General features: G+C 29.7%; 1 protein-coding gene and 1 pseudogene across 1 annotated transcript; one reads left to right on the top strand and one right to left on the bottom strand.

The window, feature by feature from the left end:
- Positions 1-49,347: 49,347 nt before the first annotated feature.
- LOC116773668 (uncharacterized) lies at positions 49,348-108,013 on the top strand. The gene is made up of 6 exons (XM_061521383.1): positions 49,348-49,530; positions 89,686-89,855; positions 101,735-101,912; positions 102,257-102,396; positions 105,730-105,961; positions 106,733-108,013. Exons 1-6 carry the CDS (start codon positions 49,497-49,499, stop codon positions 106,831-106,833), a joined length of 855 nt encoding a protein of 284 aa, XP_061377367.1. The 5' UTR covers positions 49,348-49,496; the 3' UTR covers positions 106,834-108,013.
- An 8,671-nt stretch (positions 108,014-116,684) lies between these two features.
- On the bottom strand, positions 116,685-121,075 carry LOC133318865 (uncharacterized; annotated as a pseudogene).
- Between the last annotated feature and the right edge of the window lie 23,104 nt (positions 121,076-144,179).

Here is a 144,179-nt window from a genome sequence, read left to right as displayed (position 1 = left end):
TTTTCGGGTGTACACATTTATATATTGCTTGCTATATTATTGACACTGAATGAATCAATCCTCATACCACTTATTGAAATGGCAATCTTTATAGTCCTATATATAATAAATTAACAAAACAATACTTTTTATTTCTTACAATAGTAATAAGATTACTAATAACAATATTGTATTAATTATATATTTAATTAAAAATAATAAAAATAAATTTGTTTAATTTCAGGCTTCGAGTTCGGGCACGATAGTTTAATTTTTAAACCGATTGGTAGGCGATGTTCTAAAAGTTTTCGTTTAGTATATCACTCGTACCAATGGATTGTTCATAGTATATTTTTTATATTTTTTATTTTCCTAGTGAAAATTGTTTCATATAAACAAAAAATCATTCACATCTTGTTTTTGCTCTCAACAACAAAACGCATTGTAAAAATAATTTCAAAATAATTTCATAATCCTTCGTGTTCTGGTTCGGAGAGGGTTTCATTAATACTGCGCGAGTATTTTGGTCTTAAATCTTCATTTTCTGCACCAATAGGTTTATTAGCTCAAATAATTTGGAGTTTCTATACAAGTCGAAGATATTTTATTCAATTTGTAATTTCTCTTTCAATATAACTAAAATCCTTTAGAATGGATTGTAATAATAATATTATGATGAAGGTAAGTATATATTTTCAACAGAATATAAATATCCTATAAGAGGAAATTTAAATTTACTTATACATTTTTTACATCTTATTTAACGTTTGTAAAGTCACTGAGCATATACGGGGCATAAAATATATATCTTTTTTTTACCAGTTTTGATATTCGTATATCGTTTTTTTAACATTAAGGAAATGTTCCGTTAATTCTTAAGTAAAAATTTTAATTAAAAAATATAGCATGAAAAATTTATTGACACGAGCAGGATTTGAACCAGCAACCTCTGGAATATATTATTCCAATTGCCCTAATTAGAGTCGATAACTTAAACATTCTATATATTGAAAATGCCGTAGATTGGGATATTAGGTTCCATCTATAAGGTTTTCCTACCCAACGTTTTGTAACTTGCAGTATTGAATAAATACTATGGAGATGCTACCACCGATATTAAATTAGCTATTTCGGGCTACTACTTAATTCTTTATATATTTTGTGTATTTAAATATAAACCAGATTATAATGTTATTTTCACTTCGTAGACTCTTCTTTCTATTTTATCAGTTTATTTGTTTGTAGTTATTTCTTTATAATATTTTCGTTGGTCCATATGAGAATACACATAATATGTTACAGAGATCAAATCTCTTGTGCAACATTTTATTGCATTCATTATTTATTGTTCTTTCCGGTATGTAATTAAGAATACTCTATATAAATTATAAAGTACTGTAATGGACACTATAAACAAATTCAATAACGCCATCATAAGAAGCTGTCTATCGTATAGTTTTTTTACCATTAAAATATTAAGTACGTCTTAGGTAATAAAATAAACGATAAGTAATTGATTTTATTTATTTAGATGAAATTATAGTTCTAAAAACTTTTATGGTTTTAAAAATCTACTCAAAGTCCTGTCAAATTTCGAAAATATTTGTATCCTCCATTACGTTCTATCCTACCCATTTTTTACCAAATTGTATTACTTTTACCTTTATAACGAAAAATACTTTGAAACATATACCTATATTAAATAAATTTCACACGTAACAACGTTATTATTAAGTTACTACAAGTAATGCTCAAACAAAACACGATCAGAATACTCAAAATAAGAGACTGAGTAAACTGTAATTTGGTTAAGGTACCACTTACCGACTGGTAGAGTCATTTTATTTTCAAAATTATACTCATAGAAGTTTCTTCTAGAAAAGACATCATATTATTTAATTAATAGAAGAAAACACTTAAATTTTGCAGTTTTATATACTCAATAAATGCCTTTTGTTGAAATCATAATTAAAACATACGGGGATAAAATCATGGTATAATAGTATTTGTAAGAGAAGGCACTAGGACTACAAAATCAAACGTCAAGCCTTACTATTTCATTACAGCGGCTTCGGATTGGACTATAACGATGGATACGTATGAGAAGCAATATAAAATCCCAGAGGATATTTGTGCAACGGCGTCCAGAGCGAACATATTTTTATATTCGCGAATTTTAAAGCACGTTGTGATAATAGAGCTCTCGGTTTCTTGGGAAACAAACATAAACGTCAACAAGTATTACGAGCTCACTAGTGAAGTCACTAAGAACAGGTTCATTGTAAATCTGTACGCGGTAGAAGTAGGAGCGAGAAATATAACAGCCAAATCTCTCTATAACCGGTAAAAGACATGGGCCTGTCAAGAACTAACATCAGTTCAGTCATTGGAACTTGCGTCGAAGGGAGCCCTAGTAGCTTGGACAGTGGAGGTGAGCGTTTAACGCGCGTTAGATAGGGGCCCCTTAAACCTACTCCTGGGTCGCAAGTCCCAGGCACTGAAGCTCCTCTTCCTACAAAGCGATGGACCCGGCACCCGCACGGTGAATCCATGGAATGTTGAGAGGTTTCGTCTCTCTTTGATTACAAATCGTAAAAGTTGCGAGAATAATGTGAGTACTCGTAATACATAAAATTTTACACGTCTCGCACATCCGTCCATTCGTCTATAAATACATGGCAAGTCAAAGCTCTAAAAATTAATTTTGCATCAATATTGCTAGGGACTACTTTCTATTCCTACGGTTGCTAGCAATTCTGTTTAATATTATAATAAGATGTAACCTTAGTAAATCGTTTTGAAAAACTAAATAACAAATTTATGATATTTTTGTGTAATAAGAACGTTTTGATTATATTATATACAAAATACTTTTAATTCTAATCCTTTTTTATAATATTAGCCAAATTTAATTCGCATTACTTTGGGAAGATGTAACGCAAAATAAACACGTGATTATAAATTTACAAATAAATTTAATTAATGGAACTCTAGCAGACCTTAGTCTTATTAATATTTCTAAGCGTATAAGCCTTTTAAATCTTCGTTTCTGTAGAAACAGCAAATTGATTGAAATAATTCGGGTAATTGGTTCGCTCCATTAATAACGACTGTTTCTTTAGGGATCGACACACTCAGCGATACTTTAAAAGGTTGTTAAAATTAATAAGTTCAATAGCAAAATGGAATTTAAAACTGGAAATATTTCTCCAAATTGACCTAAAATATATACGGTACATAGCACTTAAACAAGACTATTTGTGCTGAAAGCAACATGGGTTTTTATCTGTCTATCTATCCAACTGTTTAGACATCTCAAATACTCAAATAATTGAGATTTTATAGTTATAACCTTCTTTGGTCAAAGTAAAAAGAAATATCTACTTTTATAGGACTTGGTACTGGGCTGAGAAACGATAATTAATAAATAAGTTACACCGAAAATAACAATAAAAGACCGTAAAATTATGTTTAAGCTAATTCTAACAAAATTTATTTTAACTATTGTACTAAGAAGGTTTGTTTTGTTATTGTTTTTAGATGGTAGAGCCTAACTGTGGTCAACTTACTATACATCGAACATGGACTCAACCGGTGAAGTTCCATCATCTCACAGAAAATCGGCTTGAAGCAGCCTTAAATGGCTGCGTTTCGTCTTATTAGTAAGGTAACCGGTTGCCCTTTCCCGGTTCCCACCCATTCCTGCTATCTTCTTATTTCTACCTCGCCCTTTCCTCAACAACCAAGGTTGGCAACGCATGCGCAACATCTACGTTGCGGATGTCTATGGGCGACGGGCTACTGCCCATTAAGTAGGCCGTCTGCTCGTTTGTCACCTTTCACATAAAAAAATTAAGAAGATTATGGACAATAGTGAAAGTACTGTAATAATATATATTGAATATTATAAACTTGAAGCGTTTGTTTGGTTTTTTGAGCGCACTGTTCAAGGAATTGCAGGTCGGTTCTGAAAAATTCTTTCAGTATTAGATACTACTTTTATTGGAAAATGTTATAGGCTGTATTATTTTTTCAATGAATTGGATTCAAAAGAATGACTTCCTGCCTGCCGAATGCATTGTAAATGCAAGTCTCAAAATAAGTGTTTTATTTTATCTTTTTTAATTTTTAAAATGCCGCCGAGTCAAAAACTCTTTATTTTGTACCTTGGTGTTAATCTATATCAAACATCTTAATCAAGACGAATTTAATCTAATTAGATGTGGTAATATTTAGTTATTTAATAATTCATGAACCTTTGAAATACGATTCACAGGGTTTTCAGCGCCTCCAAAATTTTAAAATATACACGTGTTACCACTATATTATTTGTCTATTTATTATTATGTATATGCTTATATATATGTATAATTCTACTGCACGTATTATGTATGTCACTGAACTCCTTAACGTCCGACCGATTGGAATAAATTTTTTGTACGCATTTAGATGCCGTCGTACATGGCTTAGATTCACAAAACAGCCTTACAGATGGCGCTACAGTCGGTGTTTAGGCTATTTAAAATAAAGAGGCTGCAACGTGGGTTACTTTATTTATTGTTTTAATATAGGTTTTTACTATTTTATGAATAAAGTAGTAAAAACTACTTACGTTATAATATTCTCATATTCTAAATAAGTTTTAAGACAACCATAATTTACTCCTGCAGTTCTTAAACGATAAGTTATTGTTACAATTATGTTTCCCTCAGAAAATAAAATGTAACACTACACTACACCATTAGTAACTTATATTTATCTAGTGTTATAATTTAATAACGTGTATTATGGGAACAATAAATCTTGAGCACAGAGATACATTTACTTTTACTTATTATTTTAACTGGTCAAATAAAATAATAATAAAAAATATATCAGTTATACTCAGAATTTTCTAAATTAAAATATGAAGTGAGTATGTCTTGTTATGAATTATTTCTCACTGCCTAGGTTAGCATCAATCAAAATAAACTTTGAAGTAAAAGAGCGGAGCGAGGCAGTGCAAACTACACAGGACTGACGGAAATGCATCAATTATTCTCTTCATGCATATCAAAGTGAGGTTAACTTATTTCTGGAAGTGACTCAGAACTTTATTGAATAAACTTAACTTTAAATTCTTATTTTTTTAGATTGCTGCTTGTTTATTTTCTTTAGCGAGGTCTTATATAGTCAGTAGAAATTACAAGTTACTTTTATTATTACAAAAGCTTAACAAAAACAATTCCTAGTATATATTTATTTTATGGACTCTGACTGTCGCTCGTTGGTCTTGGTACAACAGCTAGTTTAATAAAAGAAAGTAAATTTGGTGTGATTCATGTATTAAATACAAATTAACAGAGACAAAATAATTGATGATGTAATTTCATGATAAATACAAATAGTTACTAACAAGCAGCTGCTCTAAAAGAAAATCTTAGATAGTTATAAAACAATAGAATAATGAGAATAAAATTGTATTAAATTATTTGGAATAAGTAAATACAAAACTAAAGTATTATTCGAGATATAGCAAATGATCCAGAAATTCAATTTGGTTTTTCGCGGATAAACTTCTTCAACTTAGATGACAAACGGTTTTCTAACGAGGTTTATATTATTCCCTTATTTAAAACACAGTTCCTCACGGAACAACAAAATACCTCTTGGTGAAGTATTTGTATACAAGGTTCTTTAATAAAAAATACTCCTATGCTTTCCAATTTCACAATGATTTGACCACAGGAGCTTTTCAGGGAAACAATGCAATACACCCTTTTAAATGTTAAACAGGAAAGTAAGGTGAAATTAGCTTTGAATTTCGTTTTAACTTACACGTGGTAGTTTAAACATTATATTTATGCTTATGTATATCGTGGCTTATTGTGCTTCTGAAAATAGTAGTTAAAAAAGGTAACCACCACTTTATAATCATTGAATGAAATAAATATTATTCATTGTATCCGTTGGGATATTTGTGAATCCATTAACAAAATTCAACTTTTACAAATGACAGTAACATGTATTTAATGTAAACTAAAATATTTCTTTTTTATTATATCACCTTTTATCAAAATAGGTGAAATATATTATTTTTGTCTTTAAACCTTATACTATTCATATATAACCTTTACACATATTTAGTGTTCGACCTTAATTTAACCAACTTAAAGGTTTTGTTGAAAAAAATATCACCTATAGTAGTAAAGTCGAAGTGATATGTAAGGCAACAATGTTTATTTCATTTGGCGACATCGAATTTTTTCGTAGCACAAACGTCGAACACATTGGATAATCACCTTTCTATCGTTTTTTCGACCACCGGATAAAAAAGTGTAAGAGTCTTATGGTTTTAACTGTTAGAAAAAAGTTCTTTATTTTTTTTTCACCATTTATTTTGTTTTATTTGAATATATTTAAAAAATTGCCGATTTAAAACAGACATCAGTCACTTCGTTTCATTTATTTTCAAAATGTTCTTAATGGAAGATTCTTAATATAATTTAATAATAACTCTCTCGGTAGATGATATATTATGATAACATGATTTGTGATGTGAAAATTGGTGTAAACATGATATTTATTTTCAAGAACGAATTAGTTCTCAGGAGAATCATGCACGAGTGAAGTGCTCATTTTTGCTATATGATATGGTTACTTTACCTGTTTTAACTCCTTGGTTTAAAGAACTGTATTGATAAATTAAGAGCGCAAATACTTATAAAAAAAAGATTCTAAACGATAAGAACTATATGAATCATCTGAAAAAATACATCGGTTGACGGTTGAGTAGAACAAGTAACAAATATACATCAAGCGCGTGACATAAAGAAACAAAAACCGTTATTGTATACTGCAGGCTTAGATTTTGTATTGTTTCTCATACGTATCCATCATTACAGTCGAAACCGAAGCTGTTTTAAGCATAGAGTAAGGCTTCGCGTTTTATAGCCTTAGTGCCTTTTCTCACAAAACCTATTGATTGCTCTTTTGTGGTTATTTGACTTTGTGCTCTAGTTCCCAAAAGACTAACCGCTTCACGTATGATTTGCAGAACCTTATCGTGACGACGCGAGTATTGACCGCTATTTAGGAGCACCCTAGATCGCACCAGAATATGGTTAGCAGTTTCAACTGCCTTCCCGCAGACGTAGAGGTTCTTTCGGTACTTTTACTCCATCTTACTAAATCACTCTGATCTGGGAGAGTCTCTGATCTGAGAGAGTAGGATCTTTTTTAACCAGTTTTAAGGTTCATCGACATGTTGTGTCATATATTTGAGTTAAAGAAAAAAAAATGCTACCTCTTGAATAAATATGTAATAATTATTGAGAGCCTTAGGAAACTCAGTAGAGGTCAAAAATTTACAACTTTTGACTTGCCTTTATTGAGGTAAGATTCACACGCGATCAGTGGCCAGAGATGCCTATTTTATCTCGTATTAAAAACGTATATTGAATGTACTACCTTTCAAATGTTTTAGAAAAATCCACATAGATGAAATACTCAGTGTAACTAAAGGGTTTTCCAATAGGGACGCTTGAACTTTGACAGCTGATTGCGGCCATGTTGTTTGAGTGACAGCTGTCAAATGCAGTGTGTTATATTCATTCCGTCCTCCCAAACCACCATGGCAGGTTACAGTGTCGAGCAGCACGTGCAAATCATAAAATTGTTTTATGAAAATGGGTCTTCAGTTCGAGCAACGTTCCGCGCACTTCGCCCGTTTTACGGTCGCGATGATCGTCCTGCCGAGTCGACTATCCGTCGATTGGTGGACAAATTCGAGTCAACCGGGTCAGTTAACAATCAGCCGGTTCCCGTGCGTCAACGTAACGCGAGATCTGCCGAGAATATCGCCGCTGTGTGCGACAGTGTCCTCGAAAACCCGCGGCAGTCAATTCCGCGTCGCGCACAGGAACTCGGCCTTTCGCAGACGACAACTTGGCGAATTTTGCGTTGTGACTTGAGCCTGCACCCGTACAAGATCCAGCTGACCCAAGAGCTCAAGGTTAATGACCATAGACAGCGCCGTGTGTTCGCTGACTGGGCATTAGAGCAGTTGGAAGTTGACGCCGATTTTGGCAAAAAAATCATCTTCAGCGACGAGGAGCATTTTTGGATGAATGGCTATGTCAACAAGCAAAATTGCCGTATTTGGGACGAGACCAATCCACACGAGGTTCACCAAGTGGCAATGCACCCGCAGAAAGTGACTGTTTGGTGCGGATTTTGGGCCGGAGGCGTGATTGGTCCGTATTTTTTCGAAAACGATAATGGTGTGGCCGTCACCGTCAATGGTGAGCGATACCGGTCGATGATAACCAACTTCTTTTGGCCTGAAATCGAGAATATGGATCTGGACAACATGTGGTTTCAACAGGACGGCGCTACGTGCCACACAGCACACGCTACGATGGAAGTTCTGCACGAGCAATTTCTGGACATGGTCATCTCGCGCGGAGGCGACGTGAACTGGCCACCGAGATCGTGCGATTTGACCCCGCTGGACTTTTTCTTGTGGGGTTTTCTTAAGTCGCAGGTCTATGCCAACAAGCCGCAAACCACCGATGCCCTCAAAGTCAACATACGCCACGCCATCGATCAAATACAGCCCGATTTGTACGCCAGAGTCATCGAAAATTGGACCTTTCGTGTGCGCGCCACCAACCGAAGCCGTGGCGGTCATTTGAATGATGTCATATTCCATACATAATGGGGTCGATAGACCTTCCAAATAAAAAAAAAATTTCGCAAATATCTTTCCTACATGTATTTTTTTTTGCATTTCAAAGATCAAGCGCCCTTAATGGAAAACCCTATATAATCTACAGAACCAGTAGCTTCTGATATAAAACAAACAATATTAGTTCTACCTCAATGTCTTTCTCTAAAGTCATCTTTTTTATGCACTGATGTTTGATTTAAAAGTCATTAAAATAAGAACTGACAAGATAGATCTAGGACAATAATATGATAGCCACACAATAATATATCTCAGAATAGTTCAAATTTTTTCGTTCACAAACCTCTTTAATTTAGATAATATCATTAAATTGTGAGGTGAAGGTAAAGGAAAAATAATATTAATGCATGTAAAAACTGAAATTTAAAAAATATTATGGAAGGCTTCAAACAAATAACCAATGTAGTAGGTCAAACTTAAAAATAATCTTTTAAGCAATACAACTACCGTCTTTTTATTACTGTGTTTTTTCTTAATATTTAATTGATAGCTAAAATTCCCTTAAAGTTGATGGCATACATTGTTGTGACTTTTTGTCTTTTGAAATTGTACTTCAAGTAATTGAGATATGAAGGTGCAAAAAAATTATAAATCTTTTGGGACTTTATTCTGAATAAGGATCATGCAATGATATTTTAGCTGGAAAATATATCAATTAAAATATGACTTTATCTTGTATTTCCTAATTTATTTAATAATAGAAGATAAAAAAAGTAGTTAAAAACAACTTAAATGAATTTTTCAACTCAGTTATATTAGAATTTCATTTATCAACATTTTAACATATAGAATAAAAAAAGGTAGTATAATCATTAGGGATACCAATTTAATAATTTTAAAAAATAGTAAAAGCCAAAGTTTATTTTAACCAAAATTAAGCTAAATTTAGAAATAAACTTATATGTCTACACATTAAAAATAATTTAATTCCTAATTATAACCGTTTTAAAGCACACCCATTCGTAAGATTTACAATTAAGGTGATAGGCAAAAAGTCTGTTGTAAATTTGTTTACAGGTCAAGGTCAGTCTTAAAAAAAGTTGAAAAGTAATTCAATCCAACTTCTAAACAACAAAGCGAAGTGGTGACTAAAGGTTTATTTTTTCTCAATTATTTTTTCGTATATATGGCTATTAGATTATGCAATTCACTATTAGGCCTTTTAATTGGACTGAAAGACGACTACCACAGAGAGCATAACCAAATAGACCTTTCAACATGCTCGGCATTCTTGTTCTTTTTGTCCCTTGTCATTCGTCACATCCAAGCTATGAGCAAAAATTTCTCAGTATAATGGACATGTTTCCGAAACACTAGCTAAAAATCATTCAAATTTAGCTTTTATGAAAGTCGTAAATATTCAGTACATGAGGATGATATTTAAAGAATTTCAAGCTCTTTTCACTTATTTTAACATATAAAAGTTACCTAATACTTTCTATAAAATATTCTGCTGACATGTAATATTGAGCCCGACAAGTCACATCTGCGCTATCTTATGTTTCATATTTCATTTGAAATCGAATCCAAGTGATACAGCACTATATTACAGAGAGTGCTATATCGATACAACTAAATATAATGTGAAGGCTATCAACAATATTTCGGAATGAATTAATTTGGACACGATAGAAGTGAACCAACGAATATCTACATATTCATTTCTCCTTTTCATTATTTGCTCCTTCGTTTTTTAAAGGAAAATTTCCAAAAAAGTTATCTGCATAATTTTTATAATTAGCTTGCAATATCATATTATACTAATTTGGGTATACTTTTTAATGAGATATAAATAAGATTATATATTCTAGGTCAGATTTTAAAAAGGGCTTGTAGAAGTTTCAGTTATATTGGGACATCCATATGTATAAATCCATAAATGCATATGTTGAATGTCACTGTAAAATAAAAGGGCGTATAATCAATTATACAAATAAGTCGCTCCAATGTGAAGTAGTGAGTATACCTACTCAATAAACCAAATTTCTTTAAGACTATGGCTGAATTCTTTAAAAGGCAATAGAGTTAAAGGTCGTTTGCTTGACCAATCAGAGGAGGATTCCCTGGCTATTTTACCTTTTTAACCCTATGAAGGATATCTTCATACATGTAATGGAGATTTTACTGCCAAAAGCACAAAGTAATACTATTGAGAGATTGAATTAAAAAATATTGCGTCAATCCTCTTCAGAAACCCGTCCAAATGAGGTACGTAAGTGACATGTTTATAATAAGTACATATACGAGTATATATATTTCAGTATGTAAGTATAGGGTAGTTCGCAGCACAATATATTTCAGAATGTAAGTATTGGGTAGTTTGCAGCACAATATATTTCAGAATGTAAGTATTGGGTAGTTTGCAGCACAATATATTTTAGAATGTAAGTATTGGGTAATTTGCAGCACAATATATTTTTGTATTTATCATTGTTGGAAAAGTAGTAAACCAAGGAAATTTTTGTTATCCCCTAAAAGTGAAATTATGAACCAACTACATAATGAATTGGCCACTCCTTAGAGTGGTGGTATCAATAGAATCTCATGTCAAAACTCATCCTAGAAGGTTATAGATATAACCGTAAAAGTTAACACTAAGATACGCTCCATCTGTAAAAATGTTTAAGTAAGCGCAATATGTCTATATTTTGCTGGATTTTTGGGATTTTTAACTTAATACAGTATAGAAAGTAAGCATACCTATTGCTTTAATTTTTTATACGGGACAATGAAACGGTAGGGTAAAAGATAATCGACCTACTTTTATCTCATAAATCGAAGGACCGTTAAAACAGATAATCACTTCCCCTCATCTTCTGTAAGAAAGTATTACTTCTCCGTTCATTCTAATTTATATATAAGCTAAAGTCAAACCTTTACATCACAACCTCATGTATCTATATAATCATCATCTTAGATAACTTTGAAGAAAATCTTTGTGTTATACATATTGTTTTTATTAATTAGAAAACCTTAAATATTTCAAACAGCAACAAAGATTTAAATTTTATTCAAATATTTATCTATTTGACTAGATTTAACGAACAATAGTTTCAATGGCACTACGGGCATTTCTAAGACCTAGATAGGATAGTCTTAGTTCTCTCGTCGTTATAGCAAATATTGCACCCTCGTCGGGGCAAAAACAATTCTAGATTCTGTTTTCTTATTAAGTAAGTTGCACAGTGTCTTGAAATGCACTTTATATAACGCTTTGTTACCATATTCATTGTAATTGCGAGATAAAATATATTAAACAACTTTTATGCACAATTAGATGCTTTTATGATCAAACAAAAATATATGACAGTAAAAGTAATGAAGAATTTTATTTCAACTTTATTGATACGGCATATTTCTGTTATAATCTAATTTCTCATAAAAAACTACATCTCTTAGGGTACCAAAAGGTCTGGATAATAAGATAAGAAACTACAAAAATGTGGTTAAACTCATATATCGTTTATAAATATTGAAAAAAAAAACTAATATAAAAACAAAATTTATTATTGCTAATAATATTCTGTACTAAGAGATAAACAGGCAAAGGGTATTAAACAAAGTCGAAAATAGTAAGATGTCACATTTGAGAGTGTGAAAACGTTAAAAAGTAAAGTAATGTTTAATACTTCAGTGCTTAGGAATAGTATGTAACAATTAAAAAAATCCTTTGCGTTCTGTTTGTCAATATTACTAAAAGAAAGATTAGAAATGAAGATCTTCATAGTATTATTGCTTTCTATTAAAACCTTTTTAATACATGGAAGAATAAAGGTGATATATTCTTTCAGTCAATTTAAGAGCTAGAGCTAGCTGACAGTTTTGTTGAAAAAATAAATAGCTGTAGGTAAAAATAAATAACTATCTATGAGTTAAGAAGAAGTCGTCTTTTTAATTAATTTTTGATTATAAATAAAGTTTCAAGGATACCTTAAACATCGTTTAAGACTGAGAAAGAGGCAAAGCACTCAAGAGTAAAACGGCTTGGACTGTAAAAGACTGTTTATAAAACTTTGTTATGTGACAGGGAATACATAAAGTAAAAATTATTGTATCTCCAGAGTATTATGGTATACATGAATTTGATTTTGTTAACATCAAAGGGTAATTTGGGATCAAATAACACGCAGAACAAAAGAGAAAAATCATTGATAGATTACAATAAACAATCATTATCAATGTGAAATTTGTATAAATATGATTTCTGAAAGAGAAATAACCATAAAAATTAGAAATTTTCATATTCCTAAGTCCTAACTTTAAGGAACAAGGTATTTAAGGTGGAAGTAATATTTCTGAGTAATCACTTCACGTGACCATTAATTAAAATATATAATATTCAAAATTTTATTGTTTATAATATTATAGTTTATTTACCGTTCTTTATTTAAATATACACAAACGAAGAAGAAACTTGCGATGAAGAACAACAAGGTTCAATAACTAACTAAAGAAATTCAATATTATTTTAACAAATAATTCAATTAATGATATCAGTTCGTTTCAGGAAGATTTCTGTATGGAGAAGAAGCCGTCCGAGTGCTACTCGTATATCATGGTCTCTATTAAATTGATTCTGTAATACCTCTTCATACTGTCCTTTGGGATGTATTTTATGAATTTAATTATAAATTGAATCCAGGCCAGCTTTTGTAAATACGGGTGAGTACTTGAGTACTTTATAACAATAATGTCGAATAAAACTTTTGTGCTTGATCATTAAGGGTTATTTTTACCTTTTTTCAAAACAATAGAACGTTTTTTCAATTCCACTTTATTATATTTGTAGGGGTATTCTCAAATAACTTCGTCTTTCATTAAACGATTTTTATGTTTCGTTTTTTGTCGAAAAATGAACACTTCCAGAGTATTCCACGGTAGGGAAACCAAGATCTGTCTTTCTAGAGAAAAGGAGGGTAACCATTGGAAAACATAGCACATTGGGCAATCTCTTTGGGTCTCTGCACGCGTAGTTCCCGTTCCATTGAGATTTTTAAAGTTGAAAAAAAGAACATGTTTTTCGATTTATTGCACACATTTTTTTAATGTACATTGTACCTAACTTATCCACTACTTTCAAAGTACTCTTGTTCACGTGCATATGAGATGAAGATGTCTGTCAATCAGTCGGTGTATTAAAGGCAAACATAATTGATTTCGACCGATCGAAACGATCGCCGTCTTTCAGCCCATGTGACTACAATAGTAGTACTCGTTGTTTTTGCTCCATATAATTACTTCACGTCAAACCCCGTTTTGTGTGCAGAAAATAGTTGTACGTGTAAATGTAAAAACCTATGCACTTGTCATAATTTGATAATCGCTGCATCTTATAACCTGATTCGTTTAAAAAGTCCTTAAAGTTAGGTGATCGCAAAATGACTAGTTAATTTTGCTTTTTTTTTTTTAAAAGTACGACAGCCAATGTGTATTATACTTTGATAGACTTTCTTCCTCGCAACCCGATTTGTTTAAGAAGTTTTATAAGTTCGTTTATTGTAAAGTGACTATTTATTTTCGTTGATTTATTTTGATTAGTTTTATGAAATAATTGAAATTATCTTATTGGCGAGTTTTCCAGCGAATTATGGTAAATTATATCGACATGTAGTGAGCTTTGTGGTGGTGATGTGTGTTTAAGTAAATTAAATACATTAATTAATCAAACATTCAGCCTTCCTAACCTCAAATCTCCACACAAGCTCCTTTTGTCAATTAGTATGGTATTTAATCATTTAATTTTGATGATCGCGTACTGCTCTGTTTGCATGCAGAATTTATCAACTGTGGCTGAATCTTGCTGTGTGGCACAGACATTGAATTTTATATTTTTTTAGAATATTAGATAACTGCCAGCTATCATACCTATGGAAGTAAGGACGTAATTTTTTTTTATATTAGTAGAATTGTGCTTTCATCTTGTTATGTACATTCACGAGCGAGGTTCTGTAGTTTGTCTAAACGACTGACTAATGAATTGAATGTTCGCAAACTGCCAACTTCAAGGGCGTCTACTTCTTATTTGTGGTTTCCGTAATATAAAATTTTTTAGGTATCTTTATGAAATACTGACTTTTCTTTTCCTTAAATATTAAATAAAAATATTAATATATTTTATAACATTTGTTGCTTAGAAAGTGTTTTGTTTCCTTTCTGTCTATATCATGAGATAATTTACTTATAAGCGAAAAGTAAAGTTAGTAAATAGTATAACATCTGCTTTAGTTACTTTAACAAATCTAAACTATTAAAACAGCTCTCATCGGCACAATTAAAATAACATATTTCATTGATTTTAAAAAAAGAAAACTTTTTTTAAGCACAGGGAGACTAAATTTTTCACCTTTTATCTTTTTTATCAGTTTTTTAAAATTATAGTTAATATAATTTATATAATAAAGTTAATATAATTTATATCATACATAATATTAAAGATATTATAGTAAGTTGACTTTGCGTAAAAAACACAAAAACAATTAAAAACTTTAAGGAGTTTACATACTACGTAAACTCAAAGGAATAAAACAAAAAGTAAGAAATATCCCTAAATGCTAAACTTATAATAATAAACTGACCTGCTTATGTAACTCAACTAAATAAAACTGACAAAAATGACCTATTACTAAGTGTTTTATGATGAATAAATACTACTACTAAAACAAAGTACCCAATCTAAAATGAAGCAAATCTATGGGTAAACCTTTTTATATATTGACAATTAAAACTGACTAAAAATGGTTACAATAAAGTAATCAAAATATTCATAAATCAATGCTAAACTAAAACAATACGAAAGAAAAAAACAATATTTTAAAACATTAACAAAGTAGATTTGTTTTAGTGAAAAATTTTAAAGAATGTCAATGGTGGGTGAATTAATTCATCTTATGCGTTCACTGCCAGGTGTTTTGTCAGTTGAATGACAATATTTTGTATGTCAGATGGCATCCCATGGAAAACTATTTTGAAATTCTTTACTAAATTATTGTTCTGATGAAAAAACATTTGTAATTCTTGAACAATGGTTCTCTTTACTGTAGGATTGTGAACACAACACGTATCAACTACCATATTTGAATTGCCCATAAAATAAATCTGTAAAAATGTATGATCTCCAACTGGAAGGGGTGACACGAACCACAGTTAGTGATAAATTTGTCCCTGTATCTGTAATTTTTAAACATTTGTCCAACAATAGTTTCCGATATATATATTAATACAAATTGAATATTATAAAAAATATTAGGATAAAACATGTTTAAAATGGGAATGAAATTGTCCCGTATAATATGTGCAACGCCCAACGATGTCATCTGGAAATATCTGTTATATTTCTGAATGTTGGCCAAGAAATGCTTTGAATCTTTACCAATCCCAGATTAAAGAGTGTAAAGGATCTGGTAATGGGATATCAGCACAAAATAATACAGTAAATTCATCACTGTATTTTAACGCCTTACAATATTTGCAAATTATTATCTTTTCTCCAATTGTTATCGATTTGTTAACACAATAATCGTTGCCGGATAATAGTGTTATGAATCTAGTTCCAGAATCATAGGAACATTGCATTTTTGGAATCGCTCAATTTCATTATGTCGTGCTTGCTGTTGTTATGTTTGATGTTCACGAACTTGTTGCATCCTAGCCTATCAACTTCATTGTCACTCAATAAGAACGCAGTTCAGACATAGAAATACAACTATTTGCTTATCCCTCCGGGCTTACAGGCCCCAATTTGACGGGTAGGTCCCGTCGGGCCACCCATCTTTCCCGGTGACGCTGTCAAAGCCATTAGGGCTAACAGCTACAGTCAAGTAGAAAATTAAAAAAAACGACTATTTTCTTGATCTGTCTCTTTCCGGTCATGAGTGCGATTAGCACGTAAGGTATCTCTTCGCATATTTAATTAACTACGACGACCTAAGTCAGGTCGTCTTCTCCTAGGCTTCATAAATTATAGTTAATCAATGAGTGAAAAATTCCAGCGCACTTAGCAATGAAGTATCTTTATCACAAAGGATCGCCAAAGTCCAAAAGTTCTCCCGCACGTATCGGTAATTAATCTAAAATATATTAAATGCACTATTTGTCTCAGGTATCGATCGACAATCGACTTCGAGGATGGATCGACAAATAAGATTCAAATGCCAAATATTATGGTTGCGGCCAGAAAATTAAAATTGATCAATCAATATAAACTTTATGTAATGCATAGTTAATAACTATATAGTTATTCTAACAACTGTAGCTAGCGAAAATTAACTTTATTTTTTTATAATGAGAATACATTTTTAGTTTAAAAGTTATAAAAATTCTAATTGGTTATTCATTTTAAAATATTCTTTCAACTTGATTTCTTGACGACATGCCGGAAGACTCATCCAAAGATTTTTTTTTAAATTTACGTAATTCCGTGCATTTTCATGTTTGTTTAGCTTTTAAACCTTCCCTAAACTACCACGAATACTTCAAGACCACAATTAGCCAAATCGGTCCAGCCGTTGTCGAGTTTTAGTGAGATTAACAAACAGCAATAAATTTTTATTTATTTAGATTTTCCGGCCGACTTTAGTAGGTTGGGAATAAATATATCAAGTTAATTAATTATTTGTTGAGATTCCAAAAATGTTGATGATTAATAAATATTTTCTTTAAATTTTGAATTAAGAAATTCTTTCCAGCGATTTAATTTCGATCTTATTAACGCTTTTAGAAATTTCTTGTTAAACAAAATTACTCCGTAATTATATTCGTTCTCTTGAATTATCCTTAACATACAAGGAGCCCGTTATAATGATAAACATGTATAAAATAATTTAACTTTACAAATATACAAACAATACAAACGAGTTCGTCAGTAAATATTTGACATTAAGTTTACTCTTTGTTAAAATTTAATTCAAAAACTTTTTAAATTGACTCAGAACTCCCAGGGCTCTATAAAGTTTAATTACAAAAAAAATATGTTTCGTTCGTTACTCTTAATGTTTGTTGCAAACACACAATTTTATTGTTTGATACATGATGTAATTAAATTTAATGTTCAATTATGTTTATATTATTTAAAAAATCATATTGTCCTATCCATATATTAATGTACTTCGTTTAAAATAATAAAACATAAAAAATTAACAATATCAAAGGAGACACTAATATTTTAGTAATCGCTAAGTTGGTGCATCCGGATACCGACTCAAATTTTTAAACTCCATTCAAAAACGAGCTGTGGGAATAGCCGAAGTCTTGTCTTTCTCCGTGTATTTTAAGTGTATCAGAGGATCCATTATTAAGAACTATTTATATAATACCAACGACTAATATCTTTAATTAAATCACCACTAGTCACAGACAGGAAGTCCAACCTCATTACTTGGCTTCCCAATAATCATGCATTGCATTTTTAGAGGGTTTCCAACAGGTGACCTTTTTGCTTAAAGTTCCAGGTAAAAAAATTCCCAAAGAACTACCTGGAGTATGGAAGAGAGTGAAAGGGTGTTTGAAAGTTGGGAACGCGATATTGGTACTCCTGTTAACGCCAGTAGCATGTTCCACAGGGTAACTTCGGGCATTGAATTCTTACAACTTGAAAAAACACTATCTGTTCCCTTATTTCAGGGATCAGTAAAGACAAAATACAGAATTTGTTATACGAAGTATTAAAAATTGTTTATAAAATAACTTGTACAGCTGGAAACCAGTCAATAACAACTGAAAATTATTTAAAATCCAATTTCAATTTTATTGCTTTTGTCAGTTTTAAATAGCAGTCTTTATATTTTTTATAAACATTTATAAAAAACAACTTTGGATAAAGGTTTACTTACTCAAGGTTATTAAAGAAATTAAGACTGTAAGGACTAACATTTTTTTGAGAAAGTCTGTTCTTCTGCATACAGATCGATCAGAGATGTTATGTTTAGGCTGCAGTCAAATATTTTTGGGGGGTTTGCCGCAATCCTTCCTTTTGTTTGCATAATAAAAGTAATTTTGTCAACACGATTTATCCTTAATTAACACACTTTACTTTACACGAATAATTGAAAAAAAAGAAATGTGAGAAAATAAAGAGAGACATAAATCACTTTCGGAGCACTGGTCCAAGATTGATCGCCTTATTTATTGAGTCTCTTGTATAACATTCCCAGAATTAATTATAGACCTTGCTCAAGAACCACGATTGCAACAAAAAGAAAAGGATATAACTGTTTTACTTTTTGTGTAAGTGGCGTTATATATTGATAGTAGAAATCATAATTAAGAAACTAAAGGAAAATTTGAACTGTTTAAATTGGTAAAAATATATTTAAATTAAAAATAAGACATACACAAACAGAAATAAATAAACATCTATTATTCCATGTTCTAACGACTTTAATAGATGATATCTAAACGCACTCATTTGCACGAGCAGGATTAGGATCTAGATAGGCGAGACTGTCTGCTAGATGTAAGTTATAGTAATTCTAGTTTGGATGAAAACAGCTCTAAGGAAGCTTAGAAATGAAACTACAAATTTAGCTTATGGTACTTAAGATAAGGTTTCAAATAACAAAATATATTATTAAAACATGGGGTTTAACGCGATCATATAGTATTTACCTCGCTTAACGTTTCGGCCAGTGCAACCTGGCTAGTTTTAATTTAAATTAATTGTAAACATGCAACGGGAGAGTCTGAAAATCTTAGCAGTCTTTAATATTTTCAACGACATTAACATTAGCAAAATGTACCATATGTAACTGAAATTTTAAATAGAATATATTTTATCTGGTTAAGTATTGAAGTTCTTGAAAAGATAAGATTATGACTTGTCTTAAAATTGATGAAAAGAATATGTTAAAGAAATTTCAGATTCACACAAAATACATGAGTATAAAAATAAAAAGAGATTTTAAAACTACACCTATAAATAAGAAACTTGCACTTTTATTGATCTTTAAGAGTTTATCTTTTAAAATAAAATCTTTTAAAGATAATCAATAAAATTATTATAATCTGGTTTTATTAAAAAATATATTTTGTTGTAGGTTAAAAATCTCTTAAGGACATGAACACATTTTCATAAAAGTAATTAACAAGTGAAACAATTTAGAGAAAGTTCAAGAAGGACTGTTTCAGATTTATAATATCCAAATACAAAGGAAAGATTCTACTATACATTTTTTTAATTTGGAAGCGTAATGGCGTATTAAACATACAAAAAGAAACAAGACTATTGGATTAAATACCTTTTCACTTTTTGAAGTCTGTTAAAATGGAGAGCGAAAATATTTAGGTGGAAACAGAAATTCGTAACTATGAAACAAAACAGATAGAATTATTTTCTTTGTTATAAGTTGTATTAAAAATATACATTTGTTTGATCTCTGATCGGAATTGTTTTTATTTACATTATATGTGTAGGACGATGTACCGAGAGAATTCAATTTAGTGGTAAGGGAACTGTTCATTTAGTATATATAATATGAATGTAATAAATGTATTGATATGAAAATTTTATTTGCCTTGCAATATGCAATACTTATGAGCGATAAAAGCAGAAAGAAAATATTAAAAATCTCTGCCTTAACCGCTTTACGTGATTAAATTAAACAAGATCCACTCCCAACAAATTAAATGTATAATTAAAGTAAATGGTATAAAAAGTTTAATTAAGTTTCCCTATTTAATAAACACATTGTAATTTTGATTATGCAAAAAAAAAGGTTTTGTTTGTTATAGCACCTCCTTTCACTTTTAATATGGATTTATGTAACATAATGTTATTAGGTTACTGTATTAATATAAATGCCATCACCACCATCTTGAGATGGCAAAACGGCACCTTGCTTTTTCTTCCCTTTTGACCCCTCATGCCTATTATGAGTGAAGTTAACTTTAACTTCTTAGTTTTTGAAGGCTAAAAAAACTCATCAGTAATATAATGATTTATTCCTTATTATCCAGGTCAGAATGTTTTAATACTCTTGAGAAATTAATTGGTGAAAGACAAACTGACAGCAGATATTCTTGCGAAATAACCACCAAATAATGGCTCGCTGTAACAACTTATACTCGAGAAAGTATCTTGGGTATGTAAGGCATATCTCGTTTATGAGACAGAATCTGCGTCAGCAAAAGCAAATTCGTCTTTCTAGTTTCTCGGTTTGGTTTTAATGTTATGAGGTTATACTGCAGATTCCTGATGTTAATGACGTGCAATTTAAAGAGACACTGTGCTGCCTTTGTCAAAACTTATATTTATACTTGGATCTTTTCAATTTGATAATATGAATAGTAAATATGGAGGATGGAAATTAAACGAACCATTGTAAGTTTGACCCAACAATACAGTCAGACTCGCTGTTTCAGTGGGGTTTCATTAGAAGACTGCGAAGGCGCCTGAACTCCCCCCAGAGATAGTCAACCGTGGCGATGGAGACATTCTGAGTTTATAAATAGTTCGCTGGGCAGCCTTTCAAGGGTGGCTAAGACACCATTTGGGTCTGACGTAACGAAGATCACGCTGTTTCGTACACAGCTCAAATCACAAGGAAACTTTTTAGATCCATCCTCCACGCGGTTTCAGTAGATAACATAGTCCAATCCGACAAATCAGTTGGCGGCATGACTCTGTTTGATGAGTGATAATTATGCTGGCAGTCGATGTTATGGGCTTCCATCCAGAAACATATACATTAGAAAAGTTTATGATGTGGTTGAATATTTTTCTTCCGCAAATTGTTTTAGTTAATTGTAAATAGTTCAGAAATTCACGATACGAGACAAATATAGTGTCTATTTTACTATTTTGACTTTTAAAATAGCATTTTACATCGATCTTTAAAATTTTTATTAACTAATAATCATAACTTATTATTGATCAATAATTGATTAAACAATTATGTTTAGAAACTAAAACTAAGTACCAATAACTAAAGTTGTGTTTGTGTAAAAAACGTAAGTATTGGAAAAAAATAGTTTTTCTTCTCTCATCAAAAGGATGGTTCAAATCAAGTCGTGCTTATCTATATCACTTCAAGTTATTGGATAAGACATAGACTTTACTTTGCTTTGAAATTAAGTCCTTCAAACTAGTGAGAGATAATCTTGTTCTTTCAAATGCAATCTAGAAACTTTTAACAGGACTTAGAAAGTTATACAACTATGCTATATAACGACGGTTAAGAAAGCCTATTGATAGTCCAATATTTTTCGAATGATATTATCGCTGAAGTCAAATATTTTCAATAGTTATATAAATGACGAATAAACTAATATGTGCAACATAGCTGTGCCATTTAACCAGGTATTATATAATAAAATCAATCCTGAGGCACAAAAGGTGCGAGCGTTTACTTACAAATATTACGATTTATATTTCCCACATATTGGCCTTTTTAATAAACTAGGCTTCTTACTTTTCTCTATATAGTTTAATATTTCTAGCACGACATCAATGAAAATAAAGTGAATCGATAACATATTTTCAGCAAAATTAATTATCGTCAATCTTTTTACTTGAATACATTGTCAGCTAAACTATATGCAATTTTTCATAACTTCTACAGTACATATTGAATTTAAAACTTAATCCTTGTTACGTTATGATATCCTGCTCCTCGGAACAATATTGTTCAAAGTTTGTTGTATTATTTTTTAACATGCAAAATAATATTCTTGATAAAATGATTTCACGTTTTTTGCTGTTTATGTAATAGAATATCAACAACATTTTTCCTCACTGGTTGAGTCACAACAGACACATTTAAGTATTATTAATTTCGTATGTTATATGTTACATGTAACGAAAGTTATCAATGGTACAATAAACATATTTTTATTCCATTCTTTTATAGATATAAATAAAAAATATTTTTTTTCTATGAAATTCTCTTAATAACGATTTTATTTATACCTATAAGGTTTTATAAAGTAGCCTGTATATTTCTATATGGTTTTATGTCAAGCAAAGTATATTAAATATTCTAACATTGAAAAGTATGTGATTGAATAGGTCTTTGAATAAAATGTTTTCAATGTAAATTGTAATCGTGAACAACAAGTACCACTTTCGTTATTGGGTCGTTACGGTATAAAAATGTAACCGGAGTTGTTGCTATGTGTATATATTCTTAAAGAACTATATTATATGAATTATATTTTTAACTATAAAACTTAAACTTAATTATAGAATTAACGAACTTAATTATTATAGAATTTATGAAGAGAAAGAAATATAAATAAAATTATATATTAGAATTTTTAAGTTACTTCTGAAATAGCAAAGAGCGATTATGTAATACTCTAAACATGAAACCTACGCAAAATGAATAAATTTTTATAATTTTAAAGAAAAGCATTTGAGAAGCAACAGAAAATAACATTATATATTCTTACAAAGATTAAAAATTATGACGTGAGTAGATAAAAACATCTTTAAATGTTTTCGAAAGGCTATTGTCCAAAGTCTTAACTACTTAGGAACCAGTACAAAGTTGACCCAGAAAAGTATAAAGTTTCAACATATCACTCAAGCTCAGCTTAGTTTCGAAGATGCTATTAACCGAATATTACGATTCAAGTAGATAATTACATTTAATCTCCGTTTCAAGACAATACGCTACTTACATCTGCATACAGATGGCATGCAGGCTCGTTTCATCTCCTTGGGAAATGCGGTAACTGCTGCCATTGGAGATCAAAGCCTAGTCTACTTAATTCTTAATAACACATTTAATAAATATGTGAACAAATTGCTAGCAATAATTTAAGCTAATCATATTAATGACATTTTTATTTATTTTATTCTATTAGGGTGTTATATAATTAAAACAAAGCAAATAATTTATATATATATATATATAGTAGCAGCCTATTCATATATAGAAATATTCAAATTCACATATTTAAACGACAGCGAACGAAAAAAATCAAGCCAGTTGACTAACCTGAATAAAGCTTTACTCATTGAAGTCAAGAGTATTTACTAACAAAATCATAAAAACGATGACAAAATTCGACCTTAATTCGTTTAAACAGTACTTGTTGAACAAGCAGTAGTATTTTATTTCCAAAGATGCGTTCTTCTTCTAACAGTTTATGTAACCGTCCTTAAAGTTGTGAACAACAAACCGCTCATATAACCATAAAGTTTAACAATGGTAGTTACGGGTATGTCTATCGAACTCTCAAACCTTTAGACAACACTGAACATGTGGTGTTTTATCTCATCGCGCCGATCACTTTTATAAACTAGTTATCAACTTAGAAACTTTAATTTAGTTTGTCAGCTAACAGGATACAAAGTTTCAGAACACTTTACAATTAGTTGCACCGAGAAATTTTAAATGTCATTTTTTCTTATACAACATTTATAAAAAATGTCACGCATACGTATAATGTAGAGTAATAGTGAGTATGATTTTGATAATATATTGAGTGAGAATTAGTGACGGTAATGACAGAACAGTAATTCTTCGAAAGTTGCTAAAAACTATTCCTTCAAATGACCGACCTCTTAATAGTATTTGAATAATTTCTTCTTCATCAAGAGGGCGAAGTTGAAACTTCGGAATTTATTGTGGTGTCGCCATCGCGACCGCTATAACTTTAAGCAGCTTTCATTTTGATTTTTGTTTTCGGAATTCCTTTGAAGCGCTTTAAATAAGTATCATCAAAACATTACAGGTAGGAAAATATTATTATTATTCATAAAATGGTATTATGATTGTTTATATATTTTTATGCTTAACTTGTTTAGTTGTCGTTTTGAACTTCAGAGAGACCAATGTATGTTACTTGAATTTGAGACGCCTAGATGCGACTCTCGATCACATTTTGCGATTCTCATTGTTCAGATTGTTGTTTCTTGGCCACTGGGGAATAATTTTATAAATATTTTTGCAATTTGTTTTGTTTTAAAATTTAAGAATTTTTGAAGGATGGCGAAAGAAGGTTCATATTTTTTTATAAAGTAATGTGATATTTTTTTATTCTTGTAGTTACATGTTATTGCCATCATCCGAATTTTAGCTTTATAAAAATTTATAAAAATGTATGAAAAAACGATGACATAGAGTGAATTTTCACGAAATACTACCTAAGAGTGATTGATTACCTGCGGGATTGATTGAACCTCTGAAAGGCGAGCGGGCGACCAGACATCGTAGGTATCAAATAAAACTGTAATTTACGAAAACCTCTGAGGATACAAAAATCTTGTATTTTCGTTAGAAAAAATCTATTTTAAAATAGAACTGTCAAGTGGCCAATTTGCCAATTTTAATGTTCTTTTTTATATGTAGAATTTCTATTTCTATGTTTTGCGGCATTCTATTAGTTTAATATATTGCACCTACGAGTATAAAAAAGACAGAAGCATCGGTTTATCTAAGTCAGTACAGTTTATTTGGAATAAAATTAAGTTCCTAAATGTTTTTTCCCAATAATTGTCATTTTGATCAATCAATTATGAAAATATATCAATATCAAAAAGTAAGGATGTTATCTGTTAAACTTTTCCCGAGCTTACTCTAACTAGAACGACTAATGCTATAAAATCCAACGATTTCATCTGTAATGTCTGTGTTTTGAATGATTAGATCCAAATAAAGAAGTTAAGGATTTTATGTTGCTACAACTTTTCAAAAATTTTAACACACAAGTAACTTCTCCTTGTGCTAATTTCTTATTAAACAACTTCTCCGACTTCACTTAATCTCTTAGCAATAACAAGAATTTGAATTCCAAATGGTTTCAAATAACTAAAACTGCATTTTGAATATTACTTATTAAAATAATGATTAAAAATTAAAAACAGATCTTTTATTTTCTTTCTTTTAAAGTTTCAAATGTGTTTGTTAACTCCAAACCACACCTCTTGGACTTACATGATTAGGATTGAATTCGTCTTCTCACTTTAGGTTAACCGCAGTGAAGTTTGAAACCTCTGCGTTACTTGATTGTTTTGTATTATATTATTATTTTCGCTCTTATGTTATGTAGCTTATATGTTAAAATATATTCTCTCGGATGGACAAAATATAAGCTACGATCATTTTAGTTTCTGAGAGAAACTAAGTATACACATGTATTGGAGTATATGTGATATTTATTTTTTATAAGAACTCGGTCGGTAATTTGTATATCACCAGTAATAACTAAAGCTACTTAGTTATGTTATGTAGACAAGGTGTTTAAATCTTTTTTAAATTTTGAGTGTAAATTCTTTTTCAATTAAAATAAAACAGAAAAGTATTGACCTAAACTATTTTCTTTGTATCAAGCCTGTTAAGAAACATACTCTTGAATTAAACTTGTAATGTAAAGATTAAGTTAATGTGGTTTGTCAGAGGAGAAAGTTTAAATAGCGTTTTAAAGTGTAGTTTTAAACAAAATTATAATTATGCATATTGTCTCATGACTAAGTTGACTTCTTATCTTTGTTCTCATACACAATACTTTCTCAAGGAAATTCATGTTAAATAAAATCATAAAATTTTTATTGTAATTATGAAGAAGATTTAATCTGTTATGTCTGTTAAAATATATTGTTATGGATTGAATGAAGTAACAATTTTATAAAAAATACTTTTGTTAAAATTAAATAATAAAACATGTTTAAGTTAAAAAAAAAAAAACAAACTAAAAATTTATAAACATACGTGTGTGAATAAACGTTGTACATATGGATTTTTTTAAGACTGAGGTAAAAGATAAATATTGAAAATAACTTCTCAGTAAGAAATAGCAAAATGCCTACATCATATAAAAACATATATGAATATATTGTAAACAGGGAGAGGCTTCTTTAATATTATGTCCTTGTACCTTCACATGTCATATTTCCTGAACTGTCAGTTTAACTCCTCAATTTGTATGCCGTCAGAGTTAACGTTTATATTTATTCCTTGTAAAAATATTGAGAATCTGATTTAACTGAGTTTATTAATATTAACACAAAAAATCTGATGCGCTAATGACTCACAATTCACAAGTTCAAAATTTTTGTCTCTTTTGTATAATATAATATATTACTGATAAATAAATTAAAAATTATCGATTTCTACTTGTAGGTGTAAGCTTTAGGTATTTTAGTAACCAGAAACACCCTAAGGGTTTTCAAACATATTTTATCTTCTGCCCACTTTGAGAATAAATTATTTTCTACGCACCCATTTTTTCACCTACTGAAAGTTCGTAACCTAGCTAAATGAAATTAGAGATCACTCCCCGGGCCTCTACACAACGCTCCCATTTTTTTCTATGTCTCTTACCGTCCCCTTTTGGCACGCAGTACCCAAGGGGGGCCGTTGTCACCCACTTTATGAAAGTCTGCTACGGTATCCTTGGCTATGCAACTGTCCCATTACGTACTTGACAAGTACCAAAATAAAAGGAGTGTGAAGGAGGTGACGAAGGAAGGGTAGAGGCGGTCCTGATATCTTGAAACAGCGATGCTTGCACATATTTAAAACGAATTAAGTTAAAATATCCACATTTCCACCTATGTCTAATCTTATACTATCACTAAATTTATCTTGGCTTGAAGGTGTGCGCATGAGCTTACAATAGCATCTTATCCTGAAGATACCAAATCAAATCAACAGATGTTAGACGACATGGTCTGGATCACATTTATAAATAATAAAGTAGACGAACACTTAAAAAACTGATTCAACTGCAACATTTTTTTTATCCGTCTTAGCTTGTTTGTATATAGATTCGAACACATATATGGTTTTTGATGTCAGCCTAAAGTGCTACTATCATCAAAGGAACGAGCACGAATTGAACAAGGTTTTTAAAATCTTGTCTACATTTATAGCCCGCTTTCTATGTCATCGTTTCAAGGAAAAATTCATATCAACTATATGTAACAATTCTACGCTCATCAAAAATTTAGTTTTCGGTTTTATGTAATGTTAAATGAAATAAAAAAATGTCTACTTCACAAAAAAATATGCCTTTTTGACATTTGCTACGGATATAAGTTAAACAAAATTAATTGCTTTATTAATAATATGAAATCCACTTAAATGAGAAATTAGGAACGCAAATGTTAATAGTTTCTATTCGGATATTGCCAACAATTCACTTTCTAACATCCGACCTCTAGTGGTTTTTGAATAATTCCCTCTACACAAGACGACTGAACTTTGAACTTCTAATTTATGAAGCATCTTCACCAGTTCACTGAAATTAACTTTGAATTAAATAGACAGTACACCTTCATGATTTATTTATTCGAATTTCTTTAATGTAATTGAAGTTTCAAGGAAAACCAACTTGGACAACAACAAGACAATTAGTATAGACTTCTTTCGCATTTTCTTAGGTATTAAGAACTTATGTCATCATTAATTTATATCAAAAACAATAATAAATAACAAAAACACAAATATCTATTAAAACTAGTCATTTAAATTATAAGTTTAAAATGTAATTGAATATGTATTAAATGTTTCGTCAAAAAATAAAACCATATACATATATAAAGTAACAAATCTGAAATATAAAAGTAACAAAAAAATAAAAGAAAAGTTTCCACTAAAATAAGCTGAAACCATCTTGGTTGTATAATATTCTTATGCATTAGAATAAATGGCAAGAGGAACGTTTTTATCTCAGAAAAATTACGGTGACTGTTATTGTGGGATAAAAGCTTTAACTCGATCTTCACACCTGCAGTCTCATGCATGCGAATATTAGTAGAATATAGTAAGATAAAGTAATGTCACAGTAATACTATATATACCATGTTACAAAAACAACTTTAAAGAAGTTCACTAGGAACAAGAAAAGTAACATTTTATAATGTATTTGTCTTTATCTACGAAAATGTACATATGTATGTGTCTTGATCTATCACAGTTGACCTTGAAAACTGAAGAACACTGCTACCTTATAAGACAAGAGATTTGAAGTTTAACTTTATTTTATACCATAAATGAGTTATTTTCGGCAACAGCTACTTTTACAGAAGGTAATAAAAATAATTTGAATAAACTGTAAGGTTTGAGTGTTATTCTTATACAGTTTTATGTTCAAATATATCAACAATCAGATTCCTATAATTCTTACCTTTTGATATTACGTTCCTTTTCTGTATGGTGTTTGTATGATTTTATTATTTCGGCACAGTATATTTCCTTTTTTACGCCATCTTATTATTTTTTAAATCAACCGGAGATAATTTTAGCCGCAACAAAAAGCTTTGTTTATTTTAGCATGACTCTCAGAATTAAAACTAATATATTCAAAATAAGATTTTTACATCACTATAACAGATCGATTACTTTAACAGAATGTTAAGCAATATATATAATTTTCTGAATTGATATCTAATTAATATAAATAAAACAAGTTCCTTTTGTACATATCTTTAACTGTACATAACAGTTTTATATATCGCCGTTAACTTATTTTTAAAGCCTCCAGTCAAACCTTGCACGATGTATTGTAAAGCCTTATACCTTCTCAGCCTTCGTCGTCCACTGTGTATACGAAAAGCTTCTTGAAATTCGTTTCTCTTTGACTTGCCTCAAATAGCATTAACGTTTGTATTTCACTGAATGTCTCCAAAGTAAAGTTGCTCTATTGAATTCTTGCTGGAAACGTCAAACACAAATACACCTTTTGCATTCGAGTCAATATGGCGGTAGCTTTATATTATATATTTATAACTTCTGACGGCGTGACGTGAAAAAATATTAGGGTACAGCGATGTGTTTTCTACATATGTTTTTTTACAATGTGTTAAAAAGCAATAAACTGCTAATTAGACACACAAATAATATTAATTATAAGGTTATCTGAATGTTGTTAATACATGGTCCATGATGAGATCTAAGACTTTCGCGAGTTTTATTCATTTTAATGAAACTAATATTTTTCAGATATACTACGCGTGATTAATTTTTTGTTAAAATTATGTACTTCCGACGTTTCGGTTACTTTACATCAACGAGATGTCATCTCGTCTGCCCGTGATCACGGTTGTAGTTTTAATAAAAAATAAATCACTCGTAGTATATCCGACAAATATTAGTTTCATTTAAACATTTAAAGAAAGTTCTTTGACAAGTTTTTCATCCAAGACCTCCAGAATATCGAGCCGCTTTCCTAACTCAATCTAAAAGCCTAAAGGAACATAACTTTTACTACTGAATTTATAGTTCTCATATTGCTTATTATGTTGATAAATATTTATTTTATAGACTTAGTTTTCAGTAAATACCAAACAAATAGGATCTTGTTGATACCTTTTTTTAATTTAAAAAGTCTTTTGAAAATGTTTCATGACATCTTATTTAATAAATGTCTAAATCTTACCTAAGCCTAAGGTTTATTTTGGCAAAATGATGAATATTTCATATCAATGTTTACTACTTCTTAGATGTCGAATTTTTTTTAATAAAGTTTAGCCCTTATATTTGAAATCGACCACAAAAGAGAACCGTTTCTCCAATCATTTACAGTATTGTAAATAATAAATCTAATTTTAAACTACTAAAACTGTTCCTGTTTGAGTAATTAATAAGCTTCATATTTGTTACGGTTTGATTGTGGCTTCTTTAAATATAAGGCTCATTAAGTAGACATTGTACTGGAGTACATCAGTCGCCCACAGACGGGAATCAATTTGATAATATGATCTTACGTGATTGCGGAGCTCCCCAAGAATGGACGGTAGTGGACCAATCATGTCAGCTTGCTCGGAGATCTTTTCAGTCAATATTTATGAAATTAGATAGATGCAGTTACGACTGTAAAAAAGTCGTACATGAAAAAGCGCCTCCTCCCAAAGAATAACAAAAAAATGTAAATTAGATATAAACAGTAATATTGTACAACACGTATAAAATCCGCATATAGAAACCTTTCTTTATACTTCGAAATAATACATTACTGCGTTCATTAAAAAATGCATTGCAAACGGGCCGGGCGCTATAGACAGGGTTGGTTATGTGAGACCTCCAGCAAGATCTTTCCGCATGCCAAGTAGCCGGCAGTATCCATAGTGTGCCTGGTATGACAACCTCCTGGTACCCATAAGGCTTAAGCGACCTGTCCTCAAAAAGCTCTGCCTCAATCGAGCTTCAATAGAATATAGAAACCTAGTAACTGGATAAACATTGCATCTCCCGTTGTCAGAAACAAATGAAGACGTTTTTTAATTAATTCTAGTAGCCCCATCCAAACTTCTTTTCATCTTATATTGGATAAAAAATTTACATATAACAATGGTATCTATCAATTTTCTTTAAGGAATGAACAAACTTATATGACATTTTTGACATCTACAATGATTTGAAATATAATTTAGGCCTTTCTCATAAGGATAAATCAGCAGCTACTGAAATTTAAGCATATAAAGCTGACTTTCAAATATTACATTACCAATCATTTAAAAACACTGATTTTTGCATAATATGCAGGTATGGAGGCATATGTAACCGTACTCTTGCGCCTCCACTTCTATGTATGTATGATTATTATATTGAAATGCGTTGAGTTTAACATTTATGATCGAAGTAAAGATGGGATACCTCTGTATTTAAAACTAGAGAAGATTTGAGATAGATATTGATTGGTTCACTATAGAAATATTACATAATATGATTGATTTATAAGTGTGTTTCTAAATTGTTTGCCTGGTAATATGTAACATAAAAACTGGGGATTCATATAACACATGTCCAGCGTGATTGATTGAGTGCGACATCTATTCAAACTCTGAAATCGAACAGCTGTCCAGGTGTCCAAAGTGATGCTACAAATGCAATTTACGCAAATCCGATATTTTATCCAATTTACAAACAGTACAATATGTATAAACTCAAATTTATTGTGTTGATATAATTTTTGTAATAAATGATTTAAACTTTAACACATCCTGCAACGCATTTAAAACAGCATTTATTTTCAGAGATCAATCTGAAGTCAAATAATCATGTTCTTCGTCCTTTTGTTATTAGACAACATTTTTATTACATTCTTTACGCCATGGTTCTACGCGCAAATATAAATAGGTTCACTGAATATTAAATGTTTAGTACCGTCAAATGCAGAGCGATTATTTGTGTTGATGTTACAGTCAGTGAAATGTCTATTACTAGGACCAGAGAAAGACTTTCGCAATAATTTAATATTATATATACGTCTATATGAAAAGTTACCGATATAGGAAGCGCTAAGCATTGTACGTCGCAACATATAGTGAATATGAAATAAGCTAGCTATTTGGCATATAAAGGTTGCAATTAGGACTTTAAATATGTCTTTATTTCCAGGGGAAGTCTAGATGAATTACTACAATTTCATGTAAGAGTTTTGTCATGGCTCTTTGTCTTCGATGGATTAAGTGGACAAGTAGAGATTATTGATTAAGGCTGGATGATCTATTTGATATCGTTTCCTCGTATACATACCCCACTAGACAGGTCACTTCTCGGTAACAGCATTTTTGTTTCATTTCATCAAGACAGTAATGTAACTGTAAGTTATATCATTTACGAGTTTTCAAAGCGAAAAAGTTTAAAGCTTAATTTAATTTATTAATATTCTGATCTCAGTACAACAATAAAATAATGTTAAAGATTCTTCAATGCTCTGGAATTAAATGGCCATAAAATTGTGTGTACCGTATTTCGTTACAATAGATATAAAATTTCCTATATAGATTTTCAGTTTCAATACCTATATTTGTTGTTTAAACTTTAGCTACAGGTTATTTTATTCCAGAATTTGATAACGTGAACATATTATAAATATTTTAATTTTACTTTTTCTACTTTTATTTTATGAACTCTATGTTACATTAAGAATATTTTATATAAGCTTTATCTCATACTATTTTAAACCAATACTCAATTTTCAAATATTATTATATAAGAGAAATCTTCAGAGAGAAACCTTTTTGGGGATTTAAATTAAAATTCTGAAGATTACTAATCAGATCTACTCTTAGGAATTTCCAGGCGTAATTTTATTCAAAGGTAATCGAAGTTTAAATTACATTTTAAAAGGCAATAACTCTTCGTTTGTTGCGTCTTTCTTATTAAGAAGTGTCTGAACAATTTATCTTATATATTATTTAATTTTTCATATAATAGTGAAAGTTGTTACTCAAAATGAAGATGTTTCAATCATAGTAGTTTAATTATATGTTATCACCATTTCTGAAATGAAATATTAAGGATTTGAATTGATAATTATATCCCTTTGAGACACGTGTTATCATCATTATGAGGTTTCACTTCATATGTCGGAGACCCGATGTTGAGACCCTGACTTAGTGACCATGAATTACGTCGGGACACCATTCTTTAAATTAAAAAAATAATTTTGAACACCGACCTTTAGTTGCAGGAAATATTACTCCTAAATGTTTGTTGCACTAAAGCTAAAGCCTTATCAAACATTTTGCCGAATACAAAACCTCCTTACCTATATATAGTAAAAAAAATTAGCCTTTCTCCTTTAGACTTTACTTATCTGCGTGTAATATTGCTGTCAAAAGCGGTCCAATCTTTTTTTAATCAGATAAGAGAAAAAGACAGAGAAAGAAACAACATTGCAGTTGTGATATATTATAGAAATATATTTTCATATGCGTTTACTTACATTAATAAAAGAAAACAACACAAAAACAGTGTAAGTGAACAAATATTAACTCTTAATAACTATTAATATCAAGCTATAACTGGAACGATTCTTGCTATATTCATACTCATAAATATATCAGATGGAAACATTTTTATTAACTTATAATAAAACAAAATGAATGTGAAACATATATTATAATCTCTATCCAAAATAAACATTAAAACTAATGTCACCTAACAGGAAAGAATAGCGTAAACCGGGTTTACGGTATTGGAGCTTTTTCGAAGCCGGCTTATTCGGGTGGCTGGAAGTCATCAAAACTACGTGTCAGAAGGTTAGTGATAAAAGTCGAGAAAACCTTATAAATGTGCCTCAGAAACGTGATAGGTCTGTTAGTGCTTCAATGAAGTACAATTTAGTATATTGTGTTCAGCTATGGTAATAGAAATCAGAAGTAAAATATATCTTTATGTACTTTATTAAATTCTATATTTTACGTTATAGCAAATATATGCATTCATGTGCGGAAAGCGGATTCTATGTCATGTCATGGGGCACAAACAATACATGGTAGGCTCTGCCATATTCCAGTAAGTGCCATGGCACCTTTAATTTTTAAATACACATTCATTTTAATTAATTTCCCTCTAAACCGGTTTCCGACGTTCACACGAATGAAGTCGCGAATATGAAGTTACTACTAAAATTAACTAATCCATGTGACTTTCAATATTAGGTACCCATAGTTACAATACCTAAAGATTTGTCATTAACAATAAATTATTTCTAATTCAATTTAATAAGAAGTATCCTGCGTGATAAGTATTTCTTAACCGCATACAATCCTGGCATACAAACAATGTACGGAATTGTGTAAGATTTGAATGAGCTCATTTCGATAGTGATGATATATTTATACGTTAATCTCTATTATAATAAGCCTAACAATATTGTTACGATACAGAACTAATCATATATTCATGCAACGGTATACAATTAGAAATTATAATGAAGGTGTCGCTAACGTAACATATTTTTATGTGCATTTAAAAATGCTATGACAGTTTTTGTCCCTGAAGTTATGACTTATAAAATATATAAATTATGAATTTTCGTAACTTAGAACCGTATTTCTCCATCAAAGTAATGTAATAAAACAAAACCGTTGACAGCACAGTCATCTCAGACACTTGTATTCACATTTATTTTCTTTAGAGAACTTTTTTTTTTAATTTAAGTTATACTTAAAACTCGTATGTATGAAATAAATTAATTACTTCAATACGTTAAAAGGATGTTGTGGAAATTATTTGATTTTTTATGTAAATATGTATACTTCTAAATAGGTCACCACAGAGATATCAGTTTGTAAAAACTTCCTGTCGCAAGAATATTTCTTTTCACTAATACTGTTGATACTGTGAAACGCCGTTTGAACGACTTAATTTACACAAGTGGATATTTTAAAATTTGTTCTAAATTAATTAAACTTACTATTAACATTTTCAAATAATATTAACTTCGAAGGACTGATCTTTCAAAATATTTATGAAAAAATTGTAAAATAATTTAATAAGTATAATATCTTTGTCAAATATATAATCAGTCAAGTAAGTTTTGTTCCAAGCATCTTAATAATGTCCGTTCCGAGGTAAATCTTTGTATTGAAAATGAGTCAATAATGAGTGCTACTTGTCAGAATTGAGTCATTTTGAATACATTTTGTAATAAGCCTCTTGACATCGAAACGCCATTGTTGTTGAAATGTATTTTAATTTTTTAATTACAAAGCAGATTCAAGGCACTCTTTGAGTGTGTAACGATAACTGGAAAGCCTTTTGAAGATGATCTTTCATGTATTTGTATTTGTATTTTTTAATAAATTTGTAAGGCTTTTTCAATATATATTTAAATGAGGGAAATTCAAAATAACATTTTTAATTTCAGTTTTATATATTTCATTTAATTGATGTAGGATATCTTATGCACATGTTTTGCCTTCAATTAATTAAACAGAGGATTTGCTTATGTTTATTCACAGTACGTCGTTTGATACAAGCTCGTGATTGGAAATAATAACTTTAAGTTTTTATTATAATTGATAACAATACGTCCAGCCATTCAACGAGAGTAGTATGTTTTTTAAATTACAATTGAAATATAAACAATGACATATTGAGCAACATGAGTAGGATTAGAGCGTGGAACCTTTGGTTTATCACCATAAAGCAATTGCTTTACCTGTTAAGCCATTATGTCGTGATTCGAGGCGGTGAGATGAGCATTTTATATATTTACCTGTCATATCTGGACGACGCTGCCATCTATTATGTTATCTTACAAAAATCCTAATCAATGTTTTCTAACATTACAGTATAGGAGGCACATTGTAAAGACACAACCACCGATATTAAATTCGTTCAATTATCTTTTTTCAACATTAAAGCAAAGTTAAGCTAATATTTAAATCAAACTTTAAGTATCTACACCTAAAAAAGTATTTTCTTAGATTTTCCATGTACCCAATGACAAACAAATTTGTTATAAATTTTGGACAGTCTTCTTGGCTATAAACTACGTCTGAAACTTATATTTATCTAAAATTCATACAGAATCAACTCGTTGTTTTAACAGAAAGTTCACTGAGCGTATTTGATCTAATTACGCCGTTACACTGAATTCAAACATGCGACTCATTCTTTAAAAGAACGTTTTCTTTTTATTCACTTCATACCAGTGCTAACAACATTATTTCGTTTTTACAAGAATACCATATTTTATATTAAAATGTATTGTACTTTGAAAGTTATCTCACCAAAAGAAGAAATTTATAATCCAACCAAAATATTTATACACTTATAAATAAAATTACACCGCAATGATAAAATATTTGCATTCAGGTTAACGACGTAATTTTCACAACTATAGCATTTTTTTTTATTTCTTTTAAGGATAAAATGATATTGATATACAAGCTTATGAGTTGCAGTAGTACGAGTGGAGGTGTAAAATATTACGCTTTAAATCAATATGGATGAAGAATACAGTTTCCAATTTCAATTTTATATAATGCAAAATAATCCATATCAAATTCTGTTTTAAACGTTCCTTTTCATTCTTTATTCTTTATTTTACAAGTTTATAATCATTATAATAAATTGGAAAAGGTGTTATATAGTCCTGAATGGGCTTTTTATTGATTAATTTCTTTCAACTCCGTAAAGTATATCAGTACCGTGTTTTATTCCAAATTTTAATAAATATATAAAAGTCCCCTAGACATTAATTTGTCTAGTAGGAATCGGCTCATGAGTACCGAAAAGTGTTCCAACTTATGCACTCCTCTTCAAATTATTCTACTGACGAAGTAAATTCATGTTGCCAACGAGCAACCGCATGCCAACTTGTTTAAACCGAAATTATTTAAACAATTGCAAAAGATTGTTATCACCCAGATTGAAGTTAATTTTTTTTTAATTTTGAAAGTTCAAACATAAATATATGATACTTTTAACCCATGAAAAAAGTACCTTATATAATAGATATTAATATTCTTACATAGGTACTCATTAAAAATCTTCAAATTTTTTAAGAAAAATAATACAAAACATATTTAAACAGTTAAATTTTACGAAGTACAGGTATTTAATGCTTTCTGTAAAGATATCACCGTCTCTACCTTCTTTCAAATATTTAGAATCAATTTAATATTATAGAAACTAAATTTTATTAACTTTAGTACAAACTTTTATTTCGGTCAATACTGGATGTGATTTTATTAATTTTCAGCGTGTTTTCTTTCCTATAATACCATCTTAGGAGAGACGATATGATCTTTAAGGAACATAGAAATGGTAAGCAACTAACAGCATCTTCTGTAGTCCGTGTCACTATATTCCATACAACATACACATTTTATGTAATGTTCTCAAGAGACTCGCCACTATAGTGAGGAATATTTCGATAAAATACCACTGTCACAATTTTATCGTTGCAATATTCAAACAGAAAAGTAAGAACACTTATTTTGCAATGTCCCTCTTTTTGTAAACGTCCATGGAATAGGCAGAATCCATACCATGAGCTTGGTCATCTGCTCTATAGGTTCTAAAATTTACTCTGCTAGCTGTAGAAAACGCCTTTCAAGTCATCAGACTAGTGGAGTTACCAGATTAGTTCACGTACCTACTTTGTCTACTATTTGTCATCTAAAAAAAAACAAGAAATATGATTCCAGTTAATTTTATAGAAATCAATAATAATATAATTATATTGAGAGTAATAGACATAAAAATTATAATATTATTAATATAACATTTTCTTATTAAAATAGTTTATTGTAAAAAAATAAAACCAGGCATGTTGAAACTTATATATAACTGTATTTTAGTAGATTTTCAGTCGGTATTAATACATGTTTAGGCTAGATCTCTAAGAGATTTACGATGGTAATCAACTCAGGAAGTTAATATTTTAGTTAGCACCAAAGTTTAAATAATTCCAATGACAAGAATTATATACAAATTTTATTGAACTTACATATACCGACTGTATAATTTTCGAGAGTCAAGTTCTAAGTTGAATATCTTGGTTTTAACAATAGAACATGTTTGTAATAATAAGTCTTATATTGAGCAAATTGAATTTTATTTATAGAGATGAGACAATTTAAAAGGATAAAATCATCAAAATAGACCAGGAAAAGAGTCTACATGATTGAAATATCTGCACTAACTTAAAAAGTAAATGTGTCGAAATTGCTTAAACAGATTTTAAGATCGATTTGAAATCTCATGTATAAACATAAAAAAACATATATTTCCTTAAAGGAGATTATATATATTTTTGAAAACTTCGTCTATAGTCAAACTGATTTTTAAGTTATAAGAGGTTAAAATATTTCAAAATATAAAATTACAATATCTTTCTTACTTGATATAACCACTTTGCCGGGAATACGACTTCGGTATATTTAATCTCAAAGTATTTGTAAAACGATTCCTTCACAACAAATAACTTGAGATGATTCTTGTCATCAAGGCACGTTTTGTTTCCCTTCCTCGAATTACGAGAAATTTCTTATATACCATGAATGGTTATTTAAGTTAAGTTATTTGAAATTATTGGGTCTGCCAAGAACTAATATCAGATCATTCTTTGACAGTGGAGATGAACGTTTAAAGCGCGTTAGATAGGGGCCCCTTAAATCTACACCTGGGTCGCAAGTCCCAGGCACTGTTGAAGCTCCGCTCCCTACAACACGACCCGGCAACCGCACAGTGAATCCGTGAAATGCTGAGAGGTTTCGTCTCTAAGTTCAGTACGATAATTTAGCGGTCCTGGTAGAGCATCAGAATATTCACCTCAAAATCGTTACGCTCTCAAAAACAAAAACAATTCTTTCAATATAAATATGGGGAGAAAAAAACAGGAATTAATAAAAAATCTACGTATAGCCAAAGCCCCAGGAGACAATCACCTAGCTAGGGCGTTAAGGTCAATTCTAAAACTAATTCAACTAATATAGCGATTACTTTGACCGGGCAAAACAGGAAGTAGATTTTGATAAAAACCCTTTTGAGTATTCGAAAACCATTTTTAAGAAAGAACGCGGACAGCTTCTCTTGACCAATGAACAAATTTACTAAAAGTGGGAGACCATATAGGGATCCCAACCAACAAAAACCTGGAATTCCTCGTATCGATATCCACCGCATTCCTCCAAAGCTAGAGGAAATAAATAGTCAGATAAAGAGAAAATCGTCTAAATATGCACCGGGACCCGATGGTATCCCATATATTGTCTTTAAAAAATGTTCATCGGTTCGTAAACATCTCATAAATATATACAGTAAAATCTGGTCAAGGAAGAAAATCCCGACGTGTTTCGGGAAAGCAACTTTTGTGCTCATTCCCAAAAAATATCGAGTCACAGATCCGAAAGATACTAGACCGATAGCCTTACCAAATACTATACCTCAATTTTTTTTTCAGTTGACGCTGTTGACTACACACCAGAGTGACGCGATTCATGATCTGCAACAAGTATTTTTAGCCAAATCACCAGAAAGGGTTTTCAAGTGCCAGGCACTGTTTAAGCTCCTCTCTCTGCAACGCGATGGACCCGGCAACCGGACGGTAAAACCATTGAATGCTAAGAGGTTTCGTCTCATTTTTTTTTATCATTCATTTTTTAAATTTTACAGTTGTAATCAGTATATTAAATTTCGGACTATAAATACCTACAACTATTTGGTCATACATAAGAAAAATTGCTTTTGATATTAGCTTAAAAACGTTAATGCGTAATTGAGTTTAATAATCTCCGGAGACGTGTCGAAATTATAGTTTGATTTTTTCAGTATGAAAGAGGAAATTTGGTTTTTGGTGAATTGGAATGTTGGAGTCCATTTCAAAAGAAGCTTGACTAGTTTTAAACATTTAAAATTGAAAACCTGATGTCGTGTCATAGTCTAAATATAGTTTCGTAAAAATATATATATCTTTCAGGTTCTTGACGAAAATTACCTCCATAAAAACATAATATCAGAGGAAGCTTAATAGATAGCTTTGCATTTTCAAAAAGAAAAGTTAAGAAATTGTATAAGTTAATAAACTGTTCCTATTTTGTAAAAATTAATAATAACAAGACTAGTATAGAAATTACTACAAGTCGCCAAACGACATAAATGTGCACATTGCAATATTGTCAAAATACAAGAATACACTCTTTGTGCTGATCTATATTACAATTGTATGAAATTACATGTAATTTTGACCTTAATCTAGCCTTTGCTTGAAATTTATTAATTTTCTGCAGATATCTTTTCTAGTAGTCAAAAGCCTCAATTTTATCCGCTCATATTTTACTTGAACCACTCTTTTCATCTCATCTTTTGATGGTTAAAAATTATTCAGGGAGTGCTAGTTAATTTTATTTTTTTCAAAATTATAATGTTATGGATTCAAAATCGTTGCAATTTTAGACAACTCTTTATATTTAATAATATTTTATAAAAACAAGATGAAAATACTTCAACGCGGAATAAATTAGTTACGATAAAACCAGTATCAAATTGGACTTGTGCCAAGTGTCAACAGGAATATTAAACTTTTTTGTTTCATTTGATAGTAAAACTGAATCAAACCCAGTGTATTTTTTTAAAGTGGCAAAATTTACAAAGAGGGCAATATTTGGTTCTATGTTATAGGGTATGGTTTAATTTCTACGATAATTAGCTAATTCATAAGTTGCCTGTACCAAACATATAGGGCCAATAGACATTTATAAACCTAAGGATATGACTTCTTACTGTCGCTATTACTCTTCTAGAATAACTGCTAAGAAATATCTCTTCTTCTACAAGTATATCACTAACAGACTCTTGACATTGATAATAGCCTTCCTACATGATGAGATTTAGCGCTCACTATGTTTGGTTTATTTATTTTTGAGCGCTGTCATATTCGAATAATATTTAGAATAAAGGATTTCAATTCAATCAACTCACGCTTCGATCAAATTGAGCTATATGTATGGAGTTCAAACAAATCTCAGTCTAGTGGCTTTATTTTACAATTAATGGTATACCGATTACATCTGAACTTATATTTTCAATAAAATTTCATATAGATCCTACACTTGATCCTTTTTTGAAAGTATATATGAACCATCTAAGTAAAAAATGTTTCATTGTTTAAATTTTTCGCATTGATTTAAACATTGAAATAGAAATAATAGTGTAGATATTTAAAGCTAACAACTCCAATTTACCAAAACTTATCAACGATTAAAGAACATGACATAGAACAAAATAAAAACAATTCGTCCAATAAAGAGAGATAAACATATTGAATAATTTTTAAATAGTTTTATTCAAGGCAAGTTTGAAATATTTTTACATATTATTGATTTCTAAGAATTTTATAGTTAATTTCCAATTTTAAAGTTTGTTAAATTATAGGTACTATATCTTGGTTTTTCAATCAATTTATGTCACAGAAATTTGTGGATTTCACTTAAATCGTATAATTCTCAAACTTTATAAATATAAACAAGAACAAACATGATGGTCGGACCATTGTCAATTTATAGTAAGTTAATTTTAATTCTCTACGTGTTTAAAATAACTTTACTTATTTATTATATATTTCATTTCACAAACAATTTTATTTTTCCATCGTGTATCTCGGAACTTATGAAATATTTTGTTAAATTGTGTTACTATTTTGTGTAATGTTTTTTGGTCTGCTCACTTAACCGCAGCGACACCGTAACTGACACTTGGATAAGTTAAAAATGTTCAAATGATTATTTCAAAGTACTGTTTTCCTCTTCTATGTCTGTATAATTATTTATATGTATTATTTAGAAGTGAAAAATTTTATTATTAAATTACGATTGGTCTGTTGATAATTATATTTATAATACAACAGAAATCATTGTTATTTTTCATCACCGTGAAGGGCTTCAAATGTACGGAACTTAGTTTATTTTCTTTATACGAACAAGGATTCGTTTTCGTTTGTTTGCTATCTCTTTTCTTTCAAAGTTCAAATTGCGTGACCTCTACCAGTGTTTCGGTGAACACCTAACATATGTCAAAACTTCCCTGCGAAATAATCCTCGTGAATTATTCGCTGAGCATTTTCAGTTCTTTTGTATATTCTCCGACGATTTTGTATAACGTTTTAATAGTTTTAAAAAAAATTGGTTTTTAACAAAGGCACAAAAGTGATACGATATTTAAATTAATTCTGACAGCAGACCATCGATATTGTAAACATAAGAAGCTTTTGTATTTGTTGAATGTAAGTTGCCAAAAGAAAACTAGATAACAACAATCGACTTGTCAGATTTGAAAATATTTTAAGTGAGAGTATTTATTTGGATTGTCTTGTGTGCTTCTTTTTTCAATATAATATATTTTATAGGTTTTTGTAATTTTGACAGGCTTTTTAATGTTTTGACTTGGATATATTTCATAAAAAAAGTTATATATGTATTATAATACGCATAACGAATGCACCTCTCGCTATGTCTTATCCGCAGGCATTACATTCCAAGGCCTACTCCCAAAAGTTTTGGCGCTATGCTTTTTGTCTTTGCGGCTGTTATTTGTTGAGGTGCTTTTTTAAATAGGAATGACATATTTAATATTCCTTTCAACTATCAATATACATTATTTTTTGAAAGTTATTTGTTGTAAATAATGTTATATTTATATATTATACTTTTTACAATTTATGGAAATAATAAAAAATAATTGTATTTGCTACAGCACATCAACTGCTATATTTTACGGATATTTTTGAGGGCTGTAAGTTGGGCTCTCAGTAAAGCCGACCCAAAATAAATATGAGTTTTAAGCTGACGACATATACAAAGGACGTAATCTGACAGCACATAAACGAAATAGCACCAGGAAATATGACGTGATAAATTAATATAAATATAATCAGTTTTTCCATACAACATATCCAATTTTTCTAATTTTTAGCTTCTCGTACCTCAGTTGTGCAGAAAAAAATCATTTAAGAATATAATTTTTCTTTTATATTTCTAGATCAATACTAGATACTAGATCAGCATAGGTATCTTGCTAAAATTAGTAATGAATACTCTTGTCTGAAGTGGGCTGTCTAGATCCAGGACGGTTGCATTTTGGGGGAAAAATATTTAAACCATCTGAAGATAAAACTAGTTTTATCAAACTCAATAGAATGACCAAGATGTGTCCTTGAATCACATCATAATACTTAGAATTCAATAAAAACTATATTCTACAAGAGACTTGAACTCAGAACAGAATGAACCGTTAAGATATCAATAAGATTCTTTGTTTCCAATAGTGAGTTTTGAATTAAAAAAAAATATATATTTTTTTAAATTTATAAAACCAATGTGATTGTATAATGGTAAAAAAACTTAGACATAACTTTAAAGTCAATTGAATACCTGTTATATAACTACTGAACAGATCAAAAAAACAACAAAAAAGTTGTCGATACAAATATAAAATTTAATCTTTTTTGCAGGCGCTGCAAATTGTCACCTCACGGCTTTGTGCTTCATCAAGTGACTTTGAAAAGGGCTTATTATTGACCACAACAATTAAGTACCATCCCATCGAAATTACAAAGAAATACTTTTTATAATAATCACGTAATAAAATGTAGTTACAAATTGATTTTGGTTAAAAATTACCCCTAGTGTTGCGTTGTGAAGTAGGTATTGTATCTGCGTGTGGTGAGTGAAAACAATATCAAGAGTAATACAAAATATTGTTAATATATATAAGTGAGGTAACCAAATTTAATAAATTTAAATTATTTTCAAACAATTGTTTAAGTTTGTATTACAACTGAGGTCATAACAAGGATGCAAAACTTCTTCCGACCTGTTAAAGTTTTTTTTATAAAGCTGCAGGAATAATCTCTCGAAAAGAACGAAACTTCGTACTTTATAGTTTTAAAGTTCGTAATGTTACAAAGTTTCTTTGTTATAATATCGACCTAAAGAGATGTTATATGTGATAAGCGCTGTTATGTATTTTATATAATTTGTATATTTTACAATATCAATATTTTTTTGAGACTTAACGACATATGTATATTAATTTACAAACTAAAGTTTCTGGAATTCTACATTTCTATATCGTATGCTTTAGACATTCTATATAAGAGATATTTCTAAATTCACTTTGGTAATTTTATTGTCCAGAAAAGTGTTTCAGTGTTTAATTTTTTTTTATATATTTGTACTAACGTCTAGACGAAGAAGCGACGAAATATCCAAAGATTGAAAGAACTCGTAAAACATTCCAGTGCGTAAGAAGCAAAAGAACCCGTGATACGGTTTGGACCATTAAAACACTTTTTGCGTTTCATTCTTCAATCACTGGAAATGCCATTTCAAGAAATGTAAGGAATCGCAGAAATCTCAAACCGAGTTCTTTTACGAGGGCATAAAAAGGAATGGCTAAGTTATTTTAAAGAAAATTGTTCTTACACATAACGTCGTCTGATCTATTTAATGTTTAAAATGACATGTATATGTTTAAAAAGACAAATTTCAGCTGTTATAAAATCTTATTACAGCAGGTTTGATACTATATGTATATATAAGGTTTGTACTTTATATTATGACATTTATACCTACAACAAATGTTTTTGTTTTCATTTAATTATTATTAGTCAAAATTCATCTCACAAAACTTTATGTTATCCTTCACTTAATAGAACTGTTAATAACAGGTAAGTTAATAATTTATAAAATGAAAAATACAGTAAAATTAGTTTTTCTTAAGTTGTTTAAAAAAAATTACTTATTATTTCATATACATATATGTATATATTTACACATTATAATACGTATTACCTATGTAATTTATTATATATCTGTATATACATATAATAACTGACAAAATTCAATTTCGCAAAAGCATTATAAAGATTGATGTCGATACACTCTCTTTGTATGCTATTTTAAAGGATTCATTCAAATGGTGCTATGACAGAATCGGTTTAGTTGGTTCACGTTAACTAAAATAAACTTTATACATGTTATAATACTATTATGAAATAACTGAACAATAATAACAATTACATATTATAAATAAACACTACGGTCTCATTTCATTTAACAACCCTTCTCATAATATCTGCTTGTACAGCTCACGACGGATACAATTGAGTCAATTGTCAACTATTTTCGTTAATTATACAGTATAACTATTCGAATATAATAATACAAAGTATTGTTTTGGAGATAGTATAACTACTGTAGTTGTTATATTCTCATTAACAGTCTCAAAGATAGGGTAGATATGGGTTAGATATGGGTTTATTAGATATGGGTAGATATGGGTTTTAGTTTAGGAAATACTGGTAGAGGTGTTAGAGCCTCGAAGTACCACCCTCTCACAGAAGATCGTGAAGTAGTCTGTAACAGCTGCGTTTCGTCCGAAGAGTGACAGGGCCGGTGGCACTTTCTTTTTTTCTACCCTTTCCTATTCCGGGATATTGAGGTGTGCTATTGACCTTCTGTCCTGCATCACCCTACGTCTGTTTTCAGGTGTTGAAGTTTTTCATTGGCATTGGACCCAGGTTACCCTGCAACTGAGGATCGGAGGGTCCCAGCCTTTTTGTACCCCGTGCCAGTGACACACAAAACTCGGCTCTCAGCTAAGACCACGGGCTAGGATCTTTGATTTGATAGTTATTGGACTATAAGCATCCGTTATTCCTTCCACCTCAAAGATGGCAACATATCCACTATACTAAGTTGCAGATGTCCATGAGGAACGGTAACTTCTTCCCATCATATAAGCCGTCTGCTGTTTTGCCCCCTTTTCCATAAAATAAAAACGTATGTAAACTGACGAGTGGTGATTAAGAGACTTGTAATGATTTTGTTATGCGGGAATAAAAAAAGGTGTAAAATATGCGATTAGAATCATACGAAAGTAAAATTATTAAGAAACTTTCTGAAAGGGACTTTCATTTCAGTTATATGTTTGATTCTGTGCGTCATAAATTACCCAAGAAGGAAAGAGTGATTAATATGAAATGGTTCTAAAATTACCTTTAAAGGCTTTGGTATGAAATAAACAGAAAAATATTAACGTTTTTATAGCCTTTGCTTCATTTGCAAGGCTAATAGTATGGCGGCAGCATATAATAATCTTAGGAAAATAACAAAGAATCATAAAATAAAATTTAAGGTGTACTTAACAGAAAAGACGGAAAGAGTTTTTGGTTTTGTTATATAAGACATGTTGCAAACTCCGTTGACGACTCACATTGTAACGCACTCGTAAATTCATCGGACTAATGAAATATTAGAATTTTATGAATTTGGTACTTTGGAACTTGTCTTTATGCTATATATTCTGCATTACTCATTTAATTACAATATTGAAAAAACGTGATTTTGTGATTGTTGATATATGGGATTGATATCAAATAAGACAATGCAACGGCTGACTAAATAACGTTATTTAAAAGGAAAATGAACATAAAATATTTATATTTTTATTTTTCTCAGTATGTTATATAAATCTTACTATTTAATATGATATATATGACGTTTAACTGAATTCTCTCCTTCTCTCTGTTATACGCACACACACATCGACTTCAAAAATTTTCTCAACATCGACAACATTTCTCTTTTTGCATCAGGGGTTAAAAAAAGTAAACTAAACTAGATCCGGTTATTTCAATAATAAATAATATTAACTTCAATACAATACATGTATATATAACTTAAAAATTGTAAACAAAAAAAAACTTTTATTATACGACTTTAAAATTGGAGATCTCAAAGTCAAAGTAGGTAATTTAGAAATGTGGTCATTTAATGACAAACTGTGTCTATGAATGCAATAGTGTACAAATTGCTACAGACTATTGTTGAAAATAAAGTCACAGACAAAATAAATATATTTAATATAAATTAAATGCACTTGTCCTTACCATTTTAAATAGAACATTCAGTCTTGAGTATTAAATAAGAGAGAGAACATGAAGATAAGAGCATTTTGAAATATCTATACACCTGGAATTAAAACAACCTAATAAATGTTCTTTTGAATACTTAGTGTGCAGGAGTAGAGAGAGTTCGGGCAATGAATCATTACGGGTTTTGCAATAAAACTATCACTGGAATGGCCAAGGAATTAATTAAGAATCTTCGATTAATCGGATCAATGATTTAGCCTTTCAATATTAAGGCTACTATTAAAACACTTTAAACCGGTGTAAATTTATTCCAACGGACCAACTGGGTCTTTCTATCTTCGATCCCCTTGCAAATAATGAAATTTACTCCGACCTTGAACAAAATGATATTGAACTTCAAAATTAATATTATAGTTAAAATCAATAGCTTAAGGCAGACTTAAATAATTGCATTAACATTGATTTGAACATACGGAAGTCAATATTACTGGAATGAAGATAAAAATAATGGTGCATTAAGACTTCTAGTAATAAAATATTTGATCTCAAATTTTTCGAGAGTTGCTAAAGATACAAGATTTTGACGTACTTGCATTCGCTTAGACAAACCACTTTATAAGCGATTGCAGCTCTCCAAATATAAATTGTTTTTACTAATATCCAATTAATCCAATAAAATCCAGCTGGTGATAATAGAGTTCAAAATTAAAATTTATTAGTCATGACTATCTGTTATAAATAATAAAAACACATATTTCATTTCTAATGCTCTCAATACTTAGATAAAATTGTGCTTATAAATAAAGCATGGCGGTTGCGTAAAAGGCATTTATGGAAAACCAAAAGAGAGTTGCATCTTGTTGCAGCCGAAGTAATTCCTGTGCTCTGCGAGGTTTTGTTAAACTTTGTCATTGTAACATAAGAAAAGTATATGTTCGTCAAAAAACTTCAGTTTTACTAATTACATTTAATGTCATGATGTTTTGAGAAATATTACATAATTTAATGGAGATAATGTGTTTTTGCGGCAAACGGCACTTAAATGTTGAAGTTGGAGGGTCGAATTTACAACGAGATATTTTATATATTAGCACAGGTTCAAAATTATACTGTTCATCCACGCTCGAGTTTTACTAACATTAGGTTGTTAAATAGATATGGTCAATTTAGAATATTCAGGAAGAGACATTTTATTTTTATCAATGTTTGCAAAACAAACTCTGAAACGATAGTTGAAAAAAGGAACATAAACAAAATCTTACAGCGGTAGATATTTCAACGCTCGATACCATATTTTTCAAATACGCACCTTTACTCGATTAAGTAATGCCTTTGTCCTGCTTACCTAGTAATATTTATTTTGCGCAAGAACCTTAAGTAAAAAGCGCGTTGAGCGTTTAACGCGCGTTAGATAGGAGCTCCTTAAACCTACACCTGGGTCGCAAGTCCCAGGCACTGTTAAAGCCCCTCTCCCTGCAACCCGATGGACCCGGCACCCCCACTGTGAATCTATGGAATGCTGAGAAGTTTCGTCTAAAAGATAGGGAAAAATTTAAAAAACAATGAAGATAGATTTATAAAAAGATGCTGTAGGTAAAGTAATAAAAGAAATTTTTGTGCCAAACATAAACTTGTATAGGATACTTCGCTGTGATCACTGATATATAATAATTTATGTAAAGCATTTTTAATCCACAGATTGGATAGTTTTAGCTACGAAATATATAGAATAAATCAATATACTTTTGTGCTATAACAAAAATAATGGCCTTATTTTCATCGTAGGAAAACATTATGTTTTATTATTTTAAAAATAAATTGTTTAATATAAATAAATTTTCAAACCTATAAATGTATAATGAAATGGACAGCTGTATGGATAATGTGATGCAATAGATGAATTGTTATTGAGTTTTGAAAATAAAAGTAGGTATGTTTGATAGAACATGTAATAAATCTTAGGAGATTTATTTAAGCATTTGATCGCATAATAAAATCTACTTCAAACGTTTTGTTTGATGAGCATAATGTTTATTCATAATTTTTGATATAATGATTATTCATAATTTTTCTAAGACAAAGGTTCTGGGAGTTCTTTCTCTTTTCAGATGCCAGTGTCTTAAGGAAAGCGGTGGTTTGTCTATTAAATGTTCCTCGATATGACACAGTTGGAATTTAATCGAACTATACGAGTGTTCCTTAACTAAGTATAATCTGAGATATGTAACTATTTAAAAATAATAAATTTAAGTATTTGTATGTGTTGCATTCTTAAATACTAATACTAAAATATAATAATTTCATTAAAACTAGCTAGCTACATATATTAAAAATAAATCATTGTAATGTTTCTAATGTCAAGATGTATAAAATTTTAAAAATTCTATCTTTACTACAACAGATTCCACTACAGTACATAGAGGCTGCCCCAAAACATAAATAACCGAATGTACTCGAAGAAAGATAGACTTAATTAACTTCTTTATTCGGGCCAAGACTATTACAATTTTCATAATTCAAATATATTTGCGCAACTACCAAAAGTTGTTATCATTCAACCCCAGTATACTATAAGCTTTCGACGGGAGAGCACGCTCGTCTCTACTCCACTTACCCCTCGATTTCGCTTAAAGAAAAGTTCAAAAGTCATTTGTATTTGAGTGTTTCGGTGTATTAAAACTGTGTCTTAAATTATGTGAATTAATGATGGTTTAACAGTGAAGTTATAAACATGGTTGTTTTACTATTTTTTGTCGCGTTTATAAGTGAGTACAACCACAGCTTTAATATTACTTAATAGAACATAAATATTTGACGGTTTGTAGACGGTAAAGTAATTTTATCTTTCTTTTGTTGAAAGTCATTAACAAATATGAAAGGTTATGAGGTTCGTATGTGTTAGTGGGATCCATTTCAACTTAATTAAAACTCTTATGAAGCTATTTTCCGCACGTCATTTTGGCCTTTATAAAAAATTAAACTAGGACAATAACTTGATTACTTTATCGCTATTTGAATACCATTAGACCTGATAAGGTAAAAAATTATTTCACTTATTATTATTGAAGGAATTATGAAAAGTGGATCGCATATTTCAACTCTTTCTTTATATTAATTTATAATGAAACAGTTGTTTTTAATATTTAATCGCTGTTTTTAAATATAATATTAAATTTATTAATAAAGCTGCATTGTACTGGTGTTAATAATTCATTTATGCTTTTTGGTGGAATTTGGTGGAATATGTTGCGTGATTAAAAATATTATACCTTTTTTATTTTTTTGAGAAATATACTAACATCAAGATAATTATTGATTTGAGTATCCTACGAAAATAACTGTGAAAAATATTTTTCACTGCCCCATTGTAATACCTAGCGATAGATAGATAGAGATCTTTGAAATAAAATTGTATTATGTAAATGAATCATGACACGATGTCCGTTCACATTAAGTATCGTAATACATTTCGTTTCAAATCCTGATTTGCGGATCTTTATGTACTCTATTTGCACATACACATGTAAATCATGCGTCGTTTGCTGCACTTGGTTTAACATGTTTACAACATATACATACTAATTAATTTTGTTATTGATTTTGCTATTTTGGTTACTCTAAGATGGGCATTTTGATAGAAGAAAAATATATTTGAATTCGAGAAAAAATAAATATATCTAATTCAATGATAGTTTAAAAGTTGAAAAAGATATTTTCTCTATAAACTTTTAATGTTTATGTAGTAGAATATTTATTCATACCTAGTAGCAAGTCAGTTTTTTTCTCTTTCTAATATTGAAGATATTGCAGATAGAGATATCTATATAGATTAAATTATAGATACTATATTATACTAAATGCCATATTGAACGTATATCTGCAACATTAGGGTTAGTAGCTTCTTAGCTCTCCAAGGCTTAGCCAGCGTTGCGGTCGAGAGCCAGCTCATTACTGAAGCAGGCCTTGCGGTGTTCAGCCAAACAAATTGCTTCGAGGAAAATACGTCTTGATGCAACACTTAATATTTTAAGCATTTTAAAACATACTGATCCCCTGATATTATCGTCAGCACTTATTTCAACTTCATCTAATACTATTTTAAATTTTTAGAAACATTTTTTAGGAATAAGTAGATGTGTACATATAAGCCTTAATTAAATTAAATTCTAACGAGCTATATGGAAATAAGGTATTGACGTCGCGGCGTTACTTATATTTACTCTTTTATGGGCAATTTAGAGAGGAAAATGTGTTTTTATTACGGGTCTCGACATTTTAGTTACCTTTGCCTGATACATTACCCTTACTACTTTCCTTTTTTCTAAAACTAAAATAATGATCGTACTACGATGATAGGAGAAAAAAACAATATTTTCGGGTTAGTATAGAACACCATTTTTTTTTTAATTTAGTATTTCGATTTTTTTTAATTTCTTTGTGTTTCTCTAAATAGGTTTTACCCAAAACGGTTTTTAGTTGTCTTTTTACTATTCAATGAGTTTCTTTATACATGATGTGTTTAAGTAGCAATATGAATATTTATATAAATCATATTATAAGTGTGCTGAGGTTGTCAGGATTTTTTATGAGTCATCACATATGTAATTTAACTCAAAAGAAAACTTTAATATAGTAAGGTTGGAACGAACACGGAACATAAAGATAATGAAATATTGGTTATATTTTGTTTCGAAATACAGACTCACTATTTACTTGAAAGTTTGCAGAGGTATCAAGCAAATCTGTCTCTAAAGTTCATGAGTATCAACACAGTTTTTAGAAACGCCTCCGTTTTTAATTTATTCTAGTTCCCATGTTTACTCGCTCCAAATTTGCAGAGCGAGTAATTTTAGGTCTGTTTGTTATAACACATTTCAAAGAAAATCTGTCTGTCTATATAAATTTTTAGATAGATCATATCAAAACATTCAACAAAATCAACTATTTTTTGAATAAATTTACTTATATTCCACTGGAGTAAACAAATTCTTTATGGCTTTAAACGGTTAATTTACGACCAAAAAGGTTTATAAAAATATTAAAAGATATTCGCTTCATAAAAAATGCCAGCAGATGAGGTCTTCCTTAAACACTAGTACGATTTTTTAAAAATATAAATGAGTTCCTGAATCCAAATTAATATCAGAGAGTGTTTATGAAAATTTTTACACAAAAATTTTAAGAAAATATTAAATTTGAGGCGTAAATTAAACAAGAGGGCTGTAAATTGAGCTGTCTTATTCTATTTTGTTAGGAAAAATGGTAAAAGCCAAACTTGTTTTTCTTCATAATTAAATATCTGCCTACCAGTATCAAGAAAAGAAAAATTGCGTCAACGATAAAATAGTTAAATATAAAAAGCCAAAAGGTTGAGATAAATTAAAAAGTAAAAAATATTTTTTTTTTTTTTGAGATAGCACTGAACAGAAAGATCGATAGTATAATAAAAAAATGGAATCAGATTAAGAGTCCACAAATATGTTTTCTCGGTAATGTAAATGTCTCTCTTAGGTACTAAAAAACTTTAAATAAATTATCATGTCCAAGGAACCGTGACAAACTAGCAATTTAAACTTTTTGGCTCACCATGTAACTCGCTTTAAACATAAGACCTCCAAAGTGACCGCTTCCTCGCCTCGGGATGAGACTTTTATGAGGGAACTTTAAAATACTTCTATGGAGGCAGGCTCCTGAAATATTAAGGGCCCAAAAATTTGGATGATAAGGGAAAGACACCTAATGCCGAAAGGTTAAACTGGACACTATATCGAACCCAAAACTGGTAAATTTTGGGAAATATTCTGTAGAGTTTGTCCGAAACTGTGCCATTTCTCATTCACTGAATACGTTTGCCTTTTATCAGCAATATGATTTAAAATCTATGAATTTTAAAACACACTCTGGTTTCACTTGAAAGCTGATTTATAAGTTTTTTTTTTATAATACTTTAGTAGTTTTGCAAAGTAACGATACTAAGCACTCTTTTAATAATATTTTTTTAACTTATTTGAGTGTATGTCGATAAATGTAAAGAAAAAAAAAGGCAAAATTTTGATTTAGGTTATTCTCAGCTAAAATATCAAGTTAACTGAATAGTACTTACAAATATCTTAGTCGAAAAATTTAGGATTAATGAATTTCTCAGGGTGATTTTCTGGTTAAATCATTGTATGGGCAATTAATACTTAAATTATTTTTTTCTAGGTATACTTTGAAGATTTTGAAATGTATCTTTGAGATGATTAGGGATATAAAACAATTTTAACACTATGCAAAGAACTTTATTGTGAGTTAAATTAAAACTTGTGCTTGACGACAGCTAGTCAACGTTCGTTTAATAGTAATACTATTAGGAAAATATCTAAAATAAAATACTATAATAATTTCTTTATTTCGAAAACACGGGAGCAATACTTTATCATTGTAAATATAAAATATATTATTTCTAAATTGGTAATAACCGCTTTTCATCTTTATATAAATACGTACAATATGTTTTACCACTTTGCAATCGAAATTAAAGTGCTCTATAATTATGGAGCATTATTAATGTAGGTTACTTAATAAGCCGAAATGTGGTTTCATGGAAATTAAATTTTTATAAAACGAATAAAATGAAAATTATTATTATTTTAATCGAATTGAAATTGATGATTTTTAATAAAATATACCTTATTTAATTGCTTAATGCAAGTGCAATAGCAATGCAAGTGTATTGCATTGCTGTAACAGGAGATTTTGAAAAAGTTTGGTAAGTAAAAAAATATATAAAAAAAAAAACAAGATTAAAATAGATGAGCAAAGTTAACTGCTCACCTCTATTAAACCAAACTTGACTTTTACGTTCACTCAAATTTAAGTCAAATTAAAAAAAGTCTGTTATTGATATCAAGTTTACTTTAAGTTTTATTGATATTAAGTTTAGTTTTATATTGATATACAATCTCAGTCTTTGATCCATACAATAAACTAACATAATGAAAACAACCAAAACTACAGAAAGGCGGTGTGAATGCTAAAATTTTAAGAATAAAATTCTACACAATTACAATGCTTTATATTTGTTACAACGTGCTAATATATTTAATATACGTTTCCTAGAATATTCCTCATCATCAAAGGTATTATAAAAAATGTACTCTATTTCTTTTCCCCGGTATTACTTTAATATGCTAAGCTAACTCTGTGGTTATTGTACTCAAGTAAACGGACGTCACAAAAGGCAGTAGCGCTTTTGCTCACAAGATATTGGCTTCAAGAAATGCGACGTAAGGTAGAAATTCTTAAAAGATTCGCTCCTAGAAGGATGTTGCGACAAAGCATTGGTTATAAATATTGTATTCTGTTATAAGTTAAAGTAGATGTGCTCATTTTAAGGCGCGATATATCTATTACAGCTAAACAATTTTTCATCTGCAACAGTTTATACCATCAACACGTTTTAGTATGATGTTAAAATGTCAGTTTCTTTACAAAGTCATTATTCCACGTCTTTTTCTGAAGATGTATTTTAATATTACAGACAGACAAACCTGTTACAACCTAATAATATGATATTACAACATTAGACCAGAACACAAATGAATCAATGGGCCGCTAATATTTGTTATTTGGTTAGTAAACTTTCAGAAACTAATAAAGGAACTGAATATTCTACTAAAGAACAAACAGATAGCAATGATAAATAAATAACATTAAGCCCTTGAAACGTATGATTACCATACATAGGCATCAGTTTGGATATAAACAACAAATAATTCAGTTATTTCTTGATGTTTTGATATTTTAATGTGATTAAAGTATGAGAAATCAATGAAACTGTAGGTTCAACCTCGTTACATCGATGACTTGGTTTTTTAGTTAGTTTGTCTTTGTCGTTTTAGCTATTACTACTTTCGGGCTTTGCAGACTTTGTATATTAATGTTAGTTTGCAATCAAGTCGTATTTATGAGAAAAATAAAAATTGGTAGAATGAAAACCAGTTAAAAAGGTATTCTTATAAGAGTTCCGTTTAGCCATTAAACGTTTATTAAGCATTTGGTAATTTAAAATGGGATTGCAAGAAACGCTGTGTTACAATAAGGTTAAACGGATTACGTGATAAATAATCAGGTCATTTCACCTGACTAAAAAGAACGCGATATGCAAATAGTGAGAAGGACGAAATATAAAGACATACAAACCGAGTTTGGCTTAAGGTTGGGGTCGAATTAAAATTAATATGAATTTTGATGAGTTCCAGAAGCCCTCATTACGGGTCTTTGTGTAAACAGGAAAATTGCGAATAAATTATCATATTTTATTAGAGAAAAAGATTTGTAATGATATACTTGACCCAGGTTTTGGTATAATAAAATTGCAAATGAACTTTAAGCTCTAGCCGTCCTCAGAAATAATTAGATTTATTAAAGTTTATGAATACAGATCTTGTCACTTTCACCACCTTATGATTTGGATTTCACTGGATTATTTTTATTGTTTTAGATCAATTCCAGTATTCTTTAAGGAGTTTCATTTGTATTCCAAATTTATCATTTGAATAAACTCTTCTTTCAGTTTTCACTTAATAAGGTTACAAAAATCAAGTTACTTATAGTAATGATTGATAACGTTTACCTTAAGGTTAATATAAAAGTCACAAACACAAGTAACCTCTGCTATAAATTCCAAGTGAACCTGAAAGCAACATGGCTGCCGCTTTTTATTTTGTTTTTATTACATCACAAAGTGTTAGACACGCCATTAGGCATGTAGGTCTGAGTTGTTCAAGGCAATCAACATATTTCTATTTTTTTTTTTATTGAAAAGACTTGGAATTCACTCGCCAGTAACAGCTTGCTTTTACTGAACTACCAAAATACTTGAACGCAATTAATTCTTTGTGTTGAAATTATTTTTTATATTTGTTATTTATTATAGATAGAAATTTAAGTAGAAGGTACTTTGGATGGAAGTTTTGAAACTGAAATCATTTATTAATATTAACCGCATTAAATTTTTTCTTATCAGAATTGCAACAATTTTATTATTTAAATAGTAAAATAAAATCAAAACCATTTATCACGCTAAATGAACATTTTAGTTGCCAGGTGCTCGAAGTGGCTGCTTCTATTTTTATTTTGCTTCCAATTCAGGTCAATTAGAGGTAGATATATTAAGATATTTTAACAAAATAAGAGATTTAATGAAAGTTATTCTCTAATCGTATAATTTAAAGGTTCTTTAATAGTTTTAGATGGCCTTGTGACAACCCTAACCTTTTGTTCCCGGATCTCGTTAACTTAAGCTTTATTGGAATAGCACTTAGACTCGCCTTTATGTACAGAGTTGACGGCACCTGCCTTTATCCTTCAGTCAATTTTGTACACAAATTAACGTTTCATAGGCTATTTTCTTTTTATTAAGATATAATTCAGATGAGATGGACATTACACTAACCTTTTTAGAAACCAAAACTATATAGTAAGAAACTATCATCAAATTTGAATTGCAAATTCACTTGTTTTTTTATAATTATATGCGTTATTTCATAGAATGAAAGTTTGGGAAATTAAAGAAAATAATTATAAAACGCAAAAACAAGTTGTTTTAATGCTATAACTAGAACGAGAACAATTTTTGTAAAAGCATTGATGTATGGCTTCAATTCGGCTTGTAGTTGGGAAGTTGGAAAACGCATTGAAAAGATTTCTGTAGTCACGAAGTTTCAGAATTTCGTTGCCAGCCAATTCCTAACATTCCATATACGGATTTCAATAGAAACTTCCTGTTGGTTGATAGTTGTCCTGGAATGTCCTGAGTAAAAAAATCTTAAACTCAATATAATATTAAATGTATCTAAGGGAAACGGAATACCAACATTTATCACAGATTTTTTTTCCTAAACTATAATTCATCTGATAATAAACAAAAGATTTATTGGTAACAATTCCGTAACTATACAATTATTACTCAAAGGTCGTATTTTTAAGTTTATAAGAGTCTATCTTATATTCGAAATTATTTATCTAATGCCAAACATCATATCACTTACATTCAGGATGTGATTACGAAAAATATATGTGCTTGTGACCATTACTCAATCGTATCCTCTTAATGAATAACCATTATAAACGAAAGAAATAACATTCAAAGTAAGATGATGCTCAGCCACTGGGGGTTCCATTTGTTAACGTTGTTAATGTATGTACATTATATTAGCTTTTTATCATGTTATTAAAAACATCCTACAAGTCAGTAAAGATTGAGATGCTCATGACTTTAAGCTATAAATTTACGTTAGCCTTCATATGATTGAGAACCATAATTTAGACTGATTTATATATCTCACAATCGTTACTGATTAAAAAACGGGTTGGTCAGAACAGTTGCGAAACAAACAAAACATGGTAACAATACTTTTGAGACTCTCTAACTCCGAACAACACAATGGACTGATGTCAATAGATTTTTTATCTTGAATGTAGGAATCAGAAATGACTATTCCTTTTCCCCTAATTTAAAATATTTAAAAGCTCTAAAACAATTCTATTTACTGTTAGTTAATCGCAACTTTTAGATGTCAAAGAAAAAATATAATGATCGTTAGCTTGGAGATAAACAATGGTCCTATTGTGATTAATTCCTAACAATAACTCTTATAGAGGTAAGAACTGGAATAGAAATAAGTATTGTACAGGAAAAGTGAAAAACGCATTTTGGTGCCATACTTAGGACAAAATAGCTATACTTTTTCTTTTTAGTTAATTTTTATGACAAAATTTGAAATTTGTGCATTATAATGGTTATTTTTATCCTAGAAAGAGTGACAAAAAATATGTGAAAAGAAAAATAACCCATATAGGAGACAATTAATCCCTGCATGCTGTTATTGGAGAGTAATCGAAAGTTCAGGTTAAAAATTAAACCGTAAATCAAATACGCGCGAATCAAATCTGAAAATATTATTTTATTTACGCTTGTTACTCTCGAATTCCTTAAAAATTATTCAATTTACAATTTTACTGCTCCCATTTAAATTAAATTAAATTTTAACTGTAAATTTTGTTTAATCAAAAGAGAAACTTTGTGCCACAATTTAATCGCTCGATCAGTGAAATATTATTTAAAAAAACTTAGATTTTTTTTGAATATCGAGTGTTGAGATGATATTAATTGTTCTGTTACCTTTAAATATGGAATGTAATTATTTTTCTCGGAAGACTGGAAAGTATATATTATACAGGTCAATTACTAGTTAAGCGCGGCCTCAATTTGCTTTAGCATAAAAAAAACTTAAGTGAAAAAAAATTGCTCTAACATTGCAATAGTATAATGTAAAGCATAATTAAGGGATAATAGTGTAATGAAACTTATTTAAATAATTAATTGACGGCGGACTGGCGCCGCTTTTACATATATACTAGCAACTGAACGACGCTTGCCCGACTCCATCTCGCTCTAAGAACTTGTATATGCGTATAATGAATGCTTATACATGTGAGCAAATTTTGAGATAAATAATAAAATAAGGAGTTCATCCGCCTGCTTGAAAAGAAATTTTACAGAAATTGCTGGCACAGCATTAGAGTGCTAGCTAAATATTTAAAGGTCTGATTTTCGAAATTAGGTCGTTTGTTACTTTTATACTGCTTTATAATAGAAACATATAAAAAAATAATAACGTGTAAATTATATTCATACTAATAATCTAGCTTTTAAACATTCTCGTGTAGGTAAAGTTTTATGCCGTCGGAACGAGAACACGCAACCGGCGCTGTTGTTTGAAGGTTTTGACCTTGATATTACTGAAATTATGGGCTCGCCATAACCTCCGGGACACTGAATCCGACGTCGTTGTTAGCAAATTAAACAATATTACTAGTGTAGAATATTAGTTTTGTATAAATATATACTAATGAAAAGTGCTAGAAATATGAGCTGGCTAATGAATTAATGTTTTTATTCATTGTGGAATAATTATTATTGTATGATAAGATACGATCGAGTGTTGATTATAAAACTTTACTGAAAATTTCTATTGAAACATATTTTTAATATTAAAATATTTCATAAAGAAACAATACTCCTACAGACACTACAAAAAAATATATAACCTCAGAATAACATCCTCTATTCTCATTTATATTACAATAAGATACAATGAAAAGTAGACAATATAAAATAAGATAATTCTGCACAGTAATTTTACGAATACGTTTAGGGACGGAAAGTTTTAACTAAAAAGGCCCGTGGGCGAGGTAACCTTGTTTGGAATAAGAAAATATTACTACGAAATAAATAAAGTGACATTGTAGGCCCACGAGTGTACCTACAGCTACTGAGCTTACGTAAAGTGCACTCTTTTCAACATAAATGAAAGTTATACCATTTGAATGAACACAAAATATATTTAGATCAGCGGTTTTATAAATAAGTATGTCAATGGCTCATTTCAGAGCATTTCAGAGCACGAATAAATTCATGGACCCGAAACTTAACTTGTGTTAAAATTGATCAATCTTTAGTTTCGTTAATAATATTCCGGTACAGAAAACAGCAGTTGAAGTGGATTTGAAAAGCAGAACGAAACGTTGGACTGTGAAAATGGTTTCAGGGTTATTTTTCCACACTCATATCAATTGCTGATATTAAAATGTTCGAATTTATATTTTATATAAAACTTTATTCAAATATGTCTTTATGGTATGTTTCAGTTGATATTACAAGTGACGTAATAAATTATTATGAATGAAAAAAAATTCGTTATTTAATATCTTGTAATTCTTTTTCGCTTTAAGTATGTTTAATGATTTCATACACTTATAAATAATTTTTTTGCAAACAGTTTTATGCAAATTGTGAAAAAATGCTTTTGTTCTAGACACAGACAAGTAAAAAAATAAAACTGGTTTTGGTATTGTTAAAAATTGCAGACATAGAGTGGAAAAATCGTACTCTTTATCAATAATCTTTTCACATAATTTATTTTTTTTACGAATATTTCCACTGAGATGGTTACATTAACTTTTCCAAAGAGAAGTCAAGTTACTGCGAATATCATAAAGAATAGATTGCCATTATTCTCATTTACACTGCATCTTGTCGCTTCAATAAATTGCACTTTGCACTATCAAAGTGAGATTTTAGAAAAAATATGATACCATTTTCTTGAAAAATAATAATATAGAGTAGACATTTTTAAAGATTTAATATAGCTATTAATCAGGGAGTAAAATTTCCTTTTCATATTTAATATCAAAGCATGTAACGTAAGAATAACAACAATAAATAATTTTCCTCCAATGACGACAAATTATTGATATAGATTTTTAATTGAAACTATATTTTTAATAAAAATGTCAGAAAAGTCGTTATTAATAAAATCTTTAAAAAATACCAAAATAACGTTAAAATTTATTATCCCTATGATAATAATGACTCATTGTAATTATTATATTTTTTAATCTTAATGCATTATTATACGCACTCGTGTATTTACAGATAATACAGCGATAGAAAATGATAATTAAATTATAAAGTTTGATAAAATTTTTGCAGAACGTATCTACACAGCTCAAAATCCGTTTTCAATACTACTCCATCGTTGTGGGCCTCTCGTATTGATTATACCATTCCTAGGCTCATCATAATACGGCTCCTGTCAATCAGATCCAATTGGTTTTCTATCTGCGTCATCTGTTAGTAATTAGTTAAAAGCCCGTTAAATAAATTTTGGATAACTTTGTTTCGGAAAAGTGTTTCTTGTAAGATAATTTTAAATTTCGCTACGGAGAAATAATCAAGTTATCAGGAGCTTTAGCTTAATTACTTAATAAACGGACAGACGAGTAGACGGTGAGAAATATAGATACAGAGAATTGTGACCATTTGAGTCTGATATATCGAACGGATACTGCAGGATGGAATGTTTTAGTTTTTAAACCGCCGACTCAAAAAACATGTAATAAGTTTGATATCGATGTGTGTGTGCCTGTGTATGCGTTTATATGAATGCGAATGTTGGTATATATATATGTGTGTGTGTGTGTATTTATCTGTGCCATTACAGTTCTCAAACAGAACAACCAATTCTGATACGTTTTTTTCTATTTGGAAGCCATTTTCCTTATGGTGGTTCTTACCTATGTTTCATTAATGTCAATACAGAAGTATTAGAGTAACAGCTCCTTTCTAAAAGATGTAAGTTTTTTTGGCCAATAGTTACTTGATTAAGTACCTACCTCTGGACTGTCAATATAATCGTTAGTTTTTAAAATGTTTAACTTTACCCAATTAATAACAGAAACGGAACTTAATTCTCTAACGTTCAGCATTATGTATGTCGGGGTAGGAAGCACTTTGTCGTTTTTGAAAAGAGTGACGTCACCATAACTGATGACACCAATGACTTTGTTCTTGAATGTCGTCAGGATCTCAGGCTCATGAAGATAACCTCGTAGTCGGTTTGACGAATCCCTTACTTCGAAGAAGTCCATACCTTGCAACGACTTGAGCGAGACTATCTGTTATCTGTACTGTCGCTTCTATTTTTACCAACATTGTTGTGACTACACTTGCACAGGTGACTACGCAGGTGGTTATGCGGCTGACACCTGATAATTTCAACTACCCTCAATTATGAGTCATTCAAATAATAACAATTGCGCCGATATGTACTTTTAAAATTATTAATTTTATATTGAAAATTTATTTTCATAAAATTTGAAGGAACTTAGAAATTGTCTTTATAAACATAATTACAAACTATCCTTCGGATGATATATTGCAAAACGGATTTTGGTTACGAATAATTCAACCTCGGCTTAGAAATATGTTCATAAAAAATTAAGTATACAGAAAATAAAACAATAGTTTATTTAAAATGGTTTAGTCGCAATATTTTACTATAATATTGACTACAGTTTGCTCTTACTGCTATTACTAAAGAAGTTGAGTATATAAAAAATTATAACAATAATTTGAAATAAATGATGCTTGAAGGAAGTTTAAAAATGGTCGGTATAGTTTAGTTAACGACGAAAACTGGTACTGATTCTAAGAACAATGTACATCCAAAATACTTATATCTTGATATAATCTACATTCATTTTATTTTATCTACGAAGAAATATATTTGAAAATATTCAAAGCAATTTCATTACTATTTTAAATAAATATAAATTTAGCTGTACAGTTCAATAAATTATTTAATCCGTAGTACGAAAATAGTTCAACAAAGGGTAGTAAGGTCATAGGGCAAACAAATAAAACTTGGGAGATGTTAAATTTTGAGTGAAATGTTACCGTTGATCCCCCGAGAGTAAGTAGAGCTTAATAAGGGTAGGCATACTTGTTATAATAACTTGAAGGGTTGTTGGTTAATAGTTTTACTAGTGGGTCTTAAACATTGTAATGTGCTACAGTTGCTAAGGTCTTTCACACATTGTTAAGACCATCTACGAGAGGATTAACACCAATTTAGGAATCTAACAAGCAAGCTTTTCTATTACTATTAATATATAACATCATATTTCTACTTTCCCAAACAAAATTTTATGCTTGGAATTAAAATTTAAGGAAGAGTTTATAAGTTCAATTATAAATTTAGGGTATTCTTGTTATACTGTCTCAGAAGGCAGTATATTATTGGTTAATGACAATAACATTAGCTAAGTTTTCAATTCCGTTTATTTGGTACGGTCATTAAGACATGAATTACATTCGTTGTTAGTAGTTTTTACAAATATATCACGATGTTCTCATAAAGTATAAAGTATATTTTTAATGTTAAACAATTTAATAGTTCTAAGAGAAAAAGAAATTGGGAAGCCACCACCAAAAGCAAAAATAAGATATTACTCTGTATTTTCATCTACAATCGATAAAAAAACCATTGTCGTAAATTTTATATATAATACATAGAAATACATTAAAATATCATATATTAAATTATTAATAACATATATTAAAATATCAAAACTCAAATTGTAAATTTACATTACCAAATAAAAAGTTTTAAAAACGTTTAAGGAGCCTAAATCTTAATCAATAGCTTTAATGCATTATGAAATGTATTAAACAGAGTTAGAATTGAGATTCTCGCTAACTTTTTTGAATAAGTTTCATTTCGAGCCAATAGCAAAATGACTTTTAAGATAAAACTGAACTATATTAAATAAATTTAAACGACTAATAATGAACATTTAGTTTATTAAATTTCACTTTTGGCACCGCCACATATAGCATCGGTTTCCATCCTTATTCTATATGAAGTAAAGGCACTATTCTTTTTCATAAAACTTCCTGCTACGGAAGATTATGCGTACATTAACTAAATATTTTTTGGACATGTAAAATATATTACCATCAAAAACGACATCCCGATATAGTCATATCTAGTACGTAGCTGCTTTAACTTGTGTGTGCCTCTGCGTTTTTAAAAAAAAATAGCTGTGGCCACGTCTTGTATCGCGTACCCCTGACATATGATCTTTCTGGACAAAATGTTTACTGCAATTCTTTATTTTATTACTAATCCGGTGCAACTTTCTCTATATCTTTAGTCCAACCAGCTCGATTCTAGCTGAAGATTACTCGCATTGTGTCGTTATCTATACAGGCCTTGTGAGTGGGATGAGAGGGACTGCTGAAATCAGACAGCATTAATTGCAAAGCTGGGCACGCGGGTGTGCGATTGTAACTGAAGATAATCATTCTCAAAAGATATTTTTTCCCATCTTCTGATAATTATTACGCTTAATCGCTCAGAAAAATTAATAAAAAACAAGACAGTGCATAAATAACTGTTCCATATAGTTTACAGTGACACGTTGTAAGTGCTTTTAGCTCATTTATTTATTAGAGTGAAATAAGTGTGTTTAGTAAAACCTTTATTAAAAAGTACAAATATATGTGTAAATCGATATTTATATACAGAAAAATTTTAAAACTAAATATTAAAATTTCTATCGTATTGCAAAGTTATTTTTTCATCCATCTATCGCATATCGCATTACATCCGGCGCCGGGGTGGGGGCAAACCGACCTCTGCTTCGGTCGTATCAGTTGACCGTGAAGGATTTATATTTTTTTGTTCACTCATGTAAATACTCTGGGGTATTTCTGTTTTGATGAAGTGTTTTAAATTTTTATATATTGCATAGTTTTTAAAACGCCTTCGTCATTCTAATGTTTTTATTATATTTTATGTATATTGTTGCATGATACTCGACTAAAATCACCGAATCACCGAAATGGAATATATCTCAACAATTTTTACTTATATCCACTTTGACGAACAATATTAATCCTAACGTCGTGGTTTCATAAACCACATTACTCTTTTTATTAGTTATATTAAGATAAAAATGATATTAAAAATAAATTATGTGTTACTAAAAGATTAACTCGAAAATATAGATACATGGGTATTTAATTTTCAATTCGTGTAATATACTAGAATTAGACAGTTATGTCAGAATTTACAGACATATTTGGAAACCTATTGAACTAAATTGCAATTCAGTTGATTGATGTATGAAGACGTAATTGCTATAATTATTTTAGCAATTACTTTAAATATCTAAATAATTATATTTATACATACTATACATACCTATCTACAGTTATATGTTTTTGTATATAATTTTTTTTCGACGGAGATTTTAATTAATCATAATAAAATATTTTTTTATACCTGAAGAAATCATTATTTAGGTGATAACAAAATGTTTTTATGTTAAAATGATTCTGGTAAATAGTTGTTGGTATTGAAGGCGTTATAATCATTCTAATAGGAGGAAGTTACCACATCTCTGATTTATTATTTCTAATAAATCCTTTTCAACGTCCACGTTACAATTTCCAGTCCAGTTTCTCAATGATTTATTTATTGTTGTATACTACTTAAGTTTTCTGTTTTTTCCATTTGACTAAGCTATTATTTAGCTTTTCTGTCAAATGTTAAAGAAACGTTATTGTTCAAAATGCTGACAAGTAAACCAGCATCGTATTTTGTAAAATAGCGTGTCACAACTTTGATAAATTGGTCTCGCTCCAACTCGGAAAAAAACTAAAGAAAATAGCTTGAAGAGGTAACTGCAGGGCATTTCACAAGATTTAAAGTTTCAGAGATCTCGTTAAATTGAGCTGAAACGAGGTTGTATTAAGTAGCAGGAGAGCTGTTTTGTAGCAATTTACTGCTACGGCGATTTTTCATAATTTAAGTTTTTTTCTTAACGATGTGATGCTCTTTAGTGGATTTCGTATTTTACCTGTTTGTTAGGATATATATACAAAGTTCCATGCATTTTTAAATATGCCGTATATTAACTTTATGTTAGCTTACTCCTACTCCAGCTATCCTAAGTAAAAAAAATAGATTTGTAACATATAGAAAATATTATTTTGTATTTTTTTTAATGCAAGTGTTAAGTCCATTCCCTTTTGTTATATGACATCTTTAAACAAATACAAGAGAGATAAATCATATGGCTTATAACAATATAGTTGGTATCAGAAAGTATCTAGATCAATTGTCATTAATTAACTAGTATTCCTCTATGCCACAACACGGCCTCTGTCAATCAATGAGATTGGTTTTGTATTAGCTGCACTATACCTCAGTAATTACTTATCAACTAGAAAACCTGTATAGCTCAATCTTAATTACCGTTATTAATTCTGTGATGTAAATTATTACACGGATTTTCTAACATTTTAATTTTAAATTTTGTAGACAGATCAGTAACAACGTTGTAAATTCAGAATTTAACATAAATATGAAATAACCATTTTGTAGAATATAATACGTATATTCTGAATATATTTGTTTAAATAATACATTACAATTTATATAACTGATAGAACGAAGAGATATTGTAAAATAGCTTACTGCACTAACTCTCAACTCAACAAAATTGCAAGATTTTCCATATGTGTAAGACGTGTAAACTTAAAAGGCTCGTTAAGTTGAACCGTTGTTTAATTCCTTTAATCCAGAATAAAAAAAAATTAATATCATATAAAATTATCATATCGGAATATTTTGATAATACCTATAGGGTTTAATACTCTTCCTGGCAAAATTAAATTAAACAAGTATTCAGCAATGCTACTGAAGGACCTCTCTACTTACTATAAGTATGGCCACCTCCATTAAGTCTGGCAACGCTTTCGAAATGTAACTACTAAAAGGGTCAAAACTCTCTTTTTAATTACAATATCTGTCCCTGATAATGGAATCAATAATAATGCCCACTTTAAAGGCTATAACATACAAATTGGAATAATTATAACATATAACTGTAAGTGTAAAAAGTTAGTTAATTTGTTTTTAATATTGATTTACTAGCAATTAATTCCTTTTATATATAAGGTCATTGCTGGTAATATTTTTTACTCATAAAAGGAATAAGGAAAACTATAGCCCGATCTCATCCTCTACTCTATCTATTTACCGGATCGTATGACTATATTATGTATTTATCATTTCTCCAAACACAACATTGTATTGCAACCAAAAGGGATTTGATTCAGGTGTGTAACAGATTGGAAATAATAAAAAAATCATTCAAAGAAAATCAATTGTATATTTTACTGCACTTCATACATTCCGTCTGGAATACTATAAAAGAGACAAAGTATATTGATGATTAAAACATCTTTTATTGCTGTGTTCTGATACACAAGTCTTGTAACGATGAGTCGTAATTATGCATTGCAATATAAATAATGAACAATGGCTCTGTTGAAAATGTATACATGATATTATATCAACAAAATTTGCTTCTCGATTTTTAATCTTAAACCACATACACAAGGCTTATTTCGTTTTGGGTCGCAGTGACTTCAATATTTAATTTGTTAATTTCGCCGGGACTGAAACGTGGCCGTCATATTCTTAACAATAGCTTCGGTGTAATACCTTATGCGTTATGGAAAAGGCTGTGGTGTTATGTAATATTTGTAAAAGGATTTCATTTACTGAAAGAAATTTCATTTTGCTTATGAGATTATTTTTAGAACCATTCTGATGCTGCTGTTTATTACATTATTGTATGACGTGAGAATATGTGTGGAGAGAACAACTGGAGACGCAGTCGACTGCTATTTGGGGCAAAGACACATTAACAGGGAAACGTTAATTATAATATGGACAGTATGTTTGTGTATTATAGTCTCAAGTTATTTTTATATAATTAATTGTAACAACATTTTTAAAATTCATTTCGTGAATAAATTTTGTTACTAAGAATCTACCTACCGAAAGTCTTCGAGATATTTGAACAGTAAATTTTCAACGCGAGTGAATAATTCACATTAAAAATACTTTTATATTTCCACATCATTGCTTGGAACAATTTCTTTGAAAAATATGTAGCTGTAAAATTTATATGTGACTTACTTTGTATGCGTGATTATTTAAAAATTACCAAGACAAAACCAGTATTTATCAGTATTTAGCTTTGAAAAATAGATTTTTACAATTTTTTTAGAAGTTTTGTCAAAACCAACTTAAGCTGATGCATAAACTTCAATAGCTCATAACCTTAAATACAAATTATAAAGTTTCTTACATTACTTCGTATCGTTATAACAACAGGTAATTAAGAAAGATAAAAAACAATTAATAAATCCTGTAGGGTAAAAAAGTACACATAAAAAAAAAACACATGTGTCCTAATAATAATTTATATATATACTTTTGACGTAACGTAAATGACATAAGTTAAGATTAAAATGAAAAAAAACAATAAACATCATAAGATGTGTTTTAAGGGTTTTTAAAGATAATTTCAATACAAACTGGGAGTCCAAACATACAATTTTAATGTAACGTTATAACATAACTTTCCTTATTGTCTTGTGTCAGGAATATTTATAAAGTTTCCGCTTTATAAACCAAGACTGATTCCTTTAGAATTTGTTTTAAATTTTGCTAATTTTTCCCATCTCGTGTGAATTCTGTTTAATCACAACAGCTTTTAGTGGGTTAAGCTTTCTCGGTGACAAAGCCTTTAGGATGATTATAAACCGACGATGAAACGCGACATTGAACAAATAAAAAGTAATCAGGACAAACTCGATGTAAATAACAGTATCCAAAAACTTTCTCAATAACGTGAACATTTTGAGTTTATTTGTCGAAAGTTCAAAAACATGATTGGCGTTTTCAGTTTTCAATTATTCACCGTCAAAGTCCTTTATTTTCAAATCATAAAAAAGTTTGGCACTAATAGTTTGAAAATTATAATACAAAAGTTATCGAATTAAAATAAAATTTGATCGATTATATTTTTGCCTCAAAATCCAATGTGTTAAAAATGTTTTCAAAATAACTCGTGATCTTTATTTTTTTAAAGGGATCTTTGGTTTTTAATTACTATTCCTTGATTGTTTCAAATAATACTAGCACAGTAGTTTCTTGTTTATGTTCCAAAGGATAAGGATTTGCTGAGACACCGTATAATACACATATAATATCTATGATTAGTTACAAACTAGAATACAAAAAACTTCCTTTTACTATATGCGAAGCGAAATTTAGTGTAAAAGAAAAGAACAACAAGAGAATGAACGAGTAAATAACGTAAAACACAAACAAGATGGATATTACTGTAGTGGAACTTTGGCAACAAATATTGTGCGTTTGATGTGTAAGGGGTTTGTTGAGTTTGAAAAGAATTATTAAAATAAAAGAAATAGAAGGGATGACAATTAGAACCTTAAGAGTTATTGTAGCTATAGTGATCTGTGTCTGTATGTGTGTTTTATGTACCTGTGTGTTTATGCTAATATGGGCCAATATAAATGTCGTATGTAAGAACACTTAACTTGTAAATATTTGATATTAGTTCCTAATTATGCAATAATTTAAATCAACATTTAATTGCAATTTGAATTATCTTAATTATTAGTTCTCAAAAATTCGACGAAATGTCGGTAGCGTGTTGTGTAATTTAGACATTCGACTTATTAATTGTATACAAACACGAATTAATATTGATATCGACCAAATAAATGTATTAGGGTTAGTCGATAAATATTTTAAGTTACCTTACCGTCACGATCTTCCCAAGAGTGCACGTGAGACCTATAAAGCCTCGTGACCTTTAATGAGGACGGAAAATTTTGCAAACAAGAGTTTCCGTATGCAAAACGAGTTCTAAAAGTATAGACCCTAACAATAAAAAAGTGTCATTTAATGAAATTTCTTCGGAACAGACGAATCGTATTTAAATTGTACTAAAACAAAGAAGTTTTCAAGAGCTTATTTACAAAAAAATATTCTCTCGACTTCTGATGACGCAATGAAAAGAACCGATCTGAAAATTTAATAAGAGGAAAGCTACGGTTTGTTTGAGGTTTGTGATACTTGGTAATATTATTGTGAATTCTCATCTTTTAAAGATATTTGGATCTATATCTGTATTTTGTTGCGTAACAATTTATTCTATCCATGTCAAAGTTTTCAAAATATATATTGACTTCTATGTATTTACGAATGGACATAGAGTATTCTTCTTACGAACTAACGTCATGTTACTGAATGCCGTGGAAATATTAAAAAAAATTAAGCCCGTAGCTTATCCATAGGAACCTGAAAGATTTATTTTATTTATACCAATTTTGAACTTTCATTTATTATGTGAAAATAGACTCTTATGTTATTGGAACTGAAGTCTGATGGCACCGACTTTGATAATATTAAATTTATGCTTCATTTAATTCAAGTAATTTGTAAGTTCTTGATGTTTACTGGCAAATATCTCTACATATGTTTTTTATTATAATAGTTCCAGTATCTTTTTATTTAACATTTCAAATGACTAAGTTATATTAAACAAGATGGTACAAGACAATTCTTTCATTATGATTTTGTGTTTAAAGCAAAGAAAGTACATGTGTAGCTACGACAAAAGTAACATAAATGGTAAGGATTAAACGGATTTCAGTTCAAATTTATTACTTTGTTCTAAAATCAATTTTTAACTCTTACTACTATTTTAAATAACTTTAATTGAATTACAATACATACTTCCATCGTTTTTGTTATCAGTGCGTTTGACTATCGTAAATCAGTTACTCTACATCAAATGAAAACAATTATTTTAGTGTAACATTAAAAAATTAGATAAAACGTATAATTTATCAGGAGTCGGAGATAGGCCTGAATAAATTATATGGATATCGGAAAATGTCGAGCGGAAAGCAATATTGCAGTGTTTATACAGTAATGTTGGCAACACTACGTAATACCAACTGTACACTGGAGCAGGGGCCAAAACTACGATTAAATCATTTATAGCTTTTTAAACAATACAAAATGTTTGAAATGAAAAGTACCATTTGGTTTTCGTGATTTGCGGCTTTATACCTTTGTTCTCTTTTCAAATATATAAACATAATGGACAATTTAAAAATAATCTTAGCTACTCGTTATAACATATCCGACTTATATAGTGGCTTATCGTTTCATATATTCCATGTTACTTAGTAATTCGACAAAACATTGTAACCGAATATTTCTTAAGTTTTTGTATAATTAGTTTTTCAATTTATTCCCTTTTCTATACAGGAAAAACATAAATACTCTATTTTTTAGGTGGTAGGGCCTAGCTGTGGTCAAGTAACTACAGCCCGAACATGGGCTGGCTCCGCGGCCGGGGAAGTAGCTTCTTATCACAGAAGATCGGCATGAAGTAGTATTTAATGGCTGCGTTTCTACCCATGAGTGAGAGAGCCAGTTGCCCTTTCTCTTTTCCCACCCTTTCCTGCCCTTTCCTTTTTCCCACCCTTTCTCTCCCTCTCTCACAATCATGGTCGGCAACGCATCTGCAGCATATGTTATGTTGCAGGTGACCATGGGCGACGGTGACTACCTTCCATCAGACAGGCTGTCTGCTCGTTTGCCACCTTTGAAATAAAAAAAATGTATTCCTTTATGTATGAAGAGACGACTTTAAATCAGAATTATGTTTTTTTTAAATCACCCAGTAACTTTATAGCAATTCTGGGTATGAGGCGTTTTCTCCCCTATTTTTTAGCAGGCTTAGCACGTAACTCTATACCGTTGCTGCACCATAAGAGGATATAAACTCACATCTCAAATCAGCACTTGCAAAATCAACTGTGTACATTTTGACAGCTAGTGTACTTATTTTTGTATGGGATAATGTTGAACATAAGATACGTTCCATTGCTGCCTCTTTATAAAAAAACACACACAGGCAGTTCTCCAGGCAGACGTATTGTGGGCATTCTGATACTTTACTTATACTTTTATGTTTGTTATATGTTATATATAGTTGTATATAATCGAGAGAGTTGTTAAAATTTTACACTCTCACTTAATAGGCCACTAAGAAAAATTGGACTTTCTTGATGCTGTTTTAGAACCACCATTAATTTTTTTTAGTAATATGATGAATTATATAATATAATCATTTCAATTCCGCTAATGTAACACAATTCGTATATATAAATGTAAACATGGTCATTTAGATATACATAGCTTTTTTAAACCTCAATCTCTTTCGACCAACACGCGGGCGGTAAAAAGGAGAACTCCTTATACCCACACTCTATATTATTAAATTTCATAGCAGTTATATTCCATTGTTTAATATAAATGAGAGTAAGGAAAATTCCAGAGAATTAATTAGAAAAGCAATTAATTAGTTCTTCATTTTAATTGAAAACAGATGTAAAGTTTGATGTCGGATGTAAAGTCTTTAATAAACTTCGAAACTGCTAAGATAACATTACAACTCAAGCAATAAACGAAGTATACCTTTACGTCGGTCTTTTCTTTTTTAAAATTTTTCTAATTGTAAATAGCAATAATATAATATGAAAATTTATTTAAGAAATCGTGTGAGCTTAACAAATCTTTATGAGTCACATATTATGCATAAATTTTGTTTTTTATAAACTTAGTCGTTTTCATTTTACATAGCAACTACTGGTTATTTCATTGACTTAAATCTTGCAGGCTACTGACGTAGCAAACAAGTAACAGATGAACACTATTAACGTGATATTTTGTGTAGTGTTTTTTCGTTTTGCATATTGGTACTTCATTAAGTAATGTTGAATCTCGTGATATAAGTTACTCCTAACTAAAAGAATAAAATAAAAAAAAAGTCAGCATTAAATCGTATAATAATCTAGTTCATGAAAAAATCTATTGTTATGTAGATATAAAATTTAAAAAAAACACTAAACAGTTTATATATATTTTTAAGGTATATGAAGAAAACTAAATTAAATTTTTTATAAACGTAGAAACTTTTATTTATAACGTATAGCGACGAATGAATGTGTTTTATTTTCATCTCGAAAAAATAGTGTCAAAGGAACGTCTCGTTAGAATGCGGTTTTATTACGTATTCTGTATAAACTACGCTGAAAAACCTCAATCGCGTCGCAATCCGTCTGTAATACGTTTTCATTTACATAATCTCTTGGAGCTGAGACTTAATGTCCTGTTTACATTTTGTCTTTGGGACATTTTAGTAATTTCGTCGGGCACTGTATTATCATAACATTCGTAGTTGAATAGACGACTAGCAATTCTGTTTAATCATTAAATGGATCATAAAATAAAAAGTACGACGTAATCTTATATGAATTATTCATAGTTGTGTACTTGTTATACCAACTAAATGTAGTTTTTAAAGATTTCATTAATGTTTTTTTTTTCAATATTCTAATTTATTTTTATTATTCATGGATATAGAGATTTTTTTTCCGATTTAATAGGCTAGCTGGCCAGGAAAATAACTAAAACGTTTTGATATATAGCTCAGTCAACGAAATAATGAAACAGTAGTTTTGAGAAAAAAGTCTCCAGAAAAAAGAATAGAAATGTTAAAAAAAATTAACTCAAATATATTTCTTATTTTTAAATTGTTGTTTTTTTAACACTAAGTTACTTGAAAGGAACATCAATCTTTGCAACTGAAAATGAGGCAAAACTTGAATTCAAAGATACTTATTAGCTTTGATTTGAAACGGAACTCTAAGATTACTTAAGTCAGCTAATTCTGTTAATTGTATGATTTGTAGCAAGTTTAAATTATTAGTTTTAATACAAATTACTGGAATTTAACATAAAGTGATAAAAATTCGTCCTTACTAAACTTTAGTTATATAGCTGCCATTTCTATAATTCATTGGCACTTTTTGTTCATTACAGTATATTTTTGATCAAATGTATAATATTATAACATGTAACAGAAAATACGAAAACAGTGTGTTTGTGATTTTGGCTGATTTAGTAAGGTACATATGAAGGTAGGTACATATATAAAGTTTTTATATCAAAGGGAAAGTTCGGTGGCAACAAAGTGAGCCAGTCTAACTCGAACCCTATTAGGTGGCCAATAAGGCAATAACACTCACCCCGGATATTGGAACGGCAGTCGTAATAATGGACTTATTTGATATCGTGCCACTTGTTTTCTGGATGTGAGATAAATTCGAAGTGTATTTTTGTCATTATCTTGTGTCTGCCTTGGTATGATATTAACTGGCTGATTCTCGTTTATATAAGAAGACGATAATTTATAAAATATTTTAAATTTTCCTAAAACCGATAAAGAGGACATAAATTTGAAATATATAATTAATAATAAATAAATAATATTTCGTATTGAAATATTAAGAATATTTAGGTTTAATTTTAATAAACATCAAATTAAAATATAAAGAGCAATCTTGCCATTTTAAATATTACTGTAATGTTACTAAAGTCCAAAGTTGCTAAGAGGCAAACTAAACAACGTTCAGTTAATAATTGACTTATGTAAAGCGAAGCAAGTCAAAGTTGCTAACCCAATAGCTACCAACTCAGAATGCACATCGCTTAAAACTGTTTAAACTTTGATTGTTCTTGATTTCAAAATCCATCAAGAATATATGATTCATATTCCTACAAATAATTTAATTCAGAGCTTCGCAGGGTGATGATTTTAACGGTTATTTATGGTTAGTCAACCTGGAGTTTATGTGATGCAGTAAATTATACATAAATAAATAGTATTCAAAGTTAAAACATTATATTAAAAATCACGCTATATATTTTTGATGCATGAGCGGTTCAGTAATTACGCTTAACTGCTAAAATTTAAATTTAATTTTAAAAGCCTTTTAATTTCTAAATAGAATTATGATGTGTTTTTCATCTTGCAGGCTTTGAAAAACTTGTTTTTTTATGATATTTCGATATAAAATACGCAATATACTGCAGCCCACTTCTTTACTATTCATAATTAAATTAATAAACTTTTCTAAAAGGAAACTGTCTTAGTTCTCTATAAACTAAGAAAGAAATCTAAGAAGAAGAAATCTTAAAATCAGCAACATTCATATTAACGAAAATCTTTTTTTTAGCTTTTATATTAGCCGTAATAAGTGACTTCTTGATCTAGGTCGGTCTTGTTTTGTTTCGAACTTAGTTATCAATTAATAATAGTTATGTAAAAAAAAATAATTGAGTATTTACATTACGCGTTCTTTAAATAGAATCGTGAAAGACATGTTGTTCCTTATCGACTGAGTAGTGAATACCAAACCATAAGCTTAATCAAAATATATTTTCCTGTAATAACCCTAACCATAAACATAAAACGTTTAGCCACGAGCAAAATACTATAGCAATATTCGAGTAATTGACCACAAAGTAGCTTCAATGAGATAAAAAACAGCCAGAGAGGGTAATTTCATTCGAGTCGTGCGTCGTTCCACTGATATATGAACAAAATGTAGGAATAATAATCAGACAGTTAGTGTCCCCTCAGAGAAAACCAAGCACCAAAATGAGTACAACTGCCTTGTTATATAGTCTGGAATAGATGGCGACAAAGAATGCGGCTTAACGTGTTATGTGGTAATTAAAAAATAATTGCACTTTTATGATCATTACTATAGCCGTGCTGCTGCAAGTTTTAACTGCGGTTTTTATTATTTACAAAACTATTTAAGACCGATTTTATTCAAATTTACAAAATTTTAAAGTAAGTGCGTGCATCATTCAACTAGGGTGAGATCTACTTTTAAATATGGAAAAGCATTTGTAATCTCAAGACTGTTCTAAATGGCAGTTGCATAAAAAAATAAAGATATTTGTCATCCATAATAATGCATCTCAGAACCGTTAACAGAAAATTATATGAGTGACTATAATTTGGTACAATTTAAGATTTAGAGCAAAATATAGACCACTCAAAGATTATTTTAACATTAATTTAAGCAACAAAATTAAATTACATCATTTATAACGATAATGATACCAATCGATTCATATAAAAATGTTTATATCCCAACATATCCCTCGATGTTATCAATCAACTAAATGTTGCGTAAAAAGATTTCGAAAAAAAATAAATTACCATCATTTACGAAGGGAAAATGAAGCGTTAAGCTTTAACCAAAGGGAATTTCATTTTTCGTTGCTACATACAACAAAGTGTAAGCAAACAGCTATAATCTAAAAAGCATTCTCTAGAGTCCGACCGCCTTTCGGCGGTGAATATGCTCGCAGATTAATGTCTGTATTAATATTAAATAATAAAATATTTTAATATATTCGTGTTACTTTTATAACAAATTTATATATGTTTTTTTACTAAACTAACATTTTATATGATGGCCTCAAACCTTTTCTTCTGTCAATCGCGTGAAACGTCACACCCGCGTGCAACGTAAGGTTAGGGTTAAAAGCGTTCTTCGAAGCAACTAAGGCGACTATTAGAGGACCAATGGCGCTCTGGCTATTAAAAATATTTTGTTAAATAGATAAACAGTGCAATTTTTTTATTTTTTCTTTTATATTGCGTGATCAAAATGTTGACACATAATTGAAACGTTACCTCAATAATTTTTTTTTAATATTAAATTTACTCGCTAGATTTTTTAATAAAGATTTACAACACCAAATCTATCGTAAACAATAGACCGTGTAAAAAGACAGAATAGAAGTTTGAATATGAATACTGTAAGCCCTTTAAGAATGTTATGACAATAACTAAATCTTAAATACTTAAAATAGATTAAAATTTAAGTATGAAGCGTACATGAGTGTAAGTATGAAGCGTACACTACACAAGAGGCGAGTTGTTATTTAAAATTTATGTGATAAAATCACCACGCTTATGACGAAAGCAATAATACTCTTATTTTAGGTTAAAAGTGAAAGCCATTAAATAACTTCTGTAGTCTATGATAGCGTATGGATACCATTTAAAAAGTATACATTTGCAAAACGCATCTTTATCACAAGCCAACAAAATTCAGATTTCCAATGTGAAACTTCTAGAGAAGAACGGACAAATTTTACATCGTCGATAGCGTTGATTTCAACTCTTATATTCTTCAAGTTAAAATAAAATTTTGGATATCGGTATGTACTTATAAATAATATTCAATGTTTTTATCCATTTGTTATTTAATATCGAAATATTCCCGCAATCTTTTAAAATGTAAAAGTACTTACGTCGCCTAAAAATTGGAAGCATTTCATCAAGTCTTTGTTTAATCACAATGAAAAATGAGGTATTCTACTCTTGGGACAAAAGAAAATAGACTACGTAAAAATCGAAAACTAATTTTTTTAGACTCATTATTTTCCATGACTTATTCTAATTTTAATAACATTACAATAACTTTCATAACAATGGCTTAAAAATGATAAATGGATCTTTATTATAGTGTTTATTTATATTTAACTATAAGTTTTAAAACGTCGAGAATCCTCTTGGGTTGCTTTACTTTAAATACAAAATGACACAGTGTCATTTTGTTTGATTTAAACAAAGATACAAAGTTGGCTGCAATTTTATTTTCATTGTTTTAGTTTTCGGATGAAAACCAAGATCTTCGATATAATCGCAAAAAACAACACTTTTTGTCTTGTAATGGACTTAAATTCTGTTTTGTGTGTTCATATGATGTGAACTTTATAATAGATTGAGAAAAACTGTTTACTTCAGATTCAGAATAAATTAATTATATTTTTATTCTTCTAAAAAAACTGCACGATAGTAAAATTCATTTCTTTGCAGACAGTCACGATCATAATCCTATCCGTTGCTGAAATTAATGTTCTCGGAGAGTTTCTTGTACATCCAATTGTAATACAAATGTTCTAAATGGAATCAATCTGTTTTAAAATATATTTTAGGAACATAAACAAGTCTCTCTTCGAATATTAATATATAAGCGTCTTCTTGGGCTCTGTAAATGAAGAGGGACCATGTCCAGAGGGATTTCGATTTCATCGGTTCAATACAGGAAAGTGTAAGGAAACGGTTATAATCTCAGAGCTCTCTCCAGGGACCTCCTTCGATGGTAAAAATGTTACCACGCAAGTATCTTGATCCCCTAAAAATGTATGTTTTGATTCGGTATTGCTTGTATATTTTTGGAGAACTCTGTCATTTTTCATTGTTGACATCCAAACCCCATTCCATTATTATTTTCTAAGACATAATGAAAAAGAAAAGAAATAGTGTTAATATTTATTAACATTTTAGATTTATTGTTAACAACCATCTATTGTCGTGTTATATTATTTTTTGCGTCTCGATTATCATTCGAAGTAAGTAGTGAGGTCGGTGTATAAAATTTTTATTGTAATGACTCCATTCAGTTTGAACGTTTTAGGTTTGGACGCAATCCACTTGCTTAAGATGCAAATTGTTTTCTACTTTATATTTCAAGGAACTCATTAATGGATCCATTTTCGGGGAATTTGGTTCCTTAATTAACAACAAAGAGCAATTTAACATTTAACATTGTTTCACAGCTTAGCGAAAATTTTCATATTTTAATGAAATTTTCGTGGTTAATAATCCTCTTCGAATTATGTACATTCCTATATAATTCTAACTTTCAGAATATTTACGATTATATTCTGAACAGTAAGTTTAAGATCGTGTAAGTAAAATAAGGCGGCGTGTGAAAAAAAACGCGATAAAACATATGCAATTAAATATAAACCCTAACAATTATTATAAAGGCTAATTCACCGGCAAACGAACTTTCTTTTGGAAAGTAAGAATAGAAACTGAATATAGTAAAATTATATTTTGCATATTTTTTTTAAGATTTTTTTTGTTAAGCTTCTAATTATTAGAAATATGGAAAATGTTCTTGAACACATCCTGAAAATTGGTTGTCCTATCTTCTGAAATTGCAAATAGTCTTATATCACCTCCTGTATGGTAGCGTTATAGCGTTTCTGAAATATAGCCACTAAATATACAAGCATCTATAGACATTTATACATATTATATTTATCATATATATACAAATACGGACAATTCTCTTTATAAATAAAAGATTATTTGAAATTTGCCTATTGTCAATTTAAATTATAAAATATTCATAACTATCAATAACGTTTGACGTTAAGGAAGTAAAGCCGACGAAGAACAGAACTGCTTGTGCTTTAAGATCTTAGAGCTTCAGGTGTATGATCTTTTACTTGTTACCACAATCTATTATAGTTATAAGTTAACTTAGTAAAAGAAATAGGAAATCGTTTGCATGTCACTGAATATACGAAACGATTAATACAGATATAAAAATCACAATTTCTCAAAGTGACAAATTATTCATGTCATAGGGGATTCGGTATTTGGGGTGACGTAACGTTTATTTCATTACAGTGAAAAATAGATTGTGACATTAGATGGAATCGATTGGAAGCAGATGGAAAAGTTTTTGGGAAGAAAAAAAAAAGGATTAGGCAAATCATAAACAGTAATCATAATAAGTGCAAAGATTATGACTATAATAAAACTAAAAATCATTAAAATGATTAGTCATATAACCTCATTAATGTTTTATTCCAGTACAATTCAATTAGACTTTCCATTTAGACTAGATGTTGCGATTACTAGTCGTGATAATGGAGAGACTCGTTTAAAATTTCCTTCAGTCATGTTATTGTTTTTCCACCCCTATGTCTGCAGAACAAATTTACTCCATCTTGATATCTTGTTATATATTCCTATATTAAGTGTATTTTTTAACATAAAGGTAATGTTGACGTTTAAATTAATGATTTTTTTTTAATTACCTACATAAACAATACATAACATATTTTGTTGTAACATTAGTTATTTAAATTACCAAGAACCAAATTTAAAGCGCTCTATTGTGTTCTTTAAGGAAATAAAACTATCTGTTGGAATTGTTTATAAATAAAAACGGCTACGAATTCTAAAAATCTGAAAGGAAAAACGTTGAGCTGGTTTTGGGAAATTTAGTTCCTTAAACAAAAATATCATACTTTACCAATGTGATGTTGAAATACGCGTGTAATTAATGAGAAAATTATTATTATTTGTGAGATGATGTGATTTAAAAATATAGGTTTAATTTTATTTATAGTTTAATTTCTATTTTGTACAGAGTCTCATAATTTATCTGCTTGAAATTTATGTTCCGTATTGTGTTTATCAGGCAAAATTTAAATAGAATTGAATTTTAAACACATGTAAATATATTTTGAAAAGAAAATTACTAGAGGAGGTATAAGGATGATAGTGAAGAAAAATTGAATACATGACGGGCTTAAACCTCTTGCGCGTTCCGTATTAAAATAATCTTATGTGTAAGTGTATATCTCAACATTAACCAATATAGATTTTGTTGACCGTTTCTGATTTCTGATTAGGTTGCTTGGGTCTTGAGTTATTTATATAGAGTTATCTAGAACACATTACATAATATATATATAACCTTCACACAATAATATTATAAATATGTCTTAAGTTTTGATTTTATATTAATTAATTAAGGAAATGAATTGCAGATAATTTGCAAGTATATTTTTTTAACTAATATAGAAATTTTCCTAAATTTTGACACTTTTTTGAACTCAGTTATAGTATAGTTCTTATTGCATGTAATTCAAAAAATTGGATCGAATATCAATTGTTACTGACTTTTAGGTCAAAGTGTTTGATAATTTTATAGCTTAATTTAGTTCGAAGGCAGCGAGTATCCTCATTTAAAACTAATTACAACAAATTTATTAAAGATCCAGGAATCCTCCAACATAGCTCAATTTACTCATTATTTTCGTGACATGAGTGTAGAGATGATAAAAATCTTCCATTAAGCAATCCGCTCGTTTGCCATTGTTATGATAGAATAAAAACTGTACACTGGGTCTTTAGCATGAAATTAAAGTATGCATTTGTCTTAATCTAAAAAAAGTAAAACAACTAGTAGTTCGAGTAGTGCTTTTGTACAGTGTCTCTGCAAAATTCACAATAAAAATTCGTTTCAACTTAATCGACTGTAGGTTTGATGAGACAAAGGACCTGAACATTGTGGCTGGGTTCAATTTGCTAAATTGTGAATTTGATATCTTTGATATTAGTGTTACCAAAGATATAAATACGAGTAATTTATCAAAATTGTAGAAACAGAAAATAAATTGTTGACGCTTTTATTAACGCCAATAGAACAAAACAAATATCTTTAGAATTTTTGTCTATTTGTCATGAATGCATCTTAGAAATTCGATTACGATGCGGTTTTCACTGTTTCACTAATATACTATGGTAAGATTCATTTAATATTTAGTGTTTATATTATATCAATCGGCTATTCAATTTATTGAAATATTCCTATATCTATTATGTCTCTATTTACAAGTATTGACTGAAACTTTACTCCATATAAAGTTTTGGTAACAAAATAATAAACCACTTTAAAATAAAGGTGGAAATTCTCGTTTTTCTGAAATTTTTAATAGTGAGTGAAAGTTGACCTAAAATCTATAAAATCAATCATACGAAACAGGTTTCAAAGCAGGCTGGAAATTTATAGGTTGTACACAAAGCTTTGTATATAAAGCAAGCCTGATCGCCTGTTGTATGTTTTCAGTATATGTTATTTTGTTTTGATATAAAGTTAACACTTCTTTTAAGTAGATCACTGTGTGTACAAAGCAAATATATGAGGGAAAATATGTAGTTTTATAAAGCTTTATGTAACGCTGGACAGTATTATCAATCCTAGCAGCCTGTACACTTTAATGCCCACTGATGTCTGACATACACAAGACGTCTGGTCTGATACACACAAGTACCTCATACTCTAACATAGGGAAGCATTAGTAGAAAGTAATTTTTGATTACCAAAAAGATAGTTTTATCATCCAAAATATCTCAACTGGCAGGATTACAGACGAACAAATTCGGGGATAGAACTAATTTTAAAAAAAAAAGATTTATCCTAAATTATCTTTTCCATTTGTAATTTACATTGAATAACAAGAAGATATAACGAAGTTACATACACTCATAATTTAATAATCCAAATTCTAGAATTTTTACAAAGAAAATGTTCTAAATATTAAAAATCTTCTTACATTTTTATTAAAACAGCATGCAATATTCTGACATAACTACCTTGTATAATAAATTCATGATATGCAGAGCAGTGCTGGTTGAAACCCCGTTTTATTTAGCAAAATGTATTCGTCTAATGTAATAATTAAGTTATGACAAATAAGAAAAACTATTTTCACGTAATAAAAAACGTTGATCATCCGTTGGTCTACTTACATTTCATTTTTCTATGCTAATGTATCAACTTAAAACCTTCTCTAATTCAAAATATTTTATGATTCCGTATAAGTTAATCAGCTTTGTGAATTTTTAAATCACTCCGTTAATGTGAATTGGTTTAATTATACAAACTATCTCGAGGTGATTAACACGAAGGCAATTATGAAATATTATACATAATATCTCTCTAATGCAAGGAATAAGATCAATTTCATATAATCTGACATTATACTCAGCATCGTGGACTTTATTTGAAATGCATTCTCAGTTACATAAAAAAGTTTTGTTTTGTGTGACTAGTAAATACTGATTTTACATCTGAGTTACTGTAAATCGTACAGTCCTATGTAGATTTCCCTGTCATTGTTTGCTAATGAAAGCCCTCCCATTGATGTCGCATCTGGATAAAACTCGGACCGTCTATAGCTTGATACAATCACGAATAAAAAATAATACATCTGACTAAGGATAGATTCTAGACCTTTCGCTTAAATCGATAAAAAATATTTTTTGCAATTCCAATAAAATGATATTAGTTTTCAAATTTTATATAGTCTAAACTAATCTACTTCTTGAGTAAAAACTAAAATCTAAAACTTATATTTTCATGATACGGTTACTGATATGAACGCTATAATTTTAATGGATTTAATAAGACTTTCTAGAAATGGAGCCTAGCTTTCAGGATAATATGTAGGCTCTAATATATATTATATTTCTGTCCAGTGCCAGGTGAAATATGTACAACACAAGTTGTATGAAGTCACGTAAAACATGCAGTATATGGTTCTGCATATTGATTACTATATATTGTACTTTCTGCAGCACTCTTGCCTCTCTCTTGGTAATTAGTAAGTTCCTTTGACGGAGTTGTGGGCCAAAACTATCAGTAACCAACTCATAAATTGAAATAAAATTTAGTACGATTAATAGGCAATTCTTAAAATAATGAGATCTAACACTTTCGCGAGCATTCATTTAATTTTTAAAAACTACATACTACCGACGATCTGGTTATTTTGCAGCAATCGTGATCACGGGCAGACAAGATGTGAATGTTTGTCAGTTGGTTTTGTTATTTATCATCTACCGCCACCGTTTTCTTAATTTTCTGTCATGCGCTCACGGTGCCATTTGGTCCTGCGGTGTGATTACGGATATGAGATTTCATATTTTTGAGGAGGGGGTCCCAGGTATTGGATAGATTCCACCCATTTTCTCCATCGAAATTGGGATGTTTTTTAATTTCAATAGCATGTCGTAATAACCTCGGTATGTACCTGTCTTCACGAGCGAGAATTTGAGGCTTATCAAACCGAATGTAGTGTTCCCGTTTGTCCATTGTCCATTGTCCCAAACTTTGTACAAACTCGATTGTGACGTGGCATGTCATACATAGGACAGACAAAGAGGAGCATCGGTACTAGGGTGTAGGAACGTGTCTCAGACATTAAAAATAGGCGCACGTCGAAGTCAGCAGTGTGTGAACACACAAAGCAGTAGTAGTTATCCGAAAAATATTAGTTTGATTTAAATTCTTAAAATATATTTATTCATAGAAGAATACGTTATATAAAGTCATTAAACACATATCAATTTTAATAATAAGAAAAGTAAATTTTTTGAGGTGGATTGGATTTGTATGAATGAATGGTTAAATTTGAGCAAAAAATGAATAAGATGAATATCTGTAGTCAGCTTCCAACACACTGCGAGTAGAATGAAGAAAAAAAATTATTAAGGAACATACCTCAGTCTTCGTACCGTTTGTATTATACATAATTTTCCATAAAGCCGTCAGAAGGATTCTTCTAAAAAGGGAGTAAGTTCTATAGTTCCAGACTTTCAAACTCAAACATAAAATCTTTCATAAGTAAAAAACATACTTTCATTCCTAATTTATCTTTATAAAATATTTGCAGCATTCCATATATCAGAAATATGAAAATGATTTATTAAGTGATTTTTCGAACAATTTTCAAGTTAGAAAAACTTCTCGCCACATTTGCTACATTTGCCTCGACGGAAAACCCATTTCGTGATTCTGGAAGTGATGTAAGATCGTTTGCAATTTCTGCTGATAACAAACACCAATTTTGTGCTGTGTTCCTGAAACTAAAACCTGATAGTTGAGCGCTCTGGTGCAGGACTTTCCTATTTTATTTGACAATTGAGAATAATATCCTGCGATAGTTTCATTTAACTCAATAATTATGTTATATTGAAATTATTAAGTGGCCGTCTACAGTATAATATTAATTCGTTCATCCCTTATTTATTTTGCTAGCAGAAAAAGAAAAATCGGACATTAGCACTTTTAGTTTCTTACAAAATTGAGATTTGAAATTGATGAATGTTATAACAAAATGTATTTATTTTCACTTTACGTACTCGAAGTATATCAAATATAGGTCAGTAGGTAAACATGAAGAAGGATAAATACAAATAGTTATCATTTACGATATTATGTAACTAGTTCTTTTTTAATAATTATAACTCGTTTATAAAATTATTATATCATTTAAAAGGAAACAGAGATATGAAAACCTCGATGAGTTAGAATGTTAAATTGGTCGTTACAAATTTTCTATTTCTCTGATAAAGTTCCTTGTCACGAAAATAGATTTTTTTTTCCAAACTGCCAACACTTTTCTTATTAATTAAATTTTATTTATTTTGTTAAACTTTAAGACAATACAATAATTCTTGTTCAATAAAATACTTAACTGTTATTACGCTTTCTGCAAAACTTTATTTACAATACAATCATCAAAGTTACTCTTGGCTGTAATATCGATTTTCCAGAACCAAATAATGCGTTCGTCTTAAATAATATATTTTTTAATATTTTATAAATCGGTTTAAATTTCTCTTGATATATCCCGCGCAATATAAAGTTTGTAACAAGTGATAATCGTATTGTTTTTTTTAAGTCCAAATTTATAACATTAAAATTAAGCCTAATTTTATTTAGAATTAATAACACTAAATTTTTTAACAACACTACTAATATAACGTAATAATTTTTATATTCCTTATTTTGGTTTAGTATCTTTATCAGAGAATTTGGTTCATGTTTACATTTAAATAACAAATATACACATTTTAATTTCACTATCGTTTATCACTTAGCTTAGTCGTGAAAAGTTCAGTAGTATAAAAAAAATAGTTTTGCTGTTAAAGTTTGTTGAGACTTCAATATCGTAAAGTTTTCAAATAACGTTCAACTTTTACAGTCAATCACATTGTTTTACGATTGCAGAAATGTCGTCTAGTTTATGATGTTTAAAATGTACATAGATAAGAAGAAACATCTGCGAATGGTGTGCTGCTTGATGGAGCTTCGTTACACAGTTTGTAAATAAAAGAATTAAAAATAAATGATATTTATTGTACAAACAAACATGTCTATTTTTTAGCAACACTAACTTATGGAGTGTTTTTTGATATAGCGAAAATGGATTTCAATTTCAATTATAAAAGTGTATTTGCAATCTATTTGAAAACATTCTTTTTTTGTATTGGAAACTAACTGTTCAAATATTGATTCAGAAAAAGACATATTATTTTGATATATACTGCTATGATGATGATGATGATGATGACGATTGCTATAGATGACGTAATTTTCGTTTAATATGATAAGGGGAGAAATCACAGTATGAGTCTTCCGTATATTAACTTATAATATAATGTTTTTTTCCAGTAATTACTAGTTTGCCGGCAAATTAATAAAATTGTATATGACATTAAGTCAGCTGTATCAGCATATTTTTCTAAATTATGTGTGTAGCCGGCTCTAGCCGGCCATTTATAAACCTGACTTAATTAGTACTGTATAATACAGCATACATTATAATAACAGAAGTTAAGTTATTTTAAATAAAGTGTACAGAACCCGTGGCAGTGACTAACAGACTGTTAGAGATCATGTAAAACGGTGTAAGTATGTATAGGAGGCGTTTTTCCTTATATTTTGTATAAACATCTTCTTGAATGGAGGAACAGAGTTTGAAATATTTTTTTTTAATTTAATTTGTATTCAAATTTACATTCAATCAAATTTCATTCATAATTTTCTTAGTATTCCTACTTTTAAGAGATAAATACATATATATATATATATATATATATATATATATATATAATTTTCTAAATAATGGATGATAAAAATAAATTGATATTTATTTCAATATCAGTTGTTATATTTTTGGTTATACTAAATAGAGTACCCTACGCTAGAGTCACTAAATAATTTAAACATTTAAGATAATTTATATTGCAAAATTTGTTTTGTGGGATTCAAGTTTTTTTACAAATGGTAATGTATTTTTACTCTGTAATTTTAATATAAAAAATAGCTTTTATTTACAAATATAAATATATATAATTTCTGTAACTATCCTCAATATATTTTGATATTTTAGTTAGGATTTCATATACTATACATTATTAAAAGTTTAAGAGCGCGCTTCAGGTCGATTATTATTTAATTCGTGTTAAATATGTGATGAATCAAAAACTATTTAAAACCATTTTAAAGAATAATCATATTTAGACCATTGGTTTAAGTTTCTTGGTATTATTTACATAAGTGAAAAAATAAGCTCACATTTTATTCATAAGAAAGATCCGTCTCAATATTCCGATCTTAAGTTCTTCTTTAAAATTTCCTCGGAAGAGGTTTAATGTCTGCGTTTTTTAATATATAAGAAACTTATTCCAGCTCGACGTTGCTCAAAAGAACCGGAAAATGCTCTTTTAAGTAAAGATTCCTCTTGAACTTGATTTTGTCTTCAGCTTCAATAATGTCTCAAGGTAAATGTGAGATAATCATTAAATAAATACCCCAAGAACTGTCTCCTGATAATCAGCTAGCTCTAATAAAAGTTGAAGTGAAGTTTCTACTGTATAATACAAATAACAATAATGTTACCCCTTCAATGTATCGCGCTTCAGAAGCTCATGTATTTAGTTAGAACAAATAATATTTTGTTAATTTGCTTAAAGAACTCACACTAAAACACAACATCGTCCTCCACTCGGCACCAACAACCTATATATCGTTTAGTAAAGTCAATTTCCTCTCTCCGTATAACAACAATAAACAATAAATGTAACGATGCCATGTGGCAAGGATAGATTGTATTATTAGTAGTAGTATTATTGATAGTATTTTACAAATATTAATTTATCATATTATTGTCCTGAAAACAGATTAGTTTGATCATAAGTTCTTTCTTACAAAGATTATCAAATAAAACAAATTTATTTTATTCTCAATTCTTATTTTATATACCTACATGTTATTATTGTGTTTGGAAAATATAATTCATTTAAAATGTCGGCTTGTGTAAAATTGCTTCTGTTATTATAATCCTTAAATTGTGCTTACAACTTACAAATTATTAAACAATAGTTGAGAGCACAGTGTTCTTGAAAACTAAGTTGGCACATCGTTCAATGGGAAACTTGTTACGGATATTAAATTTACGGAGAATAAAGGAAATTACAAAATACATGCCTTGAATTATTTATAAACTTCAAAACATTGATTTATGTTAGGAGAATTAAATAATGATAATTTGAAATAGTATGTACACCGCATGGTCTCATTTGTATAATTTGTGATTCCGTGGGAATATGTAAAAAAAATAACGGCTTCAAGTACCTATTGAGTTCAATAGCAAAGTATTGACTAGTTAAATAACAAAACTTATACAACACGTATAATGCTCGATTCGTTAATAAAGATGCAGTAATATTTACCTTTATATTCATATTGTTCTTGAATTTCTATTAAAAAAAAGAATGAAGCAAGTTTTCTACGTTTGTATTTGTTTAAAGAAACTAAAATTAAAATATCATTTGTGCACCTAAAGAATGATAAGAAAGCTCATCGTTAAATTATACTTAACTAGCTGATTATTCGTTTAAAGAAACATTTTCCAAGAGTAGGCAATAAGAGTAAAGGCTAACAAGAGAAACATTTTTCTCCCATAATTAATAAAACTGCAACTGGCCGAGAGTTGCATGGACCCGTTGATGATTTTAGCGACTACGGTGTTTAGTGTCTTTTTGAAGCATTGAGTTTAATATAAGTTAACGGACTTTTACTTACTTCATTTCAAAATTAGAAATTTCTGATTTAAAAATCTTTATAATTGCAATTCTCTTAAAGAAGTCTTCCTTTTAATAAAATTAATTATTTTAATTAGAGTGACTACGAAATAAATTTAACTTTAGTTTCCACCTTTTTTTAGTTTATAAATAATAAAATTAATGTTGTGCGATTAACATCAAAGTAGGAAAGATATGCCTTTTTAGATTATTTCTACATTTTTAATATATAAAATTAAATTAATTAGCTTAATCTTTTCTCAGGCTCGGTTCTGTGTTTTATTTCTTCAACGAAGATATTAATTTTTGTGTGAATGACTGTAATTATTGCAACTTTCTTAGTTCCCTCGTGATCATTTTATACTATCCTTATTATCATTCTTTAAATAAGGCCAATATTTTCGAAGTCTATTCGAAATTTAAAAAAAGAAAAAAAAATCCTTTTTTTAAAAAAAACTACTCTACTTTATTATTTTACTACTTACTTTTATGCTCTAGAGAAAATAGGTATTCAAAATATATTCCTTAGCCTAGGGCTGACTAGCATATTATCTAAATGTATATTTCTACAAAGACTAACCACATTCCTTATTTTAATTTCTAATTGAAACAATTTTAATAAAATCTCTATTTTCATGTAATATGTTTTTTTCTGGGAATTTGATTCTGTCGACAGAACATCCAACATATTTTTACTCAAAGAATAATATGTTATAATAACAATAAAAGGACATTTCGTCTACAAAAGATCCTTTGAAAATAATTTATTATAAAGATGTAATATAGAATGATGATAAGTTGAGGGCTTTTTGACTAAAAGAAATTAGTGAAATATTAATTTTATTCACTGTTTTTTCGAAGCAATAAGTATGTGTAGTATTGAATGCCTTAGTTTCCTCAAGTGTTACTTGGATTACCAGCCTCAGATATAAGTGTAGACTGGTTAAATTAATTTACACTATAAAGAAACTTACATATGGTTATAAACGTAAAGTGATGTAAGCAAGTAATAGACTGACATGTCTCAAGCTTTCCATGTTAGAAAAGTACGTTTCAGCTCACAAGTAAAAATTCAAGTTAACATTTTTATAGGCAAACATAACATCACGATATATTGAGGATCGGTGTCATAAAAATGGCATCCGTTATTGATAGCCAGCTTTCCCATTGTAATTTATTGTATCGGCGGGACGTATGGGGTGACAGCATTATATCTTTATAGTGTTTGTTATTGTATTGATGGGTTTCCTTTTTTTGTTTGGACAAGATTTATATATATTTAATTCTGTGAAATTTGTCTTTTATGTAGCTCCTTGTAAACCTTGTTTAATTATTACCAATTTATATTTAAAAAATATTTCTCTCTAAAATTCACACCTAAAACTAAGTTTATATTTTTGTTATATCACTATATCTTAATAGCGATCCAACTCCCCTAAGTTTAATTTCTAAATATCCGGTTTTTAAGTTTATAAAACGAATGTAAAAAGTTTTCTTACAAAAGACTGATAGTTCGAGAGCGAGTTAACCCACGTACGTGCTTTAGTTAATTGGCTACAGTTACGTTGTTATATTTTTATAAAACCAATAGAACCGTAGGAAGTTACTATTATTATTATTTCTATAAGGTTTTTGTTTGGACAAATAAAGGTCAACGGAATTTATATTTGAAAAATTTTTTTTGTTTCCATCTTGTAGTATTTAAAATTTGAGTGGCTCATATCTGAATGATTATGCGTTCCAGCTTAAAAGAAAATATATATAATAGTACAGATAGATTCTCTAAACTAAGAATAGAAAGAGAAAAATAGAAGTATGTCGAGAAGTTAGAACTTGTTTATTAGAGGAAACTTGTTCATCACTTGAATGTTGAAACTTTACTGAAACTGCCAAACTAAGACACGTTTCTCTTACCTCGCTGTATCTAAAATTTAGAACTTTAAATTCTAGAACATTTTCTGAAAACGACACAACAGGCTAGCGAAATAAACATATAATTTATAAACATTAGATGGCTCGTGATAATTTATTATTTAAAGTCTAAAAAAAATACAAATACTCGTCGTATTATAAAGACTTCTTTTATTACATAATACTTCTCCTTTGTCGTATGTTTACCGCTACAAAAAAAAAAAAACATATAAATTTTTATGGCGATTAGTTTTCTTTATCAAAATTTCAACTTAAAAAATCAAATAAAAAATCAATCTCTGTTTTATTTCTAGCCCATACTCTATGCCATACAATAACGAAGTTGGACGTGCCCCGCTGGGCTGATCCGAGAATAGAAGCGCAGCTACGCTGTCACTACACCAAGCAGCCAATGGACCCCGCGTTGCATTCAGTGAAATGGTACAGAGGAAGCCATGAAATCTTCAGATACACACCGCAAGAGGTATTTGAACCATTTGTTATCTGTAACGCTGTTGTATTATTTCAAGATAACTTATTGACTACGAACGAAACTCTTATACATTCACTTTGATGACCGTTTATGAGTTGTTTGACTATCAATCCTCTTTTCTTCTGCAGATAACCTAAAACCTTTTCTTAAATGCGTAACTTTTATTTTAAAACCCTCCCTGGTACTTTTACCAGCCATGAAAATAATAAAACCTCTAAATCAACGCAATCCAAATTTAAGCCTATTGTGTGATAAATAAAAGATGTATACATAAAATTTAATAAAAATAAATATAACGTTGAGACGAAAATTCTCAGCATTCCCTGGATTCACAGTGCGGGTGCCGGGTCCATCGCGTTACAGGGAGAGGAGCTTCAACAGTGCCTGGGACTTGCGGCCCAGGTGTAGTTTTAAGGGGCCCCTATCTAACGCGCGTTCAACGCTCACCTCCACGTAATAGTAATTTAAAGCCACCACGACTTGCTTAATGATAGAGTAAGCAAGTCGTGGTGGCCTGAAGTTTAAAGGCCCACCTCTGATACGTGAGAGCGCGGGTTCGAAACCTGGCAAGTACCAATGTGATATTTTTCGAGTCATATGTACTTTCTGAGAGTATTTAAATACCACTGACAGACGGTGAAGGAAAACATCATGAGGAAACCAGGTCTTATAATTTCAAATTATAATATTGATATCGCCAACCCCTCTTGAGCAAGCGGGGTGATTAATTCTCTAACCTTCTCCATGCGAGAAGAGGCCTTTACTCAGCAGTGGGCTCCAATAGGCTGATGATGATAATGATGATGAGGCTTGACGTTTGATTTAGCCCTAGTGCCTTCTCGCACAAAATTGATCGCTGGTTTGGCTATTTGGCTATCGAAAAACTAACCGCTTCACGTTTGATTTCTGAAACCTTATCGTAACGATGGGAGTATTGACCGCTATTCAGGAGTACCCTACATCCCACCAGCAAATGCTTAGCAGTTCCAACTGCCTCCCCGCAGATGTAGCAAGTGTTTTCGGTACCTTTATACCATATTACTAAATTACTCCGATCTAGGAGAGTCATCTGGAACGCATTGATATAAAATTTTAGCAGTGCTACTAATCATGAATGAAAGACCACCATTTTAGTGTAAAGGGATTCAAAAATCTGCTATTTATAGCCAATCATTCTGCATTTCTACGCTCATTGCATGGATCTTATATTTAGAATTCTCGACTTGATAATATGTATATTCGTATCTTTGGCATTCCTACTTGATACTAATCCTTCTCTGTTACTTTGTACTCCTATCATAAACTGTTTATGAAATTAAAGTCCTGATTCTAGCTCTAGGACATCTTTGTCTTTTGGGAGTGATGTAACGACGTCATCATGGGGTTTCCCCCAGGAAATGTCTCTTGAAAACTCTTAGGTGATTATAGAGCTAAGATGGCCTTTTTAGATTCATCCCAAAGTTATTGCGATCCCTGAATAACGCTGATGAATCAGCTGACAGTGCGAGCCTGGACCACAACTACAACACCTCTATGATGCTTGCATCTAAATTTGAAAAAAGGGTTTTATTAAATCAGAGAGGAGGGAAGGCCAATTCGAACGTGATATTAGATAATTATCGCAGATCCAAGCTTTTGTGACGTTACATATCGGTTGGTTATCGATCTTGTTAAGACCGTTCAAAAAGCTATTTTCTAGTACTTCTAAGGACGAAGTACGACTTATATTGTCTATCTTACGACCACGAAATTTAAAAAGAGCGTTTTCTGTTACCGTAGAAACGCATTAACCACCTAACGATAATCCGGAATCGTATGAGGTATATTTTGTATGTCACCTACCGAGACACAAACAGTGACATTTACTTGTTCTCGTCTTCAATCCATCCGTCCACTCACAGAATTTATCATTCAATAGTAGTTAACAGTGTTTGGGGTTACCTGTCAGTATTGCGAGATCGTCAGCGAAGGCTAAGATGGATTCTGTGAATTTATCATTAAACTAAAACCGATAACCCTATTTTTCCTCGTTACTTATTAGTTTATCTACTAAAATATTAATTATGATATTAAATATTATTGGAAATAAACAACAGCCTTGAAATAGTCCTACATTTTAACTCAAAGTTCTCAAACGCCTTCTTTAGTTATTATAGAAAACTTTAATTTTGAGTAATATGACACGATCATATCACAAACTTGAGTTGGAAAGTTAACCATGTTAGCGCGAATAGCATTTATTCATGTTGTATCCACCCGAACGCGTTCTCTAAGTCTATCCAACAAACTGTAATTTGCCTTTCGCTTTTTTAGCATCTTTCAAACTCTCCGACAACAAAATGTTTTGCTCTAGGCATCCAGAAATATTAGTATTTACATTTATCTCTATTTTTCAAAAAGTTAATTGTTTTGCCATAGATGAATTGTTTTTTTTAAGATTTAAGAAAATGTTGGTATTACAACAAATATAAAAAAGTAAAATAAAAATGTAACAAAATGTACAGAGTAACTATGGAACGGAAATTTTTGTTCAAACACAGTACCAGGTAACTAAAGCTTTGCAGGCATTTAGACTTGGGACCTAGATCGAAGTTAGGTCAACTGTTTACCCAATTCAGAACTCGCCCGGAAATACGCAGTTACGGAAACCATTTCGTTAAATGAACTATAACAAAGATGTTGCACTATAGCATTGTTAAATTTAAGATGAAGAACTCTGGTTGAATATATTCTTATTTCAATATATTAATTTGCACGGAACGGTATTAGATTGAAATTTAATTTTATTCAAGGAAATTATTACTGAGAGGTTCCTCTAACTTTTAAATGTCCAGTGTCAGCCTAAATGGTTAAAATAATTATATTTTTAAAATTATTGCTAGGTCTAGTAAATATTCAAATTAAAATCTAAATAAGAAGATATAGAATGAAAAATTCATCGACACGAGCAAGAATTTAACCTGACGCCTCCGGAATATGGGGTTCCAATCGCTTGATCAATTAAATTGTCATGTCCTTACTAAAATCGAGAATAATTCATTCTATATTTTTAATCGTCATATTGAGATGCTTAATTAGTAAACTGGAAAGGTGACATTCCAGAGATTGAAAGGTTGAGTCCTATTCATATGAACGAGTTTTTTATTTTATATTTTCTAATTAAATTAAAATTTTGGGTAAATATTATCATGAATATTATCATACATATCGAAAATTGGATGAATACATTCATTCATTCATTACAATAATTATATATGGGATGCAGCTGACCCTGTGTTATTGTTAAAAACACTGGTATAGGGAGAGCTAATAAGATATCAAACAATTAGTAATATGACTAGCACTAGGGTGATTTTTTTATCTGAATCTAAAATAATACCATTAAAATAACAGAGCACTTATCAAGGAAATATTTTCTTAAAGAATTCTATGACAGTTTCCATAATCAGAAATACTACAAAGGAAATTCGTTGGACATTATATAAATGTGTTTCGGTTTCCGTACCCGAAGGGTCCGGCCGGACATTATTGCTTACGGTCAGCGCTCCTCCTAACGTGGATGTATTGTTTTTTAAATTACACTGACCAGCAAGTTTGCAGGTAATATTAAACTTAAGTATTCCTTGTATTAAAACACCATAACAGTGATTCGAGAACGCGTTCTTCATAAGTTGGTTATACCTTAAATTATCCTAAGTGTGTTATGTTTTCAAAATTCCTTTTTCAATTCCGTAAAACTGTTTTAACTAACTGATATCTTTTAAAAATTTCCTATGCGGCAATCTCCGTTTGTTTTTCGACTGGCCAAAAGAATATTAGAAAAAAATACTCCAATTTAGTCATATTTTTATCGTTTAAAAATAAATTTACAAAGAATTAGTATTGAGTATATAGAAACCTTAAATCATTTGAAAACCAATATTTCAAGAAACCCTTAGGATTCATCAGTTAAAGAAATGTTTGAAAAAACAATCGATTGTAATCTAGTATGTGCAAGTTGAAACAAAATATTTTTATTGTTGATTTTACCCAAACCTGGTTATATGTTTATTGTTTAATTGGTTTAATATGCCTCGTTTAACTCATAGGTTTAAATCGATATTAATATATAAATATTTATATACCAGAAATAAATAATTTTACAGACCCGAAATCCAACCGGCTCCGATGTGTAATTAAATTTTTAACAAAAATATTCTACACATACCACAACATATCTTGTTTCAAGAGTAATATTATGATTACATCGAGCTATAACGTGTGTTGTCGTGTAAAATTCTGACATGAATGTTATTTTAATGCCACTATAGAGAATAACAGCCTCCTAAAACTGAATGTGGATAACAAAAGGAATTGCCTTCTGATAGTGATCAAAGCGGACTTTGAATCATTTCATTGTATCCTTTTTAAATTTATCGAACACAAAATTACACAGATTAATTAAAAGTTATGTTGTTTCAACATAGTATTTTTTTTAATTAATATTTTATTCTGCATGTTGGTTATAATTTTACGGTAAAATAATTGCATGATTTTGACATCATTACGTCTACAACATTCCAATATAAAAATAGGTAAAAAGTATTATAACATAGTAATGAAATGAGAAAATGGTTCGACTAAATTCAAATTCAAAGGAAAGGAAATTATTAACAAAATTTTATACTGGTAAGAAACGTTTCACTTATTTAGATCGACTTATTATAGTAATATTATCGAAATATTTTGAAATGAGAGACCTATTTAATAAAAGCTTCATAAATAAACAAAAGTACCAACGACATTAGCTCAGAAAATAAAAGTTTTACAACAGAATGAAACAGAAAAGATTTATTTTGTAAGTCATAACATATTTTATTGATCTTAACATTTGTAACATTTACTTTCGGTTTATTGCGTTAAGTTATTTCTTTAAATCTGCTCAATTATGATTCGTTTTTAAGAGGCTTTAGCGTTCTTTTTTTATAAATTCAGTCACCGGCACAAAGGACTCCGTTGCTTCAAAATGCTCATTTGTTATTCTGGAAAATTTGGTAGAGTCTTTTTCAAGCTGGTTTTTCTGCCCACCCTCACTTTTATTTTTGATGGTGTTGATGTTGAAAATATTTTCATAAAACTTCGGAATTTTATGTACTTTTAAAACCTGAAGGCATCTTAATTTTTCGTTTAAAATTGTTTATACCTCTGATTTGGACTTGTTTATTGTAACTGTATTCTTCACTTTTAAATGTATTATTACAGCTCATATAAAATTAATAATAAAATAGGTTTTTTCTCCACTCGATGAAATGAAAATATAAATTAAATTTTGAATATATATTTCAATCATTATTATATTTTTAACATATATATATATTTCGGTGTAAAAATATTTTATAAAATGAAATTACGAAATCATGTTTCTTAAATTTTGTGACAAATGAATAAAAACTAGAAGTAAAACATTGTTATATATAAATTTAATAGTGGCATAACTTTTTTCTTCCGGTTAGATTATTCCTTTACCTTATCGTAATAGATTAACTCCTAAGTCCTTAATAAATCAAGCAAGTAAAACATTAATACTCCTCATGTTATCAGTCCTAAAACAGCCGTATTTTAAAGCGAATTACTCGGATCCAGACAACAAGCAACTCTACCCGTGTTAAAAATCGCTGCTCCGTCAACACTTATCTGTTCACTGATCCTTTGAATGATTGTTTTTCTTACAATCTGGTGGTTCAAACATCGGTGAAAAGCGATATTTCCTTCTCCTTGTAAAGTGTTCCTTACAAACGAATATCGTATAATTTTCTCTTACCTTTCGGGTTTTTTATATTCGAGTGTACCATTTTTATGATTTTCAAAATCTTAATATGTTTTACCAGCAATGCCCACTCACGATTTCTTCATTTAGTCTGTTTTTTTGGTTTGCTATTTCAAAAATATTTCGTCAATTTGTTTTGATATTGCTTAGGAACAGGAAAATAAAAGACTTAAAAGTTTAAGTATATCTACGAGTGAGAATTGTTATTATTGATAACATGTAACTTCTCTATATAATCTTGGACCAAGCCCGAACACCTGAGCAAGGTTCCGAGAGAACCTCTAACTGATATTCAACATTCGTTTTTTTTGTAAATGATCCTTTTCTATTACTTTATTATTCGAAATTTTGATTTCGTTCTCCCAACTTACTATTTCGCTTATTAAATATGTACGTTCAGGGGTATTTCATTAATTTAAACTATGATTAATAAAAATACTTTTAGGTACTAGGTGTGAGTTAATTCAAAAAAATATTTCTAAATTATTTTAAAAGCATTGAATTAGAATAAATAAATAAATACAAAAAACAAAATGTTTGTTTTCTTCAAAGTTTTGAACGACTTTGAATGTATTTTGCAATTTGTTAAGTTGTCTATTTTTAAACTTTACTTTTATTGAAATTGTATTCCGTATTAGCTACGTATATTTTTCATCACTTTAATTAAAAGGCTATTTGACTCAAAGGGATAACGTTAACCAGATGAAAGCTATAATAACTCTTTAAAATTTTTGTAGAAACAGTCTTTGAAACGTTTCAAGTAGAAATTAGTTAATGGAAGCCCTGTCAGATTCCAAAACTCTCAAATTCCATGATTTTATTTTAGATTCTAATTAATTAACAATTAATTTGGATTCTGTTTGAAGTTAACGGAATTCAAAACATTTCGTCTTATCCTCCAAGTAATATTATTTTGATGGATAACAATAATTATATTTTTGAAATGTTCAATTCTTTTCATTCCTTATTATAAATGTACCTGATTGTAATAGATTCTTAAAGATGATTGTTTATACAACGCCATCATATCTTATAAATAAAGATAAATATTTGAACATTAATATTCATTATATAAATACAACGTTTATATTTACACCAAACCTTTTATAACTTAAATATAATATTTTTTGAGGAGATGTGTTTCGAGCAAACTGTAAACCTTTACATGTCAAGTGTCTTGATGGCATTACGTAAGGTTGGGAGCTGACACGGGTTTATTAAAGATTTCAAAGCGCGCTAATTAGAAAAGTCGTAATTTGAAAAGCTAATTAAGCATTCTCAAAACCGGAAGTCATGTTCGTTCGCCTCGTGTCAACACGTGATACGGTTAAATGTCATCTATCCACGAGCAAAATATTTGTTTAGATGTAATTTTATCAGACTACTTCTGAGCAATTTTATAAAATGCATGCATTGTTAGTTATTATAATATATTATTTTATATTATAGTGTAGTCTGATAGTGTCGTGCCAACAACAAGCTGCCCCAGGGACTCTTTTAAGGTTTATATTACCTCGTTCCGGGGGGTACTCTGTTGAGATAACCAACCACTTATTCAAACCCTTAAATTACTTTCCCCATTTGACTAATTATATCAAATGTATTTATTTATTTAGTCATTCAAATGACTCTCTAATCTCTTCTAGATCTCTTGGCTAAACGTAATCAGTAACTCTCTTATCTCTTCTAGATCTCTTGGCTAAATGTAATTAGATCATTAGATCCATGTCTGTTAATTTTCTTGAAAATCATTAATCAAAACGAAAGTTGAATTACATTACGACTATAATTAAATGTTGCATGTAGGTGTTATTAAACTATATATATTAATTCATCAGACTGGTGGAATAATAACCTTGATTATGTTCTTATGCTTATTTATATATTATATTAGCACGTTATGGTGAAACGATGTCCGTTTCGCATTAACGCGTCTCAGGTGAACCTTGTGAGTTATAATACGCGTCTCTTTTATTACAATTTCGTGAAACTACAAGCTTATTCGAGGCCTGAATTATTCATATGTTTACGATGTTCTAAAAACTTTTACTGAAATTGTTTTTATTACACCCAGGCAATACAATTACGGAGCGAAATATAACTAGGTTTTTCTTGTTTTTGTTTAAATGAATGGTTAAAAATATATGAAAATTCGTTACAATATTGTTTTTGTTAATTTATGTTTCTTTTTTGTATAGAAACATTTACAAGGCAAAATTCTTTCACCTTATTACAACAGACTAAGAGCCAAATGGCCGGAGATAATCTAAACGTTCAGGTCTGAAAACATTATGCTGACGTCACACTGTAATCAGTTTGTGTACATAAGCCAGTGCAAAGGTCAACATGTTGGTAATCGGTGTCGGCAAATTATGCTTTAAAGATAAGAGAGAAGCAAATTAAATATAAGTATGTTACAAAATGTTGACGAAAAACCTCCATTACTTTAAAGTAACATTACCTTAATTTTTAATTGTTCTTTAATAATAGTTGTCGGTAAGTAAGATTCAATTTCAAGAAACAATGACAACTCTAGTGGAAACACTCGTCATATGAAGTACTTATTTATTAGACTGGATAAAAATGAATAATTCCCTTACAAAAGACAAAACACACTCGTAGATAGCAAATCAATTATTTTATATCTTATCCTATTTCAGAATCTCAAAAGCGTTGTCATATAAAAATACATGATTTTTATCTTTATACTCTATTTCAATTTGAAAGTCAATTTTTCTACAATAATACATAAAATTTAATACAAACTATATCATAAAACTATATGGTTACATTTATATTTTACTGTTTGATGGAAATTAAAAAAAAGTCTATTAAATAACATAAAACAGTCAAAACTCTAATTGGCCGATTTGCTTCGTAATGAATTTCGTAATCTTGCGCAATAATATTTTTTCACCTACTAAGACTTTCCATGACGTAAAATGAAAATGGAATGTGAAATATAAAAGTATTTTAATAAATCAATGAAACCCAAATAAAAGTCACGTCTTATCTAAATGACACAAAGGACCTTTAACACCAAATTATTGAGAGAAGAATGTTATCATAAAATTCCGATTTCCCTTTTTCACATTGGGATACCACATAAATGCAAGAATGTCAAATAAGTTCAATGGTTTCGCACAAAATCTGAAGGGATGGTTTGGGCTAATAGAAATTCCTCCATTGAAGGACTAAAAGAGCCACCTTTCGTATTCAAATTCCAATGAAATTATAGTTATATTCAAATTGGATTTATTATAATACAGGTTAGAATATCCCACCTGTTCATTCTGGAGTTAAAAATTTATTTCATCTTACAGCTGAATTTATCCTTTTACTACTTTAGACTCTTATTTAAAAAGTGTTTTTATAAAGGAACTTAAGAAAACATGTTTAAAAAACATACATTCAAAATATTACAATTATATTTAGTGACGAGTTATGCCATTTTTATAAATTTTAATTTTAAATATTTTTTTGCATGAATAAAGTTAAATTAATACCTATTTTGTATGTGCTGCCTTTAAAAAGGCAATTTCGTTGCATTTTTTTTTTTACTGCAATATGGGATATTTAAATTTTAACTCATGCAATTAAATTATATTTTTATTAACTTTAAATTTTAAGTAAATAAATAAATACATTTTTACAGGAAACCATAAAATTATCACTTAAACAAGTCGGTAAAGACAAGAATCACTGTTGATTAAACAAAATTAGGTATAAAAAATAAAAATAAAAATATGTTTCTTTTTATTAATTTCAAAATTTTGACATGAAGTATATTTTTATTATAGATATAACAAACTTTTGTTTAATGTAATTATAAACAATTAAAAATATTATCCTAAGCAAACACTTTCATCAAAATTATTTTGGCCACAAAAAAATATAGAGTTGTTTTGAGATTAGATCGTCGCACTACTTGGAACCATTTATTACGATGATTAATATTTTGACATAGATTTAAAATCACTAATGGCACGTAGCAAATACTTTCAGCTTCGACATTCGTTATATATATGTTTCTCGACATTTTCATAATGAAATATCGTTGGTTGAAAGTTATAAAATTGTATCTGATGGTTTAACTATGAGGAAAAATAAATTGGTGACGTCATAGCCACTCGGATTCATTAGAAAACTATTGACATATTATTGATACTGTGTTTAATTATTTTTTTCATATAACTTTGTAAATTAAGAAATAAAATTAGTTTCGTTAGAAATATAACGTATTATTTTTCCATTTACAATAAAAAAAATAACACCTAATTAAACAAAAACATTTCTTCATAAAAGATCTCTGTATCCTTGTTGAGTACAAGTATAGCACTGCCGAAAATAAATGTATACTATACGGAACAATGCAAGTAACTCATGAATCTTATTTTTTAGATCTCATCATAGTTCTCAGCATGATATTTTCTAAACCTGTCTCGGGCACGTCAAATCAGCGGAAATTACATTCTGTATACTGTCCGATATTCTTGGAAGCGGGAATGGACGGTTATTGAAAAATAACTTATGACCGGGGATATCCACGCGCGGCTCAGCTCAGCTTCATAATTCAGTGCTACTTTATATTCTATTTTCAATTCAATTTAACTTGGAGCCTGAAAATAAAATGGAACTGTTAATAAATAGCAAAGTGGCTGAAAGAACATTATGCTTTTAAAACATATTTTTCCTTATATAATAAATATACAAAACAGACAGATGTTACCTTGACACATGTGATGGGAATAAATATGTTTAAGTGAGATTACTTTAAAACTCATTCTATTTTACTGAATAACTACATATATACTGAACAATATTTTAGTATAATTTCGCAAATGAAAAAAACAACAGAAACGTCAGGTCAAAAACTATTAAATATACTGGAGTTGAATTAGTTTTATTTAAAGGTGTACTATTCGTGAAAACGTTGGAAATCATTGTATTGCATGTATCCATCCTGTGTGGGGACTTGATCAAATCGAACACAAAACATCATATTCCACTATTTATGAAACCTTTCCAAATAAAAATGTGTTGCCTTTTATTAGGTGCTTATTTTGTACGAGATTCCATTTATATTACATGATTTATTATCTTGTCAAATCTCGTAATCTTGTGTCGTCACTTGGGAACATTCAAGCATGACAGTGAGCGGATTGATAAATGTGCTTTATAAGGTTCTTATGATACGGACTTAGATAAAACTAGGTCAGCCTCCGGCTTTACACGTCTTGTATCAGTAGAAAGAAACATTTTTTTCTAATTGAACAATGTATTCTACTTAATTTCATTCAGTTATGATGACTGAGCTAGAATTTAAAGTTACCTGAAAGTTCTGGAACAACTAATTTAACCCCGAACATGTGTTGTTCAAGAATGAAGAACTTTAGCTTTAGCACTCAGTAAACAGCTGCTTCATAATTTTTCATGTTTATTAATAGTATACATTAAAATTTACTTACGTGAGTCAGTAAATTATAAGAGAAATATATAAATTCAAATATAAATAGTTGTATTAGTTTAGTTTTAAATGTAGTATTTAAATGAATTGGAAAAAAGTTCAATCATTTAACAGATATGCTAAATAACTGATAAAGCTAAAAATCCTCGCTCGTAAAAATAAGTTTATACAGAGAAATACGAGGGGCTATTGAAGTTTTAAATACATCCTAATAGAGAAAATGCTTGGTAATTTTATCTAAAATATTATTCAAAATACTATCCAAAATATAAAATCCAATGATCCAATTAAGCTCACTGTAAAATCTCTGGATTCAGTAAGCACAGAATGTAACAAAAAGCAAACGTAACCAAAACATAACGCAATAAAATTAAGAAATCGTTGGCGGGACATGACAAATAACAAAACAAACTGACATACACTTTCAGATCGTCATACCCTGATCACAGTTCTTCTGCAGTAACCGAAGAAATGTTGGATAATTTTATGGAAAAAGCGAATAGTATATCCGAAAATATCTGTAAACTTGCAGTTTTTAATTTAATATTCAATATACATATATTTAATTGATCTAAGAAACACATTGTCATTGCTCAGTTCGAGACGCGAATCTTCAACGACAGTGGGATATTTATAACAAACAGCTCTTGCGACATGTCGTCGTGCGTGATCACTTTGAAGCCCGAGCCCGGCACATCCAAGTACACTTGCGAGGTCTCCAGTGAAGGCCCACGTTTCGCACTAGCAAGAAAATCTGCCAATATGACTTTAGCAGGTAATATTATACGATGATGGGTTTTAAGGATAGGCTTGTACATATTAAACTTGAAAAAGTGTATTAATATATAATAGTATTTTTAGTGAACAAAACAATACCGGTTCATTTGTGATACTATAAAATTATAATATTTTCGATTTCTGTAAATGTTTCAAGTGATTGGATCATTTACGGAACAATTTCCGACTTAAAGGTAGTTGTGAAGCCACCTAAGAATAGTATATATATTTATTTAATAAGACATTAATTTCTGTTTCATTATTATAAAACTGGACTTTTCAGTAATGTCTAAGACATAATGGCTTACTAAGTTTGGTTACTAAAGATGTTTTTTAAAACAGTGCTACCGGAGTATGAGCCGTTGATTACTGGTCTGCCAACTTTTGTGAATGCTGGTGAGCAGGCTTTGGTCAACTGTACTTCAGACTACTCCCTCCCAGCAGCCATCATAGACTGGTTTGTGGATTCCGAACCTCAGGAGGTGAGAGCAAATTTTCTTTTTTTTATTCATCAAAGCTAAGAATTAATACAGAGCAAATTACTTGTTTATATTCTTTATTCATAAACCCGTAAAAAACCTTATTACACACCGTTATCTTCTTTATCTCAAAGCTATCTCAAGAGAAAAATACCATTTCATAACAGCGACACTGAGAGCTCGAGAAAAACCTAAGATATTGATCAGATGATGTTTATGTCATATCACTTTATAGTGTCACGTGACATTTTATGTTAGAAATAACGTTATGTTTTTGGTTTCTGATGTATTTTCTTTTATTTCTCATTGTTTTGTCAAGTGCGTTAGAAACTTTCATTGTATTTGTTGCGTTATGTGTACCCTCATGTGTCTCTCACATTGTTTTGGGTTGACCTCAAAACATATCGTTTAGTTTAAACAGATTTCACTTCGATCGTGAGCTCAAAACAAAGACGGGCGATGACATTTTTATGTAAACGACAATTTAATTTTTTCTAGTATTCAAATACAAAAGTGATTACAGATTATTAAATATGTTGTTATATGATTTCCGTTTCGTATAAAATTAATATCTTCGTAATAATATTCTTGCTCGGCAGATAAAAGCCTGATTTTATTGAAATGTTCAATCACCTTACATTCTCTAATACAACCTTAGACACAACACAAGAGTATAACCTCAGTACATAAGTGTAACGTCACTTACTTAATATATGTTTTGTAGCGTCTATAAAAATATTCTTTGATATTATCACGGGAGATGTAGATGGAGGATGTAAATTGAATGGTAATAGCATATGAAGACGCTTTTATTTTCATGTCACGAGAAAATAATGCTCCCTTTGACCTCATTGTGTTTTTATTCTTCTACATACGTACATTCAACAAAGGTTTGTAGTTTTCGTTTCGATAAAATATCATTCGCAACAATATTTTTATAACGCGGATTCAAACTGAGATTCAGTTTGTTATTATATTACGTGGACATAAAAATGTCTTTAAATTCTCTAAAAGGTAAGGGTAATTAAATGTAACGACAATTTTTCCTTAACCTTTTTTAAAAAATAAAGTTTTAGGAAAGCTACTCAGAAAGTCCACAAAAAAAAAGATCTGGAATGAGTTGTAGTTTTCTATATAACTCAGGATAAGATGTAAGGGCGTTCCAGACCTTTTGTGGGCCTCTTTAAAGGGACTCTCAGCACAATAAACCTTTTTCTGTTCGTTGGAGCCATTGTTAAAGTTTAACCATTTTGATGTGTCATGATTTTTTCATTTTGTAACGCTGTGAGCAAATTTAAGTTTATTAATTCACAGGTAATAACAAAGGTTCTACGTTGTTGATAAGAATTCTTCACAAAGTTAAAAAGTAAATAAGAATCAGCACTTTCATTACTTTTTTTATTATTTATTCTCAATTTTATGTACATATTTTATACAATCTTCTTTATAACAATGTAGACAACATGTTTGTAAATAAAATATTCATTTTACATAGCTAATAATAAAATTATGAACTTTTAAATAAAGCGACTAAAACTCTTTTGCACTCTATTTGTATTACCAGGACTCTTTTATTAAACGTAATAACTATACACATGTTGTTTAAAAATAGTTATCATTGTATAAATCGTTACGTTATATATAAAACATGTTCAGTTTCAATACAAAAAAGCTATTAAGATACTCAAACATTACATTAGAATTGTGACAAAAACAATCGAATGATCCAGATCAAAGGTAAAAATCTTGGGTTAAATTGATTTACAAAAGAATTCTAATAAAAGTAATCATGTTGGTTTCTTACAAAGTAAAAGTTCCATTGACGATCTGCCATTACTTAGAGGATCAAAAATGATTTAAACTCTCGAAATATATTGAACACAAGTAAGTATTCAGCTTCGCATCGTTCAATATTCAAATATCAGAAACAACACACAAAACATTGTTTTGACAGTTTTGGAATTCTAAAAATCACAGTTTTATTTTATTTACGACACGATGGGAATGTTACAAACATATGCAAAAAATATTGTTGACAAATAAATTTTATCGGTTTATACGCTCTATTTTCTGTGATTGGAGCAATAAATAAAGAGACTAACAAAATCCGTTAGGCCTACAGCAGTACGATGGGATTGAACCGTTCGACTGAAAACACAAATGGCGCGGAAGCATCGACCAAGTTCGTTATAACTTGCCATTTGATTTACTGTTAATGAACGATATTCCAAGGACTGAATCAATAAATAGCTCTTAGGAAAAATATTCCTTGCGATATACATATGTCTAGTAAGTTGCTATTTCTTTTTATTTAATTTTCCTTTTAAAGAATTATGTAACCACTAATTATATAAGAAAAGCAAGAGAGTTTGAAATAATATTGTACTTAAATATTGTTTTCATAGGAGTTGTATCCGAAGTTGTTTAAAATGTTCAGTTTCAATTTCAGTTATCTATTTCTGAAATAAAATATTCAACCCATAACAATGAAAATGTAGGGACCGTAGTTTTTCTTAAATATATTAAAGATTTTTAGACTTTATTCTAAAGAGTAGACTATTTTAGTATCCCATATAACTATATATTTTTTTAACCTAAAATTGTTATTATTAATAATCATGGTATAAAATATGAATTATTTAGAGCGTGTTTATTAACAATTGTTCTGAGGGTTGAAAGGGTTCTAACCAATCTGAGTAATATTTTTACTTTTAAAACAATATGATGTCACCCACACTGCTGACCCTGTCGTAGATATTTCGAAGAAAATACATCTCAATATATCTCAGGACCATAGAAATTCAACTTCAGTATATGTTTTTGAATGGATAAAGACGTATAAAATATAATTAATTAAATATATTCTTAAAACATTTTACATTGTCTTTAAGCAAAAGCACATTTGTAATCTTCTTTATGGGATTTTTTTATCGAATATTGCTTTCATTTAAAATTAATTACCATAGTTCGATAACACTTCTGATACAGACGTTTTATATGTTACAAGGTAAAGTATATCAATATGTACCTCGTATACATAGTAACTCTAAGATATTTAATTCCTTTTTAATTGTATTTTTTTTTTTTTTCATAACCACAAATATCAAGTACAAGTACATGTAGGTCAAACACGTTCGATTTTTATCATACTTATATCAATTTGAGAGACGCAGACGATTTGTGTTTAGTTTTACTTAACATCAAAAGTTTTATTCGACGTCAGTAAAATATATTTTATGATAGAATTCATAGTTTAAATTATACAAACATCATAATGATTTAAACATTATCTAATATACATCATAATAATTAAAACATTATCTAATGTTTTATTAGGATCCGGTAATAACTGGGGTAACTCATGTCTCTGGTGCTGATGGTGACGGGCTCCGTGCTTCGTGGCGAACTTTGCACGTGTTCCCGGACGACTACGCAACACACCGGGGCTACCTCGCGCTTCAATGTCGAGCAACTCTCCCTACGAGACCGCCGCACATCCGCAGCATGGCTGTGAGGCTGTTCGTCGCTAGCAGACCACACATATCGTCTTATATGTTAAGTAAAAATAGTAAGTGTGCGTATAACAAACAACTGTTCGAAATATAAATTATCCACGAAAAAATGAATTTAATGGAAATTCCTTCATAATTTTTTTTTGCATATTTTAGTGCATTGTCCTTGTTTTTCTGAATTCTTTTATTTTTTTATAATAAATTCTATGTCCTAATTATTATCTTCCCACACAAAAAGTAATTAATTTTCACACACACTCATTCCGTAATTAAATGTTTGCATGTTTCAAAATATGTAAATAAATGTAATTAAGTATTCTGAGAATAATAAAATGTACATAGACTGTATTTGCCTTGGCGCCGCATCGTCTCGGTATTCAAACTGCGCTCGAAATATTGCCTGCATATGCAAATAATGCAAAATACGAGCAATAAAGTTCCTAAGACATGAATCAAAGCGAAGTTCTTTGTTTCTTCAATAAAATTGATTTCTACATCAATTAATATTAATAATTTACATTAAAAGACTACATTTATTATAAGTATACTTTTAACAACTATGACTTATAATAGAAATCACTTTTAAGTCTTACAATTGTTTTATGAAAAATAATAATATTTTTTAAGAAGACCTACGATGTTTATATTAACTCTTTATTGTATTAAATTATTTTTCATTTAATTAAGACTTTAGTTCAGTTTTAATAATTCTCTGTGATTATTAAATGTTATTTTTTCATTAGTCAGAGTAACCTTTTTCTAGATATGTCTAGAAGACAGTTAGCTTTGATACTGTGAGTACGTTACGAAGAATATTCCATTTCCAGATGCTGTGGGTAAAAGCAGTGCCATTAGATTACAATATGAATTGTTTCTATGGACTTTACTTCTGGCGGTGAGGAGACAAGTGCCTTTTCTAGTGAAATAAATAGTGACTAGTATCGGACTCGAGTACGTAAAGCTGTGACGTAATTTTAAACAAATATTAATCCTAAGAACCATATTGTGTATGTATATTTTATTTGCGATATATAATTGATTGATAATTAATAAAATTTAGATAATTCATATCGTTTTTTTTCTAAACAGGTAGAATGTATTATATTTATAATAGCCTCGGTTGGTTTGAGTTATTTCTTTTGTAAAGGCGATACTATAGACTAAATGGATTTGAAAATAATGCGTTTTAGTCTCTTTTGTTGTAAATAGTTAGGTAAGCGTAGATCTTAACACGTTCCGTATTATAATGCACTTATTGTACAGAATTTAATCCGAGATTCGATCATGTGTTGTAAGGTTTAATCAAACAATGTGTGATTTAACTTAAATAATAATCGATGTGCCAATTAATTTAATTAAGTGTGCATTTGTAAGTATCTTTCTCTCTGGTTCATAAGACAAATGCGCTCCTTTTATTTACTTAATTATAGTAATGAAAAAACACATCTATAATTAATATATATACAGATGAAAAATGGAAAATAAACATTCCATAAACACTTATTGACTTTTGAAGTGCGGCAAAAAAGTGTAATTTCATAATTGTTTTCAGTGCATACAAATATTGACAGAATATGAAAATTTATAGAAATTGAGGATAATTATGCTTAATAATTCACATAGATTTATTTTTTCCGTATCACGACACCCACAATGGCTTTTAACTATTTAATGTACTCTTCACCGCATTAAAGGATAAGTTACAAAAAGAATTAATCTCATTTTTTCTAGTTCATGTCTGTATATAGCTATCGTGTTCTAACATAATTGCACATAAAATCCTCAAGTATCAAAATTCTGGAACGGTATTTTATTCTAATCCTTCTTTCATAATTATCATATTAAATGGTGTATTATGCATACGAATCACATCTAAAATTCGTTCCTAAATAATATTTTGTACAGTACAGAATACCGTGAATAGAAGACAATCAGGGAAATAATATAAATGAAATCTAGTTATAAAAATGCTCCATTCACATTTGACGAATTTATTTGATTAAATCTTTAAAGAGTTATTTATTTTGTTCTTCTGTGATAATGTAAGTAAATTGTATTTATTCTACAAAAATATATCTAAGTGTCAATAATATAATTATTGAAATAAACTGTCGTTTTATTTGAATCATCAACAACATCGATGGAAGTCGTTGAACTGAAGTAATGGAAAGTTAGCAACACTACATCACATGGATCCCTACAAATACTGTTTACAAAATCGACCCTAAAAGACGTCAATTAAACAAGATGTATGTGAAAGTGTTTCACAGTATCTAAAAGTGTCCTGTTCGACCCGGGAAAACTAAGTTATTCCGCTTACAATATTTTGACTCAAACTGTACCACACCTGTCTCTGGCACTTTGTTTATTAAAGATGTTATGTGATGTAACGACCATGTCGGATTCTGTTTAATATAAAGCACTTGAATCGGATGCACTCTATGAGTATTAAATTATAAATAACTGAACAACTCCCAACAACAACAAGTGGTGTGTTAAGTCCGATAAAATTTATTTTATCATGTTAAGTGACAAATAAATTAATGGCTAGTTATATTAAAATTGCTTTTTAAACATTTATTTAAAGTCATTCATTTTGAACACCAGCAGCATACTTTTCGTTAGGTGCAAATGAAGGTATTATAATGACCTTATTAGAATTTACGACGGCATAACGTATAATAAAGAGTGATTTTTTTTGTTTAAGGAATTTCAGTTAAGAAACATAATTAAAATAAATTTAACTTATTATTATTGATATTTATTCAATACCAGTCTTATGAATTCTTAAATCTAAAAAACAATTATCTTCCCAATCATGATTTTTCAGTTAATACTCAACTGCACATATACTCAATTTGATCTTCCGTAAGAAGATTCTTTGTTTTACAAAATTATATAAAAGATTTTACTTATTTCCGCGTATTCACATCGACGTTTGATCAAGACTGTTTTATCTCGGCTGTGATAAAATATTCACACGAGAATAGGACTTATCTAAATAAGACATCTCTTTGTCCTTAAGATAAGCATATATAATGACTGATTACTTCTGAAAACACAAACACACTATACCATTAAACATTTGTATATTTTAATTTAACACAGATTAGTGTTTGGTATAAATTACGATTAAAGGTATTAGTAAAAGTTTATATCAGCATGTAACATTTGGTGAAAAATAAAAGTATTGTAATTAATAAAGTACCTTTTTTAAAAATAAAGTCACTTTTAATCTAGTAATTAAAATGAAAACTAATTGAAATTATGTATGTGACATGTGTATAATAAAATTACAAGCAGAAATGTTCCAACATACTGAATACATTTTTTAATTCTATTCTAAAACTAAAAATACTCAGATATGCAGCAATACAAACAATACAATATTGGTACTAACAATTTACAACACTGCTACGAACCAGCTACAGTAACGAAGTACGCCCGTTGAGCTCAGGTCTACGGAACGTAGCATTTGTCGATCTACGAATAATCAAACCAATTAATATTAAGAACAAATAACATTTTTTTTTTTTTTATTATTTCATATTACTAATTTCACATGATAATATAATGTCAAATATGATATTGATATTCATATTTTTTATTTGAAATATAAAACCACGCCCTCATGCAAATAAGGTAAGTATGACAGTGTGATAACGCCCTTATTTATCTGAGATTTGTCAATTTTATATATAATATATTAATAATGTCACAGTAGGTGAGTGTATGTTTTAAAATGACATAGTAAGTAATTTAAGAATATTTTATAGGTACATATTGATATGTACCTAGTGCCATGTAGGATTTTTCGATATGGGAGTGGCTTTATAAATTGTCACGTTCAATAAAAATCTATCCAGTAACAAGTCAATTGAATCAATTAAATCATCAATCCATACCAGAACCCATTAAGGGTGGAACGATCTAATCTGACCAATGAGTTGGACTTCCGGCTCTAATGGAGCGGAAGATACAATTGAGTGTCTGCAATCACTCAGAGCTAGCAATGAAATAATGGTAATGGAAACGAGTCTTATCGGTAGGTTATTTTAACACTACTTCACTTATTATATTACCTTATTAATTGTTACTAAAAATCAAAGGAGAAAAAAAATTAGTTGAAAAACCAGAAAACAATAAAAACTATAAAAGAAAAAAGACAAGATCATATTTTTATCAGAAAATACTTATTATTTTTAGATAACTGTGAACACTTTGAAGGTCACCGATTACATTTCATCGTCTGGATATTTAAGAATAAATATATGAGTGGAAAAATCTGGCTTTGGACATTATTTATTAGAAATAAAAATGCTCCCGTACATATTAGGTCACAAAAAACTTAATCATGAAGTGTAAAAAATATTGCTCAGGACTTCGTTAAAAAAATAGAAAATAAACAAGCATCCGGCATAACTCTGTAAAGGTTTTTGTTCTATATTGTTAAAGCCAAATTCGAAGAATAAATAGTCATAGTCGAATAAAACAAATTCAATGATCCATAAATATTTAGCTGGAATTCCCATTCAAATACTCCGAGTTCCATTATTTGTTTAGTTCAATATTCTCGAAAATAGAACACAATTTAAATTTCCAATCATGAGGAACTGTTTTTTGTGAACTATTTTGAATAAACAAAGTAACTTACAAGAGTGAGAACAATCTGACTTCATTCGACTATTAAATCTTACACGCAAAGGACGCTAAAACATCACACGAGTCGATAACGAACTTATTATTGTTTTCGTTAAACTGTAAAAACAACTTGAATGCAATGAAATATTGTTTATGCCGAAACGATCAGAAATAAAGTGTTTTGTGATTTTATAAAAATATCATGCGAGTGAAACTTTATTGGCTTGATTTAACTATTTATTTTGGGAAATTTATGTCAGCTTAGAATTATAAATTCACCTTTTCAATATTTCCTTATTATCAAGTAGTCTAAAATAGTAGACGAGATTATTGAAGGTTAATTTTGTTATCAGTCTTTAGTCTCTCCAGATCATTGAAGCATGATATGATTGAAGCATATATGAAGAAACCATTTATTATTTCAGTCACAGGTTAAAACAAAATTTATACAAAATTCCACAACTTTCAGAGAACATAATTTATATTTCACAATCACTTTATTCCAAGGGTACCTGTAATACGACATGCACTAGATAGACGAAACTGTTTGAGACAGCGAAACAAACTTAAACTTTAAGAAATCACAAGAATTTTGTGTTTTATAGTATTTTAAGAATATGGCTGTTTGTGTAGAAAGTTTTGAGTGCCAGTTGTATTGTGTGACTAAATTTCTATATTCTAATTAAAATGTGAGATTTAGTTTTGCAAAAAAGATACCATACAAATGTCAGTGTGAATACTGCGAATAGTTAGAACAATCGTAAATAATGAACTAAATAAATTGAATACTTTAATATTGAAGATTCAAAGAATACATCTGATCGAACTGTCAACACCCAGCTATTCCCTTCTAATTAAATCATGTTAATTTGTATTGTAAAGACATTTACTATTTTAGGTATTTATTTATATTAAATACAGCAAAATATATTGATGTCATTTCAATAATGAAGTTATTGTTTTTCCTTCGAGGTTCTAATAAAATCTAATGACAAAGTTTCAAGAACAAGAAAATTAATAATAACCAGATTATTTTAATTAAAAAAAATATATATTTCATTAAATTTCGTTTCAGGAAAGAAGGCCAGTGGGAGAAGAACACAAATTTAATATTAAGATAAAGATGGGCTACTTTTTTCCCGAGTTATATCTGTTTGCATTACATTAAGGAATCAGTCCCTGGACGGTATAAAATATTCACGAAGGAATAGGAACTTTAATAAGAAATAACATCGTCTTACAGGACCGGTCGATGAACAAACACATCAATTAGACGTATAAGGAAAATGTTGATATAAATTTAACTTAAGCCACTAAAATGCCGCTTAAAGGTCAATAAAAGGTTGCTCATTTTCAGTGATGGACTTTAATTAATATTTCAAAAGAGACGTTAAAGTGAGTCGCAAAATGATTTAAGCTCTAATAATGCACAGTCTAAAGTTCTGACTGCGGAAGTTTTCAATTTAAGAGAGTGGAGTCACTTAAAGATGTCAATAATTTTTTTGTTATCACCAATAATATTAATTATTTTATTATAGTTTTTGATGTTTTTTTGCACTTCATGGAGCTAAAGTAGAATATATATTTTTTTATAATAAAAGAGTCGCTTTAAATAGAAAAAATATATAATTTCTACACTTACCCGTACGCAATATGTTATGTAAAGTATTCATGACTTAAGGTAAGGATATAATTCTGAATATTCAATATAAATCTTGACATTTCGTTATTTGCTTGGAAAGAAAATTTTCGTAGGAAAAATATATAGCAATAACAAATAGTTATAGAAATAACACAATGTTTTAAATCCTCTTCATGTAATGATAAGAAATTCAAATTAAACATTATGAACAATTTACGACATGGTTTTTAAAGAAAACTTGTTTGTTATGTATACGAGTATCTATACATATGTATAAATAGAGAGGCAAATAAACAAATATTTAACTCTAAGATGTCTTTCCATGCAAATGAGCTTCAAATACAACGACAAGATCTGCTTGGCTTAATTTGTATAAATTATCAATTGCCACACGCTCAATTTAAATAAAAAGAAATATCGTTTCACATAGCTTAAATATAGTTGTATAGTTTTATATTGTTATAGTGTTTTGAATAATGTATTGAAAGTTTATATACAACGTAATAAAAAAGGAAAGACGTGAAAAACTATAATTAGAAATAAAATATGATGTTATATTTTATATAAAAAAATGTTTGACGTTCATAATTAAAAGAAGCTACTAAGAAGTACAAAAACATACACACAAATGTTTAATTGTGTAAAACATAAATTGTATTTAGTTCATTTTCAAAGATAAACTATTCTAGGAAGGATTTATATAATTCATAAACGTTTTAATTATATCTTAAAAAGTAATGTTCTTTAACGAGTCTTTTAAAAATCGTTAAAGATTTTAAAAAGTCGTATGTTTTATTTAATCTCGCCTCTTTAAGCGAAACGTTTAATAATTAAATAGAAGAAATGTAAATGACCGAGTAAAAAGGTTTCAAAGTATACTGTTTCTATTTTTAGTTAAAATAAAATCTGGCTATTTATTGGTTTTAAGAGATTCGAGAGGCGAGATTTCATGCTATGATAATACTTGTGAAAAATTTATATTAATAATACACTCCTTCCTCCGCATCACTTGTCAGTTATAATTGATTATTATCTATTTTTGTATATTATTTGCTCTGTCTGTAAATAAATTAATTTAATCCGCATTAGGCTATTTTATGTAGTTTTGTTCCACGTCTCCGTTCTTGTAGATGTAAAACAATAGTGATATGATATTATTTTTTTTATATTATATTTTTTATATACGCTATGGTAATATTTAGAAGGAGTATGTATTTGTTTTTTTAGTGGTTAAATAAAAAAGAGAGATACAAATATCATATATAACCTCTTTATTTTAATTGAATCTTTTTTAATACACTAATATAAACCTAAGTTGCATTTCTTCGACAGTGATGTCCTTATATTTAAATTACCCAAGTGAGCGTCTAAAAATTTCTAATAAATTTAAAATGTTCCGGCAAAGTAAAACCTTACTATTAAATACTTTAAATGGATAAGGAACATTAGGAAGTGAAAATCATTATACGATTGCTTGTATATAATAGCTTTCGGTCCAACATGGCGAACTCTTCATAAGTTATAAGATCATAATAAATTTAATAACATGTTGCACGTATCATATTAAATTTTCAAAGAGAACGACAAGGAGATATTTTTTAAAGGTAAAATATATAAGTATAGGAAAAGCTTAAATACAAAGAGGGAAGATATTTTTTGATGTAATAAATTTCTCATATGGTAGCTATTATAACAAAATGAAATACAAAAAAGTTTCATATATGTAAGGGTGAGAATGATTAGAAGTTTTTTAAATAGCTTAGATCCTGACGGGAGGATCTTTGAACCTTTTTTTAAGCCTTTTAGACGCATTAGAAGTACAATTAATGTATGTCCATTTTTATACAAAAAGGATTTTAAAAAGTATTACGATGTAATGTAATTCAGTAACAGTGTTTTACTTATCGTTGTGACTAAAATCATATTTAATGAAATTGTTACTTTGAGTTTATCAAACAAGTGAGAACTTTAATAAATTGCAAATGCTTCTAGAAAATGATTTTCTAGTTTCCATAAATATTAATTGAAGTTCGTAGTGGTTAATTTGAAAAATACGCCGTGTGTTAATATCCAAGTTGCAGTGTCCTTTGTAGGAACTCCAAAGAAGTGCCGGTCGATAGCGACACGCCTGATGAAAGACTAGCTTGAAAGTGGAAAAATATTTCCCTACAATAAAATTTAATACATTGGAAAACTTTTAAATATTCAATTTACATTCATTTATAATCTTCACCGAGGTCATATAATCTATTAGAAACTTATAAAATTAAATAAAGATATCTTGTTTTTTAAGAACACAAAAAAAAGGGAAAGGAAAAAATTTTTTTTCACATCTAGGGAAATTAACGGAATCTAAATCGTTTTTTAACCCAGCTGAGACATAAATGGCTAATGTACCTCCTGAAACAAATAAAATATATTAATAATATCAAATGGCAATATTTTAAAATCGAAACGTCGATAAATAAGAATGTTTCGTTTTGAAATATTTTATGAAAAAAGTTACTAAATTAAGTTTTCTCTGTTTTCGTGACTGCAGTTATATTAAAGTCTCTAATAAAAAAAAAATAAAAAAAAACTTACGGTTACTTGTGAAACCGATATCCCCAAAAACCATGCCATCAAGGTCAATAAATATTACGAGCCCACTAACAAACTGACTGAGAATAGGTTAGTCGTAAATTTGTACGCGGTGGACGTGGGAGCGAGAGGTATAACAGCTAAATCTCTCTACAGCATCCTAAAAGACTTCGGTCTGTCCAGAACTAAAATCAATTAATTCTTAAAACGTACTTCGAAGGCAACCCCAGTAGGTTCGTTTCAAATTTGGTTAGGCAGAGAGGGGAGCTTGGACGTTGGAGGTGAGCGTTTAACGCGTGTTAGAAAGGGGCTCCATAAGCCTATACCTGGATCGCAAGTCCCAAGCACTATTAAGGCTCCTCTCCCTGCAACGCTATAGACTATGGATGAATCCATGGAATGTTGAGATTTTGTCTCTAGTTTCGTTATGTCTTATTATCCGTTTCATTAAAATATGCGTTAACCGAAAAACTATATTAAATTCATCTTACTATAAAATAATTCATATTGATCATCATATCTTGACACTTAAATTATTATAACAATTAATCTCGCAAGGAAATAAAATACAGGTGATACCGAATGATAAATTGCAGATATTTATTAAACTGATTATCTAATTTATTCAAAGCTTTCGTTCATTCTGTATCAAGATATCTTGAAATGTATTTTGAAATCTGTTTTAAAATATCATATAAAAATATATTATATAACGTATAAAAAATAACTAACTGAACTGAATTTATTCAATATTATCAGCGAATACATAATTATAACTATGTTATATGGCACCTGATGTAGGTATAAAGCGAACACATTACTTGATCAATTTATAACAACGCCCATTAAATTTAGAAACAGAGCCATTCCAACCAATGAGTTAGACTTCCGGCACTAATGGTTCGGAAAGGTCGATTGGCTGTCTGTAATTACTCAAAGCCTACAATGAAATAATTGCAAATATATCGACCTTATAATAGTCTTTAAAGAAAATGGACCTGAACCTTGTTAGGAATGAAAGGTATTGCCATGCGTAATATAATATTGCGCAGTATTAGCAAAATTTATTGATTATAATTAAATATAAAAAAGTCTTTCATGGTTGTATAAAATTTTTGTTTATTTGTAAACTAAAGTTAAATTTAAGGCAGTTGTTACAGACAGTGTTGGCTACATCTTGAAGTTAGTTTCCATTAAAACAATATGTAAATCATATAAAAAGTGAGCCAAATTCTGAGACTGATTAAGAGTACCATTCCTTTAAATCAAACGGGTTTATAGAAAACTGATTGTGTCTGTGGCTTGTCATACATTGGATGGACAACGAGAAGCTGCGGTGCAAGGGTTAAAGAACACATCCCCTCATATTAAAAATAAGTTAACGTTGAAGTCAGCAGGACGTGAACATAAAGTAAACAAGTAGGGATATGACATATAAATAAAAATATTCAGAACAAAAAAAAAACTGTTTATTTCTAGAAAGTTACTTCAGATTTATGATTATTTATTTAAACCTGTATGTGGTGCAATGAGAATGTATGATACAAAATTTTCGCAATAATAAGGTAAGTATGTACTTAGGGGGCTGTTTTATAGGCTTTTGCTTTTAATTTAACAGCCTCAAAGCCTTTTTTATGGCCTGTTAGGGGAGTTTGAGAGAAAGCAACTGTTGAAATGTTTCACAGGATAATGCAATACGAATTTTTACTCATCATTTGTTATTCACATAGAGTAATTCTTTTGTATTTAAATATATTTTATATCATAAAATATTTTGGACCATTTAAAAATCCAAATATATGTCGAAGAGCCATGTCCAAGTTGATTATTAGGAGCTGTGACGTCAGCGATGTTATCGTCACATAACACTATTTCCACCTATCAGGTTATCCATTTTCGCCAATAAAGCACTCTCACTTACTCGCACCACTTTATTTTCAACTTTAACTAACACTTAGTAATTTCTCCTGGATAGCTCTCACACCACTGTGTCCTCGCCACAGATGTCTCCGAATATAAATGGTTTTCGTGGAGTCATTACATTTACTCTTAATTTTAAATAATAACTTACAAAGATTATTCGTAGTAATTCAAATAAACAGTAATCATTACAAAAGTTTTCGTAATCAATTATTAAACCAACTAAACTTTATATTGCCATTTAAAATTTAAAGAAATCATAATTGAATAACATTGATTACAAAATGGTTACTGTTTAAGTTTGTGTTTTACTAAAACTCACAAAATAACTTATCTTTACATATTACAAATCACGATACGAATTGCCATTTACTTTCCTTCAATACAAATCGTACGACGATCAATAAAAATAATTTTGTTAAAGTTATTACTAACGCCTTGACATTGTTTATGTCACATCTACCCTCTAAAGTGAAATACATATGAAACAACTATACATATGAAACAACTACCCTTTATAATGGTTTTTTTAAATGTCGTTGCGCCGACACGGCCATTCTGCGGCCTGGTGCGTGCCCTGCACCAGTTTTACTTTGTTGTGATATATCAACGTATCAACATACGCTGTATTAAAGAGATCACTTGGATTCTCTGAACCTGTGTTTTTTTTTTTTTTTTTTACGCAAAATGCTCCACGCATCTTTGCTTACTTTTATTGAAGTGGGTTTGTTGCTGTGGTCTGGGCGGTCTTGTACGCCGTGGTCCACAGGGGCTCTAAGGGATTGAGGTAGGTCGATGCTGTGGTCTGGGCGGTCTCGTACGCCGTGGTCCACAGAGGATATTGATTTTATGATGTTGCTGTGGTCTGGGCGGTCTCGTACGCCGTGGTCCACAGGGGCTCTAAGGGATTGAGGTAGGTCGATGCTGTGGTCTGGGCGGTCTCGTACGCCGTGGTCCACAGAGGATATTGATTTTATGATGTTGCTGTGGTCTGGGACTTTTGTCCGTGGTCCACAGAGGATATTGATTTTATGATGTTGCTGTGGTCTGGGCGGTCTCGTACGCCGTGGTCCACAGGGGCTCTAAGGGATTGAGGTAGGTCGATGCTGTGGTCTGGGCGGTCTCGTACGCCGTGGTCCACAGAGGATATTGATTTTATGATGTTGCTGTGGTCTGGGCGGTCTTGTACGCCGTGGTCCACAGGGGCTCTAAGGGATTGAGGTAGGTCGATGCTGTGGTCTGGGACTTTTGTCCGTGGTCCACAGAGGATATTGATTTTATGATGTTGCTGTGGTCTGGGCGGTCTCGTACGCCGTGGTCCACAGGGGCTCTAAGGGATTGAGGTAGGTCGATGCTGTGGTCTAGGACTTTTGTCCGTGGTCCACAGAGGCTCTAAAAGATTTGAAGAAAGGTAATATTTTAGTACAGGTTCTAAAAATTTTTTTTTTTTTTATTGACCTCATGTCAAGTTCCTCAACTTGAGAGATCTTTTGATAAAGACAATTGTCAATAAATTGATACTTTACTAAGCAATGAATGTTGGACCAAGTTTATTGATCGTTCATTGGATTCAACTTCTAAATTTTCAGAAGCTTCAACATTTAAGGGACTGTCGTAATGTGGAGGATCATCAATCTGATCTGCCGACACGGTTCCTGCTGCTGCTGGATTTGGTGCTGGACGTAATTGATCATGAGCTAACTTACGCGGCCGGCCTCTACCGGTTACACGTTTTAGCATGTAACGATCACGTTCCAATATTTTGTATATTTCGTATGGTTCAGTATTTTTCAGATCCAAAGAAGTTTGTTTACGAGGATTAGTTTTGATTAGTGCATAGTCACCTCTTTTAAATGAACGTAGCTTACCCTTAATTTTTTTTTTTTTTCAAAACTCTGTTTATCATATTCCGCCGAAGCCAACATTTTCTGTTGCACATATTCCTCCAATACATCAAAATTTATAAATTCATTCTCAAAATCAATTAACCTTAATAGTTCCGATGGCACACAATGCTGCCGACGAGTGAGAAGAGTTAGAGGTGCAACTCCAGTAACTCTATGAGGCGTGCAATTAAACGAGAGTTGCAATGCTTCAAGAGCAGTCTGCCAGTTTTCGGTAGTGTAATTTTTATAATAGTTAGGGCATTTTTTAAAGTGCTCATGATACTTTCAAGCTGTCCTTTAGCTCGGCTTATTCCTGGTGCGATTGAATGTATGTTACTCCCAAAGCGGTTACAATAAACTTTGAATTCACCAAGAAACTCTCGACCTCCATCAACCATGATCTGAACTGGTGTTCCAAAAAGATGTACTAATCGTTTCAAGGCTGCGAGACTGATCCTTCACTACTCCTAGTTCCTAATTTCCAGGTAATATCCATATGTACTTCTTGAAATGCTGCCGTGGGTTTCTGGATTGGATGAAGTCGTACTTGTTGCTACCTGACGAGTTTTTTGATGTTCTGCAAATTATAAAATTTTTAACAAATCTTCTGATTAAAGTACTCATTTTATCAAAAACATATGTCTTTTATTTTTTGAAGAGTTCTCTCCCATCCTGGGTGATGTAATGCGGTGTGAAATGAATTTATTAAATTCTCGTCTGCCCATGATCACGGTTGCTGAAAAGCAACCGAAACGTCGGGAGCCTGTAATTTTAACAAAAATTAAGCACGCGTATATCCGAAAAATATTAGTTTCATTTAAATGAATTTACTATACTCCCCTGAAATGATGATAGGAACGACTATGACTTCATGTTGGCCAAGCACAGGATCTGTTAAAATTTTCTTTAGGACACCTTCTCTTAGTGTATAGTTTGCGGCTGCGTGGTATCTGCTCATGCTATCTTATTAAAGGACGAAGTAAATCATCGAGTCTTTGTTCTATTTGTAACCATTCCATGTCTTTGCTTATCATATTGACAGATATTTCATTAGATGGGTTTCTACATCTATGAATTCACGGAAGTAAATCCTTTTTATGTTTGGATGCTTTCAAAGCATTACAATTTTAAACTTTCGACAGTATAAATAGTGTCGAAAATGTTTTGTTGCCCGTACTACTGCCAGAGTCTCGAGCTCATAACCGTACCGGTACCGGCTCTCCGCGCCAGTAGTTTTTTTTTTTTTACTCATACTGGATGACGGCGCCCATTAACGATCTGAGCTAGAACTGCTCCGTATCCAATGCTACTATCATCTGTATACAGCTCTGTTGGTGCTGTTTCTTTCTCGAATAATTTTATGTTCAAGTAATTCCTTAATAATTGAACGAACTGTTTCCCTCCTCACTGGACTTAATCGATATGGTCTACGTTCTACATATCTATCGTTATCTTTTAAGCGTATTTGTAGTACTTCGGTGTTTAACATGTGATTTTCATATTTGTTGAGCAAAATTATTAATCTATTTATTAGATCTTGATCAGTTAGGTCGCAATTTAAATTATTAAATTTATCACTCCTAGACATCACATGACATATAGCAGGTTGGTGAAGAAAAAAAACACCATGCGAGTTTATTATCACACTAAAATTCGTGTTTTCAATCAAATTCATTCCAATTAAAACATCTGAACATATTTCACAGTCAGGTACAATATGAAACTGAATCTCTATTCGAAGATCATTTATAACGCATACTGTTGTTAATGTTGATAGCGACACTACTGTAAATTGTCTCAGACCTGTCAAATATCGTACTAAATTTGTTCGTTTTATAGTTCCTTGTAAAGTATTCAATGTATTAGGGTGAGACCGTTTCACGTATCGTATCGGCGATGCCACAGAGATCAATTCGGGTACTGATGACGCTCTAACATTTAGTAATTCGATTCGCAGTCGTTCATCCCCTGCACAACAATCACTGCCTTTCTTATACGTCGTCATAGAACCCACGCTTGTGACAAAAATTGCGTATCCTTAGTATTATCATAGTTATGTTCTTTAAAACGAACGATGTCCCGCGAGTATCCAGTCTCTGGTTCGATGTGAAAAGTCGTAATCAAAACATCCCGCAATTCCGATCACGTTGTTGTAAATATTAACCAATTGTCAACCCATAACTTTGTGCGTCCTCTGAGTAGACTCCGGACCTTCATTCTGATTTCGTAATCAGTAAAGTTATAGGTTTCCATTGCAGTTGTAATATGTTGACACCATTCTCTGATTCCAACATTCATGTCCCGGTCATATGATGGCAGGTATCAGTAATTTTGGCTTCTGGTTGACCAGGAATACGATCGACATACGCTTTATCACTTTTAGCATTTGTGAAAAAAAAAAAATAATAATAATTCGGTATTTACCACTGCAACAGAGCCTCCAGTAATGTCAGATGGACGAGTAGAAGTAGGTAATCCCACTTCTGATGTCGAAGAGCCATGTCCAAGTTGATTATTAGGAGCTGTGACGTCAGCGATGTTATCGTCACATAACACTATTTCCACCTATCAGGTTATCCATTTTCGCCAATAAAGCACTCTCACTTACTCGCACCACTTTATTTTCAACTTTAACTAACACTTAGTAATTTCTCCTGGATAGCTCTCACACCACTGTGTCCTCGCCACAGATGTCTCCGAATATAAATGGTTTTCGTGGAGTCATTACATTTACTCTTAATTTTAAATAATAACTTACAAAGATTATTCGTAGTAATTCAAATAAACAGTAATCATTACAAAAGTTTTCGTAATCAATTATTAAACCAACTAAACTTTATATTGCCATTTAAAATTTAAAGAAATCATAATTGAATAACATTGATTACAAAATGGTTACTGTTTAAGTTTGTGTTTTACTAAAACTCACAAAATAACTTATCTTTACATATTACAAATCACGATACGAATTGCCATTTACTTTCCTTCAATACAAATCGTACGACGATCAATAAAAATAATTTTGTTAAAGTTATTACTAACGCCTTGACATTGTTTATGTCACATCTACCCTCTAAAGTGAAATACATATGAAACAACTATACATATGAAACAACTACCCTTTATAATGGTTTTTTAAATGTCGTTGCGCCGACATATATAATTAACTATATTGCTCGTATATATCCAAAGAAAAAATGCCAATAAGTATGATAAGTTACTAAAATATTTTGAATTGATCTTTATTTGCATATTTTGATCGTGACTTTGCATTAATAAGGACTAAAGAGGAAGAATGGCCGGATATATTTAAATATTGTGAACCTTTTATTATTATTATTTAACAATAATATTAGTTTGAGGCCATGGTTTTTTTTTGTGATTTAATACTATTTTTAGGGATAATTATCGAATACAATCTGATATCGGAAATTAAACATTTAAATTTAAATGGCATAAACTGTAAAGGTTTTTTTTAATTAACACTGTATTAATTGGATTGGATACGAGTAATATATTAATTATTAAATTTTATAACTAGCGCATACTATACATGCAATTTTTTATAAAATTCTTTATTTTTTAGGTTTTTTATATCTATTTATATTTTATATTAAGGTTCCATAATATTTAAAGAATAGGTGTTTCATTCAGCATTTTTCTTCTACGTATATACATGATAATGTAAAATAAATATAATAATATTATTTTGTCAAAACACGAATAGGAGTGTGATAGACAATTTTTTGTATATCATCAAAAACAGTTTTTCTTATTGAACATATATTTTTATTGTACCTTAAAGCCTAACATGAATTTTATTTTGCGTTTTGTTGTTATTTGATTTCACAAACAAACAGCATCCGTGATTTTGGGATTGTTTCTGATCAACAGCTTATTTAAGGCAAAACATTCATAGCGTACATGAAAAACTACAAGTAAATTTCAACGTTCTGTTATTGAATTTGCTGAATCTCTTTAATTAAAGAGATTGTTTATTGAAAAAGCTGAAACTTCTGCTTTGTTCTAAACATTAACATCATACTCGTATTACAGTATTATCCGTTTTGCTATTTTGATCTACGACAGTAAATGTTTTATAATATTCCTATATTAAGATTAAAATGAATATTTATCAAATTTAGATTTTATCTGCAACTGTCTGGAAATTACACACATTACAAACAAGGTCAAAACAAAACCGCAATCAAGCCTTTTATATGGTTAGCTTGTTTAAATTCTGAATAGTATCAATATGATTGTAGACCGATGTTGGTGATGTGTGCTCAAAAAAAAGAAATACATCCGCTATATAAACCTAATTTACAGGAATTTTAAATCTTTGATAAAGTGAATAGTAAATATGGAGGTTGGAAGCTAAAAGAGGCCTTGACATCATTACCCCACAACATACTTGCTGAGCCAGTGGGGAGTTGAACTAGAGAAGGCAGGGGCCCCTGAACTCTCCGGGGATCGCCATGAAGTCGTCAGGTCGCTAACCGGTATGACAAACTAGCCACCTTGGGGTTTTACACAGTTGGCAGTGTAGCCTCTCATGGGTGGTTAACTAGATAATTGTGTCCCTTTCCGACAGCAGGAGGCCAGCAGAGTATCCGTCTGCGAATCCCACGAACCTCCATAATTAAACTCGAGACACGATTAAGGCCTTGACGTATCCTCGTCGGTGTATATCAAAAGGATAAATACTATTATTAATAAACTAGATAGCTTTTGAAATAATTAAAATAAACTATTTCATTAGAGAAGATGGCTAGGGATGTCTAGCAATTATCCAACACAGGGTCCACTAACCAACAATATAAATGTCCATGTCTTTGACCACAAAGATTTCAAAACGTACTCAAACTAGTGCGCGAAAAAACAAAGAAATCGTTGATCTTAGATTATCATCTATAGATTAGATTATCGTCGATCAATATCAGTTCTGTCGAACATGACTTACTGATCAAATAGACAAATTCATCTCGTTTTGATTTCTACAATGTAACTTAAAAATGTAGTGACATTTGAAATTTAACCGTGAGCCATACCTAAAAACTATAGTTTTATTTAATTAAAAAAATAGAATACTTGAATAATAATTATACTATACAAAATCTTACCATTTAATTGCTTGATCTTTCGTTTGAAAAAAATTTACCTATAATGATGAGATAAAATATAAAATCTGGTTTAATAACAAGTGAACTCGGAAACGGAATTAAGTCTTGGTGGAAAAGCAATCATGGTGCCGGAACGTTCCGTAATCTTTCATAAATCATCTCCCTTCAGACTTTAAGTCTAGGATTGATAAACTGACGACGCGATTACTAAAGAAAAAAACATTATTAAATAAAATGTATTATAATACATATTTTAATAGCATTGTTTTTTTATGAAATGAAAAATGAGTGGAATGTTCAATATTTACAGAGAGCGTCGTTATTCTATAATTCGTGAACGTGTTCGTTCCATTTTACGATTTTTATTAGAATAAATCATATCTGAAATCTCTTCAAAACATGATAATTTTATTCTCGAATTGCTTATAGTACTAAATGGTTATTACAACTGTATTTTTATGTTTTTATTTTTAAAATAAATTGTCAGTTTTTGTTCAAATTTTTTTATTGCTCGTAAATTATATAATATATCGGAACTATCTCCGTAAATACCTAGTCTAAAGACATTAGAAGTTTTAATATAATTAAGCTGTTAGATAATGTTACACGATGTACCCAAATTTAAAAATGTATGCCTACCAGAATGTAAGCCTTAATGTCTACGATAATTATTATCTTTCTTTAATGCCTGAATTATTATTACACTAATGAATAAATTAGTAAAAACGCTTTATAAGACCGTTAGACTTTTTACTCCTGAAAAAAGAAGATAATGAAACTTTGAGTGAACGCCATTAAGAAGGTCGACATAGTTTTATAATTTCTATATGGATATAGAAATTATAAAACAAGGAACAAAGAAACTTATTGATGAAGTGAAAAGTGACGTGAAAACTTATTTTATAATTTAACATGTGTTACCAATCTTCATACCATGTTTGTTTTAACATTATGAACGAGGACTAGTTTTCCGAGGATGAAAATTTGCAGTTCATAACTTTGATCCCAAGAGCTAAATCTTATTTATCGTGGGATATGATTAATATTCGACGATTCTGTTTTAGATGAAAGAAGTATTTTAAGTTAATCATAGTTGGCTTAGTACTTATAATTATTATTTACATTAAAAAGGACGGCGGCAAAAAGCTGAAAATATTTTAGAAGATAATTGATTATAAATCTAGATATATAAACACTCACTGAATATAAAAGTTCTAAGTAAACAATATAAAAATAGATACTCCAAAATCTGTTTTCTAGACTTAAGCTAGAGACTATAACTTATGAGGGGCTTCCTGTTCATCAAGAATCATACAATTGGTGAAGCATTATCTTGTAATAAAAGCGGAAAATAAAAGGAAGAAAAACCATATATACGAAGATATAAGAAATAAGGTTTCCGTCTATGACTATTCAAAATATATGTATATGTATATATTTTACGGCCTGAACTAGTTTCTTTCATGTTTTCAAGGGAATAATATTTTATAAATAAAGAAAGACTTAATAGGATGTAAGGCACAAAACAACCTAAAGTTATTCCTCAATGAGCTCAGTTTTCATTATGTAAATAATTAAATGGAAATTATTATAATAGGAAGATATTATGAGAGAAATTATTCAACAATTCTTCGCTTTAATGAGGTTAAAATTTGAGAGATCATTTTATACAAACTCATCAGACATTGCCAACTCTCATTAACGAATATTATGCAATATTATATCATTTAACAAATTTTAATATTGAATTATTTTAATTGCTTTTCGTTTTACAATTCTAGTAAAACAATTATATACTGAGACATAAATAAAAGGTATCTCATTAATAATTACACTGTGATAATGTATTGCAGATATCGGATTATTTACTTTTTTCATGAGTTTCAGTTGCAGTCTTTAGAAATGCTGATCTTTCATGCTCTATAATGTATATCTATATATTTAGCAACATACAATTTATAAGACTGATAAGACAGTTGAAGAAGGACAGATTCTTGGAATAGTTGGAAGAAATGTAAGTAAAAATAGATTATTCATTATAAACTAAAAATTACTAAACCTTTTTCCAAATAATAAGATACATCTAATATACCCCATCTAATTGTATTTTTTTGTATTATTAGAACAATAAATTATCCCTTTCTCAGTTCTATTTTGACATTTGAAACCGTTATTTCATGAGACCTTATAGGAAATATGTCTTAACTTCGTTTGACATGCTACGGTTCGACGCTACTATATAAATAATTTACCAAGGAGTTACTGCTGCAAATGGATAAGATATTAACAATTACATATTACGGAAAAGTACAAAATTAATAATTAAAAAATAGGTCGACGCAAACATCCCGATAGAGTTACTATATGAAGTTATATATTGCCACCAGAATTTAAATTTACATTACTGTTTCTTTATTTTCAATACAACATTAAGTCCGATAAAACGACACAATTTTTCAAATCAGAAATAGTCTGCTTCATTTCAAACTATTCGATTCTAAACTACTGAAATAATAAAATGGAAAATATTAAAGTGACTCTGCGTCGCACCGATTTTGAAACTCGATGTCAAACCTAAATATTGCCTCTCGTTATCCGTCCAGTGTTTTGTCAAACCCAAACCAACCCTTATCATAATCCACCAACTGGGAGCACACCGTTGAATTTCATACTTTTAAACATTCCTTTGTCTAACAAAATAACTTGTTTTATAGAAACGAACAAAGAATGAAGAGTTTTGAAAGGACTTCCGAATATTTAATTAATTACGAGAAATACATTACAGTACCTTGCTTACTGAAACATTTAAAATGTTGGAGTTGTATTATATTGACTTTCACTTAAATGCAGACAATAATTTTCTCTGCATAATGAATTCATAGTGAACGTTTGCGTCGCTCGTCCATTATAAACAGATGTAAAGTATTGTCACCATAACTTTCATTTCGATTATTTTGTATATTGTTAAAATACATATACATTCGCTCTAAAGAATTCGCAACAATAATTGGAACTATAGAACCAATATTGGTTACTGAAGGGACATGTTTTACACATAAAAGTATAGATGTTTTTGATCTAAAGCGTAATAAGGCGTGTACAGTAAATATATTTATTAAATTTACACGTATATTATAATAATACCCTTTTATTTGATAAAATTAATAAAGAATGGTCACCTTAGTGTCAGGTGTGGTTGGCGGCGGCCCAGCCGATGATATCTCTTCTTATTTATTCGCCGCACTCTCGTTATGCCGCACATTACACTCTGTTTCCATATCATACGAAACGTGACGGCCTGTTTTTCATTTTTGATAATATTTTAAATTATATATTAACCCCCATTAAACTTTATACCTCTATAAATTATTATATTTAGTGAGTTATTTATACTTATAGCGATCCAAAAAAAAATATTTTATGTAATATTATTATTTGATTTTACTAATACTATTATAACGAAAGACAGTTTTCGAAAACGAATTGTTATTACATTTACGATGTTATTATGATTTTAATATAAATTAATATAAATATCAATATTATAAAGTTTAATCTCTGGAAAGAAAACTATGTTTACCATTATAGTTATGTGTATATTTTATTTTGTATATGGGTATACAGAAAATCGTCCGTTATTTTCCCGTAGAGTACAATGGGATGCTAGTAAGAACTGCATTAGCTCCAGCTATGTTATAAGATTTCAGTACAACGTATCTTCGTTGGAATTGCAAGATATCTACTGTATATTAAACTAAATCAGCCTCATTTAGACGGTTTATAAAATAAATATACAATTTAAAAATAAATAAATGTTCATAGCTAAAAGGTTATTTGTGAATCTTTAGTAAACCGACTTATTAGTGAGATGTGATGTTAAAATTACTATGTAGAATTTGCCAAGGATACTATTCCCGAGGGTCAATTCACTATCAAGACATACAAGTGGATGACATCTATGATGTATTGATATTACTTTGCTTTGTCATGTCTAGTATATATAATCTTAACTACAGAGAGGTGACTGTTTGATGAATGTACTTTACGAAGTCTCTATGTGAGGGACGTATCAATCATATCATAACAGAATTTGCACTCATGACGAACGATAACTAGATACGTTAAGATGCAGTTTCTATTTGTAATGGACTTCGGAATAGTTTAGTTTTAAAAGTGTTTCAATTTTTTTTTAATTTAAATTTAAAATATCGAACCCCCTACAACATCGTATAACTATGTGAAAAATTTTCCTATCTTATAAATTACAGAATTAATAGATATTAATTAAAAAAATTCTGCATTCAATCGACATCATAATTTGTAAGGTATTAAATTTTTGTATATATAAATACAAATATTTTTAAGATGTGTACTGTCTACGACAGCAGTTAAAAAATTTATTAAAATTTTATTCTTAATATCTCCAAAATGATAACAAATCAAAACAGATACTATGAATAGAAGAGAAATATTCTTAACATGTATACTACTACCAACGGTCAAAATTTTTTTTAGAATATAAATGTCCTTTTCTCTTTATAAAACTAACTTAATTCAATTTTGTCAGCGGCCTTTTATAAAATAAGTTATAATTATAAGCCTGAGGGAGACTAACACCGTAGTACCTGGACAGCTACAGTTTGTAGTGAAATTAAAAAATAAAATAGTTAAAACTTAGACCAACTTATTTTTTGCTCCCTGTAATACTGATCTTTCAATTAGGACATAGCACAGAAGACTCTTTTCACTACCGCAATGAATTAATTCTTTACTTAATCCGAGTGTGTAATTAACAGTAAAAAAATAATTGTAACCTGTTTTTTTGAGAAATCAATAAAAAATAGTAACCTGGACTAACCAATTCAAGAGAATAAAGAGGACAAAGTTGAGATAATTAGATCATAAGGGTGGTCCTTCTCTTCTAGAAAATTTTGGCTCTAATGTATAAAACCTTTGTACTATTTGTGGTTCTCGGAAAACTCTACACGGAATTGGAAAAGTCAACACGGAATTTCATAACATATACAGAAAAATCGATCAGTAAACGCCAACCCTCATCAAGTGTAATAAATCACTTACATGCATGCATTAATAAATTCATTCATCTAGCTGCTATAATTATTATGAACAAACTGTTGTTTAATTGGAGAGCAGGTGATCGATGACTTTCATTACATTATAAAGAACGAAACACAGTTATTTATTCTACGTCATCTACTTACGATAATTAGTATTTTAAAGGATAAAAATGTAATATTAATAAAAGTAATATCTTCCTTTTTTGTCGCTACCAAATAAGCAACGTTTTCTGTAACAATATATTCTAAATTTTCTCCCTTTGGTTCCGAAAAAGAAGTTTTTTAATATCTTATTCAGTTAAAACATGTTTCTAGTAAGTGTTATTAAAAGAAACATTGGAAAAAGTCACTTTTATTTGAACTTATTGCCATATTTCATATTTTGAAAAGATACTTCCACCGCTCATGATATAAATTCTATTTGATTTTCTCAACAAGGTACAAAGAAAATGGTAATTGACATAGCGAAGTTCATTCGTCATAAAATGTCTTGAGATTCAGTATCATTGAAACGTATTTTCTACCCTGTACTGTGCTACTTTGCAATATGTGACGTACATTTTCACATTAAATATATTTATAAAATGTTAATAAAAAATAATCTAAACTAAGTAGTATAGGTTTGTTAGATAAACGGATATAGAGTAGGTTAAATATCAAAGGGCTGGGCCAACAAATAATGTAAAAACTATCTTATAGCTCCTAGATAAGAAACTAAAATGTAATGAAATTCTGTCTACCTTAACCTATACTCGTATGTAGAAAATATTTTGTATAATATTAAAATAAAATAAATTTATTTATAACAAAGTTTTTAAGAACTAAGTACATATATATTGAGATCTAAGACTATAGTATTTTTTTCGGATTATACTACGTGTGTTTTATTATTTTAAAAAACTACATACTCCCGACGTTTCGGTTACTTTGCAGAAACCGTGAAAGCGAGCACACGAGATGCGGATGTAAATTTATATATAAAAAACAACATACGTAATTATTTTAATAGCACAAGGTATATTTTAAAAGAGAAATCATCTTTTGTCAATTCTGAGAATAGTGTTAATAACACATTTTCATTTTTCTAACCTCTCCGCACAACTTAGTACTACTTTTTACAAATCATGAACGAACCTTAAAAGGAGAGTTTTGTTTTAAACTAAAAGTATTTTTTTATACTACATCTTTTTTATACACTGTTTTATAAATTTAAAAATTTTCGTAAAAATGTTTGATCCGAACAGTTAAGGTATAAAAGTTACCTTTGATGTAAGTGAATATTATTGACAACAAAGAATAAAATATAAAATACCGATTCTTTAATTACTGAATGTGTTATTGAAATCAAATTATTAACTTCTCTTTAGTTAGCTGAGATTCCTTGGCCTGAAATAAACTTTTACTTCGAGCCTCGGGTTACTTTAAGGCTGTCTTTATTGAAATTAGAAAAAATAAACTTGGAGCATCAGTCCCCAACGAGCCCAAGTTATTCTAGATGGTAAGTTGTTCTTTTTGTATTTTCCTTTTTAATTAAATAATATAATTGCATTTTTATTATAAATTTAAAAAATTTCTTACACTCAAAAATATCACAATGACACGAGACTTGACAACATGTGTATTATTAAACTTCAGACAAGTCCATAGCCCGGCAAAAGGTCTCTATATACGTTCAACAAAAAACTTACAATATATTATTCTATTTAGCAATTTTGAATTATTTATGAGATCAAAATAATGAATCATGTTAAGACCTCAGGCGAGGACAAAAATATGTACAAAATTGTTGTAGAAAATCAAGGACTTTTCCAAAAATATAATCAGAAACATAACGACAAAATATAATCTTGTATTCTTCTGGGGCAAAATTATAATCTTTTGAATAAAAATCATAGAATAATAAAAACATATGTTAATCTTACTTATTTCATTGATAAACAATTTTTTCTGAGATATAATGTATTAAAAATAATTGTAAGGACTACAAATTAAAAGTGGGCTCTTTTTAGAAATAAGAAAATAAGAGAGTAGGGGAAACTTTGTCCAAAGACTAATTATAATGAGACTCGATTTGAAGCAAACGGCGAATAATTGTCTTTAGTTTTAGTAGTTTATACCATTAAAACAAAAATCGCTTAACATTTTGTTAATTGCTTTTTTTGCAATAAATCGGCGTTTTGTTGGTGTATATCGTTGTGTTAAATATAATTTTTAAATGTTATAGAAAAGCCTGATCCTTAGTGCACCCTACACTATACGAAACACTATACGATAAGGTACCGCCTACCATGCTATGGTACAAGCCGTCAATGCGCAATATGCGTTACACGTAGAGCACTATCGTTTTGTCATCTTTCTACGTTGAGAAATACAGTGGTCCAGATGTTATCCCAGCTATTCTGTTTAAGATGTGTGCTCCTGAATTGACTTCGGTTCTAACGCGCCTATTTTTTTATAAGAATACTGCTGGCAAAGTTCCAGTTTGAGATAAGTTGCCAGATAAAGTTGGACAGGCAACAAAGTAGCTAGTTTCTATCATGGCAGAGCATACAAGGCGTTGTTGACGGTTTATACTCGGAACGCTTTCCCATTACCGCTAGCGCGCCCCAAGGCTCAGTGCTATCGCCAACACTGTGCATTGTGCATAAGAACAACGTCCTGCAAACCAACAAAATTCGGTGATATACAAATAACAGTACTGGTGAGGGCCCACACGGGCCAAGCAAATACTTCTAATGAATAAGAAGAAGAGAGCGTAAAAGACTTTTTCCGAAATTGAGATCTGCCAGTAGCAGGCCTCCGAATGTCGTAAGCTAAAACTGGTTCAGTTTAATCAATCAAATAGATTTGCGCGATTACTGCTAAAAAGTACTTATTTATTTTGGCTCTAAAATACCATCACTTTCCCTTAAAACCAACTTGGAAATTGGGATCGTTGCAGTTAACATAGCGAATGATGAGATCTAAGAATTTCGCGAGTATTAATTTAAATAAAAACAATATTTTTCGGATTTACTATGCGTATTTAATTATTTAAAAAAAAACTACATAATAACGACGTTTCGGTTACTTTTCAGGAACCGTTATCACGGACAGACGAGATGTGAATGTCTGTCAGTTGGTTTTGTTATTTATCATCTACCGCCAACGATTTCTTAATTGTCTCGTGTATCGCTTTGGATACCGGAAAATGCGCTTACGGTGTCACGAGGTCACAGTTGAGCTACAACCTGCAATATTACCATATGTGAAGGGATTTACTGACAGAATAGGCAACATCTTGAAGAAGGTTTCGATCAAGACCATTTACAAATCACATAAGAAATTGAGCCAATTCTTGAGACCTATCAAGAGAACCATTCCTTTGCAACAAGCGGGTGTATACAAACTCGATTGTGATTGTGGCTAGTCATACATTGGACAAATAAAGAGGAGCATCGGTACAAGGGTGAAGGAACACATCTCAGACATCAAAAATAGGCGCGCGTCGAAGTCAGCAGTGTGTGAACACACAATGGACAAACCAGGCCACTACATTCGTTTTGATAAACCAAAAATCCTCGCTCGTGAAGACAGGTACATACCGAGGTTAATCCGCGAGGCTATTGAAATTAAAAACCATCCCAATTTCAATAGAGAAGATGGCTGGAATCTATCAAATACCTGGGACCCCCTCGTTAAAAATATAAAATCCCATGTCCGTGACTACACCGCAGGACCTCGTGACGTCGTAAGCGCATTCTGCCAGCATCCAGAGAGGTACGCCAAAAAATTAAGAATTCGATGGGGGAGATGATAAATAACAGGATCAACTGACAGACATTCACATCTCGTCTGCCCGTGATCTCAGTTGCTGAAAAGTAACTGACACGTCGGGAGTGTGTAGTTTTTTACTAAAATAAAGCACAAGTAGTATATCCGAAAAATATTAGTTTCATTTAAATTAAAAACAATTGTAAATTTATACAATGTTTTTTCATTATAATCTTCATAGATTTCCCATTAAAGCTGTGGGGAAAAATGCATGCTGGCGATTTAGTTATTCAAATACATTAACAGATTACAAAAGATTAGGTTTCATTGAGGTTATATCTCATTATTTAAAACTTTTAGGTACGATTTAAAAATTTTAAATAATATAAGTACCTCAAAACAATGCATCTTTTTATAACAATGTATTTAATGACAGGAATATATTATTTCAAGGGGCTACATATTTCCGATATAAATTGCAACTTCATTTAATTTTTTTTATTATTATTTCATTAATTATTTAATAAATTTAAGTTTTTATTTTAAATTATCTACCATTTTATTTTTAAACAACCGTACTATATTTGGGAAACGGCTAAAACTACAAAAAAAAAATATGTATTTTAAAGTTACATTTACTGAATGTGTCAAAACATCAAATAGGTACATCAATGCAAATATTTGCTTAGTATAGCATAATTCGTTTTATTCAATTAATCTTTGAGTCTACAGTTTATATTCGAAATGTTGTATTCTGATTAATATAAAATTTGGTTCCGTCAAATTTATTTTAATACCGTTACACATTTAATGTAAAACAGTATCCTATATTGTCAGTTAGTGTATATACTAAGAAATGTTTTTTACTTCGAGTGGAGACAGGTCTGGCGAAATGCCTGGTTTTCAGCACAAAATCGATTTGAAATATCATTAAATTCATAAAATATAATAAATCATAAAGAAGTTATAGGACCTGGAAATAAAGCCTAGATTAAATTAACGAATTTTTGATGTCTTAAGGGTATAAAGTACGAACTGAATTTTCCAAACAAACAACCGGTTTACGCTTTCTCTTGGGAATATTGCAGAGTTATCTCTTACCCGTGACCCGACAAAATTTTGCATGATTTATACCTCACATATCAAAATACTCTGTTACAATAATAACAATAGACATTGATTTAGTATAAATAATATTTGTGTCAGCCTTGAAACACTAAAAATGTTTATTTAAAAACTTTGCGAAAAAATTTGAAAACGTCGGAAAATACGAGGGATGTCATCATTCAGAGAAAAATATTTACTCCTAGTTATTTTTTTAGTACATCTAAATGTAAGAAATATGCTTTAGAAATATATAATAAACTACTAAAAATGTATCCGACAGTTTCAGTTATATACAAGATGTGTTTGGATTAAACTTCGTAATAATACTATTATTTACATGGAAAAATATAAAATATATATACATAGTTATCATAACATAAGTACAATATCATCTTGATGCGTATGAAAGTGACTGTTTAAACATAATAGTAACTTATTATGTTTAATGAGAAAAATATAAAAATAAGTAAAAAATTATACTACAATTAATATTAATTAAATTAATATATAATTTCGTGAACAGAGGTCGTCAATAATTCCAAATATTCAATTACGTAACAAAATATAAATAAAGAAAAAATATTCCAACATAAAAACGTTTTCAAATTGAAAAACATCTTTTCGGACTAACGTTATATGTGTGTGTCGAAGTAGTGGTAATGTATGTACATATCTAACGTTTATTTTAAATTATTTTATATATTTTTTATACAATTTATATATAAAAAATACGCTTCTACTCAGTATAAACTTTGATTATATTAAAATACACGCTCATACGTTACCATAATTCTCTTCAAAGGATATACAAAATTTCCTCTTCAAGTGTAAATATAATTTAGACTATATTTCGATATATGTATAATCCAAAAACCTACTGCCGACTTATGCTCCTCGCATCTCAGCAACATATTTCTACGAGTGTCGGCTAATTTAGATAGCACAAGAGCAATCTTCTTGGCAGAAGTTGAAAAAATCGTCAAACCACCAGGGAGAGGTCACGTTAGCTAATGACGGTGATATAATTTTTAATTTATACCACTGTTTGGACATAGCAAAACGATCTTTGACAAGATTAAATGTTTTTATTACATAGTAAAGATACATATTCTTAACAGTTATAAATAATAACAAATATGAATTGTAATGTTAACAGCAATGGCACTTGGAAAATTCCTGTGTGAATTAAAGTACCTAGTATCTATGTAACAGCTGTCAACACCTACTTTTATTGACATTCTCAACAAAACGAAATATTATTATTGTATTGATAAATATGCAATTCATATTATTTATAAATATATTACATTATGAAAGTTACATAATGGAGCTCAGAGATTTAAATGTTAAAGGTGAATTGTGTGATTGTAATATTAAATTTATAGCTTTACACTATAGTATATGAGGCATATGAAAGTAAACGGGATACTGGCAACAAAAGTATATTTTTTTGTCTGATTGCTATAACTTATTCTGGCTAATCTCTGGAATGGGTAAAAAGACTTTGATGGGACTTCAATTGCAGGTCGGTAATGTCGTCAGGAATAACTTTCTATATTACGAGTAATTAACTTCGAAAAGGAGAAAGTTCTCAGTTTAACGATATGTTTGTTACACTATTACTCCATAAATTATAAGCTGATTTTAATTTTTTTTTTTAAATTGTAAAAGCGTTGTCATAAGGAGGTCCCATTTTCACCAAAACGGAAATCGAATGAAACCTCATAAAGATGCATATCTCAAAGGGGTTTTAAGATTCAGGAAAAGCCGCGAACAACAAATAGACCATTTGTATGAAACAGCATTAAAGATAATCAGTTTCAAGAAGTAATTGATTAAATAAATTGGTTTGATCTACTTAAAATCATTATTAGAATATTCCCTGGGATACCATTTTAGATTCAGATTATCCAAATATTTATTTTAATGTTATTTTCGCGTAACCTTATTTCAACGTTTATTGTTTTTTTTTCAATCTGAGTGTTTTCCCAACTTAAGATATTAAATTGCTAATAATAGATACCGTTCCATAGTTTGCGTTTCGTCCTACGTTTAATCTCGCTATATACTATATTAATTATGTATTTTGCAAAGTTAAATGTTTCCGATCACAAATGTAAGAGCTTGAGTTTTGATAATTCATTTGAATATCCGCATATAACATTTTGTTTGTCACTATTATTGAAAATCAATGTAACAATCAAGTATGTTAATTGTATATTAACTTTTATAAAAATAAAATACTAACTAAATATAAAACCGTAATAATAAGAAGTTGCTGTAATTAAATTCACAACTAAATAATTGATTTTCCTTAATGTTATATTTATCTTACTGAATCTTTTACAATTTAAATATACATATTTTGTAAGATAAACACTTTTCTCTTTATTACATAAATATTAAATGCAAAATATCATTATTATTTTAAGGCTATGTTTTCTTATTTATTATTTATTTATTATTATTTTAAGACTTATTTTAAGACTCTTCGTGACATTTAAAGTCACGGCTTGTTTTGAAATTTTATTATTAAAAGGAATCTTAGCAAAAGTATGTGCAAAATAGTTCTAATTAAAAAAAATTATTGCTTTCACGGTTTAAGCAATAAAGAAAAATCTTTACACAATAGAATTTGTAATGTTCTATTGAAATATTTATTTAATTTCCTCGCTGTATCACAATTATTTGGATTTATCGATATTCTGATAGTCAGGCGAAACATTCAATAATCCCGTTAACTGCTGTCTGTCAAACAGGTCAACTAATAAATTATATAACAGGCGAAATATCTACTGGAATGTTCTAAATCAATAACAACAGCAAAGGGCCAAACATGTGTTGTAGTAGGATGAGTGACGACTATTCATTGAATAAACTTTAAACTTTAAAACAGTGTAATTTTTTTTTTTGCGGTTTAAGTTAAAAATAGTTTTATATTTAGCATTTTTAGTTAAACGAACTCTTGTTCATTATATACATATATGAAAAGACTTATTCCAAATATTTTTATGAGTAATCAAAAGAAAAAAAAATTCTTACTGTTTTAAACTCTTTAAAATATTCCTAGCTATAAATTGTATAGGTGAGACCACCTTAACCGAAGATCTGACCTTTTGAAGTTCGCTTGTGTTGTCGTTGTTGCGGTAAGTGAAACTTATTTGAAATATGAAGGTTCTTGTGTGAAATATCACAAGATTGTCTTCTAAGATTTTAAAATTAAAACTTACATACCCACAGAAGTGTGGGAAATAGAAATTTAAAACAAACCACAAAAATATGTATGCTGTGCAGAATGACGCAGAAGAAAATTTTATAGGGGAGGCAAGGAATAAGAATAGAAATTGGTTATGAGTCTGGTAGTTTGAAGATAAAAAAGGGAGCAGGAATTTAATTGTGTAAGTCCAGTGGACCCTCTCAAAGTGTGTTGGCATATATTTATGCATATGTAGTAGTATATCACATAAATTACTTTTAACCTAACCATGGTTACAAATAAGATTTATACAGATTTCTATACAGATTACAGATTCTCATTTCTATACAGATTCCAAAGCAGTCAGGTATCATTTGGCAAAGGCTGTCCAAATGCGAGAATAGTATTCAATACAAGACCGAACCTGTTCTCTTTATAGACATGGAATGTATTACAACAAAAATGTGGTGTCTTCTATTTAACCAAAAACACTCAGTAATAAAAAATTGTGAATATGCAGCAAAAATAGCCAGAATGACTTTTCTGTCCTGAGTTTACTATTTAATGCCATGAGGTAAATTGGATGACAATAGGCAATGTCTGCACGACTTTCCTTCTTCGTCACAGGTACTAAGTTTGCAAGTTACCGAGTTTAAGGCACAATACTAGCCATTAAAGAGCAAGAGCTATACAGTCTTGACAAAAGAGGAGAAAACTAGACAAAGTTTTTAAAACCCGTTTATTAGTAATTTACATAGAGTTACTTTTTTATAGAGGAATAATTTTATAGAGGAATAAAGGGAAGTGAGCAGTGTTTCTTCCTCCTTTTCTATATGAGCTAATGTCAAAACAGTTTTAGCCAAAGGAGAAAGTAAGAAAAAATGCTTTGGCTAAGGTCCCGAAACCTCTGATGTTCGAAGTTTTAGCAGAGGGTGTAGTATTATAAAAAGGCTTTAAAAAACATTGTATTTTCTCTAAATGATTTACCGCAAACATTCAGATTTTGTTTGTTCGATAAAACTATATAAATGATGATATTTATGTATTCGTGAATTAGGAAATGAAATATTAAACTATTAATCAACAATTTATTTACCTCAGGGGATTAGCTAGTAATTATTGTTCTTGTTTAATAGAGCAAATTTGACGCATTATCGATTTTGTTCTTGACTCTATTAACTATACATTATTACTACTATATTATATATGTAAAAAAATTTTAACATTATGAACACTGAAAATAGTAAAAAATTGTTATGATCAGAATCTTAGATATTTTATAACTAAAAAATGATTTTTCTTTCATTTAAACTCCTTATTATTCGTTATATAAATGTTATTTTTCTTTACCTACTAATATTATAATTGCGAATGTAACTCTGTCTGTCCGTCTGCAACATTTTCACGTCTAAAACAGTAAACCGATTTTAATGAATTTTGTTATAGAGATAGATGAAACTCAGGAGAAGAAGACAGGTCACCTTTTATCCCAAACACGAATCCCGACTCCGACAAAAAAAATTCACGAGTGAAACAAATGTGAGTCAACATTCTTTGTTTATTATAATCATTACCGCTATATTTTTTGTGAATAAGTATTTATTAACTTTATCAATTTTGAGGATTTGATGCATTATAACTTTTGAAAAATTTTTGACCACAATTATCTAAAATTTAATTAGTAATAAATATTTTTCATAAATGCATCATCAATCGAAAATATGGTAAGATATGATTTTAAATGACGGGCTCTTGTAAAATTGACTTTCAAAAATATCGTTAAAGATATTTTTGTGATAACATCTGTTATAGTATTATATAATTCATCAGAATTGACGAAAGGTTTTGTAACATGAATTTTATAATATAAAAATTAACCTTGAGGACTAATTAACATATCATTCAACGGAGAGCGCCACTATATCATGTGGATATAAAAAGTAACTTATCTTTCGCAAGTATATTTCCCCTTTAAGTAACTAAAGACAAATGATATAATCTGAGATGATAAAATGTAATAAGTAAATCGAAGTTTTTTTTTTATTGTATTGTTCCTATATAATAATTCATATTCAAACAGTGGTTCCACATCTCGTGAAAAAAAGTAGAAATTTATAATTAAAGTCAATTATTAATTATCAATGTTTGGAGCTAAAAGGTGGCTATAAAATTATTATCATTACTTCAAGAAAAACATTTTAACTCGAAAGAGTATTAAATTATAATATACGAGCAATTTCAAAAATAAAGTGTTTATTTCTAGATCCGTAACTGCGATCTTAAATCTCCCCGAAATCTCTATAACTATTGCGCTCGCAAACTTTTATTTGATGTTAGTGATGTTTCAGCTTAACTTTATTGTGACGTCGAGTTACCATCTAAAATATATTGCTGAAGGATGTGTATTAAGTACTTTGTTTTAATCATATTAAAATTAGAACAAATATATTCTTAATTCTTACTAAATCTGAGCTAGGGAAATCTGGGACATTTCTGCAAAATAATTAATGAAATTTACTTATGCTAACTGATAATGAGTTTCATATGAAACATTTTTTTTTTCGCAAACAAGAAATTTTTTTATATAAAATAACATACAGAGCACTAAAAAATTTATTAAATTTCTATGTTATATTATCATCATTATCATTTTGTTTTTCAATATCATGATATAAATTAAAAAAAAAAAATACTTATATAGAAAGGATTTTTGCATTTCTGATTACTGGTTTATCACTATGACTTAAGTTTAAATCAATTTAATTTTATATGTACATACATATGTTTATAGTAGTTGGTTTTTCCATTAAATCTTTTCACACAAACCAAATGTATCGATAACCGAGACCTTAATCTACTCATTCTAGATATATTCAATATATATTTATTATAACGAGATAGAAAATCTCTTTGATATCGGGCTGAAAAGATCACAATATAATCACGACAAGGAATATAATCTGGAAAAGCAATGTTATGTCCTAAGAAAACAAATATGACTGGAAGGTAGGTATAATGAAAGGAAAATATAGAAGAGAGTTTGATGATAAAATGAATATGAAATAAGGGTCTTAGTTACCAGAAACATTTTAAAGTACTATGGAAGGGGAAGAAAAACAGCACCTCATAATATTCTGGATAGGGAATAAGTACGACATTTTGTATCAAAAGGATTCTTAAATGCTAAACCTTTATGTAAAACATTTTCATACCAAATTTTTTGGGTGAACTAAGAATATAATAAGTACATAAAAGATAAAAAATTTCAATGGCCTTTTCATATCTAAATTAAAATCGTGTTTGATAAGCTACCTCTCAAACTCACACGTGTGAATAGTGCTTCTAAGGGCTTCTTTAGGTCAAAGAATATTCACGCCACGAAAAACGAATATACGAACATGAAAATAGGAAGGCATTAACAATTAAAATGTATCTTTTTTATGTTAATTGAAATAATTGTAGCAGTTATATATTTTAGCCACCACCACTTTGTAGGAAACATATTTTTGCATTGATCTCTTCTTTGTAAATTCTGTAATTTTTATTGTATTAATGTGCATATTAAAATACAAAAACAAATAATGAACCCAAATATTTATATAGTAAATTTTAATATGGAAACGAAATTGAAATGCAGGTTATTAGTTTTATTTCCACAAACAAGTAATTTCTATTTTTTTCAATTTGAACAGAGGTCGAATTCGCTGACTGACCCAGTTTGAAGGTAAATTTGAAGATCGCCTCAAATGAAATATAATCAAAATATACTTATTTCAAATAACTATTTACAAACCCTTCTACAATCCTCAAAGTATAAACATGTTCGTCTCTGAAGATTTATAATCATCTAGGATTCCAATTACATTCAGAATAGCCAAAAAGGATTGTATTTTTCTCTTCAATACTTAAAACTTCTAATACACTTTTGATACTACAATAACTTAATTAAATAAAATGTTCACATAAACAAAATGGTATTCTCGTGTATTATACAATCATAATTAATGATTTATTAATAAATTTTTTAATAAAGACAAAAGGAATAGTAAAGAATATGTCTAATATGCATATGACTTAATAAGCCATATTTAAACTATCATAGGTAATTTAATTCATTAAACATTCAAATACAATAGATGAGTCACAGAACATTTCAGTGATTTTAGAATAAATCATTCAAAGTATTGACGTTAAGTGCTTAAAAAGCACGGTATTGCATCAAATGTTGATTTACGTTTTGTGAGACCATACGGTTGACTACCGGAGGACGTTTAGAATGTTGAAGGTTTACTTGGTGATTTAAACTTTCGATTCTTTTACAGACACATGGTAAAATACTGAGTTCTAAAATCTTTGCTTTGACTCAATTTATTACATTTAGATTCTTCATATTTTCAATCGATAATACCGAAGAAAATGATATTGAGTTGATATAAATTACATTTTTTATGTTTAACGTGTATTTGATATCTAAGACATTCGCCAGTATTCTATAAAACTACTATTTCCGGATTTACTACGCGTTTTTAATTATTTTAACTACACACTCAAGACGTTCCGCTCACTTTGCAGCATCCATGATCACGGGTAGACGAGTTGAGAATTCTCATAATTAAAAACGCGTAATAATATCGAAAATATTAGCTTTATTTCGAATTTTGCCTAAAATAATTAATATATTTTCTTTACAAATCTTCACAATAGAAATATTTTGTCGTTTATCTTTTTTCTGCAGTTAGATGAGTAGAATTAATCCATTCACCGGTTTCGAAGTTAATAAGTATGTCGTTGTGATTTCTAGAATGAATAAAATGTTTTTGGGGATATGATCTTATTCTCCTTCCGTTGTCTTCATTTGGATCATAATTCTGATGTAGTTCCAAACAATAATTACGTTGCAGTATATCATATAGTATAAAAGAACACATTGGATCAAAGCATGTAATGATACTTTTCGAAATGATTATGACCTAGAAACCTAAACATATTCTAAAGCGTTTGAAAACTGAAACGAGAAGTGGTCACTCGACACCAGACGTTGCTTACATAAGTTCTTGTATGTTAAAAATATCTTCTTTGCACCTCTTATATATATTATTTTGCTATACATATTTATAAGTATATATTTTTGAGTATAAGTTACTTATTCTATTCATTGTTATATTCATAAAACACGTGAAATTACCTCAGTAAGTTTTTTAAGTCTTCTACTTTTTCTATGCGTCTGTTAAAAATTAAAATTGATTTATGTACTGTATTGCTTCAGATGGAAGTATAAGCCCAATAAATAGCTCAGATCTATCACGTTTGAAATTAAAAAAGCTGGTTTAACCGTAATGTAAGCTTTACTGCTTAATAACAATGTATGAATAATAAGATTCTGAAAGATTAACTTCGTAAGTTTAGTTTAAAACCAGTAAATTCACATTTTGTATAAAGAGAGCGCTTTTCTTTCGTTTATAATACGAAAAACTCTTTTAAGTTTTAAGATTGGTTTTTATAATGTAAAATAGGTCTTTTTGTTTATTATTTTCATATATTTTAGTTTAACTTTTATTACAAATTTGAATAAGGATAAGAAAAATTAAGATCCTTTCTAACATTAATTTTATTTAAAATATTCTGTTGCTATTTCGAGCTGAAAAATAAGGTAAATATAAACTCCAACAAGTATCCGGGGAAACAAAAAATATACATAATTATCAAACAATTTAACTTAATATATATAAGTTATTTGAATTTTGGGCCCTTTATAGCAAAATTACATATTTTGGTTACAAATTGTTACCTTATCATATTGGTTTAATAAGATTCGTCCACACCTATCTTATATTCAATAATAACCTAATTTGGGTCCTCGATGGAATTGAAAAAAAGTTAAATTTCTAAAATAAACAAATAATTTAATAGGACAAGCTGCTCCCTTCGTTGTTACAAAGTATTATGGTAATGCTATATAATCTTGTTTCCATCTTTTAACTTTGCAAAGTAAGCAGCTTGGTTTAAATATTAAATTTATTGTTTTTTTTAAATAACTCTCTTATAAGTAAAAATCACATTCCTAGACTGAAGTTTTGAAATTGAATAGTTAGGGAGATATCAAATGGTTAGCTGAAAAATGATTGTACAGAAAGTTAGTTCATGTAATAAACATATAACAATGAACCTGCAACGTATAATTTGTGAACAGGAAAATTAGCAACTGATTACTTAGTTGGGTCTTTAGGGATCTATTTATAATACATAAAATGTAAACTTTGGAGACCCTCTAAAGAATAAGATCTTAAAGAAATTTTTTAATGTTTTGTCATAAAATTTTTTTTTAATTCTTTTATGGAAGTTTGTTACAAACGAAAATATTTGAGAATACAAAACTTCATTGTATTGTACTAGTGTGATGCCCACAGACTGTCGTATTCTGTTACATTATAATTTATTAAGTAGTCTTGACCACTTAAAATTTCACCGATACCCGTAATATCAGTCATCGCTTCACTCACTTCAGTTTTATTTAAAAATGTTTTCATTATATTATATAATATCTCTAATATTATGCAATACTATAGTTCATGCTACCCCGAAACCATGGTGATATTAATCTTTTACCAGACGTTTGTTAATTATGGAAAGAAGACCTGACGTATAACATAAGTAACAATTTACAAACTTGAACTTCCATTTGTTTTTAAAATTAATAAAATAATAATAATTACGATATTTAAAACCCGAAATCACCTTTACAACTTAATTTGCAAGTTTATTTCAAGTAAGAGTTTAGAGTGAGTTCAAGTCTGTAATCAGTCCTGTTAATTTTCTGAACTTTGAATGAATCTTAAAAGTTTTATAATCAGGCAATTTATCACCTAATTCATGTCACATTAAACCTAAAAAAAATATTCAAAATTTTTTTTTGTACCAAATATACTCATATTATATAAACTATTTTTAATATTCTATTTTAATTATTTTAAAGTATTTAAGTAATGTAAACTCTAAAGCATTATTCTCTTGAACACGCTTCAACGAATAGAAAATATGTTATGTATCAATAATTGCGAATTCCTTTCATGTTCTTAAGATCTCTTACACAAGATCAAATAGAGAAAATAGAAATAGAAAAAACTAGAAATAGGTTTTCGAAACTATAACCGCGTAGTAAACTAACCTGAAAATGTTTAATCGTATTAAGTGTACATACGTCACTAAAGATGTCATCATTACACATGACATAGTTGGTATATAAATATTTTTAAATGTTATCATAAAGAAACTAACAAATTACTTGAGAAAATGTTAAACTATCTGTATTTATAGGAAGCGTTGTTTATGCTGACTGTGATTAAGATAA

Source organism: Danaus plexippus, chromosome 8, assembly GCF_018135715.1.
Source record: "Danaus plexippus chromosome 8, MEX_DaPlex, whole genome shotgun sequence".
Classification (NCBI taxonomy): domain Eukaryota; kingdom Metazoa; phylum Arthropoda; class Insecta; order Lepidoptera; family Nymphalidae; genus Danaus; species Danaus plexippus.
Note: the sequence above shows the minus strand (reverse complement) of the source record. Positions and strands in the feature narration are given on the sequence as shown.

What these genes read in the sequence shown, in the direction of transcription:
- LOC116773668 (XM_061521383.1), top strand. Translation starts at nt 49,497, where the DNA reads ATGGTTGTTTTACTATTTTTTGTCGCGTTTATAA. An exon ending in ATTTTTTGTCGCGTTTATAA is followed by an intron (nt 49,531 to 89,685) that starts GTGAGTACAACC and finishes TTTTATTTCTAG; the next exon opens with CCCATACTCTATGCCATACA. An exon ending in TGGATTCCGAACCTCAGGAG is followed by an intron (nt 102,397 to 105,729) that starts GTGAGAGCAAAT and finishes ATGTTTTATTAG; the next exon opens with GATCCGGTAATAACTGGGGT.